General features: G+C 36.6%; 4 protein-coding genes across 14 annotated transcripts; 2 read left to right on the forward strand and 2 right to left on the reverse strand.

Annotated features, from left to right (window-relative positions):
* Positions 1-50,385: 50,385 nt before the first annotated feature.
* LOC109086714 (Krueppel-like factor 5) lies at positions 50,386-66,146 on the forward strand. 2 transcript variants are annotated; one of them, XM_042711109.1, is made up of 4 exons: positions 50,386-50,686; positions 54,897-55,689; positions 55,800-55,859; positions 64,829-66,146. In XM_042711109.1, the coding sequence occupies exons 1-4, from the start codon at positions 50,552-50,554 to the stop codon at positions 65,005-65,007; spliced, it is 1,167 nt and encodes a 388-aa protein (XP_042567043.1). In that variant the 5' UTR covers positions 50,386-50,551; the 3' UTR covers positions 65,008-66,146. The 2 variants fall into 2 exon arrangements, with proteins under 2 accessions (XP_042567043.1, XP_042567042.1); XM_042711108.1 differs by having other exon boundaries at positions 50,392-50,722.
* Positions 66,147-67,749: 1,603 nt separating this feature from the next.
* LOC109086681 (Krueppel-like factor 8) lies at positions 67,750-107,603 on the reverse strand. 5 transcript variants are annotated; one of them, XM_042711103.1, is made up of 7 exons: positions 107,210-107,603; positions 105,809-105,841; positions 90,769-90,873; positions 77,531-77,993; positions 73,901-74,012; positions 71,372-71,514; positions 67,750-70,588 (listed from the first exon to the last, which is right to left on the reverse strand). In XM_042711103.1, the coding sequence occupies exons 1-7, from the start codon at positions 107,492-107,494 to the stop codon at positions 70,407-70,409; spliced, it is 1,323 nt and encodes a 440-aa protein (XP_042567037.1). In that variant the 5' UTR covers positions 107,495-107,603; the 3' UTR covers positions 67,750-70,406. The 5 variants fall into 5 exon arrangements, with proteins under 5 accessions (XP_042567037.1, XP_042567038.1, XP_042567040.1 ...); XM_042711104.1 differs by lacking the exon at positions 105,809-105,841; XM_042711106.1 differs by lacking the exons at positions 105,809-105,841; positions 107,210-107,603 and adding an exon at positions 104,938-105,280.
* Positions 106,356-114,068, forward strand: rbm41 (RNA binding motif protein 41). 5 transcript variants are annotated; one of them, XM_042711099.1, is made up of 7 exons: positions 106,356-106,378; positions 110,625-110,741; positions 110,985-111,186; positions 111,341-111,545; positions 111,635-112,116; positions 112,706-112,853; positions 113,390-114,068. In XM_042711099.1, the coding sequence occupies exons 1-7, from the start codon at positions 106,371-106,373 to the stop codon at positions 113,563-113,565; spliced, it is 1,338 nt and encodes a 445-aa protein (XP_042567033.1). In that variant the 5' UTR covers positions 106,356-106,370; the 3' UTR covers positions 113,566-114,068. The 5 variants fall into 5 exon arrangements, with proteins under 5 accessions (XP_042567033.1, XP_042567034.1, XP_042567032.1 ...); XM_042711100.1 differs by lacking the exon at positions 106,356-106,378 and adding an exon at positions 109,729-109,801; XM_042711098.1 differs by lacking the exon at positions 106,356-106,378 and adding an exon at positions 109,822-110,036.
* A 2,164-nt stretch (positions 114,069-116,232) lies between these two features.
* Positions 116,233-120,013, reverse strand: cldn2 (claudin 2). Of its 2 annotated transcripts, none has more exons than XM_042711111.1 (3): positions 119,925-120,013; positions 118,259-118,389; positions 116,233-117,309 (listed from the first exon to the last, which is right to left on the reverse strand). In XM_042711111.1, the coding sequence occupies exon 3, from the start codon at positions 117,252-117,254 to the stop codon at positions 116,454-116,456; it is 801 nt and encodes a 266-aa protein (XP_042567045.1). In that variant the 5' UTR covers positions 117,255-117,309; positions 118,259-118,389; positions 119,925-120,013; the 3' UTR covers positions 116,233-116,453. The 2 variants fall into 2 exon arrangements, with proteins under 2 accessions (XP_042567045.1, XP_042567044.1); XM_042711110.1 differs by lacking the exon at positions 119,925-120,013 and adding an exon at positions 119,302-119,466.
* Between the last annotated feature and the right edge of the window lie 5,412 nt (positions 120,014-125,425).

Genomic DNA, 125,425 nt, shown 5'->3' on the forward strand with positions numbered 1-125,425 from the left:
AAAGTGTTTTTCCATACTTTAAAGAGGAAGTTGTGCTATCAAATAAGAATTTGGTCCAAGGTTGTACGCCAACCTGTTGAGAAACTCGATGAAGCAACCTCTCATAGTAATTAATATGTTAAGAATGTCCAACATTACTGTCGCTGATCCTCCTCATGTCCTGAATAATCAATATATATTTTGCTACCATCAAAGCAGAGATAGGAAATTTATTGATTTAATGAGGTTAAACGGAAGCACTCATTTTAACATAAGTCAATCTTAAAGCTAAATATGGAGTTTACTTTCACATACAACATACCTTGAAGCACTTAGGTTTTGTTTTGAGATTGTAATGTTATAAATGTATGTGTTCTTTATGTATGTTTTGCTGTTGATGTTGTAAGTGAAGCTGTTTTGATGCAAGAAAAAGACTCACTTTGACAAAGTATTTATCACATCATATTGTATCTTATGAATTGAGGAATTAAGGTCTTTGTAATCCTGACCCATCTTGTAATTGACCTCTGTGGTTCAAATTATGGTGTCTAGATGTATTCTGGGTTCTTTAGCAGACAATTAGACTACTGATATGACAAGTTGCCTAATTGTCCTAGTACACATGTAGTATTTTCTCTGAGTAATGGCATTGAGGATCTTTGCAGGTGGCCTACTGAGCAGCTCAACACCACGAGGAACACTGAAGAGCAGATTTCGAAGGCCTCTGGGGTACAGGGGGTGGGATTGCATCGAGTAGGATCGTTCGGGACCCCAGCTGGTGCAGGATGGGGTGCCATTGTGCTCGCCACCCTCCTCCCCAATGCTAACAGGATTAGGCAACGAAGAGCACCCTCTCCTCAAAACCCCAGACTGTTCCTCGCTTGTCCTGTCTGATCTGGGGTTTTAAGGATCTTCTTGTCATGCTTTCAAAAACCAGAAACCCGTCCCAGAGGGAGACTTTGAGTTTCCATCTGAGGTACAAGTTAACGGTAGATATGAAGACGACATTTGGATGTTACAGCTTTTCAGCATGGTCCAAGCTTTGATCATGACTCGTAGCCATGCTGAAAAAGAAGGCTTAAACCAGCCTAGGATGGTTTGCTGGTTTAAGATGGTTTTTTAACCTGGCCAGGCTGAGGCCAGATGAGCCTAACCAGAATGGGAGACCGACTTAGACAAGAATATATTTTTAACCCTAGAATGCATGACCCAAAAAACTATATTTAATATATATTCTCAGTCTGAATTAAATCATTACAAAATTTGATTATATGCAAATGTTTAAATGTTTCAGTAATGATTATTTGTTTACTTACCATGTGCATATACAATTTAAAAAATGTAATAAAACAAATTATAACTATAATGTGCTTGTGTCAGATTTTAATTTGGTTATGATCTTTTGGATCATCAGAACATTCACCAGTGTTCGGAAGGTTACTTTGGAAATGTAATAGGATACAGATTAAAAGTTACCCTATTTAAAATGTAATATGTACTGTAACTGTTTCAGTTACTTTATTAAAGTAATGTAACTGATTATTTTTGATTACGTTTGGATTACTTTTCTAAATTTCTGTTGTTTTCAACTGTTCATTATTTTGAAACATTTAAAGCAGGCAGGGTTAACGTTACAGTGGTACTCAACACTGATTACTGTCAGACTTTCAGAATCCTTCTTCACTTGAATAAAGATTTTAATAATTTAATTGTAAAGCACAACCACCTCAATCAGACCAAATCAGACTTTAGCAGCTCTTTTTATTTTGAGATCTTTTTTTAGGTTAAATACAGATTTAAAATCATAAGATATAGTTTAATAACTATGCTACTGTTTTTTAAATAAAATCTTTGCATAGCTATGACAGGAAACACTGGCATCTAACAATGCCTTGGGGGAAAAAATCATACATAAACCAAAATAGGAAATAAAACAGTTATCAAATAAGCATGTGTCTTATTCTGTGTCCTCAACTCCTGAAACATTGTTGTTTCATATTTTAAATATGTATATGTGTGAAAATATTCAGATGTAACTCCCTTTGTAATCATCAACATTTTCATAAGTAACTGTAATGTAATTACACATTTTTTTTTCTCAGTAACTCTAACAGATTACAGTTACATTTATTTTGTAATTAAACGTAATTTAGTTACATGTAACTAGTTACTCCCCAACACTGGCAGTATATGTATGAAAGAGGCCTATCAAGTGATGAACTAACTTTTGTGATAAAGACAGACAATTATTATTATTATTATTATTATTATTATTATTATTATTATTATTATTAAAAGAAAAAAATAGGACAAAATCTTTTATGAAATACATTGAACCTCTGTAGAAAAAGAAACTCTACAAAGGAGTGTGGTTCTAATTTTTTTTTTTTTCTCGAACCTGTGACTAACAAGCATGTCAAGGAATTCAACAATATTATAGGGAAAAAAATCTGAAACCATATAGGATCAGTTTGACCCTGTTTATGCATTATATGGTTAAGATATCATTTTCAGCACATATGTCTTGAACAAATGTATACACAAAAATGGACACACTCAAGTGTCCTGACCTTCTTTTCCAAGTCTTCCCCTGTGGACTTGAGCCTGACTTCACAATGAATCCCAAGCAGTGTGGCATTCATGTCACCACAGTACAAAGACTCTCCATATCACTTTCTCACACCAGATACCACACACATTCTAGAGGTTCCTCTAGCTTTCACCCTTTAACCTCAACCCATACCCAACAAATTCTGTGGTTAGCAGCATTTACCATAGTCTATGTGTCTTTACTCCTTTTTTTTTTTTTTTTTTTTTTACTATTTTAACCAGTTTTTGATATTTATCGATAGTGATCAGGTCTGTTGATCCATTGTAAATGCAGCGGTAGTCCTGATAGAGGCACAGTGCTCGTTCCTGACAGTGCACCGTGCAGTGGAACAGCACTCTCATTACCACAACAATGAAATAATTATGAATGCCGCTGCGAGACTTCATCAGAGGAATATCTATTGTATTATTTATTCAGTCCCCTGGTTCAGGGAGAACACATATAAACTTCCAGCCATGCTCTTCCCCATGCACACACTCTCCTGTCTGCCTTTCAAAGCGGTGGCTTGCTCCTGCCACTATTTTCTACTTCATTTCTCCAGGCCCTGGGATGCTTTGCTTGGAATTTGTCTCTGATATGTAGCCATGACTGACCCTAACTGTCTCAAAGGACTATTGCAGTCTGCTCAGTTCCAGTTGGAGGATGTTCATTCATCAGTAAGTGGTCAATACTCTGATGGGTTCATGGCTACAAGCGATTACTCAATGCAGAACAAGCTGCCTTCAGATGGAAGGCCGAATCACAGGCCCTATTCAGCCGTGGAGGCTGATGCTTGGAGAATTAGCTCTATTGAAGACAACAACAAGACTGCAGCAAGACCAGCCACACAAACAGAAAGCAGGTGAGTGCTGTCTTCTAGTTTGCCGGAAGGGCTTAGTGGAAGGGTTTGAATGACATTTTCATCTTGCATGTGGTGAACTTTTTAACTTGGGCAACAAAAGCTTGTGGGGTACATTTGTGCCCGTGTGTTTTTTGCTGCTGCGTCCATCCTGAGTGATAAAGTTGCATGGGCGATGGTTGTGAGCGTGCAATGCAGCATCATAAATAATGCAGCGCCTGCTGGGCAACACCATGGCTGGTGCTTGGCAACCTCTGAAGCGCCGCGTCGTTGGGAGACGGGGGAAAGTGGGTGCAGTAGGCGGAGTCCTGCAGGTGCTCAGCTTCTCTTTCTCATCTTTCTCATCCGTTCATCGGATCCTGGCTTGGGAGAGCATTAGTGTACCGAGCAGATGCACCTCCTGCTCACCCAGCTGCAACAGAGGAGGTCTTTGTTACTTTGCACTTTAATACATTGCATATGAAGGGCCGGCCGACATGCTCCTCTCAGCCCAAATGAAATTTACAATTTTGTTATGGCTTTTAATCATATTGTAATGATGCAGATATAATTTAAGCCCTCTTTATCAACCTCCCAAACCATTATGGAAATTTGTAATGTCTTATGCAGTGCATATTTCAGAGTTTGCTTGGTAAAAGATTCAGATGTATTACATCTTATGAGATATAATGAGAAAAACATATTTTGACTTTAGGTGCTGTATGGGGATATTTTTTAAGATAATTTTGGACACTGAAGATGTCACTGCATTATGGAACAATAACCTATTAAACAAGTAAAGTGTTTTTTTAAAAAAAATACTAAAATCGTGATTGAGTCAAAACAAAAAAACATAAATGAATGAAAATATTATGACTGATGTGATAATTAGATTATGTTTTGAAGCCAATAACAAATACTGTATATTGGCTACTATTAGATATAATTTTTAAACTTTAAATCTGATGCCTGACGAAGATCATACGATCGAAACGTTGCTATTAAAGGATTTTTTTTGTTTTGCAAGTTGATAGTGTGCGGGATTTTCTTGTTTTCTCATATTTTGACTATATCAGTCTTTTTTCCTACGCACCTATCTATGACCTACAGGTGTGCGACGCTAATTGATCAAACTTTAAACCTTAAAAGTCCATTTCATAATGTGCTTCTAATGAAACCAAAAGTCTTGTAGAAATTTTTTATTAAAAATTATCTTTCCTATCCCACGGCGATTAATAAATTAGGCCTACTATGAGCCTCTGAAATAAATAAATAAACATAAAACATAAAAATACGGAAAGGAAAGAAAGAAAAGAAAACCACTTTGGATGCAATATATCGGCTTAATATTTGAACCAGTACTTATAAAATTAAAAATTCACATTTAAAGGATAATACTTATATAACAACCAATATATTGTTGTGCTTCCTTTTTTCCTCTCAAAAGCCTGTTTCGTGATTGGCATGAAATGAAGTAAATAAAGATTATCTTTACATTTTTAGTTTGTTTGTTCTCCTAAAGATAAATGACTAGTAAAGTCTTCATTTTACATTTAAGTTTACATATGTGACTCCTAGAATTGATCAATGCAGTGATGCGTGACATTGTTCCCTTTTCATGGTGCCCAGATACTCCTGATATCAGTTAGTGTGAATACCTGTGGCTTGTTGTGGTGTGTTTTCAGTAAGTGTGGTTCAGCAACTTGTCGGGATTGGAAATGTTGGGTCTCCTAAACCCTCCGGCCTTAGGCCGGGCCATTGCACTATGATCCGTTTTCAGGAAGCATCGACCCATCGGGCCAAGGTATCCAGCTAAAAGTTTAATAACTTACCTCCTTCCCTGATTTGTTCATGTAAATTATTAACCATCACCTCATTATCAATTATTTAAATATCAGACTTTTGTTCTTTTTTCCTATGCTCTCATTCACAGAAAGAATTGCAGTTGCTTTCTATTTTTTGCTTTCTGTTTGGGGCACATTTTTGCCAGTAGCTCATGAGAAGTGGGGGTAACTTTTCTATAGCTCTGTTCCGTCATTTCTGTCTCCTAAAACATGATTAATATATGGAGAGACAGCGGATATGGTAGCAGGGTAAGTAATGCTCCTGGGGCAGAGATGTGCCCCTGTTCAATGGCTTGATGAATTCCAGCACAGTACTCACTGAAAGTGATGATGCAAGCATATATTATTGAGAACATCACTTATAACTTTGTAATAAACACTTCAGAATGCAAGTCTTTAGAACAAATGTGAAAGATTTGAACTAAAAGAAAAAAAAGTACCATATCATTGTATGATTTATTGTTATTTAAGTCTTTGCAATAAACACTACAAATTAATGTTTTCTTAAAATAATACATTTTAATTGATACAATTATTAGTTAAATAAATTGTTTAATAATAATTATAGAAGGCTTTAAAAATTTTAAAATATTATACAAAAATAATCATAATGTACTTTTATTATTATTATTATTTTTATTTTTATTTTAAAATAATAAGTGAATCTGAAACAAACTGAAGATGGTGAAATGCTAGAGAGTGCACCTATGTGATTCCAAATGCCGATAATTAATATGACTGCTAATACTGTATGTCATATTGTCAAAACTCAAAAACAATATGAGTAATGAGCATGTACGAATTAGTATATTAACTCTAGCCTCATGTTAAATTCCCCCAGAGAGATGGGAAATATAAATACCTAGTTAAATCTTACCTCAGCATATTTAAACATTGTCTAACATTTAAACGTTATGTTTCAACATTTGTCTATGTAAATCTATTTGACTAAAAAATCCAAATACTGTGTGTTGTTCCTAACATCAAAGGTCAAAGGTCAGACATGCATGCAACCCTACTTGCTTTTCTTGCTATTCCCAGTGAATTTCACCCGAGGCAAACACCACAGTTGGCCATCCCTGTCAAAATCAACAGCAGTGTAAGTTTATGTGCGCAGTTAACTGATGTCATACCTCTTCTCTCGGCGCTACCGCCTGTTAGATGTGTTTATGATGTCAAGAAGAAGCTTCATGTATTTTGCATGACACTTGCTGTTTCCTGTGATGGTGCTCTTAGGTGAAGACAGACACACAGAGGTATAACCAACCACCACTTTTGCTCTCATTATGTCTCAGAGGCAAGATAGAGGGAGATAGGGAAAAAAATAGAAGTTTAGCGGCACACCTCACTCTCGCTCTTTCTCTCTGTCTCTCTTCCCCTGTTCCTCTGCATTAAGAGCTGCCTGGGGGCATGCAAGTAGGGCTGGGGGAGGGAGGGTCAGTTAAGAGCTGTCATTTAAATAAGCGTTTATAGAGAGAGGAAGAGAGCTGGGGGAGGAGTGCCAGAGTCATGGAAGGGAGAGAGAGATAGAAGGAGAAAGAGATGGAGAGCGAGGGAAAAGGGGTGGGGAACAGTCGCTTTAATGTGTCTCTGATCTCTCGCACCAGTCCACAGCTGCTGCAGCAGCAGGCTGCCCTGCTAGGCCATATGTTGCCTGCACTGCTCTAATTGTCCTCCCTGGAGCAAGGGCCCACTCACAGCCTGTGTGGCTGGCCCGCCAGGGTCGGCTACTGTTTCAGCACAGCTCTCACTGCTGTCACCGTGCTTGCACCCAGAGCGCACCCCCACCACACACCCACCAGCACGACCACAATCACACGCACACACACATACATATCTCTCTCTGTCTTTTCCTTCCACCCCATCAGTGCCCGTTGAACTCAACATGGGCTTTAGTTAGACGACAAGTTAGACGAGTAGATTTTAAAAGTTGACGTGAATATTAATTTGGGTGGCCAGGAGCAATTTTCTTAGTGTTTTCTTAGAATGTGTTATCTTTGCATCTTTGTTAATTAGGTTGAATGGTTATTGTAAATTAAAAAAAAAAAAAAGGTTTGGATATGTAAAAATCATCATATGGAAATCATCTGCCTTCACAGTTTAAAGGGGTCATCGGATGCTAAATTCACTTTTACAAGTAGTTTGAACTGAAATGTGAGTTGGCAGTGTGTGTACACGACCACCCTATAATGATAAAAATCCACCCAGTGTTTTTTTTTTTTTTAATCCCCTTTCTCAAATCGAACAGATCTAAGATGCCTGTCTGTGTGACGTCACACAGACAGGCTCCTCCCACATATAGTTTGATTGACAGTGGAGTTTCAGCATAGACTAGACTGAAGTCTTAACTTAGATTTGCCCTGAGTGAGCTGTCATCAGTCCACCATTGTTTCACTGCCGGAGCAGACGTAGACAAGAATGTCTCCTAAGCGACTGAGGTGTTCTGTTGTTGGATGTAATAATTAACATTAATTATGTAATAATTAACATTGCAGTCATCATTTACTCTTGACATCTGAGCTGCTGAAGACGCAGTGGATTACGTTTGTTTTTGAAGGGAATGCACCCCCGATCTACATAAATGTTCACGCAAATCATTCCTGATCCAGCTTCGCCAACAGAAGAAGTGAGTATAAGGTTTTTTTATTAATCTTTGCAAATCGCCTTTCCTAATAATGTGTTAATTAGCAAGTTCCACAATGAATGCGGCTTAAGTAAACAGTCCTTTAGAGAGTGGCTCAGAAGAGAGGGGCGGGGTCAGCAGAGCTCATTAACATTTAAAGGAAAATGCTACAAAATGGCTTGCTCTGAAAAGAGCTGTTTTTGACAGGGTAAAAAAAGGTGTTCTTTACACTACCACTGAGAAATTTTAGCCCAACTATGTTACAGACTTTTCATGAAGACCCTAAAGAATCATATCAACTTGTGGAAAATGGGCATCCAATGACCCCTTTAAGCAAATGGAGCTTGATTCAACTGAGAATTCTGTCATTATTTACTGTACCCAACTAAAAACTCATTTGACATTTTTCCTGTGTAACACAAGAGTTTTTATTAAAATGTCAAAGCTGTTCTTTTCTTAGTTTATTAAATAAATTATATTAGGGTGGCATTTGAACCCAGGCCCCACACCATGCTGAACAACAATGCTAACCTAACGCATCATTCACTGAAAGTTTTTTATATATATATAATTTTGTTACATTTTTTTAAAAAATAACAAATTATTGTGTCATTTTTATTTTTTTATTGTTATAATAACAATAATAATAATCATCATCATTATCATTGTCATCATGTTTACTATTATTGTTATTCTTGTTGTTACTGTTATTCTTGTTGCTATTTTTGTTGTTATAATTACACCAAAAATAGTATGTTAATTATTATTAAAAATAATATTAACAATAAATAGTAAACTTGTTATAATAACAATTATATTGTAATTATTAGTATAATAACAATATTATCAATATAACTTTTTTTAATTCTTGCTACTATTTTTTATACAACTTTTTTTTACCAACACCTACAGTATATTATCAATAATATTTATCAGTATTATTTATGTATAATTTATTTATTGTCAGATGTTAATAGCAGTAGTATTTAAAAATATATATATTTAACTGAAATAATGGTTTCATTGTGGTAAGATTTATTTGGCACTTTATATGATGGACTGTTATTTTATATGGAAAAATACAGAAAAGAAGATGCATATAAGATATGAAATGTTATGACTTAGCACATAATTTCACAGTATGATGCAAAACCTTTGAGCTTTGTTATAAGTGTACAATAGTACAATAGAGTTTGCTTGAAATGAAATCACAAAACACAAAACTCATCAAATAATGACCTGGATTTATAAGGTGTTCAGAATCTTAAAATAAAACGATGAGCTAAAAACCAAACTTCTGAAGGGAGAACATTAGCTTCTGAGAGATATGTTCTCATTAAGGCCCTGTGCCTTTGATCATCTCATCAGACAGAAGACAAGTTTCAAAATAGAGGCGGTGCATGTTGACATATTCATTTTCAACTGAACCAACAATAAGGAGAATTTCTATTACTGGAGAATGGATGAGCAACAACATTTTGGCCATGTTAAACCAGACATGTATGCTCACATCCCATATGGCATCATCAACTGCGATTTAAAATTAAGCTCCTTCTGTATAATAACAGAGAATATGAGTGACAGATGATGCTGCTGGAAGAGGATGGAGGTTGTATCTTACTATGGTGTTCCAAGCATCTCTAATGCTACCACAGGGGCCGATCCACCTGCCGAACATGTTCCCCATGCGACTCCCCTCTCCAGCAACTCACACCCATTCATGACTCTGTTTACTGAACTTTCCACCAGTAAAATATTTATTCGAGAAGGAAGCAAGGTTGAACTCATGAACAAGAGAGAGATGTGGGATGGAGGGGCACATTACAAGATGAGGTGCAGAGTTTCTGTTTAGATTTCTGTCTTTCTTTGAGATAGCAGTAGTTGCTGGTGTCATAACTTCTCTCTGTGATGCGTTCACCACTACTTTATGTCTGTCTGAGGTCATGGGGTCGTGGAGAGCACCATGTGCTGTAATTCAAGATGGAGGAGCAAGACGGGGTCATAAGTCAGAGGGCAGGAACAATATTGCACAGGGTCCAGCTCTTTCACCCATGAATGTCTTTTCTTTTATGACCAAAAAAAGCTAAATCTGTTTTGCATTATTCTTCTGAAAAACAGCATCCTTTAGTTCCTCACAGTGTTTGCATTGGACAAAAGAATAGGAAATAAGCCAAGCTAGCTCCTCATGAATCTTTAACCGGGAGTTTGTTTTGTCTTATGAATGTAATTAATGCATAATTAATATTTAAAGAATGCCTCATTTATCAAATTTAACCACTTTACCCACTCACCACAACAGAGTTGACTCATAAAACTCAGAGAATAAACAGCAGAGAGACATTTTGATATCAGCAAAGACTAATGAGGTTGGTGCTTAATTAGTGGCAGGTTGAGCAGAGTTTTTTTTTTTTTTTTAAATTGAATGCAGATTCCCCTGGACCATCAGGAAATGGGTCAGTAGACCAGGGTTCTGTTCAGCTCTGGCACTTGAGAAGCCAGAGACAGGTCTCTAGCGACCGTCTTGTTCTGCCCCACCATGACAATATTGTGAAGAGTGACACATTTATTGTCCCCTTTCATGTGTGGCGGTCATGCAAAGATTTTTTTTTTTTCTGTTATGAAAGCTGTAGCATTTTTTTAAAGGAATATATAGACCTAATACTATACTAAAGTATAAGGTATTACAGTAGAATGCAATTTCTGCACCACAAGTGGAGACCAGATGTTTGGATAGACAGGTAGTAACACCCCAGATAATGGCTGAGCCAGTTGTTGACGTCAGGTGTCAGGTCTCTCAAACAAACACCAAATTGCTACAGTGTTATACTTTTGGGAGAAAATTACATGAATGGCTGATAAATAAATAAAATAAATGTGCAATTAAGAGAGAAATTAATTGAAATTAAATAAATAAATAAATACACACATGATTTAAATTGCGATTTATATTTTTAATAATAACATTAATATTTTAATGGTATTATAATAATAATATTTGTACTAACTGTCTTCAAATAATTTTAGATATTTAAATATGTCCTTAAAATATTGCTTTTTTCAGTGTTCTATTATTTTCTTTTTGTATGTCTTATGAAAATAATGTATAAAAGTTATGTTGTTATGCAGCTTTTAGATAAAAATTATTTTTGTGAGCTTTTTGATAAAAATGATTTTGTGAAAAATGATTTTTATGAGTTTTTACACATCATTTGATCAGTGAGTAACTTCACCTGAGTACTTTCAGAGACCCCCTTTATCAATCTAAAATCCAATTTTATTTATTTATTTATACATTCATTCATTCAAATATTGAGCCACCTCAATCACTTTTCCTCCAGCTAGACTCATAGATCTGCATCACCCAGCATACAAAAAACTGTATAACGTTAAGTCTAAGAAATAATAATGATAATGATAATGATAATAATAATAACTGTGGAATTATTTTTGTACAGAAACTTATTTTGTATAAAATAATTTTGGTAACACTTTAGATTAGGGAACATTATTCACTATTAACTAGTTGATTATTAATATGCATATTACTTATTGGCTATTTATTAGTTCTTATAAAGAATATATTAATGCCTTATTTTGCATGACCATATTCTAGATCCCTTAATCCTACCCCATACCTAACATAACTAACTTACTTACAATCAATAAGCAGCAAATTAGTTTATTGGGGAAAAACTTCTAGGTGAAATAGTGAATATGTGTTCCCCAATCTAAATGATACAATAATCATAAAGATTTGTAAAACTTAGTTTAGGAAAAGTACATACAGTTTCCTTGTATATATCTGTACATCCACCATATCAGCTCCGCAGTGACTCGTGTGATGGTCTTGTCTCAGTCCTCTTTATCTGGTCACTTGAGACCATCGTAAGGGTTCTTCCATCAGGCTGGCTAAAGTGGGGTTTAAGTAGGGCATTTCTTCCTGTCAATATATAATCATTGAGCTCAGCTGGGATGACATAGATATGTTTCCTCTTTGAGTGAGTGTGCTAGTCTATCAAAGGCTGTGATGCGCCAAACCACTGATTTATGCCCCCACTTCTGTCACTGTTGTTGTTCTGTTCTCTGCGTGTTGATGTCGAGGGAGTTGCAGGGGAACAGTGGCATGCTGTCTCGTTTAATAATCAGTGACAATAAACTGCAATTGAATAAGCTCACTGAATACCCCAGATAGTGGGGGGGTGACACATCAGGGTGTTTGGATATGACCCAGTTTACATGTATCTGAATGAACATGACAGAAAACATCATAAATGTCTGATGTTAAAGCAGACACACTGATTGTACTTACAAGAATTCATGTTAATGTTAATATAAAAACCTTGTACTTACAGGCATCGTTCCAAACCTGAATTACTTTATTTTGAAAAATGTTTCAGTTGGATCCAAAATTATGTTTTTGGACCCCATTGACTTTCTAGGTTTGGAATGACATTAAGATGAGTAAATGACTGCAATGAGCATGCTAAATAAATAACTATAAAGGGAGGAGAAAAAGAACAAATGTTTGTTGTTGACAATTGTCAAAATTTTTTGTATTTGTACCTCTTTGGAAATCTTAAACAAGCAAATGAAAGAGACTGAGCGAGAAAAAGAAATATGCTCATGAACCAACTAGGTTCCGTTGAACTAATGGAGACAGTGGCTAATGGGTTAATTTAATTCCACTAGGCAGCACACTCCGTCTTGTTGCTAACAATAAGCCAGGAATGGAGTTGTTAATTTTTAATGATGAGCAAGGTAAAGGGAGAAAACAGAGGAAATACCTTCTTCACTTAACAGAACTATTGCCAGTGTGACATTTGCTGTGTGCTTTATGTACGCAAATTATTACAAATGTCTATCTACTCCTTCTATCTATCTAGCTATCTATCTATCTATCTATCTATCTATCTATCTATCTATCTATCTATCTATCTTTCTATCTTTCTATCTATCTATCTATCTATCTATCTATCTATCTATCTATCACATGCTGCCTATGTTAATGGTCTCTATCTCTGTGGTATCTGTCGCTCTGTATCAGCACTTCAGAGACCATTTAGAAGGAAGGCACTAACAGAAGCAGAGGGGCAGACAGGAACAGAGGGTCTATAGTTTCTCTGTCCTCACTGTGTATTTCACCACCCATGAGTTTTCTCTTCTACTGTTTATTTTCTTCTGTAACACATCATATAAAGATCATATACCTGAAAAGATGAGGAAGAAATAACAGCCATTATAGTAACATTAGAGTAATCAAACACTCACAACACGTGACACAACGGTCTATATTTGTACAAGGATTAAAATGCAAATTTAGATCGAAAGGTATTCAAATGTGTGTATGCTGCAGGAGATCCAAGAATAAACAGTATAGATGAAGGACATGGAATCTTTTGAAAACACTAAAAAACAAATAATTTCTACAAATCATTTGATAGTCCTGGCTACAGTACAGTATAAACGCTTGGAAATGTCATGAAATTTCCTTAAATTCTTTTTGAAAACTGATTCTTAGCAGGTTTCTTTGCTTCATCAGCATACTTTTCATTTTCAGCCACCTGCATTCAGAAAATTGTAGATACAGAATGCCATTGAGAAATACCTATTGAGCAATTACAGGTTGTTGTTTTTTTTTGTTGTTTTGTTTTGTTTTGTTTGTTTTTTTGTTTTTTGTTTAACAATTGCTTGGACATTTTAACATTCACATTCAATTTTTTTCAAAATTCTTCACACAGTGAGCAAAACAGCAATCTACTGTACTCTATTTCTTTAACATTACATAAATTATCTTCTCACTCAGACACAACATACTTTTTCCAAAATTGTTAAACTTAAGTTCGAAACATAATACATAAGACAGCAATTTGCTACATTTCTACAATAATACCATATTGAAATATTTTTTCAAATCCAAAACATGAACTACTTTCAAAACAGTTAGATGTAGCTGATACATACAAAAATGGACAATTTAGGATTAACTAGTAATGTAAACATGGACCATGTAACATATAGTAAACAGCAAAGAGCTGTCATTTTTTGAAGACATTTTACATGTGAAAACATATGTTGTTGTGTTTTTAGGTTATTGTTTAATGAGTGACAAAGTGTGTTTGTGGTACTTCAATGTTTATGAGTCTTATGGAAGAATGTGATGGTTTGAGACATTTCTGAATTGCTTTGGATGTGACATTTACTGCTGTGGCAAGCTGTAAGTTGGTAAGAGAAATGTGTGAAGAGTTTTAAAAAAGTAATAATTAAAAGTATTGATGGATGTGTCCTAGCGAAAAAAATTTTTATGATGATAATCTCATAGGTTTAATATGAAATCCCATTTCCACGTTTAAATAAGTAAAAATAAAAATAAGTCAAATAAGTAAAAAAAATGTAAATAAATAAAAATAAGTAAAAATAAGTAAATAAATAAAAAAATTAATAAAAACATAATTGTGACTTTATTCTGTTATTTTTGACTTTTCACAATGTAATTTTATATCTCACAAAGTGACACAAATATGACTTCATATCGTGCAAGTGATTTTTCTTGGGATGTTGACTATTTCTTTTAATTGTGCTTTTTATATCTCATGATTGCAACTTTGTTTCAAACAGTGTTATAATTTCTTATTTTATATTTTATCTCACAAAACCTTTGCTCTAAGATGGAAACAGGCATCCATATTTAAATTTAAGGTTGTTGTTTGATGTTATGTGCATTAAAATGGAACAATTTCATTAATTTGTGTACAATTATAAAGAATAAAATTATTAACACAAAGTGTTAAAGACAGATTGAGTATAATAAACAATTATAACATAAAACACAATTAATCAGAAAATTTGTTTTTTTTTAAATTTAGTTTTTAAAGGGGTGCTATCCTTACAACGGCTTAGTTCCTTAACAAGAGAAAAAATCATTCATATTCAGTCATTCATGTTTATAGCACTCTGGTCTTTAAGCAAGCTGTATCATTTATTACATAATCAGCTACACTCGAGGCTAAGCTTGGATAAGCTCTCTTGGATTTGACAGGGAAGCGCTGACAGTAAACTAAAGACCGACGCAGTTCCCTTGACGAGATAACAGAGGAGACACATGAACCTGAAAATGACTGAGATTTCCACTCATCCAACCACTTAACCCAAGGTTATTCCAGGGAGGAGCATCTGTTAAATGAGTTTACCTGCATGTTATCATTTGTATGTCCTTTCCCACTCAACTAGCCATGTATGTTCATATACATCAGTAGTACTATTCAGCTTAAGTAGTAAACAAACAGTGACTTTATTGTTTTGTCTAAATAATTAATGCGCCACTAACTCCAAGACTTTATCTTGGCAAGCACAAATATCTGTTGAAGAAGATGCTGACAACTTATTGAACCATCTGTAGCTCAAACAATACAACAGACATTTAACAAAAATCTGTATAACAGTGTGAATTCACTCACTTTCTCCTACGCACACACATACACACACAGGTTAGGCCCGTGTCGATCAGAGGCTGTTGAAGTGTTTACAGACAGACAGGGCAGATGAATAAGTGATGCTGTTGATGTATAATAAATGGCACTGCTTCGTTACACATTCTCACAATCAGGAGGGCATTCCAGAGGGCAGTCTGGTATGGACGCTGTGAGCTCCAGCATGCTAACATCATTAACACGTGCCTAACCAGCGCTCTGCTTATATGTGGGCGGCTTGGCCAAGAAACCTTGTTGTTGTGTCCCGCACTGGGATTTGGACTATTGGTAGTATTATATCTAAAGGAGATGACCGTGTAAATATACTGTCAATACAGCAAATATCCTGCTAAGATGAAGGTGCAGGGAAGAATAAAAGGCTTCAGTGTAATGGCAATCTTGAATTAACTGATTAGTGTTTTACCTTTACTGGATTACATTGATTTGCTGGACATAAACACCGTGGAGAAAAAAAAAGACTGAAATGATTTATCTTTTATCATGTTTTCTTATGGCTATCAAGCACTTCCTATAGAGCACTTTATACAGTGCAAATTTTTTTTTATTTTTGTCTAATTTTCTAGTTAAAATATATCTACAAATCCTTGAAAAAAGATGCATGTACTTGGAAAGCAACACTGCTTAAGATATCAACACTTGTTTTCTGGGAATTTATCTGTTTTCTCACTTGTTTTAAGTATAAACTATTTAAACACAAGCGAACTAATCTTCCAGTACTGGAAGACAAAATACACTTATATTCATGAAACTGTACAATCTATGAAAATAAGCCTTAATATATTATGCAGTGTTGATCCTCAAGAAAATGTATTTTGTTTCAAGGATTTTTAGATATTTTAACGGAAAATTAAGCAAAAATATTCAGAATAGGGTTCAGTGTAGTTGTTATAGGATTTGTTGTATATTAGTATCTATCTATCTATCTATCTATCTATCTAGATCCTCTCTTCAGGACATTTGTTTTGTGGAATGCTTTTCTCATTCTATTGCTCTTGTGTCTTTAATCTCTCCACCTCCTGCTCTCATCCTTTCCTAATCCTCTTCGCTGAGAGAAAAGAGGAAACTGATATTCTCTATCCATCTGTCAGTATTTTGAAACTTCTCTAAAGCTTGGGCACCAACCCAGTGTTTTCTAACCAATAAGAAACAATACAAGGTTGCAAAACTTTAAGAAAGAAACAAACATTGCCAACCTCCACAAATAAGCATGCATCACACTGCCTCAACGAATGTGCGTGGCTGTGTTTGTTGAGGAAAATGATTTTAACTTCAAAGTATGCAAAGTTTGCATGGCGATGGCATGATGATTTGTGTGGCAGGTCAAATAATGTTAAATTTAGTAGTTTCTTTTTCAGGAGAACTAGGCTGTTGTCTTTGCATGCAGCTCTATTAGCGTGCATCTGACTGGCAAGGCTTGTGTTATCTGGGGTGAGGTTCATCTAAAGCTTCATAAAAGAATTTCAGGGGAGCTGAAATGGTTGCATCATACCTGTTTTATCAGTGGGCACCAATGATGTGATTTTGTGGTATGTTAACTCTGTCTGAAAGCATTTTTACCTCCTTTTGTAGAGAGCGCACATGCACAGAATGTTTAAATCCTGTTGGATGCTTTTTGGAATTAATAGAGAGGAAATTTTTGAGAGGAAATCCTAATGTGTTACCTAAAAGCACAGTTGGACACATACCTCAAATGGCTGAACCGAAGAGAGCAAGTCCCGTAAAAGAGAGAGAGATGATCAAAGAAGCCGTCCTGAGGGGAATTCGAGGACAGGGTCTGACTGTAACTATCTCTATTAGTTTTATTGGCTTGCCCCTCTAGTAACCACCTCCTCCACTCCCCTCAGGCCTGCCATATGATGGGCGTCCAGGGGCCCTCTGCTACCCCCAGGGCTATCCCAAATAGGGTCACTTGGGGCCCTGTCAGCTGGGAAGCCTGCCACCAGTTGCCTGGCCAAAGTGGTGAAGCATCGACCATATCTGGGTGGTTTTTCTCCCCATCTAATTAGATGCTTAGCCTAGTCATTAAACTACAGTTCAGCTGACACAGAGCAAAGTGTGTTGTGTGTCGCTGTGTTTTGGGTCTCCTCTGAATGAAACCTGTGTGAGAGGGGCGAAAAAGGTCATTTTTTCTCATTTCAACTTTGACTCCAGGCTCTCACTTCTCAGCAGTGAGAATGGAGATACAATAGGACCCATGGGCCGTTGTGACCAGCTACAAAAAGCCCACTGCGGGAATCCATGTGGAGCTGTTGTTCAGGCTCAGAGTTGCGTTCACTGTGCTTAAGACCTCAGACGTTTTTTATAGAGACATTTCAATCTGTCTAATTTACTTTGTATTACTGCTTGGTACAAGGCAAACTGAATGACTCTTCTTAAATTTATCAGTACATTTTTTAATACCTTTCTTTATGTTTGGGTGGATGCATACAAAATTGCGAACCCTATAATGATTCTTAAATGTAAACTTTTTATGTACAAGTATGGAGTCATATTTGCAAAGTCTTGAGAATTCGTAAGTTTTCAGTTTTTTATGGAGACGTTTTAATTATCATTTAAGCTTAACTAGTGAACACAGCATTGATGTTATGGATTTAACAGTAAATATCATGTATATGTCAGAAGAAAATGGAAGGAATGAAATAAAAGTAAAATAAAAAATAATATAATATGCATATAATAATATCTATGCATACATAATACACTTTAGGTTTTATAAGTGTTTAGAAAATGTACAGTATGTGTGTTAGAACTACACTTTACACACTTAACTGTAATGAGTATGTAAAAAATATTTACAAATTAAAGGTTACGTTGATGTAGGAGGAACTTTATACTGCATTCCCTTTAAAGGGTGAATCAGATAAAGTTTTATCCATAGTACTAACCATATAAATTTACTTACAAAATTAAATAGATCAGTTTAGATAAATGTGTGTGAACCTCAAACCAGTGCAAACAAATGGGGGGGGGGGGGGGAAAAATAACTTTTTCACTTATACATGTGTTGAACAACATAGACTAGACTGACATTTCTCTTTGATTTATGTCATATAGCATATTTAATAATTCCCAAAGTTTAAGTCTTGATCACTACCCCTTGAATTGATCCAAAATATTTTCATTTTCTATTCAAATTTTTTATTTAACTTGCCTCAGGCAGCTGGTTTCAAACACTGGAGAAAACAGAAAGGACTCAACAATTAGAGAAAATGGCAAATTGACAAAAAAGATCTAAATTCGATGAGCTCAGAAATGCCTTCCCTGAAATATGTCTGAAAATGTTGTGCTTGTTGGGCAAGCAGCTGTTACAGATGCATGAGTACTTTGAAGCCTGACAGTGAATGAAGAGAGTCATCTCCCTTTTCCTGCTGTTCTCTTTCTCTTTCTGTGTCTGTCACTCTTTGTGTGGCCAAACGGACAGTGTGCAAAGTTACACCCTCTGTCTTGCTGCGCGTGGCTTGCCTTGTAGCATTGTCTTTGTCATTGTTTTTTCTTTTGTGAGATAGGCAAATCAATGACTGAAGCGTTGGTGGGCAATGTCAACTGCACTTTTCAAGGACTTGCCCTCTGTCTGCTGGCTTTAAAGTCAGTCACATGCATTGTTTCACTATTGTTGGGCCCTCAGGGTGAGTTAACTGTCGGTCAACAGAAACAGTACTTTGGAAGACAAGACCATATGATTCATGATTCATCTTTTAAAGCTGCAAATGTTCTAAGGAATATCCTTTCATTATCTTTGAAATATCAGAGAATTAATAAAAATAAAAGAATAAAAGAATAAAATAAAAATGATAAATTCAAAAACATTTGGTACTCGGTTGTTAATTCTCCTTCTAGATTTACAGTTCTGGTCAAAATTTTGGAATATTTACATTTTTTAATGTTTTTGAAAGAACTCTCTTATGCTCACCAAGGCTGCATTTATTTGCTAAAAATCCAGTAAAAACCATAATATTGTGAAATAATTATTATTTTTTTTAGCATTTTTCAGTCTTTAGTGTAACATGGTCCTTCAGAAATCACTGTAATATGCTTAAAACATTCAAACATTGTATTTGTTGTAGTGTTTTGAATTTTTTGTATTTTTTATGTTGTTTATTTTTTTTTTTTTGTGTTTTTTTTTTTTGTATTTTTATATAGGGGGGGGTTCATTGTTAGTTATTATAATATGCTTAATGCATTAATGTTAACTAAGTTAACCTTTTTGTATAGTGTAACTTAAAATGCTTTATTTTCTAATTTAATACAAAATATTTATTATCAGCAAAAATCATAGTTATTCATGTGATAATTTCTTAGCATTTGGTTCATCTCCTTTGTTGTGTATTTGATTGGTGACCTGCAGTAGAAATCAAAATGAGACTTTTTTTTAACATTTTATGTCAGAATTCTGTTTACATTTTTCTAAATGCAAAAATTTTCTTTATTTTCCTTTTTATACATGGATATTACCGATTGTTTTAGCCCCATTCCCTAATGCCCAATGCTGTTCCCAGATTGGTTTGAATGCATCGAATTGTTAGCAAATTGCTAATGCATGGCTGATTAGCCAAAAAAAAAAAAAAAAAAAAGTCCTGCGGCCCATATCCAAAAGTTATTATTTATGTAATTCAGAGATTTATTTATTCTTTGATTGTAAGAAAGACTGGCGCTGGTCCTAAACTGTGGTTAGTGATAAAGCATGCTGATTAATGGCGGTATTTTATTCAAATCCACTCATGAAGGTTTATTGAAGCATGTGTCAATAAGTACTTGTCCATCTAGATTATCTGTGATTGCATCGGCTGGCCATGTGTAATTTGTCCACTTTGATTCCAGTTTGTGGGTCAGTGATGTTTAGAAGGTGCTTAGACCTGACATGAGTAAAACATCTAGAAACTCTCCCCCAAGTGCCACAGCATTCCCCGTCATCTCTGGGACAAGGAGAGACATGCCCTCGGTAAGAAATCCGTCAAGGAACAGCTTTCATGGGAGTTGCACCTTTGCCGGATCAATAAATCTGTGGAGCACTTCCCAAGATGGATGACAAAGTCCCCTCTTGTTAGCGAGACCCCGTCATCCAGCCGTGATTTGGAATTACCTGGATCACAGAGCAAGATCCTTTGGGACCCTGATTGGACAACATCACATAGCAGTCATTTAAACCTTTTAATAAATGTTAATGTTGACAGTGATTTAAGCAACTCTGATTTAAGCAATATACTGTATGATCTGCACATGGGGGCTGGAAGTAGTGAGGTTGTATTTCGAACATTGCAGGTTAATGGGTCATAAATGAATTCCTGATTAAAACCCTGTCAGATTATTCGAAACGTTGTCTTTAATAATCACTTCATAGATGGATCCTCACACAGTCATTTAGCTGCAATATACAGTGTCCTAAAAATTGGTTGGACACTGAAAATGTCAGAATTCACTGCATTTAGATATATGCAAATATATGATATGCAAATATAAATATCATGTTCGTTCATAGCATCATGCTATGCATTGAATTGTGTATTGTTTTGAGCTTTGTTTTAGTTTTGTTTTTTTATGTATATTTTATTAATATGAAAACTAAGGTACAAAATATTAAAAATAAGATTAAAATTATCGTTTTCTAGTCTAGCTGAAAGAAAATGCATGTAGACTTGTGCAGGTATATATCATGTTTGTTCAAAGTGACATGCTTTACAAGACATTGCATTCAGTGTGTTTCCATATTTTTAACAAATGCCTAATAATAAACCAGTGACAGATTTTAAATGGGAGTTATAATCTCATTGTTGTGCCTCACTGGAAAAAAAAATAACATGCCACATTTTCATTGTCATTTCCACCACAGCAGGTGTGGAATATAGACTGAGCTCAGGATGGCATGTTTAGGCCCTGAAGCCAGTCAATCCCTATAAGTGCAACAACAGCGTGAGAGCTGCTGGTTAATATGGTCATGTCAACCTAGGTGGGACAATGCCAGTAACCCAAGTTGATGAAAAATTGAGATTAACCCTGCAGAGGAACAAAAAGAGGAACTGCAACCACAAACCAGTGATTCCCCAGAACACCCTGACAGTTCAATATGAGTCCTCATGCAAATATGTTGGCCACTAACGGTTTTTGGGTTGTAATTTGCTTTGTTGTAGTTTATTGAGGTGTAGCATATCTCATGTTTGAATTTTCAATTCAAAGCAAATCATCTGTGGAAGGTGCAACTCAGCTATACTGAACACATTTTTGAATGGGGCTCTTTTTTATACAATAATCATGCATGTTAATAATCAAATTTAGTTTTTAATTTGGAAGGCAGGACTGGAAGTACAAGAATGTTACACATTTAGCTTGAATAAAGTATTATTCAAGCTAAAACCATTACTCAAAATATATAATTTGTTCAAAAGCTCATTTTTAGTTCCAACATCTTGCATGGAAAACATCTGTGTTTAAAAACCACAAAGCACTTTCTGGTGAAATCAATTTGAACTATTTTCCTCCATAGAAACAATGAGATTGGGAGCCACCCGTCGGCACATTCTTTTATTGATCAACTCATGGTTGGGAAACAACACTAGTGGCTTAATAATGAGGGACTGATGTAGAGCCCTACTAAGGGTGTGTACAAAAGGAACAAAATGGGGTTAAGTACACAACTCACAGGAGGCTGATGACTTCAATGAATGCTACACACTAGTGAGGCGTGAAGAACAGTTTGGGGCTAATAAAACATATGTTGAGCTGCAGTCTGTCAGCTTTGTGTGGTTATCTGACACACCTTTTATTCATGGCTGTCCTTCTCTTTGCCAACAACTGTTCCACCTCCACCCAAACTCTCTGTTATCACCATCAACTTTCTGTTTTGGTGTATTAGTGAGGGAAAACATATTCATTTGAAAATGATTGTGGTCTCTAACCTTTGTCCTTAACATTCACTTATGGCTTCATATTAAAATATGGACACGGAAACAAAGTTTCAACAAATTCAAATTGTTGTTGTTTTGCTTTTGTCTAAAGTGGGTGTGATATTTCATTAACCAAATGCATGACAGACTAATACAACATGACATTAGATAAAACATGTTGTATTAAAGGCAAGACACTATATGGTAAAAAATATTGTTTCTTCATGCACTGGTCAATTTTGACATTTTTGAGCTGTTTGGCTTTTCACAACATGTTGTTTCAGACTAGTGGAAATATGACATCCAAAGTACACTTTTAAGATTTTATTTTATTGCACTCTATCTATTTGCTTCTGTAGATTTCAAGTACCATACAAAGCTGTAAAAGGCTTTTTCCAAAACAATTTCCACTTAAATGCATAAATGCACAAACTTTACAGTTTTATTCCTAAATATTGTGAGGGTTTTTTCATGCATAATTTGCTGATTTTATACAGCATTTTTTTCATAACGTCTTATTCTTTTTTCTCCCCTGGCTGTATTTTCTGATTTATAGAATGATAAAAAGAGAATACCAAAATCCCCTCTGTAAATCTAATGTCAGCAAAATTAAACAAGAATTTTGAACCTGGCTTTATCTAGTGTTCAGATTTCTCTTCTGGAAATGTATGCGAACTAGTGCATATTTAATTAGATAATTCCTTGTTTGCATATTTAACATAACATTTCAGAAAACTTTTTTGCAATGTCTGCAATTCTTAATATAATCAATCAGTTGAGGAAGTATGGTGATATATATTGGTTATTTTTTTGTTTATCCTGTTCACCCATGGTCTCTTGCCTTCATTTTTTTTAACGTTAAATTAATTAGTGACAATAACAATAAATAATGACTGTTTTCTTTCTTGTGATAGATGCCCTGCAATAGATGAACGTTTCTAACACTGACAAAAAAAAAAAAAAAAAAAAAAAACTTTAAAAAATGACCTGATTCTTTTACAAAACAACATAGTACAGCTTCACATAGCTTTTTAGTGTAAATCAAAGAGAAAAATATCTAGTGCACTGAAAAAATAAGTATTATAGAGGTCATGTTTGGCCTTCTAATAAGACCTGAGACCTCTGGACCTGTGTGGCTGTTGCTCATGGGGCTTACTGGAGAGAGAGAGGTGGAAATGATTCACTCTGCTGTCTATGCAATATTTAAGGCCCTTAGCCTGGGTCCCATTAATGGAGCCCTTTCGCTGTTGTTTTCTGCCTCTCACTCAAGTAAAAAAAAATACACTCTCTCTGACATGAATTACATTTACATCTCTCCAGACTGGAGGGATCAGCAGCTTTTGCAGCTTCTTTGTTGAGGCAGAAAATGATTTTTAGTGTTATTAATAGTGAATGTGTATCATATGGATAATCCATGAATTCCCTTTTCATCCATATGAAAAGCAGCGCAAGGACTTAGGGCAAAATACTATTTCAATGTGAAAGTGTAGAGGGGTATTTTGTATTTTGCCTATTGTCTGATTTTAAGTCTCAGTTGCTGCTTATACAATTCCTGTGGGATGCAATCTGTCTGTTGATGTGTTTAGTCTAAGTATTTTAAAATAGGTAGTGCTATCCACCTCATTTTGCAATGCAAAAGTAAGCTGATTGCGAGAGGCTTCTGATTCATTAGCCCCCATAGGTAAATAACTAGAAGAATAAGAAAAAGTCTTAAACTGAAAAACTATCTGTGCTATAATCAGTGAAATAATACCAGTTTGCAACATCAAACTGCATAATAGACTGATTTTGTACAGCTGACTGTAAGCGGATGACACCGGAAGTTAAACGGAAGTTACAAAGGGTCACTCCTGATCTTACATTAAAAATAAGGTGGAAAACAATGTGGTTTAAAACTGAAAGTTGCACTGAACCTTTAGGCAGATGGAACATTTCAGGTTCAATACAAGTTAAGCTTAATTGACAGCACTTATGGCATAATGCAAATTAATTTTGACTTCAAATCTGGGTTACAGTGAGACAATAAAAATGTTGAAAATATAAAAATAATGTTTCATTATTATAGCCACAAGATGTATAAATATGTAAACATTATTTTAGTGTGAAAAATCACCTGTCAAGCTTTTTATTTGTGCAAGTTTGTTGCCATGAAACTGGTAAAAATGACAGCTTATCAAATAATCCACAAGTTGCAATAGGCAAATTAATGCTTTTATAAAATTGTAAGTTTCACATTTCTGCATTTAATCCCACAAACACTGGCCCTGTTTACCTCCAAGTGCTTCACTGTAACACCATGATTGATTTTTTGTAAAACAATATGCAATTTTGTGCTTTTATGAACTGTGTGTGTGTTTGTGTTGTGTTTGTGTTTGTTTGGTAATATGCTTTTTTTTGAGTTTGATTTTGATTGAGTTTAACTTATTTTGAACCTAAAATATTAATTGAAGAAATGTGTAGATTTTTCAAAGTTAGTGCTACTAGTTTGGCACCACAGGCCACGGTTTGAGCCCCATCCATCCAAGCACTATATATGAAAATTCATGAATGCATTTGTGTGGCAGCATGTCAAGCTCACGCAGCAATTCATTTTTGATGATGCTCAGTGAGTGAGCTCACTCTAGTGTCACTGTTTTGAAAGGCTGTTGTGTGTGATGTGACAAGCTACATTGGCCTCCATTTTCAATCCACCAGCTTCGGCATGACAAATTCACTACAGCACATGTTGATCCGCTCCTTCCCAATCAGGCCTTTCGATATCACTGTCCCAAACTGCAGAGAATAATGACATCGTAGGAGATCATTAGGTTTGGGATGACGGACAGGCAATGTGATTTTCTATCTCCAAAGTCCACAAGGCAGTGACCCCGGCACCCAACCTTGATCTTGGGGCTTCGGCCCCTTCCTTTTGAGACTGCTGAACAAGTGGCTCCTGGTGTTGTGGAAGAGTGAGACTTAAATATTTAATCTTTCCCTTTTTCGTCCTCCCTCTGCCCTCCCCTCATAAAATCCTGCAGTTCCAATGCCCTGCAGCTGTGAGTGACAGAAAGGCACATGGTGCCCTATGAAAAATGTATCTTCAGAAGCTGACACTGTATGGGAATTTTACTACAGGGACCAGGCTTGATCTTGTGATGAAATAAATATGTTTCCTTGGCTTTGTGCCATAGCAGGATCTACTACACGGGATGCTGGCACAGGTGTAGAGCCGAACTTATGTAACATCAGTTACCCGCTGTGCTGGAACAAAGAGGCACTCCATCTCCATCTGCGTCTGCAGTCATATTTAAGACAAACTGTTTTTTTGAAGCATTCGATCAGAGGCTGGGAAGTTTTCAAACTCAATTCAGTGCTTCAGGATGCACCGATGTTTAGAGCCGACAAAGCTGTGATGTCTATCATGAAAGGGAGAATATCTTGATAAAAAGAAGGCTTTCTAAAAGAATACTTTTTCTTGTCATTTCTGGTCAACAACTCTATTTAACGCTCCTGGTTTGTTGAGATTGACTTTATTGTTGAACTTTGGCATCCCAGGGACCCAAATGAATGAAGTGTTAAGTTATTAACAGTTAATTAGCCTATATTTTTTCTTTTTTTTTTTTTTATATTTTTGTATATTTTAGGATGTTTTAGAAAGGTTTAAAAAGGCTTTTCAGGAATGTGACTGTTATACATTCTACTGAAGTTGAAGAAAATTAAAACAAAATATATAAAAGATAAGAAGGGTGTAGACCCTCGCAGACCCTAAAAAGAACATTAGTGTGGCACATGCTCTGTCACATTGAGCCGTGATGCTCTCACAGACTGCACAAGTTTGAATCCAACTCTAAACAATTATCATTTTAGTAACTCTTCTTAGTTTCTCTTTCCTGTCCTCACATGACTACTTTATGTCCTCACATGACTACAGGGAGCCCCTCGGTCTGTTCGCCACAGGGCCCCCTCAAGGCCCGGTGCAGCTGCACCAGATGCACCCCCCTGACTTTATCAATGACAGATAAAAAATGCACAGTGGTATCTACAGTAAGTCTGAGACCACAGTGAAAATCTGGGATTTACATTTTTTTGTTTTTTTATTTAACAGCGTTTTAAGATTTTGAAAACTGTATTTAAATATTTAGAAAAATATTTATAGGTCACTTATTGAACATTAAATAAAAAGTTAATTTATTAATTTAATGTTAATTGCACAGCTCTTTGTATCATTCTCAAATCATGCTGGAGAATATGATCATGAGCTGGAGAATATGTTCATCAAAACCTAAGTTTTACAAACTTGCAGAGTTCATGCAGTAATTGAACCAAATAGTAGCCTACTTAGGTTTTCTGAAATTTATTTTATTTTTTAAAGTACACTTACCTTATTACCCAGAATCATATAGGCTACTGATAATATATGGGACTTGTGACTTGTATTACATAACATTTGTATTAAATTATAAAGAAATATAAGACTTTTGGACAGACACGTGCAACAGAAAATAAACTCGCGCGCGCCTGTTTGTGTGCTGTGAGCTGCAGAGGTCTGCGAGTGTCTCAGAGGTGCTCTAAAGAGAGGGAAGGAGGAAGATGGAGAATGAACGAGTGCTCTAATGGATTTGCGCTAATGGTGCCGGAGCGATTAGAGCAGGAAAGACTCTGGACTTCCAGCCCTTATGAGCCCTCACTGACTCCGTGCCATGCAGCTATAGCGCGTAGTGAATTACAGCGCATGCTCGCATTTACCTTTGCCTGTTTTAAATCAAAAACAAAAAAAATAATAAATAAACATACCTTAATTTTGACTAAACATAGCTACCTTAGTTTTGCACACATGTATAGGGAGGTAACTGTATCTTTTTATGAAGCACAAACAGTTCAAATGCATATAAATTCAAATTACACTAATTTAGCAGGCCTAATAATTACTGCATGATTTCACTGAGCAATGCAAAGCGGTAGTATGACGCATTATGTGTTTGTTTATATGCGTGTTTGTGTATGTGTGTGGTGGTGAAGGGGGGTCTTCATTACGCAGCTTGGCATAATGTTGACAATCTGTAATTTGATGCAGAGTATCTCAGTGGGACTGCGTGAGTGATCCTAATGAAGAGAACATCAGGTGCTAATTAGCCAACATTAAATGTCACTAATATGAAAATGGCTGTTTGCCAAGTGCGTCTTTGACAAACAACAGGCAACTTTGTGCCGTCGGGCCAGTCACTGAATTCTGGTCAACTACTGCCACCTGGACACGTTATGCTGGTAATGCAACAAAAGGGCAGTCTGTTGAATCTATAAAAATTCAGTAAGGTCAGAAAAGGTCAGTAAAATATTTCAGCAAGGACGCATTAAATTGATCAAAAGTGACAGAAAATACATTTATAATGTTACAGAATATTTCTATTTCAAATACCTGTTATTGATTTGAACTCATAATCCAGAAAAAAAGGTTTCACAGTTTCTACAAAAATATTAAGCAGCAAAACTGTTCTGCATTATTAATAATATAATAATACGAATAATAACAATGATAATAAATGTCGCTTAAGCACCGAATCTGCAAATTAGAATGATTTCTGAAGAATCATGTGACACTGAAGTCTGGAATAATGGCACAAAATCACAAAAATGTAAAACTGCTATCAAAGTAGAAAACAGTTATTTCAAAATATAATATATCACAATATTATTGTTTTAATGTATTTCTTTTCAAATGAATGCAGCCTTGGTGAGCATAAGAGTCTAATCTAGATTAATAAATGCTGAAGAAAATGTCATTGTTAATGATAACCAATTAATTAACTAATGTTAATAAATTAAAGTCACATCTGTGCATTTTTATATTTTCAGAAGAAAATGTCTGTGTTTGCTTGTGACACACGTGAAGGCATACATGGACCCTTTTCACAAGTCCAGGTTAAAGTTAACAGAGTGTTCTTAATTCTAGAAGTATATAGCAAATATATTTTTTGCATTTCCATTTCCTCCAACAGCGAAAGAAAACTCTTCTATTGCATTCCTAAACTTTTGCAAAACAAGAAGAAAAAATGTTCAATCACTCCCTTAAAAACTGTATTAGAAACCCTATTACAAAGGCTAGTGTTTTTATTTTAATACCAGGGTTAATGCAAATGTATGGACATGTAATTTTATATACTTTTATGAAGCTAGGTATTGAGGAAATTCGTCATCACAAATCACAGTCTGTGAAAAGGGTCCATTAGAGTGTTGTGGGTGTTTACCATATATGGTTGCTAATGGCTTTCTGGTGGTTGCTCATCGTTTCAAGTGAAAAGCGCTCACCACAAAGTATCCATGCTATTATGATCACCAATTATGACTCACATCACTTCTTCAGTGTAAATTTATGTGTAAACTGTAAATAAATTACTATCCTCTACCCACTGCACAAGAGGTTTGTTCAAAAATATGACCAATAATAGTTTACCCTGTCATAAACACTTTTTAATTATTCAGTTATTATTACCTTTGTCTTTGTCTATTTCTGTTGTATTTATTACGCCGTTCTTGTGTTTAATATTATAATAAATCATTCTAATTGATTCTTATTCGGCCATGCTTATCTTGCTCTTAATTTTTCAGTCTAAGCTGTAAAAAACTAAATCCCTTCTTTTTCTATATCAGATGACGGTCTTTCTCATCTGTCCAGACCCCCTGCTCTTTTTACCTGAACCCCATGGGGGGTTGAATATGTATAGGGGAGGGCGAAGGGTGTCCAGAGCGGGAGGAGGTAGGTCATTGGATCTTTAGATAATCAGTGTGGGCTAATGACCCCTCCAGAGAGAATGTGTCTAATCCATTGAGCCTTAGGGAGCACTTCTCCCTACCCCCTCATTCCACTGACAACACTGCTGAATACTGAATCCAAAGTACTGTGTGCATGTGTGTCCTGGAGTGGGGGGTGTTTCTCTTTCAAATTTATCCTTGTGTCTACACTGAACACTGAAATCTTTAGTGTGTAAGTGATGTGATAATTAAAAAAAGCAAGAAATTATAATCAACATTATAATCAAATTCTAGTTTCAGTGTAATGTTGGGATATTTTAAAAAGACAAATTGTTGCTTTAGTCCAACTGAAAGTGAAGCTTTATAGTATGTGATAATTAAAAAAAGGACAGACTTCCTGAGACCTGCTTTAAGAATTATTAAAAATTTTTATCATCATGAAAGTTTCAGTGTAATGTTGGGATATTTTAAAAAGACAAATTGTTGCTTTAGTCCAACTGAAAGTGAAGCTTTATAGAAAAGGTGTGTGTGTGTGTGTGTGTGTGTGTGTGTGTGTGTGTGTGTGTGTGTGTGTGTGTGTGTGTGTGTGTGTGTCACTGCATGTGGAACTTACATCAACATCTTTTTTAGATTCATGAAAGCCAATATGGAAAAAGATTATATTGATAAATAGGTTTATAGTGCATTTTCACTACGTTTTACCTTGTTATATGAAATAATTTCAATTACCTGTACTTCTGGATGGACATAAGAGATTTATACAGATATTTTCCACTAATTTTTGAATATATATTTAAACTTTATGGCTAGAGTAAATTATTTTAGATTTACCCATCCTAAATGTCACACAAAAGCATAAACTGTGGGTAATTTAGCATGTCAGAATCACAGTCACTTTAATCACCATATACATTTATAGGTTGTAGGAATTTTACTTAGTGTTTGGTTCATGACACATTCAGTATACACATCTCAGACAACACAAATATTGCATCTGATGTGCAAGTATGCATCTAAAAAAAAAATACATTTAAAAAGTTCTCTTCCTCTATAATAGGATAGCTCTTGGCCAGAATAAGATGTAAAGTGGACCAGACTTGATGCCAATAGTCAAAAGTCTGGCTATGTGGGAGGAATAGCCATTTTATAGATTACACGCGCTAACTTGTTCTTCACTTCAGACTGATGGCATGGCTTCACACTAAGATATATAGAAAGGGACAGCAGATTTTTCTAAATTAGCTGACTAACACACTGGAACTCTAGCTAATCAGTACTCAAGTGTTCATCAATACACATTGTTCAAAAAACTTATCCAGGAATAGAGTCCCAATTACTACATTTTTCTTCATGTTTTTGAGATCCATTTATCTTATTAATATCTCTGTCTGTCTTTCCATTAATCATTGCGCTTTGTCTGGATGATAGATCCAGTGCTGAGTCAAAGTCCCTTCTCCAGACTTCCTTATTCTTACATTCAGTCATTTATTACATTGCAGGATATGAATTAATCCTCACAGAGAAAAAAAATTACAACAGTTTTATTTTTCCCGTAACTGGAAGTTATATTTTGTCATTACCAAATTATTAACTTTGTCATGTGGTAGTCATGTGAAATTAATTCTAATTTACTGAGGAAGTGAATGGTTTCCTGTGATGACGTGAACGTCTGTAAGGCATTTGATCAGAACTGTGGCATGTTATCTGACTGAGTCATGCAGGACTTGTAGTAATTGTTTAAAGTATGTCTTCTGAGGAATTTCACCATGGCATGTGTTGAACAAAGTCAACATTTCAAGTTAGCTTTGGCACCGATCTTCATGTTGCGTGTCAGTTGATTTTATGAAATGATGAAATGGATGTTTTGTTTCAGCAAACAAAAAGAATGAGCCAACAACCAGTTTTGTGCAAATACCTGAACATTTTCTCTGTTGTACAGCAGAGGGTAGTGTTAGCCTTAAAGAACAACACTTTGGACACTTGCGTCTTCTTTCATGTTTTGCAGTAGAAAAAAATTGCAGCTAAATGCATGATTCTAAAATCTAAAAATTATTGTATGAATAGTATATCACATGATGTGATGTCCCAATAATTGCTTACTACAAACTCAAAAGTAAAATCTAAAAATTATTGTATGAATAGTATATCACATGATGTGATGTCCCAATAATTGCTTACTGTGTTCATTGATGTTATTTACTCTGTTTTTTCCACTACGTAAAAAAGACAAGCAAGTCCTAGCAGTAATAACTACGCTCATGCGTCTGAATACAATGAAAGAATTCTTTCAGGACAATGAGTAAACAGTTTAAGTCACAAACCAGCACCTTTAAGCTTCTCTGGTGGTCAGACAGGAAATTGTGCCTGTTTTGTAGAGGATTAACAGTGTTTTTATCCTCATTGTTGACTTTGACTGACAGTGATACTCGTTTTCTCCTTGAGTTTGGTTGTTGATACATTGCTGATTTCTGGAGTCGGGATTGAGATTTGTATAAACTACAATATACAGTAAGTAGGTCCGTAGCCAGCTATGAGGCCACCAAGGTCGGGACCTCGGTAAATTTTTCATTTTCACAAATAATATTTGTTCTCTGAATGACTAATTTGCTGTTAAACTCCTCATATAAATGCCTGCATGACATGGATAATTCAGTTTAGACAGTTTGCAAGAATGTTTAGCATCCTGGTATGAAAATGATCGCTGCGAGACGCTGGCGAAGTGAATCAGTCTACAGCAGGGTTGCCAGGCCCAGTAGCTACTCAAAATTAGCCCAATCGCTTTTCGAGGGGGGTCCCCGGTAAAAAATTGCATTCCGGGGGCTAAAATACGTGTTTTAGCGGGGATCCTCCAGTAAAATTTGCGTTCCAGGGGCCAAATATCAAGTTATTGTGGTCACTTCAACCCACAGCATCAGTGTTAAAGTAGCCCAATTCCGTGGGAAAACCAGAAAGTTAATAAAGTATGAAGTTGCAGTTTAGAGTCAGCGATATCTTTATCTTATCTTATTTGTAAAAGATTGGGAATAATTTAGGTTTATTTTTAATTATTTTTAGATTTTGTTTGTTTTAATAGCAATATCTGGCAACAATGCGATCACTGACACTTAAACTGACAGCAGCAATCAAAAAAGCTCATGGACAGGTTTTTGCTGACAGGATACGGCATTCGGTAAGGGAAACGCACAAATTATCATGCTATCTGTCATAAACGTTATCAACGCTGTCAAAAACAGTAGCATTTAACATTAGTAGGCCTACACACAGATCTGTAGAACAAGTAGGTTACAGAATGAAATTAAATAAGAGAAAAACTAGCCAAGAAGTCTATTCTATGTCATTCAGTATAGTAAAATTTTCACAAATCATTCTATAAACTTTCATAAGAGCAATAGACAATGTTATTGTAGTTATGTAATGTTGCATGAATAATTAACAACCAATAAAATTATCCACCCTTAAATGTAGTAACGTATTAACAAATTTTGATGCAATAAATAGGGTATGATTTAAAAAATAATATCCCTCCAGAACAGAGAAAACATCTTTCACAAACATCTACATGTCTGTATCCTTTGAAGTGTTTAAAGTTGTATATAATGAGTTGTATTTGTAGGGATTATTATAACACAATTCTTTAACACCAACCCCCATCTAAATCACCCCCCAAACCCCCACACCCCCACCCCGGACCTCACTATTTTTCACTGGCTACGGTCATGACAGTAAGTGTACATTAAAACAGAACATTGATAAACAACACATTTACATTTACATTACATTTAGTCATTTAGCAGACGCTTTTATCCAAAGCGACTTACAAATGAGGACAATGGAATATATTTTTTTGTATAGTAGTTTAATTGTTTTTTTCAAATATAGATAGTCTCAGTTAGCCTAAACGCAGTATACGTAGCAAGGGCCTTTAAATAATAAAATAAATAAAAAGAAAACAGATAGAATAGAAAAAGAATAGAGCAAGCTAGTGTTAGAGGTCTTTTTTTATAATTGTATAATAAATGAAAAGAAAATAGATAGAATACAAAAAGATTAGAAAGGTAGTTAGATTTTTTTTTTTTAAATAGAATTAGAATAGTGAGTGCAAAAGTTAAAGGGTCAAATAAAGATGGAAGAGATGTGTTTTAAGCCGATTCTTGAAGATGGCTAAGGACTCAGCTGCTCGGATTGAGTTGGGCAGGTCATTCCACCAGGAGGGAACATTTAATTTAAAAGTCCGTAAAAGTGACTTTGTGCTTCTTTGGGATGGCACAATTTAATAGTAAGTCTAACCAGTTTTATCAGATCAATTAATGTAGTCAACCACTGACTAGGGCAGATTTTTTACAGGTCTATGCAGGTCTTTGTCACTATTAAATTAAGTCCTTTATCGTGTAGTGTAGGAGTAATTTTTATAGTATTGGGCGTTATCAACTTTCACTAATATAAAAGCTGTGCATTTTTGAACAATGAAACTGTTTCACAAAATTGTTGTTTTGAAGGTGTGGCTAAAATTTTGTACTTGTTATCGTTCTTTACATTGTGTATCTGAATGGATGCCGCATTTTTGTAGATGGGTACAACCCATGGGTGTAGTAATCATGGACATGGAGTTCAGATTCAGTAGTTTTAATATATGAGGTCATACAACCATGGCAATTGATACCACAGTTTGAATACATGCAATATTTAATATGTACATTTGAGGGTTTTTTTCATGCAAAATTTTTAAAGATATTTTTAGTAACTGTCCATTGCAATAAGTTTTTGAGATTTATTTTATATTATTTAGATTGTATAGATTTTTATGTTATATAAATGTTTTTATATTATATAGAAGTATTTATGTTACACTGAAAAATACTGAAAACTGTAGATAATGGATCATAATTTGCTTATTAAATATAAAAGTAAATATTTACTTCATATCAGAGAGACTGAGAAGTTAACAGTAAACAGTAATGAATAAAATCATGAATCTTAAATTATTATAAAATTATAAAATAAAATTAAACATATTAAATAATTATAAATAATAAATATTATTTAGATTAGATTAGATTAGATTAGATTAGATTAGATTAGAATAGATTAGAAAAATCACAGTGTCTCCAAAATACAGTACATTATGAAAAGATGATTTACAAGTTTTTGGAAGGTTTTTTTCAGAATATCAGTATGTTCAGAGTATTTATAGTACTGTTTTTTCTTTCCTGTGTAATATTTTAAATAGTTCTAACAACACATCACATGTGCAATTCACTTTGGCAAAAGCATTTTCTGTATCATCACATAGTCTCATTGCTTTAAGAAAATAGGAATGTTCAAACGTATTATTTGTGAGTCATTAGAAATTGCTTGAGGCTCAATTTGACAGATTTACAGCACAGCTGCTTCTATGCTGAGAAAAATGAAAGAAATGTAACCTTACACTGTTAAATAAAAGTTGCTGCCTTAAATTTTGAAGTACAATCAACTTAGCTGTTTAAGTCACTTTTAACTTAAATTGCATTAAACTGACTTTAAAATATGAGATGAATCTTGTATAAATTATTTAAAATTTGAAATTTTCTTAGCTTATTTTTATGAGTTAAAGTAATGTAAACCCACATATTGTCATGACTTATTGATCATATAATTTTTTATAGTGTAGCTTTGATGAAAGTTAAAGGAACAATCCACTATTTTTGTAAATAAGCTCATTTTCCAACTCCCCTAGAGTTAAACAGTTGAGTTTTAGTGTTTTCGAATCCATTCAGCCGATCTCTGGGTCTGGCGGTAGCACTTTTAGCTTAGCATAGCATAGATCATTGAATCTGACTAGACCGTTAGCATCTCACTCAAAAATGACCAAAGAGTTTCGATATTTTACTTATTTAAAACTTGACTCTTCTGTAGTTACATTGTGTACTAAAACCGACGGAAAATGAAAAGTTGTGATTTTCTAGGCCCATGTGGCTAGGAACTATACTCTCAATCCGGTGTTATAATCAAGGAACTTTACTGCCGTACTATGGGTGCAGCAGGCGCAATGATATTACGCAGCACCTGAAATTTGTCGGCTGCAACTCTGCAACTACACAAACTAGCTGGGGACTATTTTCAGGTGCTGATTGTTTGGCAGCAAAGTTCCTTGATTATTAAAAGGAATTTAAAGGAATTCGGTTACAACAGTGTTACATAGGATGCATAATGGAATGATGACTGACTAGTACTTAATTATTTTATGAAAAAAAAAATGTGTGTGAGAGTGTCAGTGCTGTCTTAGACATTGACTATATTTATCTGCTCCATCTTCACCATGCATTGACTCAGGATGTGCTTATGGCATAAAAGTATCAGTGTAAGTGTTACATGCCTGGACAGCACAGCGATAACCCAAAAGTGTGTGAATGCATGCGTGGGTCAGGTTTGCATGAAAACTAACGTTCCCAAAACATTCCAGAAACCAAAAATTGCTAGCTAAATGTTAATTCATTATTACTTGATGTGCTGATTCTGTCTTTCAGACAGAATCTTATATTTTATTTTTTTATTTTTTCATTTCCATCATTTAAAGAGATCTCTCAGCCTACAGTTGAATGTTTTTATGATGTCTGGCTGATTATTTTATTTTTTTTTTTTATTTTTTTATATCTTTCATTGTGATTTTTCTCTTTGACTTTAGGTTTTATGTATTTAAAGTTATTTTTTGTTTGTTTGTGTTCTTTTTTAGGCTTTCCATACAGTATGATTATAGCATTAAACGAAACACAACATGTCAGAGTAGGATGGAAATGGGGTGTCCAACATATTTCCTATGCTGTCTAAATCTTTAATGTATTTGAATTTAAACACTTAAACACAAAAAAAAGTTTGGAATAATTATGTGTTGTTGTTGTTGTTTTATGTTTTTGAAGTCTCTTATGCTCACCACTGCTAAATATTAAAATCAGAAATGTGAAATATTCATTTAAAATAGTGATTTCCCTTTTAATATATTTAAACATGTAATTTATTCCTGTAATAGCAAAGTTAATTTAACAGTCTTCAGTGTGTCACATGATCCTTCAGAAATCATTCTAATATGCTGATTTAGTGTCTTTTTTGTGTGTCTTCTTATAGTTAATTTCATGTTATCGTTTTTTTTGTTTTTGTTTTTGTTTTGTTTTTTTGTCAGACCACATCTTTCTCAATATAAATAGGCTATATTTACTTATTTAGGCATTATAAATAGGCTGAATAAATAGGCTAACTGTTTTAAATTATATATCTAGTATTAAGTCTGCTGGCAAAAGGGAAATCTATTACATGTACCAACACATTCAGTGTGCTGTATTACCTGACAAAACTTCCTTAATATCAAAGTCTACACAATGACACAACGACATCAGAGACTTCTGTGGTTTCTTTGAACCTGAAGAGAAATATTTAACCTCGTGTCCAAACTAGTCGTAGCTAATTCCGACAGGAAATGTGCATATTCATACAGCAGGCCTAAATTGTCTTTACTCTCTTGTCATGATCTGTCGGCACCGGATAATTCATTTAAAACAGTCATTTGCTGAGAAAATTAATGTTTCTGTGGTAAGACCCTCATGTCCAGCCAGATGTCAACTCAAAGTTATATTTTCGAGCTCTTCCTCCACACTGCATGATCAATGAGCATAAAAAAGCTCATAAGAAGGGAAATGCAATGAGAAATCTACATATGTTTCATAAATGTCTATGACAATTTAAATCATTTTTGAGGACTTGCAATTGCAAAATTTTGATTAGACAAAAGACAGACACTAAATTCAGTGAAAATTGGGGCTTTAAGGTACAGTTACATTAAGGTCTATCGTCTACTGTGAAAAGTGTATAGCGATGAAGCACTGCACACAGAAGTCACAAATATGCAGCTTTATGTTTCTGGCGAATTTATGTGACCAACATTAACGTTTCGCGAAATCTGTGTGAGGAAATATTTTGTCCTCACATTCCTGATCGTGGTGATTCCTATTGAAATGACTGGATTTCACCCGTGAAAATTTGAACACCAAATGTAATAACACCTTTATTAAAGTTTTGGGCCTTGATTCCAGCAGTCTTATACATGAGTATTAATCACGGGATTAGCTGGTACCCCAGTTCACTATTAACCATTCAGTTCATTCACCTTGAAATCCCACCAAATCCTAAAAGGAGAAAAACAACACCTCGGGCACAAATCAAAAGCTATTTCAGACCCCTTCTCATTTTCAGTTTGCCTTTGTGTCGCATTCTGCCGTTAGAGCCTTTGTTTTACTGTGTTTTGTGGTACCTATGGGAAAGCTGACCCTACAGATGCAGGTGCCGAAATAATTTATCACTTCTGGCACCTTGTGGCAGCATCACAATGACCCGAGGCTCTAAGTGAGGAAGCAGCATCTCGCCACTTGTGCTATGAGACAAAAACACAGATGAAATTCCACACTAGTTACTGCTTAGTGGACTACATTACCACGCATGCAGCTCCCTGAGGTCCTGACACTTCAGTAAATGCTGTTTGGCTGTCACACATTGCCTGTCCCCTCGGTTAACCTCACGCTTTGTACATGTCATGTTTGTTCGGCTATTTTGTGGCAGGGTAGTGTGATGTTACCATATCAAGATAATGTTGCCATGTTTAAGCGGAGAAGATGATGACATAATTGTGTTTAGTTTTAGGTTTTTTTTTAATAAAACAATTCATGCTTGTTTTAACAGGTCTGTTGCAACTTTAAAAATAATTATTAAGCTGGCTGTGTTTTGTATGTTTTTACTTTTAATCATATCATTTTTGTTTGTTCGTTTGTTTTTATGAATTCATTTATCAATAGATATATCCAGCTGAATAAGACAAGAACAAACCCCACAGGCAATTCGCTCCTTTTACGTCAAATTATTTTTCCATTTGCTCAGCAAGTCATCTGTTGACACTGTCATTGAGCCTGTGTTACTTACGTTGCCAGGACTACCATGAAAAAAGACATCCTAACATTTAAATCACACGCAAAACTAAAACCACAAGAATGTACAACTGTTCCCGCCCACTGCTAATAGGTCTGAATGGAGTCTTCTGACGTAAGTAGGCAGGCGGACCATCATACCTCCAGCTGTGAGAAACTTCTTGAAAAAAGGTTTGATTGACACGAAAATCCTTCAATGAGAATGAGTCATTGTATTGCACCACTGTCAAAATGATGTTTGATAGTTATTGGTTTTAAATATGTTTTATCTTACCTTTAAAAGATAATTATAACAGGTTTGAACTGTTTTGTATTTTAGAGTGTGCTGATAATGCAATCTTACTATGCGATAGTTCAGTGATTTTGTCGATTGCAAGTATTTATTACTCTATTAATCCTGTTAATCATGTTTTACCAGTGTAGAACCATAATCTAGAACTTTACATGTAGGAAAACTTCAGATTGATTGCAAAAGCAATATTTAATTAATTATAGATCACTCTCTCCCTGTTTATGGAAATATACATTACTTGCCATATCCATACCATAATCACATATACACCTCAAGTGCCATATTGTCTTTAGAATCAACATTGCTACTTAATAAAAATATCAGAAACCCAAATTTTTATGAGGCACATTCAGTAAGTGCCAACATTCTACTTAAGGATATAGTCCCTGACTATGCAAACTTAAGTCAGTATTTGGCCTGTATGGTTGCTGAGCAGTTCCATACACAGTAATGGGGTGAAAAGGAGTTTGCCTCATACCTGTCACAATTATGTGTATTTTGGCATTACTCAAACACTACACCAACTGGCATCCAGGACTGTATGTTTTACTGTTTATACTGCTTAGAATTGTTCTTATACTTTAGATACCACATCACAAAAATCCTACCACCAGCTCTGGATTGAGGTACCAACGATATTCTAATGGACAAAAAAAAAAAAAAAAGACCATAGTGTAATCCTCGTAATTTCTCCAGCCCTGGAGATCAGGTCGACTGATACTACACTTACTGTAATAGTTTACTTTCAGTCATGATTCATACTGAAACAACAGACTGCTCTTTGTTCAGTGGAAACTCCACATGTTCTGTCATTTTACAAGTACTTTCTAGAATCTTTAAATCCATGTCTTAACAGGAACCAAAAGGAAATGATTTTGTATAGTCATTTGTGTGAATTTTTCCAGCTCTGTAATTTTCTCAATCGGTGTTTTTGTGTTATTATAAATTCCATGAGATATTTAGAAAAACTATGTTAAATTGAGTCTGCCTTATTCCATTGAAAATCTAAAACAGTTTCTGTTTATTTGTTTATGCATAAACCCTACTAAATTCAAAACAAGACAATACAATTTGCCTAATAAATTAAATAACTGATTTGCTTCTTGAGAAAAATTATGTTTAAGTATGTTTTGTTAAAAAACAAACCAAAAAAAAACATTATGTTTAGGTATTTTAAAGGAAAACAAGACAAAAATACTGATTGAGAAATGTATTTATTTATTTTTCACTGTGTGACTAATTAATGGAAGTTGTGCTTGTTCCAAATGGCCAGTAATTAGTGTTGTTTCAATCTGTCTTTTTTAACTCAGATTTTGATCAGGGATGTTTATTTTAGACAGAGAACAACACTGCTTCATGATCCGTGTCTATACATTCCTTTATTCTTGTCATTTTGGCATTGTTCTCTGTGACATTTCCTTTTGGGATGCTAGATAAAATTATGCAATGTCATTTTAAAATGAGATAATTACAGCCTCCTTTAGAGGCTTTTGAATGTTAGAGCATCAGTAAAAAACAATAGGATTCTTAGGCCAGATCTTCCATTGTTGATGTGTTGACACAATTAATCTTTTCACTGTCATCCTGAATATACATCACAAGAATGATCTTTTTATTTATTGTTCCCTTTCAAGGGAACTTCGAACTGTGTCCTCTAGGGGTCGCTATGGGGAACACCTCGTTGTGACCCGTGTCTGAAACATACATTGAAAAAACACCAACTTGTTGTCCAGCGTAAGAATATGAAGTAGATGACGGCGCGACTATAAACAGGCACCGGGAGAACACGTCATTCTCTTCTTCGTCTTCACTGACTGTTTTGTTTGAAGCCTGCATCTGAAAGAACCGGTAAGAGCGCTCTTTCTCTGTCTATCATGGCGACTACTAGCAAGCGTTTAGACAATGTTTGCATCTGTTTCGGCATTATTTGACACCCGATGACACACACGATCTTTGCGTCATTTGTTTGAGTGAAGAGCACGCACGCGATGTCTTTGAGGAGGCAATCTGCGTGTATTGTGAGCATTTTTTCAATGAAAAAGCTCCGCTCTCATTCGTCTCTCTTTCCGAAAAAAAGGAAAAAAGGCAACCATCTGCTTCCCGCGGTTCAGGACCCGCCGCTGCTGAGGCACGGAGGAGAATGAGCTCGTGAGAATTTCAGGTGGATCTGTCTGAATGATTTAGAGAGGGACTTTCCCTTTCGCGCTCGTCGGCGGCGGATGAGAGAGAGCCTCAGGAGGATGATGTTATATCTTTAACACTTTCTTATACTGAGGTTAGGCCTCTGCTGGGTTTTTACCCAGGAAAAGCAGGAGATATTTGAGGATGGTGAAGAAGCTGAGGCTGAGCCTTCTCAATTCTTCTGCCCTGCGTATGTAGAGCTGTTGAAGGTTATGGATCATGCCACGGCAAGGTTGGACTTGCCATGAAAGTACGCTAACAAGGTGACGCCATGAGGCTGCCTCGATGAGCGTTATCTTTCCTACCATAGCCCTCCAGCTCAGGTGAACCTTTCATTTTTGCCTGATCTCCATACAGAGATCGAAAAGAAATGAAAGAGGACGTTTTCTTCTCGCATCCATCGGTTTCGGCATAAGAGTTTTTGCCGACATCGAGGCAGTGCGCGAAAACGGCTATGAGAGGATGCCCCCTGTAGAAAGAGCTTTCTTTCTGCGGGGGAGACATCCTCTCTTAATCTCCCTCCTTGCCATCTAAGCCCCTTGAAGAAATACATCTCGCTTAAATGGCAAGGCATACGCAGCAGCAGGTCAGGCTGTGGCTTTATTACACACGATGGTGGTGCCTCAAGCATATCAGACTGATCTGCTAAGAGACCTGGATAGAGGCGAAGGCCATTTTCCTGATCAGGTAGCCGAGCTGCGCCGCACCACAGGCATCTCTCCAGGCTACCAAGCAGGCCGCCTCTGCCAAGCGCAGGACTATGGCGGCCATGGTGGTAGCGGAGAGACTTCTGTGGATGAACCTGGCAGACATCGGGAAGAAAGAAAAGGCTTTCTTCTCGATGCTCAGGTTTCGCCTTCTGAACTTTTCAGTATTTCCGTCGAGACGGTGATCGAGAAGTTCAGGGAGACGAAGGCGCACTCCGCTGCTTTCAGATCCTTCATTCCATGAAGGTCCAGGTCTGAGCCCGAACAACATAGGGGTCCTGGCCTGTCTCGATCTGAGGATCAAAGACGGGCACAGAAGGCTAGTGTCGAGACTCGTGCTCCTCCCCCACCTGCGGGCAGGGGTAAGAGGAATCGTGGGTCACAAGGAAGTAAGCAGAACCTAAGGGATGTGATCCAGATGAGGCAGCGTTCTCGTCTGAATCAGAGCGATACCTTTAGGGATTTTTAACTTCTGCTTTTATCCTCCCCTTCCTAATTCCCCCGTAACCACCAGCTCTCCACCTGATCAAGGTTAGGTGGAAACCTCTCGCATAACAGTCTCCTGTGCTGGACCTATGATGTTTTTGGCTGGTTCTATGTTCATAGCAACCACCTAATTGATGGTCCGGACTAAAAGGAGGCACCCCTTGAGCGGGGCTCCAGCGCAGGAGGGTGGGAGTATGATAACCCTTTATGTATATACTTATGTATATTAAATTGCTGGTGGTTATGTGTCTACTTATAAACTCTATGAGTTTCCTTTGCAGTGCTCAGTTACAGTGTTTACTAAACACTCGTCAGCACCAGCCATCCAGCTTCATGTTCCGGTATTAGGTGGCTGAGATCACAGGTTTCTGCGGAGCCTTCTTGATCATCAGGCCTGGCACAGCAATGCAGGGAATTTCATGGATGTCCGGCCAGGTCACCCTGAGGGGTCTCCTGGCCGCTTAGTAGTGCTGTCGCATCCAGCGGGAAGTGAAGGTGGCAGTTACAGAAGTCTTCTTGTATATGCTGCCTCAGGTGATGCTCCCCTCGACAGAGGTTTGTAAAGATTTGAGCTTGCCTCTCCCGTGTGGTTCAGCGCCTCTGCGATGCTTAGGAACCTTTAGGTACACACGCTAAGTTCTGTGTACTTTCTGAAAACCACATGGTGGTCAGTGTGCACGTGAACACTTTGTGCACTTTCTAAAATCCACGTAAGTGGTAAGAGTGCATGCAAGACTCTGCGCACTTTCTAAAATCCTGTACGGTAAGGGTCACGCGCTCCGCGTCATTCCCTTTCTTGAGATATATAGACCTTGGTTCCTTGGGCTCCATTCAGCCAGTGTGTATTTGTTTATACACTTCAAGCATCGCTTCCCTCAACATGAGGGGCTATTTGGGCAATTCTCGTGGTAGTTTAGCAGCGCTCCCCTTTTCCAAGAAGGGTTGCCTATGAGCGCGCTACTCTGAATTCGGAGTTCTCCTCTCATATGAGACTGAGTTCTCTGTTTTTCCCCAGAGCGCTCCAGCATTATTTCCACAGATCGAGTTGATGACTCTCAAACATTCTGTATTTGAGATGCACCATTCCATCTATGAGCTGCTCTATCAGAGTGCCACGAGAGCCCCTCCTTAGAACAGTATTTGAAAATCCATGCTATGGTAAGTGTGCACGTGAAGTCTTTGCACACTTTCTGAAATCCACACACTGTGGTAAGTTCGCACACTAGTACTCTGCGTTCTTTCTAAAATCCTATATGGTGAGGGCTTCGCGCGGTTGCTTCGTGCCCTTTCTTGAGTTGGTAAAAGCCACGTTCATCTTGGGCGCCACTCCACCTATGTATGCTCGGATACCTATCTAAACAGGGTGTTGCTACTGGAGATCTGTTGAGACAGCTCCTTCAGCAAGCTTATGCGAAAGCAAGCAGTAGCTCCTGTGTGACAGGCAAGACTTAATATAAAATGCTAGGTTCTTAGCCGTATCCCTTAAAAGGAATCTTTCCTGATTCCAAGCCTTCAGCTCTACCCCGGGCCGAGGCCCTAACAATCAAGTTGGGTATGTAGCTTAGGCCTTTGGCCGTAAGGGGTACTGTCACAGACAGTCGTCTAAACGTCCCAGGGGCAACTCCCATGGAAATGGTAGAGTTGGTATTTAGTGTTTGCCATGATTCTGGCCTGCACTCCCCTCAGCATGGCGGCGTGGGTATACTGTTCCCCATAGCGACCCCTAGAAGACGCAGTTCAAAGTTCCCTTGAAAGGGAACGTCTCAGGTTATGAATGTAACCATGGTTCACTGAGTAGGGAACGAGACACTGCGTCCTATAGCTCCCTGCCATGCTTCGGACACGAGCTTCAGACAAAGAAGTGAATGCGGTGTTCTCCCGGTGCCTGTTTATAGTCGCGCCGGTAGTGACATCAGAGGCTGTCGCCGCCGGTGTTTTTTCAATGTATGCTTCAGACACGGGTCACGACGAGGTGTTCCCCATAGCGACCCCTAGAGGACGCAGTGTCTCGTTCCCTACTCAGGGAACCATGGTTACATTCGTAACATGAGATGTTTTTGCCATGTTTCATAGATACCTTTGTCATTTATCCTACACACACTCCATAATTCCTATCTGTGGAATTTCTGGCATATTCTCTATTCTCTTTTATATAAAGATGAAGTTTCAGATTAAATCTCTCCTATCATTTTTCTTTAAAATGCAAACACTGCCATTTGGCATAAAACTTCCTTGAAATCATCACATTGAGTGTGCAAGACAAACCAGGCATGAAGACAATAAACCACATTGATTATAGTAGCGGTATTGTTCTTTCCTGTTGGGACAATTCAGAACTGTTCTGGATTTGGTGAAATGGAATTTCGTCCAGTTGATGTGGGAGGCAGGAGGATGCAGGTGAAGAAAGGAAATAAAAGAGCTCTTTAAGACGTAGAGTGTGGGAATCTCCTGGCCCAATTGTTATTGGTTTATGGAGTAACAATAGAGAGTTGATCCCAAAGCCTTCTCTCAAACTAGACTTAAGGTAACCTGACACTGTGGGACCAAAAAAAGCAAATGCAAACACACACACATACATGCCTTTCAAGAAAGTAAAAAAAAAGTATCATAAGGTACCTATCTTTTTTTAATTTATTTTTTTATGAGCAGCCAGACATTCCGCTTGTAAATTGTTAACTTTCTGATGAAAATATAATTATTACATTGAATCAGTCAATCAATTCAACAAACTTCCCCATCTGAATGTTAAGTTCTTTTGTTGTGTTCTGTTTTCATTAACTTATACATTCTACATTTAAATAAGACTTATTGTAGTAACAGTATTGTAAAATATTTAACTGCTCTCCTTTGGTCCTTGTGAAGCAGGTTTTTAAGTTTAAGCATCATAATATTGACCATTATGCCATAAAAACTTAAGTGCAACAGATGGTTACTGGCTGTACAAGGACAGAATACCATTTAAAAGACCTCAGCAAACTAGGCAGCTGCTATAAGAGGTGACAGACACAGTGGGATCCTAAAGTATGGTGGCCATGAAGTGCAAAACAGATTACAATTCTGAAAAGAAAATAACAAAATACAAATGCAAATGCAAATCTAAAAAACAAAATAACAATAATAACGTATTGAGTGTAAATTATAATTTTAATTCCAATTATTAAATGGATGCCAACTTATTGGTACAATAAAGCCCTCCCTACGCCTACCCTAAATCTACCCTATACATTATCTTCACCTTTTTGATAATTTCCTAAATTTTTATTGATAAATGCCTTTACAAAGTGATACTAGATTTGAAAAGGGAGAAAAAAAGTTTGGAAAAAGATGGGATCGAATCCCGGTTGATCACGTCAAATTATCAAGAACACACACTAAATCACCTGCACCACTGGAGCTGGTTAATTACAGCTGCTTTCAAAGTTCCAATAAGGCGGGTTATTTGCACAAAGTATAAATAGACACTCCATAATTTTATTCCATAGTAAGCACAATTCATACAATACATTTAAACTGAGCTATTTTAAGACCATCTCCGAACTTTCTACCACAACTCTGCTGTTTTTCGGCTGGTTCTTTCTGTATACGTTGATTGACAGATATCTCGTCCAGTCAGCGGTGAGTAATACCAAACCAATGGCTGTCTCAAACTATACCTACCTCTTCTGGTTTGTCTGATTTGTCATTATGTTTTCTGACTTGTTATTTTATTTTCGGATTTGTCATTGTGTTTTCTGACTTGTTATAATGTTTTCTGAATTGTTGTTGTGTTTCCTGAATTGTTATTTTGTTTTTTAGATTTGAATTTGTGCTTGTAATTTGTTATTTTGTTTTCAGAATTGTAATCTGTTTTGCACTTCATGGCCACCATACTAAAGTCTGAAAACATATTGAATATATATATCGAATTCAAAATGTAATTTGCCAATAACTAGGAAGGTTTAGGATTTTTTATAAATTTTTACTTAAAAAGAAAATTGGAAGTATTTAACATTCAGTAATATGCATTTATACTTTTTAATAAACAATATATATATATATATATATATATATATATATATATATATATATATATATATACTATAATGATCTTACTGACCCCAAAGTTTTTGAACAGTAGTGCATATATAATTTATAATGAAAAAGAATATTACATTTGAATAATTAAAAATAGAAGCATTAGTGGTCTCACACTTTTGCACACCACTGCATAAATTTGGTGACATCAAGTTGCTTAGACTTAAAAAAAAAATCCTTTGCAAACATGCATGGAAATGCACAAAATCGCATATTACATCATCCATTATCACAACAGAGTAAGTTGCCTGAAGAAAATATTTGGTTTGTTAGATTGAGACATGTTGACAGTAACGTTTGCCTTTTCTCACGCAAAGCCATTGTGACTTTGTGTACTGCAGATGGGCGTATCAATGATAAAACACTTCAAAATGCATATTTTATTTAACTCCTCGTTCTCTGACCCCATTACATTGAAACGTCATTCTCATATCTCACCTGAAAGAATTCCAACATTTCCTGGGCCCATATATGGTCACCTCCCACTGACTTCCGGTACTCAGAATTGTGCAACTGCCCCCTTTAAAGGATTAGTTTACTTCTAGAAGATTCATGTCCTGATAATTTACTCATCTCCATGTCATCCAAGATCAGTTGCAAAGAAATTAAGGTATTGAGGAAAACATTCTAGGATAATTCTCCATATAATGAACTTCAGTTGTGGCCAATGTTTTTTTTTTTTCTTCAGAAGCCTTAATAGCTTTGTGACTTAAGACAGAAAGAGTAAATTATCAGGAAATTTTAATTCTGGAAGTGAACTAAACCTTTAACGTTACATTCAACATCCTGCTTGATCTCAAAGATGTTTTATTGGACAAGGACATACGTCAATTTGTTAGAGCATACAGCTAACAAGTCTTCATTAACCCTTTGGTTTCCTTGTGATTCATATAATAGTTAATATAAGGTCTGTGGGAAGTCAGTTCTTTTCTGTGTATTGTTATTCGGTCTTTGTCTTTCTATCAATAGGATCATTGAAGTATTTTTTTAACAAAAAAGGTTAAACAGGATGGTTAAAATTTGCAGTGGTAAGAAGCAGACTGCCTGAAAATGTGAAAATAAAACTAATTTCTAAAGACTAAAAACAAACTTTCTTTTTACTTAATGTTGCAACAAATGCATTCATTTCAAGATCTACAACAGCTCACATTGTTTGCAATGTATTTGTGAAGCTTCAAATGACCCATATGAAGTCCTTCTCCACTATTTTGATTTTGCCCATTTTGTTTATCCAGGTGTCTCTTCTTTTCAGAACTGCAATGTATGTCAAAAGTTGTCTGCCTCCTTAATGAAATATACATGCAAATTTGCTGAAATTTAAATGTGGTTTTGGATGGTTATTCAGGTTGTTTGAGATGTTTGATTTGGAGTAATTTGGTTTTTTGTTTTGACCCAGCTGTTTATAGCTTGTTTCATTGTGAAGGCCATATTAGGTGAACTCAAGAAATTACTTCAGAAATTTACTAAATAAATAAATAAAAATATTTGCCAAAATATTTAACATGTCAAGTTTTAGATTAATTCTCCTAAAAAGTTATCAGATGTAGAGAGTTGTTTGGTTCTGTTTTGATTTTAAAATCCTGTCACTCAGGGCTTTCAAAGCTAGAAGCAATAGGAGGTTATATTTTAGATTTGACGTACATTGTTCTGTATGTGTATTTATATATATGTGAGAAAGCGTGAGGGAGAGAGAATGCTCTTAGTGTACAGACTGCAGAAAACCCCAACCGTGATTTATAGGACACTGTAATGCATTTCTACATACAAGCATTGTGTTTTAGAAAGTGGTCATGGTTTGTATTGACTTGAGGAACAAAAAAAAACAATTTTTCACCTTTTGTCATACTACTCATTCTGTCATTTCACAATGAGAGTCTGGGTGTGTACACGGTTGGTTAGCGCTGCACGGTTTGCTTGGATCAATGCTGATTCTTACCTTATTGAAAAATACACATTTTAGCTGCAGTGCTGTAATAGAAGGGAACAATCAGGGCCTATTCAGGGCTGAAGGACACCCTCCCTCAGTCAACATTTGGCTCTCAAATCCATAGCCAGCACTGACTGTCTGGCCCCCGGAATGCATAAGTTACTTTCAATGCTCAGATATTCATTTACAGAGTTGTTGTGAGGCCATTTTGTGCTGTTGACTGTGAAAACGTACTGAGAGGTTTTTCATGCAGCGAAAAACAAGTTGCTAAATGGTGAATGTTCGTGTTAGGATATCTGTCATATTGTCTGACACTGCAATTGGAGGAATGAGGCATTAAAAAGGAAACAAAACGGCTTCAAAGCACAGCACGAGTGGATACGTGTGTATTTCCCCATAGCACACGTGTTCAGGAGTGTGTGAGAGAGAGCTGCTGCTGTAATTTGACCTCAGAAAGTGAGCAAACTCACTGCAATCCATCAACCAATCGCCCATGCAAATTTGATACGAGCCAGGCAAAGACAGGTCTTTTGATTACACAAGCTCACATGCCGATCTCAAGGTGCTCAGGTGAGATTCTTTAACAGTTAGTGTACTTAATTCTGCCCAAGCACACATTCAGTATCCCAGTCATTCTTTTTCCAAAGGTTTTCAGGACACTGGTGATTTTATGTGGCAGGTATTTTTATCTGTTTTGCCACAGTTGGTTTCAGAAATGTTTCAAAAGTTCCCTTGTTTACTCTTTACAAGGGCTGAATGTTAGGTTATGTTGTTCAGTGGATGTTCCTGTGGACGATTGTTAAAGCAATAGTTATATTAAAGTTAAATAAAAGGAATTTTTATGTTTTATTTATTTTGTGCTTTATTTTTCCTGTGGAATACAAAAGAAGATATTTAGAATAATTGTCATGCAGTTCTATTCAAAATATGTCCTCTTATGTTTAATAAAAACAATAACATATGGTTTGAAACAACATTAGGGTGAGTAAACGACTGCTGTAGGGTGATTTGATTGTTTAAAACGTGTTTAATATCATGTGAAGAGCAGGGTTGAGCAAAATCTGTCTGTCAGAGTTTGTCTTGGTGTGTTTTAATGAACAATTATTATGTTATAATAAAAATATTTGTTAATTTTAATTTTCATCTTTTAAATTGAAATTCTTTTCTTAAAATATTTATACAAGAGCGGAATCCTGTTTTGTGGGTTTTTTTTTTTTTTATATATACCTTCTTCTTCATATATGAGTTCACATTATGCAAAGCATTCCACAGAATGCTCTGGAATGTTAGAAGTGATGTAAGATTGATGGACACGGAATACTTCATGTTCTGAACCATGATGTGTTGAGTCCTGACAACCGTCATTTTGCAGCAAATTGTTATAATTAGACTCTATAACAGACGGTTCTGTCACCAAGGTCCTTCCCTTCCCCACTTCGTATGCCCATGTCATTCATGAACATTCACATAAAAAAAGGAAACCAATAAGCCTTTTGTATTTAAGAAACAGCAGGGTTTTTTTTTTTTTTCTTGTAAAACTCTATATTATCTTAACTGGATTTTATATAAAAAGTAAGCATTATTATCCTTTTTGGCATTACATAATGTACATTATGTAATTTGCACATTACATAATGCATGGCGTGTTTTGGCGTACTGCACTGAGCTCAGTGAATCTTTGCTTCATGTAACTTTCATGATGCAGCAACCCCATTTAAACCCAGGAACAGGTATTTTCACCTTGTCTAACCTCTCTCACAGCTACAGTTCCCTCCGAATTGGCCCTAAACAGTGACACCTGCAGTGGCCACATCTGTTTTTGACTGACCCCGTCTGTCATCAGGCTCTTCGATAAAACAGGAGGAATGCAGACAATCCAGTTTCTGACCCATCAATTTTTCTCATCCTTCTTCCACATTGCTATGTCTAGAAATACATGGAGCAATGGAACGGCTGCTCTGAATCTGTACATCAAGATAAATAAAACTGGTTGGTTTGGTGCTTCGTGTGAGGCATCTGATGGAAACTGATTCATGCACAGATTTGTTTCGGCCTGAGATATGCTTCAGACAAAACAATAACAGTTCACAGGTGAAGTGGGATTTACAGGTTTTCATTTGTAAGTTAGCCTGCTTTAATATAATCACTATACATGGGCATGTTACAGTATGCACTAATGTCTTATGTAATGTCTGTGTGGGATCTATGGTATTATGGTATTATGACTGAGAGAGCCAGACACTGCAGCAATAAAATACATTTATTTCTGGGAGCTTATGCTTATATTGTTTTTAGTCAATTCAATTGAAATTATGTTTAATTATGAATAATTTAAAATAAATTATATAGTATTTAAACCTAAAATAAGTTTACCTGCAACTTGTCAGCTGTAATGAAATGGTTAAATTCATTAAGTGAACCTGATATCTGAGGCAAAAAAAGAACACGAACAAGCTTAAGTTGTTTGCTGGTCCAGCTGGTTGATAAGCTGATGTCCAAAACCAGCCAACAAACCTTGAGAGTCCTGCTAAGACCATATCGCATGATATTTTGGTTAATAAACTAAACATGTTTCTCACCACAAAAATAAATAAATAAAAATGAGATAGTTTTCATAGTGAACAAAGAAAATAAATTGTCTACAATACGATAGCCTTAGTTTAATTTTCTTGATGGATATGCAGAAAAGTAACGCCTCCATGTTGTACACCTCTCAGGTGTTTACCTGTTCTGTGATTGGAGAAGGCGCACTTACCTTCGCTCTGAATGGCTAAAGCAGCTGTCACTCATGTTCTACGTGTCCACAATGTGATTCTTTACAACAGGTGAGGCTACCTGAGGGACACAGGGAGGGTTTTGGATACACTGCACGTCTGGATGTACCGACAAGGACGTTTACCATAATCCCGTATATGTGCATTCGTAAATAAAAACAAGCTTAAAATATAGTATTCGATATTTGCAAATAGAAATGACAAGTGTAGGACTGGCCGTTGGCGCTCCGAATACAGAAGAGAGAGCGGTTTTCACGCAGCTTAAACCCGTGCGGATGTGTGGCGCGGATGGGCCGGAGGACTCGTCTGTGTTTGAGGACGTCAAACCCGCGGTGAGACTAGCAACACACGCTATTGAAATGGCTCAGGTATGGCAGGCGCTCCGTGGTGTCTGACTTAACTGAAAAACAAAATTTTGATGTCCTCACATCCCAAAAGTACATTAGAACAGATGCACTTTAAGAGAAAGCACATGCTCAGTAACAGAAAATCTTCGTGAAACGCTTTCTGTATTTCAAGTGTCTGGATATTTTTTATTTATTTATTTAAATTAAGTATTGTTGATGAAATATTGAAAATATGTAGGCGTCTCTTCCAGGCTGTGTAAAGTGTGCATGTTACATCTGCACATAAGGGTCCACTTAATTGCTGTATGTATTTCTCTATATGTATGTTTACATTTATTAATTTAGCCTGATGTAAATGAAAAGTTGCTTATACAATTTATTATTATTATCATCAGTATTAGTATTACTATTAGTATTAGTAGCCTATTGCTATTAAAAACACCAAAAAAACAAATCTCATGGTATGTTTAATCAGGTAAATACCTTTATTTTATGCAATGACACATTTCTCGAAATTTATAGGTTTTGTAATAAACACTAACGTCATGTTGTTCTCTTAAATAGTCTAGTTTATACTTGACTTTATGAATATAATATCTCAGATGAATGAGAGATCATTGAAACCTGTTTTACATGGATACTATGACAATAACACAAGTTTAGGCCCTTAACATAACCTACATTATAAGAGTCAAATGTACAGTGTACTGCAAAGGAATCAAAGAATTGGATTACCTTCTTGTTTTCCTAAGGGTACAATAATACAAAAATGCTCAGTAACTTCAATGCACAGTTTTTGAAGTTATGTAGAAAATCATTTAACACTGAGACATTAATGTTAGTCAAAAGTTTAATATTTAGTTTGCCCACAGAGAAAATTCAGATTAATCCACATGTTTAGAATTGATTTATAGAATCAGATTTCTCTATAGTTTGTTCTTTGGCTTTGGCTAGCTTATGACTAGCTGAGCCAATGACTGATGACCTCGTTGCACTCCTTCAAAAGTTCGTATGGCCACAGGGCTACACCGAAGGAAGGAGCCTGGGCCTTCGCATGGTCTCTGTTCCCTTGTTTTTGGTTGGTGACGAGAAGCACATGTCTGACCTCGTGACCTCCAGTTAATGTTTGGGAAAAGTACCTTCTATTAAAGGAGTAGTAATCATAGTGTAAATTGAATTAGATTGCTAAAAATAACCAGAAACCGACAAAAGTCATGATTATTAATAAAGATGATCTTAATAACATGAGTGATTTGGCACATCTAATCAAAAGATATGGGTGTCTCTGAGTCACATTGTTTTGCAGTGTCACGCATCTCTCTTGCATTAATTAAAAAAAAAAAACAGCAGTCAGTATTCATATCCAGAGCTGTGAAGAGCAGCCAAGATGGTTCCTTCACTAGTCATGGTCCTGAAAAGCCAAAACAAAGGTTATCTGTTTCCCCCAAAGCCATAAAACATAATTTTCGTCTCAAAGGTTTTGTTTTCTCTTGCTGCTGCCCTCAGATGATTTGTGCTGTTATGGCTCCAGTAAACAGACAAGAAGCCTATCAGTCTGAATTTATAGGGATCTGTGGGCAAATATCCATCTTTTTGAATTCCCTTTAGGCCATAAAAACTATTATTTCAAAGGGAAATATTTTTTGTGTTGTAATTAGGAAAAAGTTCTTTGAGCTAACAGGCTACTTGGACTCGGAAATAAACTGCGATATCTAACGTTGGAGAAACGGCTCGGAAAACTCATATCATGCCGTTTCTGAATCTTCTGAGCTTCATGTGCTCCTTTAAAAATAATAAGACTTTGTAATGGATAATGGATAAGATATCTGATGATGAATTTTCAGCAAAAATTAAAAATTCTATCAGCATTTTCTCTCATGTGGGTAAAAGATTTGATGACAGAACATGACATTTTTGGGTGACCTATCCAACATTTTTGTAAAGTTAGCCATATTTCCAGTGAACGTCGATATTGAGCAATACGGAAACCTCCTGCTTATTTATCTCAAAGATTATTTTTATGTCTAACTCGGCTCCCAGCCGTTATCGGTCCCTAAAATACATAACTTAGCAGTTGTAAATGTCCTCCAATCATTAACTCAGTTCTTGGGCCAGGGTTCAGCTGCTGTTTATTCTCCTCACACAAACCAATTGAACAGAACCGGGCCTCTAAGGCCAATTGGAAGCCATAACCAAGGGCACTTGCCTCTCTGCCAGTACCACACAACACAAGGCCTGTTTGTGCCCAGGACTAAGGGCAGTGGCGGTGCGCTTGCCAGAACTGGAGATAAATCGAAAGCTATTTTCAATTAATTACCTGGTTTTAACTTTCCGAAGCTGGCCGGATGAAGGTGGAATTGTTGACATTAACGCTAAGAGTAAAATTTGCTGCAATAAATGGCTCATCCACAGCGATATCAAAAGCTGCAGAAGTTTCAGCATTTTATTGTACATTCCCCGAGAGTACATGACCTCACATGTTAGGGTATGAGTTACCTGAAAGGACGAAGATATTTGTACATGAAACCACATCAGTGGGTTGCCAAGGAAATGCATTTTGACAATACATGGCTTATTGTTGACTTAGCCGCCACTTCAAACAGCTGGACATTACAGTGCTTTTGAAATATTTATTGTCAAATATAATGACTGCAGTAAGGTTTAACAATAAAGGCAGCTGTGTGTTTTAAGTGGGGTCCAAATGTCTACAGTTCTTTTAAAAAAGATCTCATATATTCTTAGTTCTTGGAAACATTAACAAAACAACTTTTATATATATATATATATATATATATATATATATATATATATATATATAGTTTAGTTATATTATATTAATGTTTATTTTTTATATATATATATATATATATATATATATATATATATATATATATATATATATATATATATATATATATATATATATATATATATATATATATATATATATATATATAGTATTAAAATAATATAAACATCATTTGAAATGTAATGTGTATTAGAAATATGCTAAATGTAAGTATTTTAGTGGTCTCACATGCTTTTTGGTTATTTTGGGGGTTATTTTGTTTAGCACATGCTGCAGTCATTACAGATTGTGTAAACCCTGAATGTTTTTGTTCAAGTCAGGTATTTAGGTTGTTCAGGTTTTTGCATGTGCTAACCATTTCATCATCACACATTTGACTTGCCAATTGACTGGTTTGGTAAATCTGGTTCTTCATTATCACACAAAAGCCCTATTTATCAGTCTCAGGAGTTTACAGCACCGTTGCACCTGAATGGCTCTCCAGGGTGCACTCGTTTTTAGAGTTCTATTTTTGTACATTGTTTGTGCCCATATCTCCTCTTGATATCACATGTCACTGTTTTGGTTTTGCTTTGTGCTCCAGTCCTTCATGGCTGCCACACCTATGAGGTTTCTATATACTCTGTGCTGCATTGGAGCACTGTGCAGAGCTGCGCTGTTGAACTTGGCTTTGTGTATACCATTTAAGCAAGGAATGATCTCCCACTGCTTGTACCAGGCGCTGCAATCTTAAACAATTGTGAAAGACAATAAACATAGTATATGCTTGCCAGATCTCCTTTTTCAAATAAAATCTTTTTAACAGCTGTGGTGAAGTGAAAAGGGTAAAATGGCAGAGCAGACATCTAAGTTTGACGGCAGCTGATCCAATTACAAAATATCAACACGGACTGCGTGCAATCAAAAATAAAAACATTCAGTAAACTTAATTAAATTGAGAAAAATTTGTCCATGCAATTAAATTAATGAATAATTTGAATTTCAAGTTCAGTTCCTGTCTTGTTTTACAACTTATAATAATTTAGTTATGCCTACTAGATGCAAAGAATATGAAAATAAATTATGCTGCAACAAGCAATATTTAGGCATTTTGGCAAAATAGAGAGGTTTGTTGGCTAGTTTTTGAAAAGAAGTCATAAATAAATTACTTTTATTTAATAAATTGCAAAATTTCCTGTCAATTGTATATCTGGTTATGGCTGATGGAAATTATTAAAACAACTGAGCAACTTCCATTTTACAAACTTATTTTGATTGCACACAATGACATTAAATTTTAATAAAATTATCAGTTGAATTAGCTGAAAAAAAGTACACTATTACTATTTGCAAACCTAGTGTTTAAAGGTACTGTACTGTATCATAATTATCTTCTGTTTGTTTCAGACACGGATGGAGATGGATAAATATTTGCCCCAGAGCAGCCCGTTGGTTTCTCCAGACATGATGGATAAGAAGTACAGACGGGAAAGTGCCTCAGTGGTGGATGAGTATTTTGCAGATGAAAAGCCAGCCCCTTACAGTCTCAACATCAACGTTATCTTGCCCAATACCACACACCTTCGCACGGGCCTTTATCGTCCAAACAAACCTCAGGTGCATCAGATCAAAACTGAGCCAGGGGTCGACGAACCCTGTGGCATTCAGACACTCCCTGAATTCACCTCCGTCTTCAGCGTGCCCCAGACAGTCAACAGCCTCTTTATCAAACCTGACATAAACGTCACAGACGAGCTCCACATCGGCCCTCAGCAGCCGGCAGTCTACCAAATGCCCATCAGCACTAGTGACCTTACCACAATGACTTTCTCCCAGAGCCAATCGATGAACGGAATCGGTGCATCCGGCAGGACCATGCTCAACCTGAACACAGTGGCTTTGACAACGCAATCTAGTGAATTTGTCATGCCCGAGCCATTCTACACTTCACCCCAGCCGCACAGTTTGCCTCCATCGCCCCCCAACTCCCAACCCGGCAGTCCCGAGAACCAGGCGGAGCTCATTACCTCTGTTCACCCTCCCCCACCATACCAGGCTAGAATTGGAATGAAGGTTGGACAGATGACCCCTCACTCCATTCTAATGGCCCACGGTCAGGGCATCCTCACGGGACCCAGATACAATCGACGGAACAATCCTGAGCTGGAGAAGAGAAGGATTCATCACTGTGACTTCCCAGGTTAGTGTGCCATTCTAGTAAATAACTTTGGATTCCATGTGCCATGCCATCCTGAAGATTGGCAGAGATTATCAGTAAACTAACATCTGGGCAATTTTTCTCTGTACCAGGATGCACCAAAGTTTACACAAAGAGCTCTCATTTGAAAGCACACCAAAGGACTCATACAGGTAAGAAATCAAATTAAACTCTAACATAGATAACCTAAAGTGAAAATGATATTATTTATTCACCCTAATGTCATTGCAACGCTATATGATTTTCTGTCTTCTGCTGAACTTTTCCATGCAATTAAAGTGAATGGAGGCTTCTCAAGCTCCATAAACAGTGCAAAAGCACTTTAAAGGTATCCTACAAGTCATCTGATGTTATACAATAGCTTTGTGTGAGGAACAGACAAAATGTACTGTATGTGATAATCTTGATATTTCGTGTCTGATTTGTGAGCAAATAGTTCCTTGAATGATTGATACAGTTTGCAAAACCAGTCAAAATGATTAGTTTTTAAATTAATCCAAACTGAGCTGGTTCAGCTCGCTCACTTAACCCGTTCAGAACCCAAGAAAGCCGGCTTGAATGTAAGCATATGCGTCATGGCACCATTTTTTAATACAATTTAGAAAATAGTCCAATTCCAGTGTTTCCATGGATTATTTCTAATTATTTTATTTATATACCACCCCTTTCAATCCAACTGAAATTTCTTTTGGATCAAGCTCCGATCGATTTAGGTGTTAACATAAAGGATTGAGCCATTAATTCAAATTATAAACTTACTTTCAAATTACTTTTAATTGGTTAAGGAATCAAATACACCGTTGGACAATAACCAGTAATTTGTATTCTATAATATTTTTCATATATTTGAACCTGGACCGCAAAACCAGTCATATGGGTAAATTTCTTGAAATTGGGATTTAAACTTCACATAAAAGCTGAATAAATAAGCTTTCCATTGATGTATGGTTTGTTAAGATAGCATAATATTTGGCCGAGATATAACTATTTGAATATCTGGAATCTGAGGGTGCAAAAAAATAAAAATATTGAGAAAATCACCTTTTAAAATTCTCCAAATGAATTCTTAGCAATGCATATTACTAATAAAAAATTAGGTTTTGATATATTTATGGTAGGAAATTTACAAAATATCTCATGGAACATGATCTTTACTTAATATCCTAATGATTTTTGGCATAAAAGAAAAATCTATAATTTTGACCAATACAATGTTTTTGGGTTATTTCTAAATGTATATCCCAGCGACTTAAGACTGGTTTTGTGGTCCAGGGTGACAGTTTTATGATTTGTTTATATACTGCAAACACTTTGTCTTCCATTTTTATCACAGAAGAAGTGTCAAAGAGCACTGCATTGTTCATATACTTTATTTATTACCTGAAGATAACTTGAAAAACACACATAAATCATATATTGTCCCAGTCGTGTGATTGATGTCTTCACGTTAATGTCCCCCGCATATTCTACCCCCAGGTATTTGGTAATTATTTGCATTGGTTAATAGCTCTCTGGAAGGGAAGATTATTAGTGAATAATGACATACGTTTGGTTTCTCACTCAAAGTTATTTTATGCCTTCAGAAGCCTTGGAATATAGTTATTCATAGGTCTTCTGAATCATTTTTTGATACTTCATTGAATGACAGGTTTTTTTCAGTGTGTTCATTATTCAGACTTTCTCCTTTTGTGTTCTACAGAAGACAGAAAGTCATACAGGTTTGGAATAACATAAGGTTGAGTTATCTGTTCATTTAAAGTTAGAAGCAGTTGTTACTGCTTGACCAGTAGCAATGTACCATCAACATAAAAACTACAAATGCAGCAACAGCTCGCACAGTGATGACAGCCTAAGGACAAGAGATGTAGAAAGACAGAGAACAGGGCGGAGGGAGAGATTAATTGACTCTCTTTTCATTCTTTTATACACATTGTGTCTGCATGCCTGTACAAGCCCTGCATGCTTTCCCGAGGGGGAAATCGCCAAGTGGTGGAGGAAAAACCTGTTCCTCCTGCTTTTTCTGTCTGCATTCGGGGGGTGGGGAGGGGGGCAGGAGAGCACCGCCGGGAGAAAATAACATGGCAGTTTCAGTGTGTTCAGCTCGGCGTAAGATGAAACCCACTGCAATCCTACTACACTTTAGAATGAAACCGAAATCTTCCCTCCCAACACCATGGGGTGTAATTTTCTTCACATGACGTTAAGCTGATAAAAGTACCTTTTCCGCCAAGTCAACGCTTTCTTTATTCTTTTTTAACAATTTTGGGGTGATCACTGAGAATGTAGAGGGATTCCCTATAGCCTGAGGTATCATCATTGTTGTACTCTTACTCCGTGAGAGAGGTATCTACGTAAACTCTTTAAGCTTGTGCAAAACATATGTTCCCATGTGGTACATTGGGAAATCGAGTAGATGTTGCAGCTGTGCACAAAGTATTAGCATGGATGAAACTAAAGCATAACAGTGATTTAGGCCTTACATTAATTTAATCACAGTTATGACACAAAGCCTAAAACCACAATGGTAAAATCACTGTAAAACATGGCCTTGTGTGGTTTATTGCACTATGATAAAAGACACCATTGTTTAATAAACAGTTTAAATGTATTATAATAATTTGGGCTGTCAATTCATTTAAAAATATATATATAAAATAATTCATGATTATCACAGTAAATTAAATAGTTCTGTGTAAATATTTACTGAGAAAAGCTCCCCAAATTAAGGTAATTCTAAAACATTGCATTATTTTGGCAAACAAAAGCATAGAATATGTCACATATCACCATTTGTACTTAATTTTCTCATGATCTCTACATAACAAAAGTTGTTTTCTCGTTATCACGACTTTCTTGTGATCTTCTCGATATGACGAAAGTTGGTCTCTAAGTTACACAACTGCACCAACTGGTGGCAGTATAGAACTGCACATAACTGAAGGGGTGTTGTATAGCCTACTGTATTTTACTGTACGCGTTTGGGAGAGATAAGGACCATCTTCGATATCGCTATAAGTTGTGCAGTATTGTTCATTAACTTATAAATGTTAAGTGCTTGAATCAATATGATTATTTAGCTTGAAAGTGTATAGGCATTTGTTATCGTTACTAGATGACTACTGCAACAGCATTCGGTGTGATACTAAACTTATTGTTTATTAACACCATTGTTGACATCACTGTATAGTATAGTATACTCTTTGCACCTATCCACCTTTTTCTTCAACGCGGAAGTAAGCCTATGGGTGAGTCTTCCGGTTCATTAGCCGCAATAGGTAAATAACGAGGAGAATAACAACGTTAAACAACAACAACATTAAAATAACATAAGACACACCAACTTTCAATAAAGTTGTTTTCAAGCAGCAAAACTAACTGTTTTGTTCAGCTAAAAATAGCTGGACGCAGATGAGACTGGAAGCCAGACCCATAGAATTTACAAATGGCCGCACCCATTTTTACGACAAGAAAAAGGTGGATAGGCCTATCTTTATTTGTGCATCTTTGAAGTACGATTAATAAACGGGGATTAGCCTATGTTGTGTTTATCTAGGATGCGCTTCAATGACGTATTTGTAATGTGCGTCTTTGTTCTTAGTTTTAATCTATATTGTTAATCATTAAATGTATATTGATATGAAATGTGATTTATATATGTAAAAATGTGTATAATTTAATTCAGTGATATTATACTGTGTTGTAATCTTATGTAGTTTCTACAAAACCACACACTCACGCATAAACACTCTTCTCAAACTGCATCCCAAGCTTGTAAGGCACATGAGACCATTCATAGTATATCCTACATGACTAATAAAACTCACAGACAAATGATATATAATTTTATTTCATGTTGAAAATAAAGTGAGTTGAATCAAAGCAGCTCTAAAAGATTTTAGAATTGTTCTGTATTCTTCTGGTGTTGAATGCATTGTTGTTGTTAGACAATTTAAACATGTTAATTACACAAAATGTTTAGCCTACTGTCTCTGGGAAAAACATCAGCTGTGATTGATTAGCCTATATTTATTTATTTATTGTAGACGTTATTACTGAGTGGAGCAAAATTTGCTGAAATATCTCCAACATACAGTAGCGCACGGTTTATCTTTCAATCAGATGCGCGTCAAAGTTACGTTCGTTATAGCAACAGTATAGTCTCATGCTGCAGTTTTCTTAGTTTCCCATTCTTATAGGTTACATGATCAACATGCTCCTGAACACTAATAGTTTATATTACTTTCATTCTTTCCCATTCACTTTGAATGGCTGAACATTTTTGACCGGGAACACCACAAGTGTGACTTTGTGCCATTTTATACAAAAAAGCCTTTTAAAACAAACTCCCTGATTAAACAATAAAGCACACTAGTGTGATAAACAGTGCAAATTTTCATCTGTTTTTATTTAATATTGTGAAAATTATTCATAAATAATGCTTTTTTCACTCAAAAAATTAGGTGCCTACTCTCAGATAAATGAGGCTTACGATAAATCAGATGCAAATATAAATACAAAACCAGTCCTAAATGAAAGAAAACAAGTTGACAAAAAGATTGAATCTAATCTTTGGTGATAATATAGCACAATGAGTGATTTATAAGCTATTTTTTGAGTCCGGGTCATTTTTGCCCTGGAAAATCACAAGTGTAACAAGGTGAAAAATCTCCCCCAAAAAAGTACGAAAATTATCAAAAAAAATCTGAGTAGTTATACCCTTTGTGAACAAAGTCACTAAATTTCAGTCCAATTTTATAACATTAACTAGTTTTTTCAGGAAAAATTTAATCTTAATATCATTTCATCAAAAAATCCGATATGTGGCACTTTTCGCAATCGAGTTATGCTACCATCTGTTTAAATGGGAGGTACACCGGCGCATCGTTAGCTTAGATCTGGTGAAAGCTGCATTTTTAGAAGCGTTTCAATCAGACGTTAGCTGCGACGTAGGCTACATTTAAACAAAATTGTGAGATTACAGACGTTTTCCTATTTATGAAGTAATAGCCCTAACTAAAATTAACCATGGTTTTACAGTAAAACTGTAGTAATCATGTTTTTTTTTTTTGTTTGTTTTTTGCCGTGTTTATTAGCCTATCATTTATATAACCACAGTTTTACTACAAATACCATGCTTAAACTATGGTGTAGCAAAACCATGGTTAATTTTTGGTAACCATGGTTTAACTATAGTAACCAGGTTTTTTGGTTTTATTTGTAGTAAAACCATGGCATGGTTAATTTCCATAAGGGGAATACAATGTAATACAAACCTTAATTTCATTCGGGAAGTTTCCCGTCAGTCAGGTTTTCTCTCAGGACAGAACATGACCGTTGCCAAATGTAACCAGTTTTAACTGGTTTGCCACAGTGTACCTAACATTGGGTTACACTGACCCAGAGCTGGGTAGGTATATGAGGGGGTTCATCATTTGTATTGAGAGTAAAAATGCACACCAGCTGAGTTACAGAAAAACTAACCAGCACCTGCAAAAAATATTAAAACCACCCAATAAAATGACTCAACAAGCTGAGCCCAGCATTTGGGTTAAAAAATAAATAAATGATCACAGCATTTTTAGAGCAGATATTTCATTTCAGACCTGCTGCAATATGCACAACAACCAGCATAAAAACATGTTGCCAGATTCATGTTCATATGTTTCGAATAAAACTGAACGTGATGCAAAAAGCAACAAATTTTTTTCTGACGAGCCGGTTTGTTTCTCCCTCTGTCCATCTGCATGGTATGTTTGTTGTCACAGGTAGTCATTCCTCAGGTGGACATGGTGTGGAGTTGTATTTCAAAAGATGTTGGGGGTTGGAAATGATCTGAAAGCTGTCAAACAGTTTAAGAGCTCTAGAACATTCCGTGCTGACAGATGAAAGTCAGAACTGGTCGATAACGTGTAATTTTGATGTCTTCATTAATTATATGTTCTATTTATGAATATAAAGTGTGTCAGGATGTACAAGATGTGCTCTAACAAAGGCTATAGGCAATAGGCTATACATTAAGGCTAGCGCTCTCTCACTAATTTCAGAAGTCTCTGTGGTTTGATTCTGGAAACGGGCCTGCCTGTATCTGGAGAAGTGGGAGAAATTGTAATTTTGTATAAATTATATTTATCATATTAAAGCCTCCTTTATGGTGCTCTAACAAGATGTACTGTACGTGCCTTGGGCAACCATGCATGGTCCTCTCCAGATAGTAAAAAAAATTAAGACAAAGTTATACCCCTATACAGTATATCATTCCATGACAATAAAGTTTGTAGGCCTAATGAATTAGGTCTCTGCATTGTATCAGGGACGGTTCAGTTTCTCAACTGAACGTGCAGGAAAAGCATTACTTATCATTTGACCAAAGAAAACTTTTCTATATTTGTGCATTTTGATAATGTTTATTAAAGGTGCAAAAAGCCAAACAAAAATTTGAAAAGAAGGAAATATTTTAGTTTTTCGGCCAACATTTTGTATGTACGGTTCTAATTTAAATTTTGGTTTTTCAACATGGCATTTAAAAATACAACAACTGTTCTTTTTTTAATTTTTTTTTTTTTTTAACAAAAATGAATGTACGCAAAAGTACACTGACATTTCACAATGCTTGTGATGATTTTTCGACTAATTCCTATGGGGGCAATTGGTTCGTTTGTGAAAGCCCTGTAGTAATTGAACTTGTTTCCCACCTTCCACAAACAGAAGCCACTGATAAAGAGCTTACAATGGTGATTTTATGGGTATTCATGCAAGTTTGTGGTGATCATTAGCGATTGTTGATATTGATTAGTATTCTGAATGGATTTAAGTGAATCTGGTTAATACTGGTTGTTGTTCTTAATATCGTTATGATGGTGAAATAGGTGATTAACAATATGCAACTTCCACATTTTTGTGTTTATAATGGGTTTGTGTGTGTGTGTGTGTGTGTGTGTGTGTGTGTGTGTGTGTGTGTGTGCGCAGTAAAATGCTTTACCGATAACAGGTTAGCCGTTGCACAACCTCCAGCTTACCAAATAATATCTCTGTTGTTTGAGCTTGTTGGCCCTTAAACATAGATTCCACAAGCTGAAGTGTTTGATGGGGGGGGGCATTAACTTTAATCCCTGAGCTATTGGAGACCTTTGTCAGATTGTTAAAAGGAAATCTCATTTTGAATTCTGGTTTCACGTATAGAAAAGGGGGAGGGATGCGCGCTAAGCTAAAAGAGCCAGTTTTCAACACTATTCAAAGAGCTTGTCAAAGAGCTAAAATTGTACTCTATTCAGTTATTTCTGAGAGCTGTGTAGTTTCTCTGTGGTGAAGTTAGTAGGTTGAACTGAAACATTGTGTTTCAAAAAAATTATTGTTTGATGTTATGTGGTTAAACACCTTTTTATAGAAAACTAGTGTTTATTGGACTATAATCAGAGTCCAGATTGACAAATTAAAAGTTAATCTACATGAGAAACTGAGGCACTATAGATTTCTTTTAGAAAAATGTATATTTTTATTCAGCAATGATGCATTACATTGATCAGAAGTAACATTAAAGACATTTAAAATGTTACAAATTTTCTATTTGAAATAAATCCTGTTCTTTTGAGTTTTTTATTCATTAAGGAATCTTGAAGAAAAAAAATTTCAGCAAAAATAAGCCGCATGTCATTTTAACATTGATAATAAGAAGAAATGTTTCTTGAACACCAAAATAGAATGATTTATGAGGAATTATGTGACACTGAAGACCAGCAATGGCTGCTGAAAATCTAGCTTTCAAATTAGAAACTCATGAGCAGTAAGAAATATTTATGGATGGTAAAAAATTATACTATTGGAAGGTGTGGTTTAAAAAAAAGGCCCTTCTCAAAATAATTCATGCACAACAATATATCTGTACTAAATAAAGATTTATTTCAAGCATCGAACACACATATTGTACATGAACAGCGAGGAAACAAAAACACCTATTTACATCTGTCAGTCAAACTCTAGTTGTCACGAAACATCGTGAAACTTTCTCTTTCCCCTTCACTTTTCTCTCTATCGTGCACAAACATACAGATACACACTATTACTGTACTGAATTTGGTATGAATAGTGGTAGTTTCAAAAGTTTAGGGCCACATGAATGATCTGTTCACTCTGAACTTGGCTCTTCAGGATTCAGTGCTGTGGCAAACCTCACATTGTCAGATCTTATCAGCGTGTGTTAAGCACCATGGAAATATCTTCCGTGTTTACACATAGGAGTTGTATTACTCTCAAAACCACAAGCACACACACGTCTAATTCCTCTATAACTGCCATTTAAAAATGTCACGATACACAAGTTGGGCTTTGTATGAGCCTGGTCTTTGAAACGTCACCTTGGATTGAAATAATGGCGGTCCTTTATTTTTGGAAAGTTTTCTGTTTGCCAAAAGTTTGGAATAATTCTGAATTTTTACAGTTGTTTAAATTTAAAGTATTTTTTGTACAATGTTATTTATTGCTGTGATGGCAAAGCTGAATTTTCAGCATCTTTTCTCCAGTCTTCAGTGTCACATGATTCTTCAGAAATTATTTAAATATGTTGATTTGGTGCTCAAGAAATTTTATCTTATTTTTATGGAAACCATGGCACACCACCATTCAAAAGTTTGGGTTATGTTTTTTTTTTTTTTTTTTTTTAAAAGAAAGAAATTAATACTTTTATTGAACAAGGATGCATTAAATTGATCAAAAGAGACAGTAAAGGCATTTATAATATGTGAAAAAAAATATATATATATTTCAAATAAATGCTGTTTCTGTGCTTTTTCACAAACGAACCAATTGCCCAATGACTTTCTATTCATCAAAAAAGAGTCCTTAAAAAAAGTATGACTGTTACTGCGAAAATATTAAGCAGCACAACAAAAAAAAAAATCACCATGGATAAGAACAATTGTTGATAATTGAGTATCAAATCAGCATATTAGAATGATTTCTGAAGAATCATGTGACACTAAAAACTGAAGTAATGGCTGCTGAAACTTCAGCTTTGCCATCAAAGGAATAAATTACATTGCAACAGAAAACCGATACATAGGCAACTGTTTTTTTTAAAAACTAAATCAACATGAGCTAACTTTTGTTGTGATTTTTATCATAATAGGTGAGAAGCCATACCAGTGCAGCTGGGAAGGATGTGACTGGCGTTTTGCCCGCTCGGATGAACTGACGCGGCATTACCGCAAACACACCGGCGCAAAACCCTTCAAATGTGTCGCCTGCAGTCGCTGCTTCTCTCGTTCAGACCACCTGGCACTGCACATGAAGCGCCATCAAAACTAACGAACTTCACATCCTTACTTTTTCAACTTTTATAACAGTTCTAAATATTTCACAGTCACTTATGTATGAAGATCAAACTAATGAAAGCTCTGCCGAACCACCAGCACTCCAAACGTTTAGATTGTCATGAAGAGGACTGGACATCACGACACCATAACAGCAAAGAGCTCCGACAGAATGTATACTAATGTACATATGTTTTGTATGTGTGTATGTCTGTAGATGCATGTGAAAAGATGTTATGAATTTTATACTTGACCTCCATCCAGTGTCGAAATTTGAAAATGTTCCTTTGGGACAGTCTTCCTAATAACTTGAAATGTAAAGTTTGATATATTAATTCCAAGGTAATGGTTAATTGTAACACAATATTTATATGGAATTTCCCCCTCACAAGAAGTTGTTTGCTTTTAGGTAAAATGCTACAATTTAAAAAAAGAGTATCCCTAATGTTTGCCGTTCTCACAGTTGTGTTTCCATGGATACAGATCTTTACGAGACTGTGTTTAAAAAATCAGTCATCTGTTTGACATTTCGGCTCTTTGAATGACAGAAAAAATGCTGATGAATGAGACAAATGAGCTCACAAAAGCATTTTAGCATGTGTGCCAAATTTATAGAAGAATAGTAGCTATTTACGTGTTTCACAAGACAGTTGATTGTTTTACATGAAAAAAAAAATGCAGCATTGTCACATAAAATTTCAAAGAAATGAAGAAAGTGCATCAATCCCTCACTTTTCCCAAGAACAAATTATTCGTATTAGTTGTAAACATTGTAGCATTTTCCTTTTGTACTGCCCTTGAGGCCCATCTTGGGCTCTAGTGATGACTGTAGTTTATAAATGCTTAAAAGTTCTCAAGTTCCATTTATTTGTGTGCATGTCCTTCACGTATGATGGGAACTCTGATGGATCAAAAATACTGTACATACTGTAGTTAAAGTTAAACTACCTGTAAATATTTTACTCTTTGAAGATAATTGTTTTTATTATGAACAAATGGGATTTTTTTTTTTTTTTTTTGTCTTGAATGTGGGTGAATTGAGTTTGTAGATCTTGCGTACTAAGTGATCAGTTTAACATATGTACTTGTTTGAATACAGAATTTTGAAAATAAAAGAATACATTTTGTGTTGTAGTTTCTTGTCCTAGTGTTGCATGCTAACATGCTTAGCTGATAGGACTATGAATAAGGTCCTTACTAATGTCATTTGGATATAGCCTACCTGCTTAATTTGTTAAGAAGATAGACATTTCCGTGTTAGCCATGTTATATTTATGAGGAACGAGGTTCTTGGAACTATAGGCTAAGAAGGTGGCTTATGCATCTATTCATATTTCATATTCTAGGAGACAACTGAAATCTACTTTTAAAACTAGTATTGTAGTTATATACCTTTTGTTTTTCAAACCGTTGCAGTTCTAACCTCGACTTAGTCACAACTGCAGAGGGAACTGGTTTATATAACGAATAAGCTACTTTTTTAATTGTTTAAGGTGCATAGCATGAAGCCAAAACATGTTTCCAAATTTATCCGAATTTTCTATGAAACACACGCCTGTTTTAAGCATTAACTTTCAGCTTAATATTGTTAACCGTTGCATTGTAAAACAGTGAGTCAGCTTTAAAAAATAATAATAATAATGGTAGGCTACACTAATTGTTCAATTACAGTTTGTGAAAGACTAAAATTGGGTGGGGAACAACTTTTAGCTGAAATAGATACTAATAATAAGTCTGACAAGATAATTTCTAATGAATGAGCCTACAATAAGAGACGTTGACGTATGAGGGCAACACCCATTTTAATATAGTACAGCATGTGATCTGTGAAAATGAAAAAATGTTACCATTTAAAAATATAGTGAGCGCTACTGCTGTGCAGAAAAGTAAAACTGTTGTTATGGATATGTTTAAAGCCTCACTCATTCCTGAGGTGTTAATTGTGCTTACAGCAGCAGCGCGAATCCAGTTAAAACTTGCCCCGCTTCTGACAGAAATGGAGAGCGTCAGATAGTCTTTCACAGTCTTTTCAAATATTTCAGATGGGTTAAATGTCAGCTGTTTGACTTTTGTTTGTTGAAATTGTTGTAAAGAACGATCAATAAAAGCGCCTCGCTCGAAAACCCAAGTATAGGCTAAGCTTTAATTGTAGGGTCACTGTTAATCATTATTGCACCAGTTGAGAAGTGAGTGTCATAAAGATTGTGTTTTGACCATGATTTATCCCCCAGACACTGGGGTAGACTAATATAATTTCAGGAACAAACAAAGGGCTAGCACCACTTAATATGAACCTGACCGCGTTACAATGTTGGACTTTGAGTCCAATGGTTAGACCATGCAGGGTAATTTTATTGACAAAATGATAAAATATTTCACCATAAAACATATTTACCTACTTGATATAAGTGGAATGATAAGACTTTAAATGAGGACACTGACTTTTTGTAGTACTAAATAGGGCTTTGACGTAAGTTGTTAGACATGTACACCACTAGAGGGCGCAACAGGAAAGACCGCTGCTGCAGCTGAACCTGAAACAACAGCAGCACGTCTCAGCGCCGACACGTGGTTGCACAGCAAAGTTCTTCAAGAAACTGCATTGTTTTATTTGGATCATTTATATATTTGAACAAACAAAAATGAGTATATATATATATATATTAATATATTCTTTAAATCAGTTACTAAACAATTAGACAAAATAAACCATTCCTGAATAATAATACACAATACATCTTGTTGCACCAAAAACATTTTATTCTATAAAAGGAGTGGGTAATCACAACTGTACAGGGGGAACTGTCTTTTAACACCATTTCTCACAGTATCAAAAAGCTCACACTTTCCTCTCTGATCTTTACACATTTGTTCTGTACAAATACAAAAGAAATAACATTAATTACTTATTTTGTTATAATGATAACTGCATTGCACTGAGTAATATAGTACTGGCCCATAAGTTACTGCATTCAATATAAAATACCTATGATTCTGAAAGTGATAATCACACTTGCACACATACACTCACACAAAACCCAAACCCTTTCATGATTCAAGCACAAGGTCGCACACTATTTTAATCAAATCAGATACAAGTGATGAATGCAAACGTGCTCTGATAGACAAGGATGTCACAAATTTCAGTCGTGGGCACTTAAACATTGATAAGGGGCCAACTCCTAATGTAATGCCTACTTGGAATAGAATAATGTCAATTTAGGATGATATGAAGGTTTTACCAGCATGTCTTGTAGTAATTAGAAATAGGCCATGCATGTGCTATGAATGGCCGTGGTTGCACACATTTCGTGGATTTCATGTCGATTATCAGTGCTTATAGGCCACATCTGTAAGGGCACCAACATTTTGACATGCTCACCAACTTCACAAAAAAAAAGGACTACTCTCCATGCAACACTTTTGGGGTGTACAACACAAAGGGGACTCATTTCATGGGATTTAAAAAAAAGATATAAAGAAAAAAATTACATTTCAAAGAAACAACAAAAAATAAAACGCAAACGAGTATTTCACATTATCTAGTCAGTGTTAAAAATAGAAATCCACCCGTTACATTTATTTAAGAACTTTGTAGATTATATACAGTATGTACATTAACTCTTTAATTATTCATTGTCTGCATGTCTATGAACAGTTAAAAAAAAAAGAAAGGATCGCAATCAAATGCATATACTCTTCTAGAAAGATGTGCTTAGTAACGTTTTCAGGGTTGAAGCGAGAGAACAATACAAAATCTAAGAATGCATTGCTCTCTGAAGGTCGTGCAGCTGCTGCAGACATGCATTTAACTTTCAAAGCCTGGACTCAAGCGTTGCTTCTGAAAGAAGTCTTAATGTGCACTTAATCAGCTGCTAGCAATTGAAATTATGACCATGGCCATGAGTCTTAGCTAGAGGGAAGAAATGTGTCAAAAATTTAAATGGACTGTGCCCAACATTTTCTTGACAATAATGTCAAGTAACATTAACAGCATTTTGGGGAAAAGGGAGAGAGGGTATTGAGGGGTATTTTTGCATATCATGCATATCAGGGCAGGATCTGTTAAGACATGTTTTGTCACTGTGAACTAGGTGAAAATAGGGATTTTCAGGGTGCCTCACAAAAATAGGGGTCCTAGTATCGAACCCTGAGGAACTCCGAAAACCATCTGCGCAAATCCAATTTGCACATTTACTTCAATTAAGGCTCTGATTGGCTAGAAGTAAGAATGCATCTAGACATCTCTACTATTATATCTCTGATTATGTCTTCTTTACAAATATGCAAACAAGTGTGCTTATACACAGATACACACACACACACACACACACACACACAAACACACACATCCCAATTTAGAAATCTCCCCTTTCCCTGTGAGTTGTTTCTTTTTTTCAAACTTTTTTCACAGCCTTATGAAATAATATCTGAAGGTTAGATAAAGATAAAGAACACCTTTTGATGGGTGTTAATTCTGTTAGACGCCATTAATTACAATGAAAATGTCTTTAAAAAACAAACAAAGAAAAGCAAATACTGTTTTTTGCGCCAAACTATTTTTAGGAAGATGATTTGACAACAGATACTAATCAAGAAAAAATGCACAAAAATTCACAGTCTTGTCAGCCCCCTGCCTCTACTTCTCATTTGGGTTAGGATAGATATCAGAAAAACACCCAACTGATTTGTAAAAAATAAAAACAATAAAAATAAAAAAAAAAACACTAAAAGAGGGCATGGTACATCTTCAGCTTTCTTTACAATGTGCTCTACGCCCATTTCCATCCACACAGAAACGTACAGACTCTAAAATGAATGTAGAGCGTGAGTATACAAATTTAGTACAACAAAAAGTTTGGATAAAATGTAGGAATTCAACAAGGCAGCTGTAGATGCATCTCCAACTCACCCATCTCATTAAAATGGTCAAATTTATTACATAATTCTACTTTTTCCTCACCATCTTGCATAAAATCCTTTACTTTCTCATGTTTTCTGTACTTGTTTTTAAAGAATCATCTCAATAAGGGGTACCTTCCCCAGTCATCATTCTCTGTTATAGTTATAGGAGTGCTGCGTGCAGTTTGCCTTTCTTGTAGTCCCTTCAAGTAATAGCTAATGATCAGGCATTGAGATGGCGGTGGAGGTCACCAGTGGACGGGTGGTTTGTGGCTTCTGGAGGCAAGGCAGAAAACTGCAGCCATGTTCTAACCAATAGGGGTTACCAATATGGTTGTGCCACCCCTTATACCTCCATATTTAACACATATGTTCACATCTGGAGACTGGGGAGGTGACATCAATAGCATTTGGAACCCCTGGATGGGCGTGCCTGTCTACTGAGGAACAGGCAGGGTTGTGAGGGCTGGGGAGGAGGGGGCACAAAGAGTTTCACATCATGACATGGCGTCGTCGGTGAAGTGCCAGGTGGTCAGAGCGGGAGAAGCTGCGGTCGCAGTCAGTGCAGCGAAAGGGTTTGATGCCGGTGTGCTTGCGAAAGTGCCGCGTCAGCTCGTCCGAGCGGGCAAAGCGCCAGGTACAGCCCTCCCATGTGCACTGGTATGGCTTTTCACCTGTTAAGTCATCACCATATCAATCAACATTATATATATATACTGATATATACACACACTAATGCTTATTTATTTAATCAAAAATGCAGAAACACTGTGAAATATTATTATAAAAAAATAATTACTTTCTATATTAAAATAATTCTAAATGTAATTTATTCCTGTAATGGAAAAGCTGAATTTTCAGCAGCCACTGCTCCAGTCTTCAGTGTCAAATGATCCTTCTGAAACACGCTGATCTGGTTTATTATCTTAACATTTCTTATTATTATCAATGTTGAGATTAGTTGTGCTGCTTAAGATTTTTGTGAAAACTGTGATTTTTTTTCAGAATTCTTTGATATATTTAAAATATATATTTTTTTACATTATAAATGTCTTGAATGTGACTGTTGATGAATTTAATGCACCCTTGCTGAATAAAAGCAAACATTCTGTTACTGACCCATATTATTGTGTATTATATTTATTTACTCATTTATTTGAGCTGGATGATGATATCACTGTTTGTTCCAGAGCTATTTTATAGATTAATTAAACTCATTCCATAACTGATGGACCTCACACAATCAATGAACTTACTGAATCAACAACGAACTGATTTCAAGTGAATAATGACTGTCTGTTATTGTCTTTTTAGAGTTGCTTTACAGCAGAATTTAATTTTGTTTTCATCATTGAATCACTATGTTCTTGTTTATCACTGTAAAGCTGCTTTGAAACAATCTGTATTGTATAAAGCACTATATAAAGCTGACTTGACTTTATATATACAAGGAATACCTGTGTGTATTCTGCGATGGGCTTTCAGATGCGAGCTCTTGGTGTAGACTTTGTTGCAGCCATCATAATCGCACATGTGTACGCGCCTTCTCTTCATGTCTGGTGAGTCAGGGTCAACTTGGATGTCCACATCTGTATTCATACTGAGAACAAAATGACATGTTTTAGTTATTAGGGTGTGGCAACCAGTTCAAGTCATACCTAAACCTATCCGATAATCTAAAGATTAAGAGAGCATTATTGCATGTGAAGGCAGGTACAAGTGACTTCATGAGTAAAACTGATTTATCTAGCAAAAATCCTTGGGATTACAGTGATCAATTTAGATGAGTGATGCAATAATGCGGCACTCTTAAAGGTGAAGCGTGTCATTTCTGCACCACTAATGGCACCAAACAATAATAACTGTTTTGAAAAAGTTCCCTGGTCATTCCAAACAAGAATCTGGAGGGTAAATGTCATTGCACAGTGATATCAACAAGTTTCCAGATGAATCACCCTTTCTTGGGTGTTCCATTTATTGTCCTAAACGGCCTTACATTTTAGTAATTAACATCTCAAGGTTCAGTGCCTTTGACAATAATAATAAGAAAGCACAAAGCCCCATTAAAAGATGATAAAAAAAATTATGTTTACAAATTATTTTTTAAAAGTTACACTGTTTTTATTATTATTATTATTATTATTATTATTATTATTTTGCTACTTTTAAGTACAGATGATTTTAAAATGTTAATTTTGTGTTCATTTAGTAAAATGTAGTCACTGTCTTTATTTATTTTAAAGGGGTCATATGATGCTGCTAAAAAGAACGTCCTCGGTTAATCCGATCTGGCGATCCATAGTGCAAAGTTGATGTATTTCCTCAGCGACCAGCACGGATCAGCTCCAGGCATGATGGAGCAGATATCATCCTCTTTTGGAAGGTCAAACAAAGTATTTTCGCTTTCACAGTGAAACACACAGCGTCTATACGACATGGCGGCGGCAGCAACAACAATACTACAACGAGAATAAAAGGTATGCCTTCTTTCTTTGCGTGAACATCTGGGCGGCGTTATGCAAATCTTCCCACATAGTGACGTAGAGATGTGGGGGCGTGTTAGAATGAGCCGTTTCAGAGGGGCGTGGATGAGTCTCAACTTTTATAAAGAATATCTCTTTGGATTTGAGACTTTAGTCTTCACAGATCTTCATTATTCACCAAGAGCTTGTAACACTCCAAAGAAAAAGGAAAATTTTAAATCGCATCATATGACCCCTTCAATTAGTGCAAAATGTATGTACTTTGAAAAAAAATTGTATCTCTATCACTTCTATTTCATGGGGGAGTAAAAAAAAAAAAAAAAAAATCACCTTTTTAAATTTTTTGAGTGCAACTACAAAAATGCTGATATATCGAGAGAGAAAAAAAAATGGGGAAAAAAATGAAAATGTTAGCTATATCACTAGCTCTAGTTGGGACTTCCTGTTTGTCTGAGCAACTATAGATGGGGTTTGAAAATCCTGTTTGGAAATGACCATTATTCCATTTGAAATTCAGTTTAAATTACACATTGCTTACCTTGTGTTTAGCTTATTTTTATTTTTACTATTTTACATAAAAATAATTTAAAAGCATAATGCCATTTATTAATTTTAGTGTGCATGATGCCAGATAGCAAACGTGACACCTGTTTTTAAATACCCTACTGATTTTAAATAATAATAATAATAATAATAATAATAATAATAATAATAATTTAATCAAATATGATCCTTTTATTACTATGCTTACATACAATAATTTAAAATGCTACTAAAAATTATTCTGGGGCACCATAGAAGTATGATGAATATATGTAAATAGCACCACGACATCACCCCTGGTGCAACAATCCTAACTGGCCACCAGGGAGAGCTGAAGAGCAGGAGTGTATGTGTATCTAACTTCCATACAGCTGGAGAGCTTCCAGTTCAATGCCGATCTCTCTCCCTTTCCCTTCCCGCTCCAATCCCCCCTCCCCCAGCGATGTTTTTTCAGCCTGTGTCTCTCTCCCCTCCTTTCCTTCCTCTCTCTTTCTCAGCCTCTTCCTTTCCCCTCCCTGGCTGCTAACCAGTCCACTCCCGTTCCCCTCTTTCTCCAACTCATTTCCATCGAATTTTCTCTCTCCCAGCAATCATCTGACCACATGTCCGAACAATTATACACGCACCAGCAACAGACCCTCTTGTTCTCCATCCTGCCATTTCTGTCTGTCCTTCTTTGCATTTTACTCCCTCTTTCAAAGGTGTGACGACATTGCAAGTTATATAACATTGTTTACACCCAGTTTGAAGAGAACCCTGCCCAGCAACACACACACCCAACGGAAGCTTATAATCAACATAAAATGTAAAAAGAGCCATGGGCCTCCAGTGTGTTGAAGGTTACATAACCGTCCAGAGGAGTGGTGCAGTGATGCCACTGGACCGGGATGCCAGACACACTACCATATCCAATAAGGAGATATACAGATGTATATGGATACACAGTACACTCTCTCTCACCTGGGTTCCATCCCTTGTGTGCTGAAAGAGGCCGATCCAGACTCTGTGCCGCTCTCAGCATCACTTTCAGACTGATACTCAACTGGAGAGGTTGAGCCTGGCTTTATACGCACTGAAAAAAAGAAAAAGAAAGAAATATGAGTGCATTTCTCAATTGAAATAACACAATTTATTTCAGCATTTTTAAGTATCTTACCCTTTATTACCATTACTTTTATTATTCATATTTATTATTCATATGATTTTAAAATTTTTTGCTTTCAATTTAATTTTAAAGTTGTTGTGTTTTTAGCTTTTATCAGTTTATTAATATGCTTTTTAATTTCAAATTCATTTTTTATTCCAGTTTTAGTTACTTTAGTACATAAAAATGAGAAAATGAGAAAAGCTGCCTTGGTAACCAGCTGACAATGTAAGATGAACATTGAACTGATCTATATTTGGTTCCAATTTTTTGTTTTTTTAATGGAAAAAATCAGCTCTTGCAATGTAGTCTCAGACTTTCAAACCCCTCTGTATATTTTGTTCTGTTCATATGTTAAGACTGTTTAAGAAGCCTCCCACTGAAATAAGGTGTGAGTAGAGCATTGTGCCCATTTCTCAAACAAGCCATTAAATCAAATACAGAAAACCCTTCCTGCCATAAGTTTAATTCAAACAACATCACTTCCAGGACCCAATATGATTCAGAACATTTTTTTTTTTAATTTGTGAGAAGTAGTTTTTGCCAATATGCTCCTTAATATATGTAATTAATTCCTTAGAGTCATAGCCAGAGAGTGAACCAGCTCCAGGGTGAGGCTAAAAGCAGCCTAACGTTTGAGCCACATTTCTCAAAAGACAAAAAAAAAAACCATATACAGAGTTACTTCATGTACGGCCTCTCACTTAAGACAACATGGGTGCAATGGGCCTGCTCAATAAGCACACTGAGTCCTCCACCTTGGTAGTTTTCCCATAAACTGAGTCCAAAAGAAACTGATCTACATCATGGTCTCTTTGAAGATGGTCCCCACCCAATAACACAATTCGCTGACCTTCATAATCTATCCATTACATTCAACTGGGTTTCACGGAGTTACACACAAAGTTACACACAACTCCTCCCTGAGTTCATACTTTGGGGTTGTATTAGTGTGTTAAACAAGCATTAGTGCATTTTTTTTTCTTTTTTTTTTTCCTAGTTTTATTTGGGTGGGGTTCTCCTATTAAAAAACATTCAGCACATTTCATTCAGCATGTTTTGTGTGTTTTAATGTTCTTATTACAGTCCAAGACCTGCATGGTGTCTTTCAGGGGAGGTTGAAAGCTGTGAGATTAAAAGGGCAATGGGAAGAAATAGACTCAAGCGGACTGAACCATTTTGCCCGGAGAGGAGTGAAGCAAGGAAAAATCCAATTTTGGAGGAAGATAACTTTAGTCTTAAATGTAAATATCAATGGTTCCTTTCTCAGAAATAACCACAGTTTTGTCTTGGGACAAATTATGCACCAAAAGTTTAATACTTAGGGTTAGGCATTTCTACAAACCCCTAAGACTGAGAAATGGTAATAGTGCCTAGCAAGACAGCTAACCATTGTTACTATGGTATTTGTGGGGAAACTATGGCTACTATGGTAAAGTTTTATAATTTTTCCTGCTTAAAGATAAATCATATGTCAAAAGCTGATACCATGTTTCTTTAAAACCAAAAAAGACTTAAGAAGAAAAAAAAACTTTTCATGAGTTAAACTGTAACACAGGGTGTTTACAGGGTGTTTTTCTATTTAATAACACCTTTTTAATAAAGGCCAGTAAGATTTGCTTCATTATCTCCTTTAATTAAAAGTTTAAGCTTACATCTGCCTCGCCCTGAAATAATCTTTTGTGTCTTTTATATGCACATCCACATGTGTGGGATGAAGCAGCATCCTTATGCTGATAACTAAACGGCAATGACCCGAAACTGCAAGAGGGCGAGACCAAGGGTGTGACCACCTAAAGGAAATGGGCGGAAGAACTAAAGGTCAGATGATCAGCAATGCCATATGAACAGTTTCAAAAAGAGAAGTCAAGATCCATCCCAAGCTCATATTTGGATTCTTGCTTTTGACACACTGCACAATGCCAATTCATGCATGCCTACAAGAACATTTCTACCCGAGTAAGAGCATGTCACTCTACTGAATAGGGATGGGGATTTATAAAGTAATTAATGATTCTGCTTCTATTCCATTTAATGATTTGGGTTCCTTAATGAGCCTTTTAGTAGTTTTGAGGAAGAAAGTATAGACAATATTTGGAAAATAAGACTGTCAAATGATGAGATTAATCATTTCAGATTTCAACAAAATGGTTATAATGAAAGCTGTCAAAGTTAATGATGCAATTAAATAGGTTTAAAAGCATTAACAGATTCGTTCAATTGAACACTACAACTGCTGAAAATTTCTGTTCTGAAAATTTCTAAAACTGATTAGAACACATGTAACATCTATAAAGTGTACAGAAAGTTTTATCATTGAATTAAAGGAGATTTGTATTTTCATTTCTTGCACAATTGAATGCAGTTTGTGAAATATTTAATAGGACTTTTTTCATGTTTTTTTTTTAAATAAGTCCCTTATGTTCATTAATGCAATACTTATTTGATTAAAAAAAAAAAAATGTAATTCATTTCTTTGATGGCAAAGCAGTCTTTACTGTCAAATGATCCTTAAAAAAATATTTCTAATATCCTCGTGCTCGTGAAACATTTCATATTATAATAAATGTTGAAAACGGTTGTTCTGCCTAATGTTTTTGTGGAAACAGTGATACTTTTTTTTCAGGATTTTTTGATGAACAGAAAGTTCAAAAGAGAACTGATTTGAAATGGAAATAGATATGTGATCAATTTAATGCATCCTTTCTGAATAAATTCTTTAAACATCCTTTATAAATGTTTTTTGTTTGTTTTTTTAAACATCTTACTGACCCCAAGCTTTCAAATTATAGCACATATTGTGTGATTCTTTCACTAAAAACAAATTTAAAAATACTTAAACTACAAAACCACTAAGACATTAATAAATTTATTTAAATATTAAATTTCTAATAATATTATATTAATATGTAATATTTCAATACATTTAATAACATTTTAAACCTATTTGAGGAGACCTATCATCGGCAAAGCAGCACATACGCCACAAAAATCTTTTTACAATGACTTCTAATATTAATGACTCTTGCTAGTAAGCTTGCATATAGCAATCAAAAATAAAACATACTATAAACGTCATGACAATGGCAAAGTGTCTCTAATGCATATGTTGTGTATTTTATTAGGCTGTTCCATTCTCACGCGCTCCACCAACGGAACTCAAAGAAAAAAATCAAGAAAAGCATACGGATACGGTATGTTGTAAAAAAGTTTTGAATAAAAACAGGTTTCATGATTCCCAACCCTACTATTGTAGCTATTATATAGATTTATGAGGTTGTGGATGCTCATTCTATATCACTTTCAGTTAAAAGGTCAGAGCACAATTGGCTGTGACCTGAAACTAGAACAATGTGTGCCATACCAAATTAAAGATAAAAGGAGACTTTAAAGCTAGACCACTAGCGCTACAACTGAGCATGTGCAATAGGACACAGCCATATTACCTGATCCCTCCGACCGCCCGTCGCTTCCGATGAGAGGTACTGTGATGGCGGCGGTAGCCACTCCGTCTGTAGGTACGGTTGTGTAGACCACTGGTAAGGACTGCACCACCACGGGGATGGTCTGCAGCTGCCCCATTTTACTGGGCATGTTCACAGAGGGTATGGTGTGGATGACATGCAGAATCTGCTGACCTCCGACCCCTTGCGTGGACGCCAGGATGGAGCCCGGGGACAGCACCGCTGGGATGGTGGCGCTCGCCGTGATGTTGTGTGGAGGCGGGTTTGCAGGGGTGGAGGTTGCCGTGGCTACCGGAAGGGAAGGGCGGGGCTTGTTGAGGGACAGGTCCACGGGTTCCGTCTGGTCATCATTGCTGTGTTGGGTGCTGATGTCATGGAGCGGAGGGGGCGAGGATTCAATTTTGAGGTCTGTAGGCTCAGGATATTCGTCTAATGGCTCTTCTTTCTGTAGAAGCACAAAAATAGAAGAAAACAAGGGAGATAAGGAACGATTACGGAAGAGCAAACGAGGCGAGGAAGGAGATTACGAAGGACAGAAAGGAAAGGGAGGGTACGGAGCGCTCATGCTCAGCTCTGCAGCAGCTCCACAAAACACAGGAACAATGGCTGGCCAGATTGGGCCTCTGCGCTGCAGAGGAGAAGGCCTAAACCTGGCATGAGTCCAGCTCAACACAGCCAAGCCCAGACACACACATTTATACACACATACACAAAGCCGAGATCTGTGTATGTATGTGCAAACACGCTACACCCACTGAACTCCCTCTGCAGTGAGACTTATAAGTAACCTTAAGGCCTGTGTGTTTATGCTTTCGGAGAAGGTAATAAAACAAATGAAAAGTTTGAAACTAATTCCTAAAGAAAGAGGTTGGTGTGTTTAAACATTAAACTTGTGCTGCCTTTCCATGCAAATCTCACAGCCATGATGCTAGGATGTTGTGGGTGGTTGTCAGGGTGTTGCTATGTGGTTGGTAAAGTGTTCTGAGTGTTTTTTTCGAACTTTGCTTTGCAGTTGTTGGCTCTCTATGATATTCTGGTCTCTAGTTCCTTTCTTCAATGTAAGTCTATGGGAATTTTAAGGATGTAAACAGGTAAAAACACTGTTCAGATTTTTCATAAATGATTTTTCTTTCACATCCTGCTTCCTGTAGGCACCAATTAAAATATTTTTTTTAGTATTTTAAATATTTTTAAATAAAATATTTCCCCCATTGGGCAGTCTACATTTTAAAGCTCCAGGTGAGCGAATTATTATTATTATTATTATTATTATTATTATTATATTGTTGTTTGTTTGTTTGTTTTAAAAGAGGTTTTTTTAAGTAAGCTTATTTTGAAAACATTACTGGAGATGTAAATAAAACAAAATACAAATTTCTCACGTAAAAAAACCTTTTTTTTAATTAATCAAATTGCTTTTATTTATTGCTTTACTGTTTATTTATTGCTTTTAAAATTACTTTTATTATTATTATATGCTTTTATTACATGCTCATCTCCATTTTTTCTCTAAATACTCAATAATAGGTATCAATTAATTATAATAATACTGATGCCTGCATTAATAATAAGGTTTTATGTTAATTTGTTGTAATGAGATGTTTCAGCTTGAAGCATTCACACAAAGTACATATGCATTCATGGTATTGTTTAGATACATTGAAATGTTTAACCTTCCAATTCACATGCTTAAATGACATCAGCATGGCAAATTCTCATGACACCAAAGTCAAGACAGGTCCAGACAGAGGTTATACAGCTAAGTTGTGTAACTGGAGGTGTTGGGAGGAAACAAGTGAGAGAAAACGAGAGCGAGTGGGCTGGGGTGGGAACGAAATGGAGAATAAGGGGAGAGTGGGTGGGAAAGGCCTACGGTTGTCATGGAAACTGGGAGGTATATCAGCTGACTCATTTTCCCTCTCTCTCTCTCGATCCCACCCACCTCTCTCTCAGTCTCTCTATGGTTCTCCACCCTGCCACCTCACTCTCTCTGCATCCCCACCCTTTATCCATTCCACCTTTCTTGTCATCTTGAGTTGTTTTCCATTCCTCAAACTAAAAGAAATCATGTAAAGATGTAGCACTGGAGTCGGGAAAACGACATCGATAAGTGACCCAATTATCACTAGCGTGCTGTGTGGGATGTTAATTGAGTGTGTTCAATATCTATTAGCAGTTGCAAAAAACTGTCTAGGCCTGCGACAGAAAGTGAGTGTTGTGAGAAGGATGAGCCGTTGGCTATCATTATCAAAACCAATTGTATTTGATCAGTGTGATCTCACAAACAACATTCATATTAGCTATACCCATAGGTTGCGTTAACCAGATGCAAATAAAAACTTATTGTGAGAAACAAACAAAACATTGTAAGAGTTCTTCACAAATCAACTCCAAAGTCACCAAATTACTGGCTTTGTTTTCTAAATTAAACAGACATTACAGATCGTTTAGGTCTCCCGTATAATAATAATACTGGTACTTATATGACCAAAATCTTATTAGAATTTTTCATACCAGGACTTTGGGTACCATGTGTTTACAATCTAATACAGTTACCTTTGCCGTAAATGCAGCTTTCAAATAGTTCATATCTATTACATGACCATGGCTATGGCCATGGCTATTGGCTTAATTATGAATAAGAGTGGATGAGCCAAGTTTGAATCCATTATAAAACAGCCAATTGAAGAATAGCTGCACACTCCATATTAAAGAGCCAAGTTCAACATAACCCTCATCTGTAAGCTACTGGTTACACTATGTCTTAATGTTGCATGATGTGTCAAAACAAAATTGTTACCTTATAATTAACAAATATGACAGAACAGCTGCCTCCCCTTATTATTAACGCACCCCATCCCTTAAATCGCCCTTCATCAGGTTCCTGACAGGCGGGGGTGTGAGAGAGAGGACAGGCACAGCAACAACCAGGACAGGTGGCACATGATGAGGTACACCTGAATTAAATGGAGCCTCGTCACCACGGTCATTAAATGCCAAGCAGGCTTCTCCTCGAGAGACTGGTCTCTTTTCCCCGTGTATGTACACTGGTGTCCTCGCAAGCCCAGGAGGGGAGCGGGGAAGAATTGGGAGCTTGCAATACTGCCATCCAGCTAGAATTTGTCAGCCTGTTGAGCCCCTCAAATGCCACAGTTAATTTTGTTAAGAAATCTATGATGAAAAATGTTTGTCAACTAAGTTTTTTCCCCTGACGAAAACAAGACGATAATAAAGGTTATGAAAAGATAACTGAGACTAAATGAACATGCAATATCGTTGACTAAAAAGGACGAGACTAAAATGTAGTTAAAACAACAAAAACTAGCGATTGCCAGATATCAGGAGATCCCCCAATAAGTGCTTTTCTGTTAAATGGATACATACGTTACTCCGCCAGGCTTTTTGCTTTATGCAATCTGGCGACTATTCACATGCACTCACTCCGCGAAGGCGCCCTGATCTGAAAACACAACATATAGTACTGGACAAGAAAGCTGGAGTTCAGCGATCTCCATTTGAGGTATTCTGCTTAAATGAAAGTGTCATACAGCCAGTTTGTGTTCTGTCATGAATCTCGACTGTATTGCTTGTGATAGTGGTTGCTAATTATAATTTTACTTAAGCAACCTCTGTGCACAGTTTTTTTGCCACTGTTTTAAAAGAGAAATATTAATGCAATATGGAATTACTGGAATTACTATTTGGAATTTCTCTGTTATAACATTTGTGAGTAGAGAGGGCGAGTGTGTATCTAAAGTCTTTGGTGTTTATTTAGCCTATAATTGATATCCTGTGATAAATCTGTACACTAGATGTGGTAAAATAAACCGTGCATTCGAGTCGATATTCTACTGATTTGTGCTTATTGGTGTAAGAGCAACTTATGATGAAATGTAAAAATAAATTTCCCAAATGATAACAATCATTGCAATTAAAATTCAGCTATATATATATATATAAATAAATCTTTCTCTTTTTTTTCATTTTACAGTAAGATGAAAATATGATGAAAATGTGTATGTTTCCACTGACTGAAATTAGACTAAATTTCTCAGACATTTAGTCGACTAAAACTAAAATAGTTGGCTAAATATGATAAAAACTAATAATTACATTTGACACAGGACTAAGACTAAATTAAAAATAGCTGACAAAATTAACACTATGCCCTGGATAGAGGAGGGGAGCATGTGCGGCTGCTAGGACTCCGCCTCCCTTTACCTGGGCTGAACTCTTTCACTGGTACATGTTGTGACATTTGGAGGGTCGTGTGATAGAAGTATAAGTGTGGAGAATTGAACAAGGCTTTAAATAGGGCTGTGCTCCTTGCTGATATGTGTATCGAAATGAATGCTTCTGTATTGATACAGCAGCAAATGCCATGACGCAGTTTTTAAAAAGAATCACAGAACAGAAAAGACCATTTTAAGTTTAAAAGTTAAAGAATTTTTTTTTTGCATCTCTTAATTTCTGTGGAATTAGAAACTGAATTATAATATTATTATTATTATTATTATTATTATTATTATTATTATTATTATTGAGTTTATAGGGTATGGTGGTTTGGTGTTGTAAACACTACTGTTGTAGAAAAAAAATCTTATTTAAAATAGAATTCTATTCTAATCCTGTTCTTAATTTATCAATTTTTTTAATGATAATGATAATAAAAACAGGATTGAAAAGTATAATTCGGAGGATGAGACAATCAGCATAAGCCTGTTTTAACAGTGTTGTGATAATTATTTTTAAGGCACTCTATGTTTTTTAAATAAAACTATTCATACTTTGAACTATTATTATTACAGTATTTTAGTCAGATAACATAAAAAAGACAAGACCCCTCAATGCCCTTTAAACTTTTCCCGACCAAACAGCAAGAATGAAAGAGAACAGGCACCTTTGTTTTTAGGCTATTGCTGTGTGTAGAACTACATTAGCTGCATTTTTGATATTTAATAAATATTTAATTTTAATAAAATGTTATTCAGGCAGGTGTGTTCACGTAGAGGTTTTTAGATTTAAATTCAAAGAGACAGTATCGATAGTCTATGCATGACCTGACATTTTATTCACATCCAAAATGAGGAGATTTGAACATCATGGAGCACTGAACTCTCTTATGCAGTCCCTAATATGGACAAAAGCATCCGGCTATTGCTGTAGCTGAGCTGAATAAAAAAAAGAAATGTTTTTACCGATAGAAGTGAAGACAATAAACACACAATTGCGAAAATATATGGTTTATGTGTGTTTTTCAAGTTATCTCCAGGTAATAAATAAATAGCCTAAACTATGTGAATAATGCAGTGCTAATTGACATTTCATTTAGTATAGAAACTATCAAATATATTTCCTGCCTTATTCTGTGATAAAAATGGGAAAAAGGTGTTTGTAGTAGCCTTTTTAAATCGATCATAAAATTGTCATTAGGAAAATATTGAACAAGAATATTATATCCACTTGCTGCAGCTAACGTAACTTTCACAGGCTACACACAGCAATATAAACAACAGCTGTACATGCTCTCTTCACGTCGTTCTTGTATAATAATAATAATAATTTAATAATATAAGTATACAAGCAGACAACTCCGCTGAGAATTCCACTTATCATCTCAATTATCACCAGTAAAATATGGAGTGCCACAAGGATCTGTCCTAATCCTCTGCTATTTTCAATATACATGTTGCCCCTTGGTAATATCATTAGAAAATACGGGATTAGTTTCCACTGTTATGCTGATGATACTCAACAATATATCTCAACGAGACCAGATGAAACTTCTAAATTATCTAAGCTAACAGAGTGTGTTAAAAATGTAAAAGATTGGATGACCAATAATTTTCTCTCATTAAATTCAGATAAGACAGAGGTATTACTTATTGGACCAAAAAAAACAGTACACAGAATCTCTTGGATTACAATTTGCAACTAGACGGATGTACTGTTACTTCCTCTAAAGTCAAAAATCTGGGTGTTATATTAGACAGCAACTTGTCTATTAAAATTCATATTTCCCATATTACAAAAACAGCATTCTTCCATCTTAGAAACATTGCCAAGCTATGAAACATGTTACCTAGTATGCGTTCATGACCGCTACACTCTGCTATTGTAATGCACTGCTAGGTGGTTGTCCTGCATCTTCAATAAATAAGCTACAGGTAGTCCAAAATGCAGCAGCTAGAGTCCTTACCAGGTCAAGAAAATACGATCATATTACCCCAATTTTACAGTCTCTTCACTGGCTACCTATTAAGTTCCGTATCAGTTACAAAATATTATTACTTACCTACAAGGCCCTTAATGGTTTAGCTCCTGCGTACTTAACTAGTCTTCTACCACCCTACAATCCATCACGCTCCCCAAGGTCACAAAACTCTGGACTTTTGGTAGTACCTAGGATAGCAAAGTCCACTAAAGGAGGTAGAGCTTTTTCGCTTTTAGCTCCCAAACTCTGGAATAGCCTTCCTGATAACGTTCAGGGTTCAGACACACTCTCTCCGTTTAAATCTATGTTAAACAAATTAATTTTACTTGATTGGAACAGCAGCTATACTAATTATGTCTCTGTTTGTTTCTCTGTACACAAGCTTCAGTCTGAATCCAGAACACCTGAGAAGAGATGATGCCCACCCCTCACAGGACCTCAGATGATGCCAACCCTGAAACAACATACCGAACCAACAAATTTTGCTATAAGTTGATTGCATCATATAATAATTGCTGTTAATAGTGTTCATCGTCTGTTAGATTATGTCTTTAATTGATTTTTTCGAACATTTCTGCCATATGTATATAAACTGACAATCACCACTGATAAGCTACTACTAAATATTGTAGAAACATAATTTTCAGTAAAGTTGCTTTGCAACGATTTGTATCGTAAAAAGCGCTATACAAATAAATTTAAATTTAATTGAATTACCAGCAGCCACTGATGTGTAGTGGGCAAAATTACTATTGTGAGGGTTGGTCCCAGATAAGATCGTCAGGTGAATCATCATGTGGATCATTTTATTTACGACTAAATTATTATTAATTCATTTGACTAATAGTTGGATTGGGCAGGCCTTCACAAAAGGGCGTTTAATTAAAAAAAAAAAAAAAGGGAACTTTGGGGATCAAGGGGGAAAGGGGCAGGTGCTCAAGCACCCACCCCTCTGCACGTGCTTTTGACAGTCCCTGCCTTCATGACTTCCCTGTCACACCAACTCCCCTGTTTATTTTGGACACTTTTATCCCCTTGGACACTTTATTTCTCCTTTTTGGGAGATTTTATTTATGTTAGGAATAACCCAATCCACAGCCTGACGCCACACGTCATTGCACCTCCCACTACACAAAGACTACAATGGAAGTGTTTATAAGGGACACAATTTCAAGTGTATGCTATGATTTTCTGTGGCTGTTGGATTTTTCAAATCTTGCTGTGGATATACTGCAGTATGAAGAAACACAGGTAAAACATAGACAAAACCAATCAAAACAAAATAACAGCCAACTATTAGCTTATCAATTGCAAACAAAGATACAAACTAGGGCTGTGCAAAAAATCGAATATTTTTCATGATTTTGAATGATTTTCATGCGCATATAATCGGTTATTTTTCTTGTTTTTGAATTATTTTATTTCGAGCGCGTGCGTTCAGATCAGGGTTGCCAGGTTTTCACAACAAATCCTGCCCAGTTGCTCCTCAAAACTAGTCCAAAACTAGCCCAAACGTTTCCAGGAGGTTCCCCGATAAAAATTGCATCCCGGGGTTAAAATTAAGTTGTTTTTGGCAGGGTTGCCTTGGTAAAATTCTCAAGGGGCTAAATATCACGTTATTGGTACTGGAACCATTTTAAAAGTAACGATTTGGCACCGGTATTCTTGGCAACACTGGTTCAGGTGAAGCGGCATTTACTACACAGAGCCGTAGTCCACCGACAAGCTACACAAAATCGCTTTAAAAATCGACAAAGAATCGCCTGCGATTTTAAAATCGATTTTGTGTAGACTGTCAGTGAATTACGGCTCTGTGTAGTAAATACCAACCAGTGTTGCCAAGTCTGTGGTTGTTTTTCATGTTCGCGGGTTGAAGCGACCCCAATACCAATAACGTGATATTTAGCCCCTAAAATGTGAATATTACCAAGGGAACACTGCCAAAAAACGTACATTTTAACACCGCTCCTGCAATTTTTTATCGGGGAACCTCCTGCAAACGCGATTGGGCTAGTTTTGGACTAGTTTAGAGAAGCAACTGGGCAGGATTTGTTGTGAAAACCTGGCAACCCTGGTCTGAACGCACGTGCTGGAGATATACTACTAATTACAGGAGCGTCTTTACTGATGAGATGCGCATGAAAATCGTATTCGATTTTTTGCACAGCCCTAATACAAACTAAACAGAGTAGTCCAGTGAGAAAGTATTGGCATAAATATATGAATGAGTACAGAAGAGCAACTACTCATGGTAAAGGTTGGCATCGCAGAGAGAACCACTCCCTGTTTCTGACTGTGTAGAAATGCAGAACAAATTGAGAGAGCGAGAGAAGGAAACTAGAACGATTATGTGAATTTCCGGTGAAAAATCTTTTCGTTTAACATTGTTAGGAATGATGGACTGATGGCAGTATGACTCTCTGCTGACCTTACCGACAACCATTAACGGGGAAATTGGCCATTAATAATATTCCCAAGAGAGTTCACCAAGTTAACATTCCACCACAGTACTGAGAGATGAAAAAGCTTTGTTACAAATTAGGTTACTAATCAATTACAACAGTCAAACAAAAGACTGACTGCAACTATCTGCATTCCTGTCTAGAATCATGATGTTTTTACGCGTTAACGACAATTGATTTTATGTTTTACAAAAACAGGGAGGGGCTGCCTCTGCAACTAAATTTCAAAATTCAAAGATAGGATAATGGTGTTCCACTGTGCTGTGTAGAATACTTACAAATTGTAGTCCATTACTTATTACAAATTACATAATGGAAATTGTGGTTAGTAACGTAATGTGTTGGATTACACATATTAGGTAATGTATTATGACTACTTTCGATTATATTACTTTTGACCTAACCCATAAGAAAATATGTTCCATTCTTTGTTATCAACATCATGAAGTGCAATAAACATATATTCACACCAAGGTTTCCCAAACTGGGGTTCTTGAAAAAACTGCACAGGGTTTGTGTGGTGATGAAAAGCTAATCATTAATTAAATCATAAAAATGACTAAGTAAACTAATTGTGTGGCCTCTCCATTTATGTGTAATTAAAATCACCTGACTAGTGACTGGTGCAGTTCCAAGACTTTCTGAATGTATATAAAGGGTAGGATTTTTTTAGAAAGAAAAATTTATCAGAGAGAGAAATAAAAAAAAAGAAGAATTAGGATGAATCAATACATTACGAATAACTTACTGTCAATGTGTAATCGTATTCTATAGAAAAGTAACTGCAATCTGATTATGATCACTTTAAAATGTAATCTAATTACAAGTAATTAATTTTTAGAATCTGATTATGTAATCCAAATTACATTTAATCAGTTACTACACTATGCTAAGTTCATTAGGTTGTAAAAGCATAATGCTGCACCGTCAAATATGGTCACAAATTTCAGGAGCCAATATGAATACCAGTGACCTATAAAGATTCTTGATACCACAGCAAACTGAAAATATCATACACTAACACATTCAAACAATGCCATGTAGACTAGTACCGGTATTCTCGACATCCTTGCAGCCAAATTTCAGTCCGGTTCTCTGGAGCTCTGCTCATTATGCTGGAAATGAACATTTGGTACAAGCCGCTTTAAAGACCTTAAAGCGGTAAGACTTCTGTCTGATTTTGTCAGGAACATAAATAAGAGCTCATCTTGTTTTATCTCTCCAGTCCACCGTTAAACTGTCAGAATAATGACACAAGGTCTATGATCACTGACAAAGACCTCAGTGTGTCCAGTACACTGCCCCAGGTTTATGGGCAACCTAGCCCTGTAATAATTCCTCCCATCCCAACTATGTCCACTATATGTCAGTATAAGCAGCCTAGAACCATGCTTGATGCAAAATCTGGTGTGCATTCTACCCTAAACTCAAGCGCTTCTGAAAGCCCACTGCAGGTTTAGGCTGCATGTTGTTTAGTCAGTCCAGTAGTTTAGGATTTTGCAGGGTGTGGTGTATAGATACGGATGATAAAATATAGGAGTGGAAGGAAACCGTAGTAGCTGAGGGAGATATAGCGTCTGAGTTTGCGGCCCTGCCAAGCATTTCAAAGGAGTGTCGTGTAGCCTCTCCCACAAACAATTCACCAACTACCCACCCTGGGCCTCATTGACCTAAAGGGTTACAATGTCAAGCTGTCTACGAAGACCCACTCAATAAACTGATGTGTTAGACTGCACAAGCTTGAAATACCTGGCAAGTTGGCAACCAACGGCGAGCCCCTAACTTCCTTTTCACAACCACCTGCCGTATCAGGTTGCGCAGGTGAAATCGACAGCAGATCTTAACGGCAACTCCAAGGTACTTTTTCCCAAACTGAACAACTCAACAAAGAGCAGCAGCTACCTTCGACTTCCCCCAGTGGATCTTTCTACAGATTTTTGACCAGTGGCAAAACTGTTCTATAATAAACACTGGTTGTGAGTCCAGTCTTTATGAAGCGTCGGCTGGGTAAAAGCACATTAGATACAGAGTAGGCTGTCTGTGTGAAGATTATGAGAATAAAAGAGCACATCTTTGTGCATAAATGCTCCCGTTAACTCCAGAGTGAGTGCATGTCAGGCATGTATGGTGTATGTGGATGCGAGCATGTGTGTAACCCCTGCAGGTATGTGGTGTTTGTGTGTGTCTTACAGCTTTAGGAGTGTATAGTAATGGAGTGGGAGTGTTGTGAGGGGGTGGGGTGGTGTGTCAGTGTGTGTGTTCAGGCGGAGGGGTGTGGGGAGGCTACATCACAGTCATTCCAACTCCCGCCAGAGCCTCGTTGCTATGACTACAGCAGAACGTAAGCCTCCCTCGAAATATCCTATTAGGGCCTTGGTGAGACTTGTAAGGATAGATAGAAGGACAGAAAAGGAAAGGTACAAAAAGATACCACAACAAAGTGAAGGGGAACAAGCACTGGAGGAGTAATATTAATACATAAAATATTATGACTCCTAATGGGGAACTTCAGACTGTAAGATACCATCCGGCAGAGGGAATTGCCTGTTAATGATAACTCTTCTATTTCTTCATGCTCTCTTGTATATTTAGTAATGGCGAAAAAAAAAAATATTTTCCAAGTTCCAAAACATTCAAGGGATACTGATAAATGGACTGTATTCAAAGCGTTTATTTAGCTCTTTGTTGGTCTCAGACGCACATGGGATGCATATCTGCTGCAAGTTGAATGCAAAAAAGGAAGTGCTTTTCAAAAAAATTTCAATTTGATTGGCTGACTTTACAGGACTAGGAGTTGGGTTGCCCTGATTTGTATCGGTCAGCTAAGAAAAAGTTTATAGGTTACAAGGCAGCTACAATGAGCTTTTGTGATTAAGTCAAAAAATGTGTTTGCAAGGTTGCAGGGTAGAAAATAAACATCACAGACAACATCTTGCTCAGACAACACCTTCCAGTCTGGGTGGTTCTTCACCAGGAGGAGCATTGTGTGATTTCTTTTATTCTAGGAAGCATTTGATTGGACAAAAAATATGTAGTACAAAATGTCCTAACTATCATAACTTCCCTCTAGAGGTGCATGTTGGACTTTCGAACATTTAGTCTGCAGAAACCCCCTCCTTTCCTACAATCAACAAATTCAGACCTCCCTCCATCCAATCAACAACCAATGTATAGAACCATGTCCCCACCCTACTTTTTTTCCTTTTTTGACAATCCATTTCACTTGGATGTTATATGGAAGAAAATATCTGTCGCTACTTTGGTTTCATTGTGACTTTAATGCCTGAAAGTACTAAGTCAAATACTCCAGAGCAGGGGTCGGCAAACTACGGCACGCGTGCCAACAGTGGCACACAGAGGGATAATCGCTGGCACACGAGCAATAGGGAAAACTGCATACTGATGTACATTTTGAGGTAATAACTTCTCATAGTCACACAGCCTGTTAGGAGCTATAAATGCTATTTAAGTGTGTGAATTAACTTGCACTTGTCTAGGGATGCGCACTCGACCGCTGCACATACTAGGCACTTCAGATCAAAGCCTCAGTGCTCGTCAATGTCAAAATGACTGAGATGGCCAATCAAATCAAAGTAGGTGGGGTTTACTGTTCACAGAAGAAGAGCGCAAAGCATCAGTTTAACGTTAAAGAGAGCGAGGTAAGATGAAGCTGCAAATCATTTAATATTAGTCCACTTTTAATGATACGTTTTATGATAGAAATGTTAAATGACCGACAGCTATATCCAAAGATGCAAACTACACTATTTTTTTTCATCAAATATGGCCATTTTGAATTAGTGAGAGAGAGAGAGAGAGAGAGAGAGAGAGAGAGATAGATTTTGAGAGAGAGAGAGAGAGAGAGAGAGAGAGAGAGAGAGATGTGTAAATTGTCCCTCTCTACAAACAATGAAGCTGAGTTTACTTAGGCTAACTTAAAAAAATTGACCCCCTCGTTGCTGAGAATTTTGAACGTAGCGATTCAGTGTCGATTAAGCGTGGCAGCACTGACAACAAGTTTATGAGCTTCTGAATGTTACTTTTTGCACAGCGCAATTTCAGATCTCTATGTGCAAGTGGTGTGTGTGCGCACATCAATTAAAGCAGCGCATTAATATAGAACGGTGATTAAACTGAACGGTTTCAATGCATTGTCATTTTGACACACACACACATACAGTGGTGTTCAGTACGGTCACACGGTTTATCTTTTATTCAAGAAACTTTTGAAAAAAAGTTGACTATTTGCTTGAAAAAATTAAAAATGGCACTTCATGCCGAAAAGGTTGCCAACCCCTGCTCCAGAGAATCATATGCATTTGTAGAATAAATGTTGCCTAAACATTTAGATATGCCCTGTCCTCATCTAGAAAGAAGAGATCCAAGTTTATCCAGTCTAGAGGAACCATGAGGACCACTGACTTCATTTTCATGACACTGCAACCACACCCCTTACCAATAACTCCAGGCTTCATACTCTCCATCCCACTACGAAGTTCAGCCCCGACACACACACATATGCCACATTACAAAAGCTCACTCACCACCATACACTCCACCTCCTCTGGCTCCGGCTTGATTTGTATGGATGGCATCTCCTCAACAGGCTCAGAGGTGGCTGCAGTGGATTTCTTCGGACTCGTCTGACACTGTGAAGAAGAAACAGAGAACACTTCAGAGCTAATCAGAGCGTCAAGTTCTAGTCTTACCAACAGTTTCAGGAGTTAGCAAAATGCACAATCTACAATTCTCCTGAAAAAAGTGACCCAAGTTCGGAATTGAATCTAGTAGATAGTTAATTTTTAAAGTTAGCATGAGGCTACAGAGAGAGAGTTAATGATTCTCACCAGACCAATGTGAGAAGAGTAAGAAGACCGTTAGTCCCTCTTGGGCTCAAGTTAGTTGAGGGAGGAGGAAACAAAAGAGATGGGTGGAAATCAAGTACAGGTCAGTCAAATATGGGGGATGTTTGAAGATGGATTGAGAATTACAGAAATGGGAAGATATCCAAAAAGAGAAAAGCAAAAAAAGGCCTAGACTAGACTATACTAAAGAAACTTTAGATATTACTTCTATAATACCTTAGAAACTAAATGACAAATGTGTAGAAACACAGAAGATTAAAGGTGGGAAAAGAACTGGAGAAAGACAAGAGGAGAGAAAGAGCAAATGAACCAGCAGGGAGGAGTAGTCAGCAGTCCTGCGTTGCCTCCCTCTTCGAGCCAAGCAGAGTCACACCCAGTTCTTTAAGACCGAATAGCAAAAGAGAGAGGCCAGTCTCAGAGTAGAGCAGCAGTATTAGTGGAGAGAGAGAGAGAGAGAGAGAGAGAGAGAGAGAGAGAGAGAGAGAGAGAGAGAGAGAGAGAGAGAAATGTGGTAACGCTTAGGCATGAGGGTGGGAATGGGGGTCATGTGATCCAGCTTCAGTAGATTCCACAAAGAGGTGTGGCCCCCCATAAGCTAGGGTGTGGCCACCCTCTATGTGCTCCTCCTCCCAACCTGGCACGGACACACGGTGAACACATGCATTGTGAACAAACATAGATGCATTCCTTTTTATGGCTAATGTTGTCTGAGATGGCTGGTAAAAACCAGTGTTAACCAATGCTTCATACACACTGAATGTGAGCAGAACATCTGTAAACAGGGTCCAAAAAGCACTCACCAATTAAAACTTGGAGACAGACAGTTATTTTAATTGGAACTGCCACATTTAAGACAAACGTTAAGAATGATACACTTAAAAAATGCTGGGTTATTTCAACCCAACGTTGGGTCAAATAGGGACTAACCCAAATGTGGGTTAAAATTTTAATAAAAAAAATTATTCCAGCAACTGCTGGGTTTGACCATATTTGACCCAAAGTTGGGTTGAAACAACCAATCATTTTTTAGAATGTAGGCTGACACTTGCTGATGCAAGTAAACTTGAACCACAAAGAAAGGGAAAATTATACATTTGACCATTTCTAGCTTTAAAGGACATTACCAATTAACTTAATAATTAAAAATGAATAACATAAGTAATTTTAAATATTAAAACTACATACACAGTAAATCAGTTTTCTGTCATTTCTAATGGGCACTGAATAGTGTACCCATTAAAAGTTCTCTCAGCCAATATAATCAGGGGACGGGCCTCTGCAGGGGGATAGGATCTAGCGCCACAAGTCTTTACATCTATTAAGGAATATTCAAAAGGCTGAAGACCTTTATCCTGGAAATGCTATCATTAGTTTATCTATGATGCCATAATATTCCTTACGCAGAGCCACCAAGATGAAAATATGAAGTCCGCTTATGTTTTTGTTTTAGGTGCAGCTAGACTGGGGAATGGAGAATGGAGAATGGCTCATCTCAAGACTCACTATGAGCAGTACAGTTTTAAATATGCAAGGAAAAACACTGCTAAATAATACCAACAATGTCAACAATCTCGAAGGATAAACATATATATAATACAAATTATCTTTTAATTTATAAAATATAATGCAAAATACATCTTCATGGCAGGTAAGCTTTTTTTTTTTTTAATTCACCCACAACTGGCTGAAAATGACTTCGTGGCTCTGTCTGCAAGTTATGCACACATGGCTGGCTCCTTCAATATGGAAGTATCTGAGCACTTCAATGACAGAGTATTATTCACCCACTGGCAAATCCTTTGGAGAGATGATGATGTGTATTGGTGAGGAAGCATTACCAGAGTATGTGTGTGTAAATATGTCTGTGTAAAGGCTCCCCTGGGAGCTTGTGCTGTGGGTAGTTCCAGGAATAAAAGAGGGTGGGGTGGGTGTGACCCCAGGTCCCTCTATGCCCCAGCAGGAAGTTATGGAGAGAGGAGGGGGTTCTTATTACTGAGAGAAGGAAGATCGAGGATTAGAGAGGAAAACACAAAGTAGAGAGGATAGCAGAGACAGAGAATCGAGTAGAAAGCAAAAGAACAGGGAAGACGTGAAGAAGAGAGGAAATGATGGGGGGGGGGACCATCACAATCTGGGTCATGGAGTTCTCTCTCACTCAGTCGCTCCCAAGCCCCCGTGGCAACCAGTCCCCACCCCAGTGCGACGTGGGTAGAGTGGCCGCCCGGGACTGCATAGCTCACCATGCACACGCTTCTGTCCTTCCCTCCTTCCCCAAAGAGTTTCATACTTTGGTACTCATATTTAGGAAGTATTGGCTGAAAAAATTATATTGGAATTTAACTTTAATTAACCCTGATGTTTACAAAAACATCTGGAAGAAAGGAAACCACACCAGATTGATTGACTATTGCATTTGTTGCAGAAACAGTTAGCAGTACAAACCCAGCCCTAATGCCATGACACATTATATCTCTTGGGCACTTCCAGAAAAATATCAGGGGCTTCCCAGGCTTGAATCCCAGTTTTTCAAACTTGACCATCAACTGAGACACGTCAGAGGACCTAAGGTCAGCAGAACCTTATTATAAACCATTGCTCTTTGAGAATGTTACTCTGGGACTTACTAGAACCAGAAGGGGCCCAACTCATAATGCATGAGGCCCTGAGATGGAAGTAGAACTTCAGCTCTGAAGGACCAAAAGGGTGTTCAAAGCTGCATGTTGCACAATCGTGTAACCTGAGATTGAACGTTGGCTTGTGTTCCATACCACGGCTAGGTCCAACTGGACCCCACTAGGAGGAGTAGTTGAGAGGGTGCAGGAGAAGTACATGCGGAGGGGACAGGGAGGTGTGTGTTGTTCTCTGAGCAGTGTGGGACAGTTTTCCTAGCAGCAGGGAGGAAAGGCAGGGCCTCTCCACCTCCCCGCTGTCATATAGCTAGTTTCTCTGACCGCTGTAAGTAAAACCTTTGCTCAAATTCCAAAGTGCAGGAGCTGCCCCACTCTAAGACCTTGTCCCTTGACTGGATGACTGAGGCAAATGGAGGTGGAAGGGAATATAATAGTGAAACCATTCCAAGATTAAGAGGAGATTTGTTGATTCCATGTCTAAGGTGGAAAAAAACACAAGCTCATACAGAGTAAACACAAAAATCATGACAGCGGAAACTGATATAAGATCAGATTTCGTGACTTGGTGCATAGCAAAGCTTGATAATATAAAGGTACTATAGTGATGTGAGATCTTGTCTCCAAGGATCCTACTCATAGAATATCATTGCTTACCTCAGTGTGAGGAAGCCTGGCTAACATTTCACCTAATCTTAATAAGTAGGCAAAACTTGTTCAACCTTTTCTGTTTTTGCATAATTTACATTTTGGTGTACATTTGCATTAGTTTGCCATTTTTTCCCCAATCATCAGTTCGCACACTTCTACTGACAGCGCTTTTTTTGCACTTCACTTTTCTAAAGGATGTCAGGTAAGCTTCTTGGTTAATTGATGTGACACACTTTCACATTCAGCGAGCAAGCTAGTAGTGTATGACTTTCTGGTCTGAACAAAGAATGTTCTCATCGATTCATATTTGGAAAAAACAAAACAAGATAAATTCTAAATATAATTTGAATTAAATTTCTTTCCATGACGCGAAATTCCCGATCGTGTGGATTCCTATTGAAATGACTGTATTTCCCCTGAGAAAATTCAACGAACCACAGAGAATGTGACCACACCTTAAGACAGGAGGATAGTGTTTGATCGATAAATGATCAACTATTCATGTTAAATCTATTCTGCAGAATGCAGCACATTCTTTTTTAGCTTTGAGGAGTGAAGACATCTATGTGCTCATGTGAATTAACATTTTCCAGATATATATTTTTAGATACATTTAGAACTTTTATCAGTTCAATGCATCAAAATAATGATGACTCATCTAGCACTCACAGGGGTATACCAATTTCTCTCCAATGAAATTAGTAATAGAAAGTAGCAAATAAAGGTTCACAGCTGTTACATAAGCTTAAAGACGGTGAAGTGAACCAACCTCTAAGGGAATAACTGACTGACGAGTAAACTTACTTTGTCTTTGCTTTTCTCAGAGCCGCTCCACTAACTCCATGCACTGCCAAATAAGGTGTTCGAGGACCAACTACGAAAACAAATGAGATGTTCCTTTAGTTTTCATGCAAGAAGACAGCCTCTATAACACTTGGAGGGGGATACTACTTTTTTGACAAGAAAATAAGGTCTCTGGTTGTGTATGCATGTGCAGATCTGTGTGTACGTGTACATGTTTGTCACTGCTGTTTAAATATGTCAGAACAGTGTAATTTTAATGCAGTCTGTTGGGGCCTGAGGCACATCTTGTTCTGTGTACCAGCCAGTGCTGTCACTGTGTCCCTCCATGTAATCAACTCATCGGTCAAAAAGCAAAAGAAGAGAAAGTAAAAGAGTGAGAGAGAGAGAAAGGAAAAGAGAAAAGAGGCAGAAGGGGAGGATACACATGTAAGGTCACAGCTGCATGGGGTTTGTGAGGGGGATGAGCAGGCAAAGGATTTGGTGACACACACGGAGTACAGGCTTTGGTGCAAGGACTCTGTCCTACCCTCTGGCTCTTTCCGTTAGCCTCTTAAAGGTACAACACCTCCCTTTGGCCAAAGACCACCCTGTGTCTGGCATCTCTCTTAAGCACTATGCCCTTAGAAAGTATTACTGTGGTACCAGTGATAGTTTCAGATGGTAATACAAGCGCACTTTGATATTTGCCTAGATTTTGTTAATTGCCGTAAGGTCTGGCACACTTTTGTAGCTTGTCACATTAGTGAAATTTCAGAAAAATTGTGCATGCAAAAAAGGTCTATTGTCTATTTCAATAATGTAGCGATGTATGAAGCACAGCTCACACAGAAGTAACTTGCAAACCAAGCAGCTTTCTCTTGGTCAACATGACAAACTTGAACCAGTCGTGAAATCTGTGTGGGGGAAACGTTTTGCACCACATAAAATTCCTGATCGCATGGATCCCTATTAAAATGACTAGATTGTGCCTATGAAAATCTGTGCCTATGTGTGCCTATGTGCTGCAGAGCAAAAACAGTGCAGAAAATGCAAAAATGAGTTCCTTTTGGGTCAGCACATGGGTTATAATCGGGGTGCACATAAGTTTTTCAGCTTGGTTCTCATATGAGATTTGGTTTGGTCCTCACACGGCACATAGTGTGACCCATCAAATATAACTATAAAAAAATAAATTAATAATAGTGACAATATTATTGCACTTGATTTATTATTTTTTTTAATAAAATAATAAACTTAATAATAAAGTGTGATAATACTATTTTATTTTAAAATAAAAAGTGAGTATTAAATACAAATTCAATTATTTTATAGTAAACTTAAAAATAAAATGCTAATATTTTTATTATTTTAATTTGAACTTTCATCATTTTCAAACTGAAAATCAGCAAGCTTTTATTTTGGTGGGTTGCCGTATGCGCTTCCGGGTTTAGTGTTGCCGACTGTAGAGCGTCAGTGAATGAAATGTCACAGTTTTGCATTGTGCTTTGAAAATGGTAGCGGGTAGTTTAGATTTATGCTTTCAATTTGAATAGAAATCTTACACAGTACATTTTGTCTATCTAAAATGGTAATTGTGCATTAACAGCTGTCAACCATGTCGGTACGCAAACGCGCGCTCTGAACTTATGTACACAGCGCATTTCTTATTTTGGTCGTGCATGCGGACCACTTATGTGCACCCCTGTTTATAATTACAAAAATAAGAGGTTGTCTTTCAATTCAGTACTGTATCCCCCCAAAGCAGAGACTTATGGCACTTTTCCACTGCTTGGTACGACTCGGCTCGGCACGGTTTGGTTTCCACTGCAGTTTAGTATCACTTTAGAGTGGGCGGGATTATTCACATGTCATTATAGTCACGCCTCTACTGCTGAAAATTTTTTTCATTCCACATTGCCCCATCAAGCTCTCGCTGGATCCGCTCCTCTGCCATCAACAAGAGGAACGTCTGTACTTCCTCAACAGACAACGAAACAGCCACTTTTTGTTGTTAAAAAAAGGTGGGCTCATCCTTCACTGGCTGTGCTGATTTAAATCTAGCGGTTCTGTTATGTCTCTGTGTCATAAGTTCAGTGACACAGATAGTGACGAATCTCTCCGACCAATCAGTGATCAGCAGAGTTTACACATCACGTTTTGGTAACGGTACGGTTCACTTGGAACCTCAACCGAGGTGGTACTAAAAAAAGTACCAGGTACTGTACCCCGTGGAAAACCCCCCAAAAGTGAACCGTACCGAGCCGTACCATGCAGTGGAAAAGCACCATTAGAGACTGGCCTCCAGTGAAATCTTTTCTCTTGGCTGCCTACAACTCCACCCTTCCTCTTCAGCCAAACAGAGTCATGTCACCCTCACACACACAAGTCACAGTGGAACAAAAGGGCTGTGTGCAACAAGGGCCCTGCCTCAGAAGAGTCTGCTGGGAGATGAAATGAGAAGCAGCAAAAAGAGAAACGAAGGAGTTTTGAGGTGAGAGTTGAGACCAATAAAAAGAACCACCTGAATAGGTCAAGGCCAACTGAATGCCTGTAGCAGAAGACAGAGGGCCTACAAAGGGTCTAAACGAAGGACAACCCACTCTACTTCAACACTGCACACTGAAACTATTAAGGTGTCCTTCTCAGAAAAATCTATTATTATTTTATACTTTGAATCTTACATGACACATACACAAAGTGTTTTGCAGTCATTTTGATGAATTCTGGTCTTTTCATCACAAAAATAATAGCCATTATTTACCAAACATCTCCAGAGTAGCTCTCAAATCAAACATGTTGCCATTGATGTCAGTGAGGTTTGGCCACAAGACTAGCGGAGCCCCGATCAACCGGGTTCTGATCGCAGTCTGCTGATAATCGCTCCTTTTGATTCTATGTGATTGGTGATCTCTCAAAAAAACTAAATAAGCATTGTAGGCTCTTTCTTTATAAGCCTATCTATTCGAATAAGAATTTTTGTGTAAGCCTGCCTTTTTTTTTTTTTTTTTTTGCAAGAAAATTTTTTTATGTTATCGTTGCATATCATTGCAATTTAAAATAACCATTTCTAATTGAAAGTGTTTTAAAATGTAATTAATTCCTGTACGTCAATCTTCAGTGTTACATGATCCTTCAGAAATCATTCAGAAACATTTCTTAGTTTTTATTATCATCGATTTTAAAAAGAGTTGTGCTGCTTAATATTTTTGTGTAAACCATGACACATTTTTTTCAGGATTCTTTGATGAATAGAAAGTTCAAGAAGTTCTTTTCTTATCTTTTGTAACATTATTTTTGTCAATTTTGATCAATTGAATGTATCTTTGCTCAATAGTATTAGTAGTATTAATGTATGAAAAAATCCTGATCAGAGCATGCCTATAAATAATGCTAAATGACAAAAAGAAGGCTTCAAATAGACCCTATGATCAATGAATGGTACTTCTTCCAGTGATCAGACCACTCTTACACAAGTCAAAAAAACACTGCAAAAAGCAATGCAAAAAATAATACCAAATGGTATCAAACAGCAATAGCATTAGCACTTTGTATTCAAGATTAAAGATAAGTACATTTTAGCATGTTTATTACAAAAGCAATCATATAATTTCAGGAGATTTTGAATATATTGCTACTTTGAGGGTGTTTTTGGTCTTTTTTGAAGTTGAGGAAGAGAAAATAATGACAGAATTATAATTTTTGGGTGAACTGTTTATTTAAGAATAGCTACAGTGAAGGCTGGGAGTGTACATGGGCTGGAAATAAATTCAAACAAATGCACACGTATTACCTTCTCTTTATGGTTGGCACAGTCACCAACCATAGCAGTGAACTTGGACTTATCTCACCACACCCCTCTGACGCAAACTCTGCTGCTACTTCCCGTAGCCCTCCCCACCCTAAAACACACGCTCACACACTCTCACACAACAGTCCTACCATGCTCATTCCTTTACCTCCAGTTCTTGTACTCAAAAAGAAAGGTCTGCCCTGCATACGTACACAAATGAAGTTTCTTCACAGGATGCTTGGCTGAAATGTAGCTTTGCTAATGTAATGCAAACCTCAATATTTCACCTCGTCTCAAACCATTTAATGTCCGTGAAGCAGATGAGCACCCAGACAGGAAGGAAGAAGTTTCTCTCTTTCTGAAAGCCAGCTCATCTCTTCTGCAGAGCTGCACCGAGAGAAAAACGGCAAGAGAGAACTGGTGATGTCAAATTTAAAGGCATAGGGGCAAGACGCAGTTCCAAAGAACATACCTGAGAGGATAGTCTATACTTCCCTGGAAGAATGTGCTCGAGACATATTTATGCCTCGCTCCTTACAATTAGGCTACAGTAAAAGGCTAATGCAAATGTCCAGCATTTGCATGCGTTTAGAGGGGGCTACAGGAACAAAGGTTCACAAATTTTTTTTCCAAATCACGTAATTTGCACATTGTGAGCAATGGCTTGCATGCCGTTTCCAACATTAATAGTCACGCACACACATTGAGACACACCCTCCCCACCCCGAGCACCCCACCCCCGCTCCCTCGTTTCATTGCAGACAGTTTGGCAGAACTGCAGGGGTTGCTATGGGGATGGGATTCTTTCCCTGGTTAATGATTGTGCCGCAATGGTAGGGGGTCATTCTGTCATATCACCTCTAATCTGGGGATACATGGACAATATCCTTACAGTCCCATACTACACACACAAACACACACACCCCAAAGCCCCCACTAATCTAAAATCTCACCTCTAACTTGGTTTACTTCCTTTAGGTCTGGGTGCTAAACCATATAACGTTGCACGTCCCCTTTAACCTCTCGCTTAGTCTCATTTTCCCTCCAGCCAGTAAGCTGGTGCCTCACTTCCTCTGCTCTCTCGGACAACTGAATCCTCCTCAGGCAGCTCTCAAAGTAAAAAAAGACCTTGATCATATCTGAGGTACATTTGTTTCTTCTGCCTCCAGCAACATACATAACCTCTAAAAAAAATAAGCACCCCCAAAAATCCAGCACATTCTCAGTGTGCTTGAGTTCTTTTGCTGAACTCAATCTCATTTTTATTTCAAAGCAACACGGAATAAAAATTTGCCTTGATTAATTCTAGGGATGCACCAATACCAGTTTTTCCAAAATGAGTACGATACCAATACTTTCATTTTTGGTACTTACAGATTACAGATTACCGATAACTGTATTTTCATTGCATGTGTAATTTTAAAAAAAGGGGCAGATGGTAATATTGATGTCAATGGTCCTAAAATTGTCATTTCTCTGAGCTGAAGCTAGGCCTGGATTATTACATTTAGTGAACTCTCATTTCTACAGATGGCACAGTGGCTGATTCATTTGTAATTTCCAGTTTAGAATATACAATTTCCTTTTTTCAAGAATTTAAAAAAGCTTGAAACCCTCATAAAATCCCTCAGCATGCTAATTAATTTAGCTTCTTCTTATGATGCTGTTCAGAAACATGTGATATGTTAAATGCTAACCCATGTACAAAAATGTGAATGCAACTATTGAAGCTTGTCAATTAAGCCCATAGTACATTATGCATTCACGAGGGTATGCATACAGTGGAGATGCAAAGATGCAAATTTCATCATCAGCACACCTACATTTTTCTTTTTTTTTACAGTAATTTTTTATAGTTGGAGTTTTTAACATCTGGAGAGAAATAGTGCAGACACTGGACAAGGATGAAAGTTTGTGTGCATGCTATCAAATGGAATAAACAGACACTGGACAAGGATGAACTCAACATTTCTTAAAAAAAAGTGACACATAGACACAACTGTAGTCCCCAGCCAGAAGTAGAAATGCTACAAATGAAGTCTGATTCCCAAGACTGTCCAATGAACAATAGTAAAAACTTCATATCTACAGGTGTAATATTGACCCCAGGCCATAGAATGTAAGAACATAAAGGGATTTTACACCTGACTGAGTGTGAGAGTCTTTTATGACCTTGTATTAGTGCATCATAAAAGACAAGCTGGACTGTCTGTATTCACACACTGTATTCAGAATAAGGCCTAAACAGAAGGTGTCAGTGGCGCAATGTCCTAGTACAAGCCTGTCTAAGGGGCCGTTTACGCGATAACATTTTCAGCCAAAAACGGGAAACATTTTATGCGTTTTGCCTGTTCGTTTAAACAACGACAACGGCATTTTGGGGACTGAATATTTTTGAAAACGGGTTTCAAAGTGCAAGTTTTTGAAAATGCCACCATTGTCGTTCCCATGTAAACACCCAATACAGGAATCTTTGAAAGTGGTGACATCATGCGCGTGCGTAGTATGTGTTAGGTATGTAGACATGCGCAGTATGTGTCGATTTTAAAGGCAAGCGCGAACATACATACACAACAGTGGTGGAGTACATGGTACTGTTGTTGCTGCTCAAGAGTTTGCTAATACTTCTTCAGCAAAGTGTGGATTTGTTTGGATTATATTACAACCAACAGCAGAGACGCATCATATACAACATATAATCGTCACTTCCCTACAGGTACAAGGTGACAGCGCCAACTACTGTCCTGGCATACGTAATACAGCATTTTTTGTCGTGTAGATGTAGCCTAACCTCAAATTGTTAACATTCTTGAGAATAGAGTAAAGACAATGGGCTTTTAATAGGGGGCAATGGTCAAGAAAGCATGTGATGTTGAGGCATTACACCATATTATTGACTTACCTCAAATATCTAATGAGGAAGTGTCCTACTTCATAGGATACAGAATCAAGTTTATACAAAACAGAACACTGAATAATTTGTATTGCATTTTTAGAGCTAGGCTTTAGGACAGGTTAAGGGTGTGACGCTAAAGTGCAGTCAATAACACAAGAGGCGATTTAAGACAGGGAGTCAGAGGAACTGCTAGGCGTGCACCATTGCCACCCTGCAAAAACACAACCTCAGTCACACCCAGGGCCGACTGCACCCTTCTCCTAAAAATAACTGTACTCTAGGACAGTTGCAGTCTCTAACTGTCTCAACTCCTAAAAACAGATGCACTTTACATCCCCCGCCCCAGCTTGTTGGCTTGATTAGGCAGCTAGTGGATGCCTCATCCTATAAACACCCTTCTGAAGCAATGTCACCCTGACAAAACCCAAAGACTGAGGCCTACAGAGGGTAGCTGAGTGTTTGAACAAAGTTTGTCCATAGATGTTAATGATTACCAGCTGTCTGGCACACCCAGAGCACTTTCTGTTCCTCCAATGATAATGCATCTGTCCACTCACTTCCTTGACTCTGTCAATAACTCACGCAGGAGACACTGTTCCCAAGAATGAGCTCAGTTGCAGAATATACCATATTAAAGGCAAAAAGTGGTGGACAATTACATTAATTAGGTCTAACACATTCACCAAACTGGAAGGGCCCAATGTCCTGCAGAGTTCAGCTCCAACCCTAATCAATAATAAATGAAACATGTAATAGATGTTTTAGTTCGTATACAGTAGTCAACATTTGAAGTGGATCAAAGAAATTTATCAAAGTTGTCCTAAGACAAGAACGGGTATTGTTTTGGTTTTAGGACATCTTTGATGAAAGGTTTTGATCCACTTTAAATGTTGACTACTGTAGTTGAAATTTCCAGGTAGGTGTGTTGAGGCAAGTTGGAGCTAAACTCCGCAGGACACCGGCCCTCCAGGACCGAGTTTGGAGACCCCGGTCTAACAGGTAGTACTATAGAGGTAGACTAAAACAGTGGTTCTCAATTCCAGTCCTCATGACCCCCTTTGAATGGAACATAGACGCTCCCTTCAAACTTGGGTTTTTGTTGTCTATTGGTTGATGTTCAATTATGAGGGTATTTACAGTGGTGTAGAATTAACATGTTAATTGATGGTAGATTAGTACGGTTTGTGTTGAGTGGGGAGTGGGGGGGGGGGCGAGCAATGGAATTGGGAACCACTGGACTAAAAGATGCAATAGACCTCAGTCAGGTTAGACATCACATTGAATTTAATCCGGGTGAAATGAGACCATGAGGGATAGAAAGACATTTCATCAGCTAAACAATAAGTATAGTGTTTAAAAACAGTACAATCCATTGAATGCACTGTACGTCTATACCTTACAGGCTTGCTTTCATTTCTGTCAAAAATTAGACTAAGGTCTATATCTTAAAGGGGTCATATGATGCTGCTAAAAAGAACATTATTTTGTGTATTTGGTGTAATGAAATGTGTTTATGCGGTTTAAGGTAAAAAAAAAAAACACATTATTTTCCACATGCTGTACATTATTGTTTCTCCTCTACGCCCCGCCTTCTGAAACATGTCATTTTACACAAGGCTCATCTCTCTGAAAAGCGACTTGTGCTGTGATTGGCCAGAACGGTGCGGCAAGCGGATTCTACGAAGGAGCCTACCTTGGTCATGCAGCAAACACATGTGACGACCCGGGGCTGGACGCCGCTTCGTCCACGGTGAAAGCCTATTCAGCGATCCACAGTGCAAAGTTGATGTATTTCCTCAGCGACCAGCACTGATCAGCCCCAGGCATGTCGAAGCAGATATCATCCTCTTTTGGAAGGTCAAACAAAGTAGTTTCGCTTTCACATTGAAACACACATCATCTATACGACATGGCGGCGGCAGCAACAACAATACTATAACAAGAATAAAAGGTACGCCTTCTTTCTTTGCGTGAACATCTGGGCGCCGTTATGCAAATCTTCCCACATACTGACGTAGAGATGTGGGGGTGTGTTAGAACGAGCCGTTTCAGGGGGGGCGTGGACGAGTGTTAACTTTTATAAAGAATATCTCTTTGGATTTGAGACTTCAGTCTTTGCAACTTCACAGATCTTCTTTATTCACCAAGAGCTTGTAACATTTCAAAGAGAAAGGAAAATTTATCATATGACCCCTTTAAAAATGCATCTTTGGAGGTATGAATCAAAATGGATACTTGGCCATTTTAATCATATATAATAAGCTGGATGTTTACAAATACTTTTTGATTGTATATATATATATATATATATAAATGACCGTTGTCTGGGCAGTTGCTGTATAACTGATCTTACATATTCTGAAACCAGCCAATCAAATCACAAAATAAGCCCTTCAGATCGAAGACCCCTTTGCTATGTGCTGGGTGACTGATCATCTTGTTAGGTCTTATTTTGTGACAGTGACAAGCTGACCATACATATATATATACGCACCTATCTCCTAGATGACAGTGTAACCCATTAAAAGTTCTAGTACATACTTTTGTACAGCAAAAACAAATAAACCACAGTTACAATACACACAACAAATGTGTAAGATGGTGACAAAAGGCAATAGCATATAGGATTATAGGGCAGCAACAACATAACATAATTTTTCATCCCATGCAAATGCAAGGCTGCTGTCCCTTTAAGAAAGCAGCTAAGATGGTGTCTCTCCAGCGAGCTGCATTCGGCGCGCTTCCTTCCTGCCTTCGCCGCTTTAAAACAGCAATGCAGAGAAGCGTCGACTCTGACAGATGAGCCACACACTGACTTTGTCACGAGTTGCACAAGTATTTCAAATGCACCAGCGCTATCGTTATGGGGCTTTTGGATAAGTACGGGCTAAGAGCCGCATGCACAGGCGTGAAGTAATCACACAGCAGATCAGATGTTATCGGTTCATTTCGGTTAACGGCGAGCAAACCGAAACCGGATAACTACTCATAGATGAGGAACTCAGGCGGAGTCCTGCAGAATGGAAATCGTACAGCGACAGCCGTCAGAGGCTACCGGCAACGTTGCAAATGAATCGATAGCGAACGATAAACGGACTTACTTTTTTGTTCCGAGTCTCCGTGTGCATCTCGGTATCTAAGCGGCGGTGAAGGGGTGGAGTGAAGGGGGGGTCGACCGGATCGGGCGGGGTGATATTTGAATAATAGTGAGCTCTATGTCAGTGTTTCCACCTCAGTATTAGAGGAGAAAGATGCGCTCGTTGCCTCGGCGGATCACAGAAATCATATCCCCGGCGTCGAGAAATAAACCCTCTTTCCGTCGCCCCGGTCGTCTTTCAGTGTGTGTTTGTTGCCGTGTTTCAGGGTTGGGCTCGAGCTGTGAGTCTCTCCTCCGCCTCTCCCTGCTGCTGACCCCACCCTGCGTCCCCACCCCTTCAGTGTGTCAATCACAGCCTCTGTGTGTGTGTGTGTGTGTGTGTGTGTGTGTGTGTGTGTGTGTGTGTGTGTGTGTGTGTGTAGCGCGAGCCAGCAGCGGCGCCCAATGTGCCACCACGATAACAGAACCTAGAAGCATCATAGCACCCTGTGTCACCTAACCTAATGACGTCAAGTTGCACCGGATGTTTGGAGCTGCTCAACTGTTGTGGTCTTTTTGCATGAGTTGAGGGTGCCCCATATGTGCATTCATTGTTTGCCTTGACTTTTAGCTTGTAACTGAATGTGAAAGGTTATTTAGCTATAGTTTGGAGACAAAATGCACCTAAAGTATGCAAAAGCATAAAAAAAACTTTATTTAGGGCCCCATTCAAAAAATTTTTTTGTCTAAAATGCAGACTGTTTAGTGGCAGGTAGGGTTATGGCTGTGATTATAATTAGCCGTATAAAAACAATTAAAGCCTATTGCAAGAATTTTCAAACTGGGGCCAAGAGGGCCACTAAGGAATCTTTGAAAAATAAAAAATTAACACTTACTGAACCTGATGTGGTTACAGTTTCATTCTTCATCTGTGAAAATGAGAAGATTAACAGTGATTATTTTATTCCACTGACAGTCATAGTTTTTAAACAGTAAGTAAAAGATCAAGTAATTTAAAGCCAAATAAATATAACTTATTTGGGCTTTAAATTACGATATTTATTATTTTGTTAAATTATTGTTTAGATTTATTTATTGGGGGAAAAATATATTTTTATAATATTATACCAGTTCTCTCACAATATAAATGGGTCCCTTGCAAAAGGATCACAGTATTTAGGGGTCACTTGCATAGGCCTACATTTTTTTTTACATGCCCCTGCATTTTAAAAATGTGTTTAGATTCATTTCCCTCCTTTATATTTGCTCCCTCATGATTGAAAGTTATTGTATATAATTATCAATAGTAATCGGGTCTTGATAACTAACACATTTCTTTGCAGAGGTCTGTAATGTCTTCTTTTCAACTTTTTTAATGTCGGTTTTCAACTACATTTCCCATAATCCTTTCAACCTACACGTCCTATGATAACCGGAAGTCGCCATACAACGAGAAAAATGAAGCGGTAAGGTACAAATCCAACAGGTTCGGACTGTAACTTTCAGGGACTTCTTTAAAAATAAACTTTAGGTATGCAGACCCCCACAGATCTATGCCGGTGCTCTGACGATTTGTGCTACCCGGTCAGATTTGGCTACCTCCCATTAAAACAGATGGTAGCATAATTCGATAGTGAAAAGTGCTACCGATCAGATTTTGCTTCCAGCATGATGTTATCGGCTGACTTATTCGTCATTTCCATGAGGAAGAATATTGTTTCACTGTGAGTGGGCATTGGGCGAGTCATAAATATGGCCGGTCATATGTTAATATAGTATTGGCATATTAAATTAATAAGTTTGCTTATAAATATAATTTTCTTGTGCTTCAGGGTTAACTATGTCTAAATGTGAGAATGTCTTTTCATGAAATGTGATAACTATAGAGTGGTGTTTCTATGAAGCATACTGTAAAGAACCCTGAAATGAACCCCTTAAGTTTATTTGGCAATTTATAACAATGCATGACTTTCATGTCCTTTAAAGAATATAACACAATTTATTCAGTGATATATTTTACTTGCATAAGCTGTTCACAATTCAGGTTTTTCAAAGACATTCCTATTTTCCATGACATCCCCGTTAAAAAGTCTTCCCTTCCGTTGGTTTTAACTACATTTCCCATAATCCGCTTCACTTTCACTAACTTCCTATTGAAACAGGAAGTTAAGGATGCAATAGGAAACATGAAGCGATAAGGAGCTAAGAGGCTTATAAAGTATGGTTTCTGTATGAAAGTTTCATGTAATATCGTCAGCCAACTTCTTAACGTGTAATAAATAAATAGTCTTACTTACTAAACACGGGTTTGGAGTCGGGTCAAATATAGTCGGCACTCTCCCTTCCTTCAGTAAGAGTTTACTCGCAAAGCCTGCGTTAAACTGTGATAGGTTCACAAATGAGTCCGTGCTGAAATGCGCTGAACAGATTGTTAACGTCGGACTGTAACGATCAGGAACGTCGGTAAAGAGAAACTTCAGCCATGCGTTTCTGATGCTGGGATCCTTTGGGATGCTGTGCAGAGACACGGGCTCGATCCTACAGCCAGGAACGGCACAGCGTTTGATGGATTTCCCCCACATCTAGATACAGACGAAAATAATCCTGCGCTCTTCTTCTGATCCTTAAAAATAATATTAACCTCCTTATAGTTTCTCCATGACTGTGAGGGCCATAAATGTGGGCGATCTTATGTTAATTTCTCGTGGCTGTGACGTCAATACCATGATGGGTTCTGAGTGACCTGATTTTGCAGCTGCAAAGGAATTATGCAATACTTTACTGATATTTTGCCATCACCATTATCTGACCATAAGAGTTTTACTCTTTTACTGGAAACTTAACACCTCGGTTCTCTTTTATAATGAGGTGAAATATGAAATCATTAAGATCATTAAAAAAAAAGAGGAAAACAGCTAGCTACTGGGATTTTACAAGTATGAAATTGGCAAATATATTAGAAAATGTTATAGTGATTTGGCAATGAAGAAGAAAAAAATAGATAAATAATACGTAAACTCACAAATCTTTATCTACAAATGTAGATGATTGACTTGACTGTGAGAAAGCAGAATTGGTGAATTTACAACACAAATTAGATACCATATATATAAAGCTGAAGGGGCATTTTGTTGGATCGTGTAGGAAATGGATTGAGGAGGGTGAACAAAATTCTGCATAGAGGACCCAAAAAGTATTGCAAAGTCCTGTACCAAATTTTACAGCAACTTGGATGCTTCTAAATTATCCCAACCTTTTTTCATTCTGTACATAAAACAGTTGAGTGTTTCAGATCAGCATTTTTGTGACGCATCTATCACATTAAAAGAGATTGAGGAAGCTATTAATTCTTTAAAAGCCAACAGATCTCCCAGAACAGATGGACTTAGTTCAGAATTTTATAAGATGTTTCATCATATTATAGCTCCTTTTTTATTAAAGGTTTATGAAGAAAGTATAGAGAAAACATTACTTCCAGCAAAGTTATGCCAAGGCCTAATAACTCTTTTCCTGAAATCAAATAAAGATCCCCTCTTCATAGATAATTGGTGTCCGGTCACACTATTGAACGATCATTATAAAATATTAGCTTTAGTCCTGGCAAAAAGATTTAAACATGTTTTGAATTCTATCATTGACAAAACACAATCAGGGTTCATGCAAAAAAGACACATTTCTATTAATATACAGTTAGTATTAGATATGTTTATATATTATATGATTATATTTATAGTGATGGTTTCATTTTCTTTTTAGATTATTATAAAGCAACAAACAAACAAAGCGAAAGAAGTGTCTTTTAAGTTGATCCATAGGTTTTATCCTGTCAAGAAAGTTTTACAAAAGTTTAGAACTGACATTGAGCTAACAAGTTCTTTTTGTTTGAATGCTGATGAAACTTTTTTTTTTTTTTTTGGTCAGGTCACTATACTCAGAAGTTTTGGAATGATATTGATGCTTTTATTAAGTCTAAGATTTTGCCAGACTTCTCAATAAAAATTAGGAATATTATATTTGGGTATTTTGATTCAGACCCCAAACAAGGAAATATTTGTTTTATTATCAATTTAATTTTTTTTACATTCACAAATGCAAATATTCAAATTATAAACCCATCTTTGTGGTCTTTTTAAAAGAAATGGAAAATTATGTGAATGTGATTTTGGTGTCTATAAAGACATTTGCTCTGCATTTAAAGTCTTTGTGTAAGGAATCTTGTGTAATATAATGGCCCTCTATTGTATTGTGTTTTTATTATTATTTAATTTTAATAGTTTTTTTGTTTGTTTGTTTTTTATCTATTTTATTTTATTTGTTTTATTTTGCGTTTTTTTTTTGTGTCACTATTGTTGATATTTTTTATTTTTGTAATGTTTTGTTTTTTCCAGTTTTCAGCAATTTAAAAAAGAAAAACTGTTTTTGCAGCTTTGGAAGTTTTAATCATCACCCATTGAAACGGCACGCAAAAAAATGTTGTGATATTGCTTTTTTAAATCATAAAATGTTCACCTTAGTTTCTGTTTGTGAAACTAATGAGTTGTGTTTAGTGAGGTTGATTTATTTATTTATTTATTTTAATTGCGTGGTAACTGCCAGACAATAAATTGAACTACCTCCTCAGTTTTAAAAGTGTATATATATATATATATATATATATATATATATATATATATATATATATATATATATATATATATATATTTTTTTTTTTTTTTTTTTTTTTTTTCTTACCAATCATTTTTGTTTGTCATGATATGCTATTATGCTATTTACATAGCTTTGCGATGCTTGACTTGTCATTTGATTTAAACTACATCTCCCATGATCCTTTCAGACGAAGCGTAATTCCTGTTGAAACAGGAAGTGCGGTTATACGTAAACATGCAGCGGTAAGGGAGGATTGAAAGCTGTTTTAATGTTTGATTTTGATATGAAACTACTTGCATATTAAACTATGACCGCATTCTGATTTGAGGAGACTTATTCCTTCAGTGACATATAAGAAGAGCCGATGGCTCTCGTGTCGATAAAGCTAGTCGCATCGCAAGCTGATTGTGACACAAACGCTCACATTTATTGTATGGTGCTTAAACGTGCCTGCCGTTTTCTACTTTCTACCCGCACGTAATGATTTAATGTAAAATTCATTTAAACCTGTATTCTTTTATTGTATGTATATAGAGTTATTATATGTGCAGTTTTAATGTTTTTTCTGTCTGGTTTTAATGAGATTAATTTAGAGACTGTGAGTGTGTGTAGGACCATTAACTGCAAAGAGTGAAAAATTAAGGAAATGAGAAATAAATTTCGACCATTTACAGCAAATAAAACAAACACTTCATAAAATTTATTTTAACTTTTAAATTAAAATATAGAATTTTATTGAATAAAGTGAATAATAAAGCAACTGGACATGTTAATTTTCAGCTGCTCATTTACTATACCTCATAAACCCAGGAGTGCGATGATTGCAAGAAAATAAAATATACGAGTTGTATTCAAATGTATCACTTGAATTGTATTTACAAATCATGATAGTGTCATGGATGTGCTGTCTTTAATTGATGCTGGCCAAAAAAACTAGAATAGCTAGAATTAACAAAAATAAATCAAACATCTGGAGAGATATGGGCTGGGGAGAATTCATAGTTCATTGTTTTTGGGATGAAAAGGTGAAAAACAGTTAACAGAAATGTGTTTTGTGATTTTCAGGATTACTCGTCATGCCTGCGATGATGTGCCCATCCCTGAAGAACAAGAGACAGAGGGCCAAAGACAACTACACAATCTGCTGCTACAGCAACTAGATACAGATGTAAATATTGACCGGTCAGTTAACTATTAGCTATTAAGAATTTTGATGGATAATTTTTAATCTAGTGCACACATTACAGGAAGTTGTTTTGGATGTTGGTGTTTCCCATCTGTGTTGGTTATTGTACTACTGAATTATGTTTTTAAAAAAATAAACTGGTTAAAATTTGTTGATTAATATATTTAAATTATATATATATGTGTGTGTGTGTGTGTGTGTTTATAATATTCACACGTTTTCATATTTATTTGTTATAGGTGTATCGCTAAGAAGAAATGCTTTGCTCCAGCAGCAGTATACAAGCCTTTCGGGGAACAGGCAGCTGGTGTAAGGAGTCTGTCCCAGTTCCAGGCCTTGCAGGACGGGGATCAGGAACTGGCCACTCTGAGAGAGCTGGGTCTTACAGATGCTGAAATAGAGCTGTGGAGATGCAGGGATCAACCAGAAAGCTCTTGGAAGGTCTGACACTTATCTTAATTTTAGTCTTAGGTTTCGCATGACATGTTTTCAATGTAGAGATTCTGAATTGTAAGCATAGTGAGAAATCTGAAGGGGGGAGGATGTCAGCTGTAGGTCCCCCAATGCAAAATGACCCAATTCACAATTTTCTCAGGACAGAGGGGTTTGCATTGCACCTGAGGTCAGGAATGAGCGCCTGCAGGTCATCCGGGATAAAATGGCAGCGCATGCCGAGCTGCTGTCCAGACCTCAGCGTTTCTCAAGCAGTCGGCCACTATCCCGTAGGGAGATGGAAATCGAAAAGGCTCTTTTTCAAGGCAGTGACCGCAGCAGCTTCCTCACTGCCCTTTACCATAGAGGTTAAGAGAAAACCGTAATACTAAGTAGATTTACATTTAGATGCTTTTTTTGTCCCTGTTTGATACTTTGCTGTCTTTTCTATCCGCAGAGTCACCGGTCAGCCAGCAGGGGGCGACATCCGCCAAAGCAATGGACCATTTCTATAAAGACTTTCTTGAAGACCAGAACAAAAACATTTTTGATATTTCCGAGTGTTTGCCTCAACCAAAAATTGCCACTAATATCCATTCTGAATCACCAAGCTCTAAAACAGACCAATCACAAACTCCCACAGTCCACGATTCCAGCCCAACCAAAAACAAACACATATGCTCAGAACCAAGCTCCGTGTCAGACACCGTCAACCAACCACAGCCTCAAGAAAAGAGGGCTATACCTACGAAAGTGACGTTAAGCCAGTCCATTGGCACACTAAGTGCAGCTTCTGTCCGTGGTCATGATGGGCCTGTTACAGTGAGTGGGAGGATAGAGGATGTTTCAGATGAAGAGATCAAGAACAATCGGGAGACAGAAGAGGGTATACGAAATATTCCACGATTTAAGAACTACCAGAGAGGAACGCCATCTAATGTAAGTGTGGATAATAGCAACACAACTGCTTGAGAAATGTTAATGAAGTAAATAATGCATTAGTAAGATATCTTTGTAATATGTTAATACAATATTTAGACGCTGAGCTATATAATATCATGTTGTATCATATACATACACAACTGTTTGGGGTCGATTTTTTGTATGCCCATCAATGCTGCATTTATTTGAACAAAAATACAGTTAAACAGTAATACTGTGAAATATTACAATTTAAAATAAGTGTTTTCTATATTAATATGTTTTAAAATGTAATTTATTCCTGCGATGGCAAAGCTGAATTTCAGCAGCCATTACTCCAGTCACATGATCCTTCAGGAATCACTCTGTAATGCTGATTTGGTGTTCAAGAAACATTTCTTATTATCAATGTTGTAAACAGTAGTGCTGTGGAAACTCTGAAACATTTTCTTAAGAATTCTTGGATGAATAGAAAGTTCAAAAGAACTTGAAATGGAAATCTTTACTGTCACTTTTGATCTTACTGACCCCAATTGGTGAATGGTAGTATATGTGAAGATGTTTCTAGACATCAGAATGCATTTCTGTCTCCCTCTCGTGTGTGTAGGTCCTGTGCGTGAAGAACATGAGTCCACGGGCATCACTGGCTCAGCTGGTTTCTCTCTTTTCGAGGTTTCAGAAAGACGACACACAGCCCATTCTGTACCGCTTGCTAACTGGCCGACTCAAGGGCCAAGCTTTCATTACATTTTCTGGTAAGAGAAAGACTTTACAAAAGTTGTGCATTATTATCCCCATAACAGACCACCATATAGGGCTTAAATTCACTTTGCAGCCTGTTATATAATATGACTGGTTCTCAAACGTGGACCGCAGGACATAATGACAATGTTGGCACCATTTTACCGTTTCTGCAGTTTAAAGTGAATAGCATACTATCAGCACTCAGAGTCATTTATTGTCATGATCTCTCAGTGCTATATCCTCTAATGATTTTTTTATCTAGTATCAAACATGCTTCATGCAAGACCTTTCTGCTCTGTTCCTATTGCTTCTCTCCACCATGAAGTGCTACTGGAGCTACAGTTTTTTTGCTAAACCACTGCAGCAAATACAGATATTTTTAAAAGTCATATATATATATGACATGTACTTCTGCTGCCCAGTTAGTAATTTCTAACTGTTCCCAAAAAATAGGGAATTGGGAAGGAAATATATACACCGAACCTCTTGGAACTTGAATGCACCTGTTATATTAGATCTGGATAAACATTTTTTTTGTGTTTCACAGATGTCAAAAGTGCCCAAGCAGCTCTCGACTTGTTAAATGGCTACAAGCTGCTTGAAAAGCCACTGATCATTGAGTTTGGTCGAGAGAGAAGTAAAGAAACGGATGCACCCTCTGCAGATCCCAAGACCACTTCAGTACAACAGGACAAACCATCCTGCAACGAGAAACCTGTCTAACTGTATTTAATAGGCTTTTCTTTATTTGTAAACAAAATATTAAATGATTAATTTACATTCACTTCATATGCTGTTTATTTGGAAATAAAGTGAAGTTGTGAATGCCTGAAGGGATAATTGTAATTCTTCTGTTCACCAACAGATGTCACTCTGACTCCATTACTTAATTCAAGACGTCAAAAACCCTTGGTAGTGTCCTGCGCCATTGATGTATGTTTTCTTGAACAAACAAACAATTTTATTACAAAAATAGTTCTTCTAAATGACATTCCAGGATGACTCAACAATCACCAGGAGCAACACAGCTTGACTGTACACTAGCTCTGATGTTTGCATGTGTAGACGCTTTACCTCTGCTTTTCTGAAATATATACAAGGTTGTGCTCGAAGTCAATGAACCCTACACGTACAGGACTCACCAAAAGAGCCAATTACATTTCGGTGCGATGTTTGCTACTCTGTCTTTCCCACGTAGTTACACATTAAAATGAAGTTAAAATCAATGCAGTCGAGTTTCAGCTGGAGTGCTTCAAGTGCCTGCACTGTAAATCATTTGTTTAAATGATAACGTCACCTCACACAGCTTATTGTTTTGAATGTGTGGTTGCCAGCACAGAATGTGTCTATGAGGACATTTTAGGGTTCTTCGTAAAACAAAAATGACCCATTTGGAGTGTGTTTTTTTTGCATCTTTCATTAGAACAACAAATAATTGAGTCGGAGCAGCAGGGGGCGCTGTCCGACATTCAATCATGAGCTCAGCCCACCCTGTTGATATGCAAATTTTCATGAGAATCATTCAAAAAGCACTGTTCTATTCTTTATTCTCAGTAAAACAGGATGGTTCGATCACTGCCAGCACCCACATTCATAAAAATCAATCTTCAAATTCATACTTATTAAACAGGTCGGTTCATATTGTGGTTCCCTGTTTTGTATCATGATGCACATGAGTAGAAAAAAAGACTAAACCTCCATGCTATGTGACATTCAGTAATTAATGTAAAATAACAAAAATCATTATAGATGCAGTATTTAAGATCTTATTTATTATTAACTACTACATTGAAAAGAATTTGATGTAATAATTGTCATTTCCAAAATGGTAGTAAATTTCACAATTAATTAAAAAGAAATGGCAAGTAACACATTATATTAAATGTGAATTTTAAAAAGTAGTATTTTCGTGTAAATCATTCACGTTTTCTTTTTATTTACAACGATTGTTTTTACAGTGTACAGTAGACATTTGTAATTTTAAAAATGAATATGACAATGCCAGACCATTTAAAATTAACACCTGAAGGAAAAATAATGAGCACTTACAGGACCCAAGAAATGTATTTTCCTTCACACATTTTTAATTTGAATTAAAAGCCTTAATACTCATTTATTTTGCATTATTTTGTGTCAGGATTTTATATACTTTAAATACCAAAGAAAAGTGGGAACTATATTTTTCTTATGAAGACCATATTTATACTGCAAAAGAAAATGTGTAATATTTAATTTTAGGATTTTTTTATTACTGTTTTTGCTTACTATTGTAATGTACTCTTAGGTTTAGGTACTGTATTATTTATTTATTTATTTATTTAATATTTTATTATTTATTTAGTTGGCTCAAATTTACAGTGTTTTTCTTCCTCACTCACAGCCCCCTGGTGGGTCCCCGGACACCAGTTTAAAAATTTACTTATCTTTAAGTTGGAACTCATGTCTGCAAAGTATACTAGCAGTCTCAGTCCTCTTATTCAAAACACATACTTCTACATTTTTACTCTTAAATATACAAGTGCAAATCATCACATATTTATGACTTCTTTTTAGGGAGGAAGAGGAATATAGTGTTAGTGACCTCCCTATTGAGAGATGTTTACTGTGTCTGCTGAGTAGAACAAAATAGCTTAATGTAAAGAGTGTGGGGCCAAAGACTAAATCTTTATTTAGAAAGTGAATATGATCATTTAGTGCTCAAACTGAGTGCATTTACATTTGATGACAAAATAAAGATGAATGTAATTAACAAATTAGTCATTAAAAAGCACAATAACATTGCAAAATACAACATGTGAATACAAAACCAGTTCATATTTTTAAGTGCACTTAATGAGGTTAACTGACCCAGTGCTGAAAAGTCAATGTCAAATATTAGCTTTGCATATTTACAAATGATTCTGTCAATCCACATTGGAATCCATCTCGCTGTTTATTTTGAATTTTTAAACCTTCAAAAAAGAACAGCAATGCTTGTCTAGTAGAAAAACCAAAAGTCTGAAAAGTGTGTCTGTTCTTCTTGCGCCTTAAAGGAACACTCCACTATTTTTGAAAATAGGCTAATTTTCCAACTCCCCTAGAGTTAAACAGTTGAGTTTGACCCTTTTTGAATCCATTCAGCTGATCTCCGGGTCTGGCAGTAGCAATTTTAGCTTAGCTTAGCATAAATCAGTGAATCTGATTAGACCGTTAGCATCTCGCTCAAAAATGAACAAAGAGTTTCGATATTTTTCCTATTTAAAACTTGAATCTTCTGTAGTTACATCGTGTACTAAAACCTATGAAAACTAAAAGTTGCGATTTTCTAGGCCAATTTGGCTAGGAACTATACTCTCATTCTGGTGTCTAAACGGTCTAATCAGATTCAATTATCTATGCTAAGCTAAGCTAAAAGTGCTAACGCTAGACCCTGAGATCAGCTGAATGGATTGGAAAACGGTAAAACTCAACTGTTTAACTCTAGGGGAGTTGGAAAATGAGCCTATTTTCAAAAATAGTGGAGTGTTCCTTTAATCCAGCATTCTGCCTATTATAAGAGTCTTTTGAGAGTCCAAGTATTAATCACTTCTGTGCTTTTAGGAAAAATGGTACAAAACGATTAGCACAAATCCTCAAACGTAGCCTGTGACATCATACCCAGCTGCTGTGTTGTGCCGAGCTGATTTCCTGGAATCCTGAGCTGGCGCAGTGGAGTGGGTACTAGTGCTTGTATGGCTGTTAAGGGTCTGGTTCTTGTTGGCAAGGTTGGGGTTTATGGCTGGATGGTAGGGCATCGAATGGGACGGTCCACGTGGTCCGGTGCGGTCAGGGTAGGGGTAATGGCGTCTGGTTCCCCTGCTACCATCCAAATCGTCACAACAGGATGCACTCAACAGCCCTCCACCTAGCATGGACAAAAGCGAAGAAGCCAAGCCCACGTATAGGCAGTCACCTATCTCAAACTTTAGACTGGCTGGCATGTTCTGCATGTAGAAGGTCTGCACCACCTCATGGGTCTTCCAAGACACAGGTATCAATGACAAGAGCCCTGCCAGGAGGAAGAGAGAACCACCTATCCCAGCCACCTTGCTCTTAACCGAAGACCCATCCATGCAGACGGTGCACTGCATGCCAACGGTGGACACCGCGCAGGCCATGACGGAAAAGATGGAGGAGATGACCATCATGGCCCTGGCTGCTTGTAGATCAGCGGTGAGCCCCAGAAGGGTGTTGTAGGTCTCACACTGGAAGGCTCCGGTGCTCTGGTAGACACACTCCATCCATAGACCCTTCATGGTGACTACCGCTGTCACGATGTTGGGGCCAATGTGTGCGGACGTTGCCCAATATGGCAGGAGAGTGGCTACCAGGGTCCCCAGCATGCCAAAGAGGCCAAAAAAGAACCCCATCAACTCCAGCGCTGCTATCACCATGTCACCCACTGGTTGAACGTGTTCTCAAAAAGCCAAAAAAACTTCCGCTTGATTACTGTAAAAGAAAATAATACACACTTTAGCCCAATAAATCTATTAATCTCAGATGAAGCACTTCCTTTGTGAAACAAGTGTGCTTAGTTAATAGTAATGTGCACTTGTAGTGTATTTCAAATATTAAAAGTATTTTTTTTTTTAACTATACTTGCAGGTAATATATATTAATTAAATCAAATGCCACTTACGTGTACGTTAAGACTTTTTATGACTACATTTCTTTACACACCATACACTTCTAGAAAGAGCACTTTGTAATCAACTTAAAAGTTTTACTAAATTTTAAAGTATGTTTTATTGTTCTTTAAAGAAGTACACTTATTTTGATGTGTTAACCACTAGTACGCTTGTAAGTTCTTGATTATAATTTTACATGTAGTGTGTTATTCAATATTACATTTAAAATTAATACATTTTAAATGCACTGAATTGCAACGTCATCATTACAAATGTGTAATAACATATGTATTTAAAATACATAACACACAAGTTTCAATGACATTAAAGTGTATTTTTGTTTACTTTAATCTCTTGTCTGTATATTTCAAAGACAACAGAATAATAAAATTACATATAAAAATGTACTTTAATCCTACTTATGTCAAAATAGTTCAAATTTAAATAAATTTAACAAACTACATTACATTAACAATAAACATTATTTCTGAAAGCATCCTCACTTTACAGCATTTTTCACAAGTGCTAAACACTCTTCACAGTGCTGTAGTTTTGCAGGAAGGTTTCTTGAAGTGTCTTGGAGACGTTGCCACAGTTTTTCTGGATTTAGTCTGTCTCAGTTTTTGCAGATACACTCTGAAAGTCTGACTTTTACATTCAATTCACACTTAAGAATATTATTTTAAAATATATTCCTTTCATAAAAGTACTCCTTTTTAAAAGTATACCCCAGTATAATTCTTTTTCACAAAAGGTGCAAGTGTACTTACACTACATATGCTACTGAGCGAGATGTTTCCAGTACTTCTTGTGTTCCCACAGTCCTTCTATTTGTGCTCCTACCATCTCTGTTGTCTGTAGATATTAGGAGCTGCCCCTGTCCATGTACACACAGGCACCTCTAGAAAAGAGAAGTTAAAGATTTACTTGCTACTCACCCCAAAACTGACCTTTCCTGAGTTCATCCCAAAACAAGGCCACTGTGGGAAAGAGCAGCGTCAATCACAGCGAATAAGTAAGTGTTATGTATTTATTTATTTATTTATTTTTTCCCCAGGAGTGTAAAAATTTCTCAAATTTGTGATTTGTAAAATTTCAATGTTATACTAAAATTACGTTTTCATTAGATATAGATTCCTTTTGCCATTAATTGTAATAATTCAGTGAGATTTTTGTTTGCACAAGGAGTCTGACAACATCCAGTGCTCCACACAGAGATCTGATCTCACTATAATTAAGTCTGTCTGTGATTACATGAGAAAACAGAAAAAAAAACTCAGACTAAATCCAGAAGAACTGTGACAACATCTCCAAGATGCTTCAAGAAATCTATCTACAAAGTTAGTCTATCTGAAGAACTATGTGCAGTTGTACAAGCTTTTAAGGTTGCACCAAATGTTGATTGGATTAAGTTAATTGAAGTTAATCAATTAACAATAAACATTATTTCTGAAAGCATCCTCGCTTTACAGCATTTTTCACAAGTGCTAAACACTCTTCACAGTGCTGTAGTTTTGCAGAAGGTTTCTTGAAGTGTCTTGGAGACGTTGCCACAGTTTTTCTGGATTTAGTCTGTCTCAGTTTTTGCAGATACACTGTAAAAGCCTGACTAACATGCCTAAAAAGCACAAATAACATATAATAACAAATAAAAAATAAAAAAGGAGAGAGAGAGAGAGATTTTAATTATTTTGACCATTAAACTAAAAATGTCCCCGGTTTCCAGTTCAGAAATCGGTCACATGAACTGCTAGTGGGATATTGCTTTTATACGACAATTTAATAATCAAGAAGTTGATATTGAGTAACTTACATATTAGACACAATATTGCCAGATACGTTGTCTATTTTTCTCCACCAGCGAAAATATTTCCAGAATAAGTCACAAGAGAATCAACACAGCTACAACACGCTAGCAATGTTGTTTGAATCAGTAAAAGAATCGTTTGATTCTGAATGATTCAATGACTCGATCATTATCGCCACATACCGACGAGCAGAGCCGTTGAAAAAGAGGTGTTTTTCAACGGCTCTGCTGGCGACCAATCAAATTTCGCCTAACTGTACTAGTATTTAATTGAAGAAAAATGATTAAAACACAAACATACTTTTAAAGAGAACGGTTCACAGAAAATTTGAAAGAAAGAAAATTCATTTTTCAACAAATGAAAACACAGCAATGTATTTTTATAAATTGATACATAACAGTATTGTGTAATTTATTAAAAGTGTAAACCAAACTATTACAATCCTGTCATAGACCAACTATTTGCCACACGGCAAGGACATTGCTGTAAGCAAGAGTTTGATTCATTCTTCTGTTTGATTTGCTATAAAAAATGATAATAATAAACATTTGTATTTAATAGACAACAATCAATTACACATTGAAATGCAGAACGTGCAATGTAACAAACATAATTAAACGTAGCCTACCTGGTTAGTTATTTCATCAAGTCAACAAAATGTGCACCTTTGCAGGAACAGTGAACAGTGCATGTGTGTGTGTGTGTACAGATACAGTTTGAGCCGCTTTCAGCTGAACCCTTGACTCAATCTCAGTTTAATCACCTCACTGTAATGAGATTATACCAATAATCCAGCCTCTTACTGGAAGGGTCAACCACGAACCAGCAAAAACAATAGATTCATGTGACAGGCCATGTTTGTCCACTTATGCCCCCAAAATTACCCTGCACATTATAACTTAGTGGCTTTAACGTTTTCAGGTTGTACCGAACTGCACTAAAGGTAAAATAAACTATATATTGATTTAGTTATAATAAAATATAACTATAAAATCAACTTTTCAACCAAACTTTTTAACAATATTATTCAAAATTGCTAAATGTTATTAAAATGATTTATGATTGAGGCAGTATATCTGCACTGGTCACAATGAGGTCTCTCAGGTCAGGTGTGAGATGTGTAGTGGGAGCAGCATGTTTGGACCCAGAGGATGATGTGCCAGGACAGAGGGACAGCGGAGGAGCAGAAAGGGTGAGAGGAGTGTGTCTACAGAGGTGCCATCCACACACACCTTAGCAAATGAGCTCAGAGGTGTGGAGATACACACAATGCAGGATAGTCTGAGTCTGAGCGTTTATTCCCAAATCAACACCATTAACTTTGACTCGTACGACTTGAAACTAGCGGTAAACACACTGAAATAATGAGTTCTTTATCTAAACTCTATCTCTTTGACCTAAAATACTGGCCTAAAAAAAATTCATGAGTATGTGTAGCAGAAAAATTGTAGAAACAAAGGGTGCTGGAATCTGAGGTCAGCGTCCAGGTCAAGAGTGTGTAGGTGCTGATGTGGGAATGGCCGCCCTGGCTCCGTGTCTTGACCTGGGCATGTGTGTCCGAGCAGAAAGTGAGCAGAATGGCGGCGATCTGTAGTGTGAGGCCTGGTGTCACCTCAACACCTCCTTAGATAAGATGAGAGGTGTGAGAAGTGCATGAGTGAACAGGGTCACTAGACGGTCGTTGCTTAAATCAATGTTGGTCTGTTAACCATTTACAGTGATACAAATCATAAATATTAATACAATTTTGATATCACTCTTAAGTTTCAAAGATCAATAAGTTTATCTTGCTCCACACCATATATCCCATATGGCAAAAATATATATATTTGATAAATATATGTTGCAAACAGTGACATATATTTTTGAAATAGAAATATATATATTTAGTTTATACCTTCATTTACCAAAATATATTTTGAAATGTATTTAATGGAAAAAAAATGCATTTTGATAAATGTATTTTCTACATTTAGGCTAAATATAAATGTGGACGGTCTACTTTTGATCAAAGGTAGATTTAGAATGATTTAATAATGTTTAATATTTTATATATATTGCAATATTGCATTTTTGAAGTTCATTCAAATGTGTTATATGTTCGCACATGTTATAGACAACAGATCAAGTTTTTCTTTAAATGTGACGTGTGAATGCATTTTCTCAGACTGAAATATAATTTTTAAATGCTTTTAAAAATATATTTATACATTTAAAATATATTTTCAAATAAAATATTAAAAAATGGTCAAAAAATATTTTGGTAGAAAATATATTTACGTAAATATATTTTGAAGCATATTTTAGCAAAAAAAAAATTGCCATTTTTTATATATTTTGAAATATGTTTATTTTATTTTATTTATTTATTTTTGCTGTATCTTTCTCTATTATTGGGAATTTCTAAGCCAAGGAAGAAGCATCAGTTGATTCCAATCTATTAGCATTTTTACGCTGTGTTTCAGTGCTTCAACTATATGGTGAGCAATTTATTAATAATATTACACTCTTTAAAATAAAGGTTCCAAAAGGGGGCTTTTGCATCAGTGCCATAGAAGAACCTTTTTGCTCCCCCATAGAACATTATATTGCTAGCATATTGACTTTTTATTTGTATTTATAAAGCACATATTAATGTCTTGTTCTGCATGACCATATTTTACATCTCTTAATCCTACCCCATATCTAAAACTACCTTACTAACGATTGATGAACAGTAAATTAGGAGTTTATTGAAGCAAAAGTCAGAGTTATTAGTTATTAGTAAGAATTGGACCCCAATTATATTTATAATTCTGTGCATTTATTCAATACAATAAATTCAGTTTGAGACAGCCTGTCATGCTTCTAAACTGCTCTGGGTTAAGGCAGGGTCATTGTTTATTTGTGTGTAGGTGCTGATGTGGGAACAGTGATGCAGGTTCTGTTACATGTACTCTGTGTGTAACTGGGTGAAGAGAGAGAGAGTTGAGCAACAGAGAGGGTGAGAGAAGTGTGCACTCACGTGGTGTGAGGACTGGTGTCATCCACACACCGCTTCAGATGAGAGCAGAGGTGTGATGCTTGTGTAGACGTGAGAATGACTGGGTCACTGGAATGAATAGCACTGGACACATGACCTTGAGCAGAGGTCAGCCTTATGATGGAAGATCATAAACATTTCTTTTTTCAGTGGCTACCTATTACATTAATAATGTGATTGACCTTTGTCAGGGTCGCACCATGTTTAATTTTTGACAGGAGTGAAAAGGCTGTGAATGATATAAGTACAGTGTATTCAATAGATTTGTACTGTAGTTTATCAACATGCCAATTGTTTAGCTGAGAAAACATCTTTCCAAAGAAACTTTCAGCTTTCAACTTTCAATTTTCAAAAAACTCCATGCAACAGTTTTGAAAGTTGAGTTTTGGAAATAATAATGTGATCTACCTTTTTATAGTATGTGCCATTGTATAGGGATACACATATGCCTTGTTTTCATCCACAAAGTTCAATATGGCATCTGCCCTGAGGTCTATGATAATTTAATAATGTCATCCAGTTTCTGAATTATATATGCAATATCTCTGAGTTTTTAAATTTATAATAACTGTTTTGTAAATTTTCTAATGATTGCTTGCATATAAAGGAAGAAATGACTCAATACTGAACATTCATTCATCATTCACCATCATGTCATCCCCAACCCGTATCTCGTTCTTTCTTCTTTCTGTGGAACACAAAAGTAAATGGTCTGAAGAATGTTCTTGCTGCTCTTTCTCATACAATGAATACATATTGTAATCTTTCCAAAAAATAATTAAATAGTATCACAAAACTACCATAAAATTAATCCATATAACTTGTGTGATATATTCCAAAATCAATAAGGTTTTTGTGAGGAACAGACAGAATTTCAGTTGTTCTTTGCGAGAGAAATACGGCTAACTGGAAAATGTGTCCCAGTTAACCTGAATTCACCTACTTAAAAACTTCCCCTTTATTGTGGCTTTAAAGTTGAAGGTTTTGCTTCCACATCTGTTTTGGCACACATAAAACTTATCTTTGATGTCACTGACGGCACCATGTATGAATGCCTATAGTCACCAGATTTCCAAGTGAACCATTCTTCTTTGAGCCTCTGCAGAAAACACAAAATATTAAGATACATAAAATATAAAGAAATATAAAATATTATATATTATATTTATAGTGTTCATATGGTTCCAAGGGATCCTAAAAACAGGATTTCACCAGACAGTAAATCTTTTTGAGCAGAAGGACTGCCCCCTATTGGAGGTTTTTCTAATTTCATTAACTTCATTCACTATATTCTTTCATTCAGGTTCAGGGCTCTGTCATTCTACTGTTAAATGAATGATGAATGTGCATCAGCGAGGTTCAGATTTGAGAAGTGAGAAGGTTGGTGCTGATGTGGGAACACTGATGCTGGTCCTGGGACATAGAGAGGGTGATGAAGTGTGCTCATGTGGTGTGAGGACTGGTGTCATCCCCACACCGTCTCAGATGAGAGCAGAGGTGTGATGCTTGTGTAGACGTGAGAATGACTGGGTCACTGGAATGAACAGCTCTGGACACATCACCCTGAGCAGAGGTCAGCTGTACCAAGAGATGTTTAATAACATCATTTTTAAATGCCAGTGCTATAGGTTTGCTTTGAGTTTTCTAAAGAATTAGTGATACATTACATTAGATTTGTCTATTTATTTTTGTATTTATGTTGATTCAATTAAACAGACACATTCAGATTTGTTTAAGTGTGAGAGGGCATTAAAGAAAAGGCAATTAATGTCATTTTATTCACAGGATGTTGTTAACATTTGTTAGACATTTTAAATTGCACTTTTTCACCTCACTATAGTCAGATGACAGGAGACGTGCACCAGTAGGTAAGGAAACAGCTCTAGTTCATTTGTTGGGGTCAAGACTCAAGAGTCATAAGGCTATTTAACTTATAGCCAACTAAACTGATCTGAAATGTTTAGTTGCATTAAAAATGCAATTTTAGTGTAATAAAAAGGCTTTAATTGACAGTGCATCTAAAGAATTTTCTGTAATAATAATGCTATAACCTCTTGAGTGGTTTACACTGGTTTACAGTCATTACCTCTTGAGGAATACTGCCCCTTTAGAGGACTGTTTTCTGTAGCTTTAAGAAAAGCAATCAACACAGATTGCTCAAGCACTGTAATGCAGTAGTTTAAAGCAAAGAGAGTTGCTTGCTTGAAACACTGAAGTAATACTGCACCAGTCAAGTATCTATTTGAATAAAGGCCAGTGAAATATTTAAAAAGAAGGCATTATTTGATTTATCTAATTTTGTAGAAGTAAGTTGTTTTAATGTCTTTTTTTTTTTTTTTACAATGTCAGAATACACAATGTTAAAGATTTAAAGTACATACAAAATATTTTACATTTATTTGCTTGCCGTTTAAATTAATGAATTTATTATTTAAAACGCTGAGTGAAATAGTTTAAAAGGAGGCATTGCAACAGCAGTGTGTTTTTAGTAAATCTGAGAAATCAGTCATGGAATTTCCTCTGAAATAATCCATTACGTGTATTTTGGAATTTACCAGTGATGTGATCTAAATTATTAAGTCAAGCTTGGCTTGAGGGAAAGGTTATGTGCCGGCCATTGCATTATTCAAATATTTTTAAAATATATAGCTTAATAAGACACAATAAATCAATCAAAACATTAAAAGAAATAATTTTTAACCCAGTCTGTTAGCAAACATTAAGTTTAAAATAAACAGTTTAAACGGACACTTTAGTCTCACGTGTTAGTCACATATAAGTTCATATCTTTCATAAAAAAGAAAGACAAAATAAATTTATTTGACTCTGCAGTATTAATTACAAGAGCAAGACAAAATAACAAATCACATATCTTCACTTTTGTTGAATTTTGGGTAGAACTGATATATAATGTGCTCTAACTTATCCACTTCTTGTTATTTTAAATTAAAGATTCATGTTGGTTTGCTTTTTAAAAAAAAACACATCGGTTAGGCTCAGGGAGCAGCAGGCTGGTGATTACTGACATTCCTGACCATGGGGGAGAAGATTTTTTAAGAGCCCTTAGTGGCAGGGGGTTTCCAAGGCTCTGAGATCAGCAAATGTTA

Source organism: Cyprinus carpio, chromosome A21, assembly GCF_018340385.1.
Source record: "Cyprinus carpio isolate SPL01 chromosome A21, ASM1834038v1, whole genome shotgun sequence".
Classification (NCBI taxonomy): domain Eukaryota; kingdom Metazoa; phylum Chordata; class Actinopteri; order Cypriniformes; family Cyprinidae; genus Cyprinus; species Cyprinus carpio.

Bases quoted from the DNA above. Each gene is read 5' to 3' on its own strand.
- cldn2 (XM_042711111.1), bottom strand. From the start codon at position 117,254: ATGGTGATAGCAGCGCTGGAGTTGATGGGGTTCTTTTTTGGCCTCTTT.
- LOC109086681 (XM_042711103.1), bottom strand. From the start codon at position 107,494: ATGTGGGGGAAATCCATCAAACGCTGTGCCGTTCCTGGCTGTAGGATC. The intron at 105,842-107,209 runs GTAAGTAAGACT...TCATTTTCACAG, and splicing joins CGACTCCAAACCCGTGTTTA to ATGAAGAATGAAACTGTAAC. The intron at 90,874-105,808 runs GTAAGTGTTAAT...TCTTCTTCACAG, and splicing joins CTGTAACCACATCAGGTTCA to TGTCAGACGAGTCCGAAGAA.
- rbm41 (XM_042711098.1), top strand. From the start codon at position 109,924: ATGGCTCTCGTGTCGATAAAGCTAGTCGCATCGCAAGCTGATTGTGAC. The intron at 111,187-111,340 runs GTCTGACACTTA...CAATTTTCTCAG, and splicing joins AACCAGAAAGCTCTTGGAAG to GACAGAGGGGTTTGCATTGC. The intron at 112,117-112,705 runs GTAAGTGTGGAT...TCGTGTGTGTAG, and splicing joins AGAGAGGAACGCCATCTAAT to GTCCTGTGCGTGAAGAACAT.
- LOC109086714 (XM_042711108.1), top strand. From the start codon at position 50,552: ATGACAAGTGTAGGACTGGCCGTTGGCGCTCCGAATACAGAAGAGAGA. The intron at 55,690-55,799 runs GTTAGTGTGCCA...TCTCTGTACCAG, and splicing joins TCATCACTGTGACTTCCCAG to GATGCACCAAAGTTTACACA. The intron at 55,860-64,828 runs GTAAGAAATCAA...TTATCATAATAG, and splicing joins ACACCAAAGGACTCATACAG to GTGAGAAGCCATACCAGTGC.